At 39.6% G+C, this 144,179-nt stretch overlaps 1 protein-coding gene across 1 annotated transcript; it reads left to right on the forward strand.

Moving 5' to 3' along the window:
* The first annotated feature begins 238 nt into the window (after nucleotides 1-238).
* Nucleotides 239-83,479, forward strand: kctd16b (potassium channel tetramerization domain containing 16b). Its single transcript, XM_069146047.1, has 2 exons — nucleotides 239-2,074; nucleotides 76,951-83,479. The coding sequence occupies exons 1-2, from the start codon at nucleotides 1,237-1,239 to the stop codon at nucleotides 77,412-77,414; spliced, it is 1,302 nt and encodes a 433-aa protein (XP_069002148.1). The 5' UTR covers nucleotides 239-1,236; the 3' UTR covers nucleotides 77,415-83,479.
* The last annotated feature ends 60,700 nt before the right edge of the window (nucleotides 83,480-144,179 follow it).

Genomic DNA, 144,179 nt, shown 5'->3' on the forward strand with positions numbered 1-144,179 from the left:
TATATACAGGACTATAGTAAACCCGAGGGACACATGATTTCTGCCCAGTGTAGTGTTCAGTGACTTTTGCCTTTTTCTATACAGATGCGTGTGCATGTGTGTGTGTGTGGGAGCGAGAGAGAGGGGGCAGCCGTGAAGACACCACCCAACTCTGTCGGGGAGGGGAGGCGGTGCGACTATGTGCAAGGGAGGGTGAGGAAGGAGAGAGAGAGAGAGGGGGGGGGGGGGGGGTGAGATGCTCGTTTCAGCACCGCGGACAGATCCCAGTAAAAGCAGCCAGCAGCAGCGGGTCGCTCCTCTCTAGTGCTTTTAGAAGAAGAAAAAAAAAAATCTGACTTGAGATTTTAACACCTCCTGAAGACAGCAAAAAGCTTTTTTTTTTTTTTTTTTTTTTTTTTTTTCCGAGGACGGGGTTTAGTTTATTCCAGGCGGCATGCCTTTAGTGACAGGCTACAGACAAAATCATTAGAGGACTGTCTGCGCAATCTCTGCGAAGTTTCTCGTTACTGAAAGGCATTGTGCCTCCTCCTGTCAGTCCCACAGCCCGGGAAATCTTCTTGTGTTCAAGGGAAGTTGCAACAGAAAACAAAAGTGACCACATCGCATCAGCACCTTCCTCTGTTTGGACTATATCCTGAAATAAGTTGTTCGACTTTTTCCTCGTTTTTTTTTTTTCCTGGTTGCGTGCGCGTGTGGAGAAGGATTTATATGTGTTGGATAATACTCCCAGAAGCAAAAAAAAAAAAAAAAAAGGCAAGTTTGTATTTTCATTCGGGGTAATAGGCTTCTTTCAGCCTCTGCCGGTTACCCGTGTAATGCTCTTTTCCCAGAGGCGGTGGGAGTCCTATAGCCACTAATGTAAGGCTTTGATGCGCTCAGATACGTTTTTCCTCTCTCGCAACGCTGATTGTTTCCTCATCTAAGTTACCCATCTCAGCCTTTAAAAAAAAAAAAAAAAAATTAAAATTGACAGGGGGACAATCTCGACGGCCACCTCCCTTCCCACGTTTCGACAACTGCTAAAGACTGGGGCGTAATAATGGATGGATAAAAAAAAAAAAAAAGAAGCTTATTCAGATTGTTGTGAGATGAAGTTGGAGGCCCTGCGTCAGAATAACAGAGGACACGGCTCGGGCAACTTTTGACACTGATCCATCGTTGTTTTTTATACTCTTTATTTTTTTTAGACTCGCCGCGCAAAGAGGTGCACAGCCGTTCAGCTGTTTGTAGCTGTTCATGACGGAAACGATGGCGCTGAGTGGAAACTGTAGGACTAACCCCAAAGACCAGGCATCAGTTCAGAACAGTTTCCCAGATGTTGTTGAATTAAACGTAGGGGGTCAGGTTTATTACACGCGTCACTCAACTTTGGTGAGCACCCCGAATTCATTACTTGGTAAGATCTTCTCCTCCAAAAAAGACGCATCTAATGACTTAGCGAGAGACCCCAAGGGTCGTTATTTCATCGACAGAGATGGGTTTTTATTCCGATATGTGTTGGACTACCTCCGAGACAAGCAGGTCGTCCTCCCGGACCACTTCCCTGAGAGAGGGAGGCTCAGGAAAGAGGCGGAGTACTTCCAGCTGCCCGATTTAGTGAAACTCTTGACCCCTGAGGATATCAAGCAGAGCCCGGACGACTACTTCCAAAGCGACTATGAAGATGGGTCCCAGGGCAGCGACCACCGGCAGTGCCCGCCCCCCTCTCTAGTCCCCGCGGATAGAAAGAGCGGCTTTATCACGGTGGGGTACCGGGGGTCGTGCACCACGGGCCGAGAGAGTCAGAGTGACGCCAAGTTCAGGAGGGTACCTCGGATACTAATATGCGGCAGGGTGGCCCTTGCTAAAGAAGTGTTTGGGGAGACTCTGAACGAGAGCAGGGACCCGGATAGGACCCCGGATCGGTACACCTCCCGGTTTTACCTCAAGTTCAAGCACCTGGAGAGGTCTTTTGACATGCTGTCGGAGTGTGGTTTCCAAATGGTGGCCTGCAACTCGTCAGTCACAGCCTCGTTTGTCAACCAGCACACGGAGGACAAGATCTGGTCCAGCTACACAGAATACGTTTTCTACCGTAAGTCACACCTTTGTTCATGTTACAGAAGGTCAAATTACATAAGCATGCACTCACGCACAAACTTGGATCACCGCAAGAAGGCGCACATGGCTTTTCAACTAGCGCGGGAGAGACATTTAATGGGGATGAGTGGGCCTTCCTGGCTGTGCACAACGTTTCTTCTGAAGGATGTGGGTGCAGCAAACACTTTCAGTGTGCGACAAACAGCGCGATCAGACTGCTTTCTATTGTTTCTGTGTTATACAGTGCACTTATTCGAGATATTTTGTAAGTTTGGCTGGGCACGGTCAAAATACTTGTTAATCAACAGCATGCATTTTCATGAGAGACACAGAGAATACAAAAATGCCTTGCAGGTGACTCCACTTGTTTGTGACCTGCAGGTAGCCTGCATGTTTTAGGTTAAAATGCAGGCAGCGTCAAAGTTGGAGTCTCCAGTTTTGTCTGAGCCCTGAGGAACACAACCAATTAGAGATGACTTCTCCTAATTGGGGTTGAGCCAAAGTGTCGTTATCTCCCAATGCAAACAATGGAACCTTTGCAGCAAACACACAACTAACAGGCTAGTTCATATTTTGATCTCGGCGTGTTCAAACCTGTTACAGCATGTTGCAGCATTCGGCGCATTCTTGCAAGCTAGTTTATATTTCATAAGATTTAACCAGATTTGAATAATTTCACTCCCATCTGAGCCACGGCAGTCATCAGAGCAATGACTTGTCAATGCTTACCATTTCTCATCACGGTGCAATTTGCTACTCCACCTCCTCTCTGCTTTCATCCAGCCCATCCTTTCAACTTCTTGCATTTCCTTCTGGCTTTGCGATTGCTGTCCTTCCGTTTCTCCATCTCTGCTGCTCACTAGCTGCTCGGATTCTGGCAGAGTGGTATAGTGAAGAAGACATTGTTACTTTTATATTGGCTCTCATAAGATTTTATGATGCAACAAAATATCCTATATTCTTTGATCTGACGGCGTATAATCTTTTACAACCGCTATAGTGATACAGTGTATGTGCTCAAGTTCTCAGTACCTGAATAAACAACTTCTATGATGAAGCTTTGCCAGCATATTGACACCTGTGGCCATTTTTTTGTGAAGCAATGAAAGATTCTTAAAAAAAAAGGCCTCAAATTTGATTGTTGTATCCCACATTCATAGAGTCCTGCAACATGCTGTGGGAGGATGGATAAGTGCCAGACATATTATTCTGCATTGTGAATTACAAGAAGCTCTGCTAATTTTGTGATATAATGTATCTGACATTGAGCTGTGCAGATATACTGGAACAGATAACACCCCTCATGTTTTCCAAGATAGTTGTTGCTCCCCCCCCCCCTTTAAATGTCTCCTAAATGTACTTCAGTAGCAAGTATGTCAGTATGTGCTTTATGAGTATTTGTTACTATGGGACCCTGTTTTAGTCATAAATTAGTTACCATAACTACCTCAGAGAAGTCAGTTGAACATATGTGAAAATATGTGTTAGTGGTTTTCTATGTTAAAATCCCAAAAGACTGAATCAAGTCTTGTTACATAAGTGAGATGAAACAATGCACACTGTTCTGACTCCTGCTGTAAATAAAACTGGAGAAGCTGCCAACACTTTTTCAGATCATTGTATCAAGACAACTATCATGATATTCACGAATGACTCCGAGTACACTCCTCTTAGATAATATTCAAAACAAGAGTTGTGACCCTGACTAGTCTCTCTGCTAGCACTTGTAAAATGGACATATCTCAGTTTTTTCATGTGTTTAGTGCTGAAGAGATGTGGGTTTTGTTGATATTTGAACACTTTATGAAGACTTAAAATATCCCCTAAAAATGATTGTATCAAACCTGCAAAAAGAACAATCATAATAATCCGTTTGTCTACTGCAGTTTGTAGCAGCAGGCATTCTAGTTCTAAATACCTATTCCATCCTTATTTCCAAGTCATTTGTAATTACAGCACAGATAATTTTGGTACTCTTGGCAACTGTAATGGAGCAGTGGACACTGTTTTGTATTGGTGGGATAAAATTTTCAGTTCAAGAAGAAGGAGATATAACCCACTTCCTAGTACCACTGGCTTTGTTGTTTCGGTTCAAAGCCCAGTCCTCCAGATGTTTGGCATGTGAAAAGTCACGATATGATATGCAAACATCCCTAAAATGCTGATTTTCATGTGGCTAAAAGAAAGCTCAAGTTGTGTTTAATGACATTTTAGAATAATCTCTACAATTCACACACATCCCTAAAATATCTTTTTATTCATCTTGGTCCAAGATTTCCTTTCTAATAGCTGGGACAGGGGCCAGGACCCCTGGTTAGAAATCACTGAATCGTGCGTTCACCACCAGCTTAGGGAAAACCAACCACTGCCAGCCCCATAAATCACATGAGTCAAATGATCACATGGTCACAGAGCAAACAGAACTTTAAAAAACACACACACACACACACACACACACACACACACACACACACACACACACACACACACACACACACACACACACACACACAACACACACACAAGAACGATTTGCTGGGCTGGGTCCAGGCTAAATGAGCTCTACATTAACGGCCTGCATGAAACACAATGACTGGATGGCTCTTGGCTCTCATAACCCCCATAAGTAGCACTAACAAGCCAAATCAAGTGGTGGTGAGGGCTGCTGACACACACACACACACACACACACACACACACACACCTTGCTAATGCAATATCTAGCAGTGTGTCTGCGGGCCGCCTCTGCAGACCTCCTCTTGCTTACTGACAAACAACAACTGCTCTCTGGCTTTGTTGACAAATGCTCAGCTTGTTACTGGCTTCACACTCACAAGCGAGGGCGCAAACAGTGGCAGATGTGTTGGGCCCGTACCTCGTTGCACACGGCCACACAGAAGCCTACATGCAGCTACGCAAAAGAAGTACACACTCACGCAGAGGCAAGAGTAATGCGGGTAATCAGGCGTAGTCACAGAGGCAGGTCTGCACACACGGACAGACACGAGGACACAAATGCACACAGGTAAGCATGCGTGCACACAGAGAATCATGCAGGGAGTTTGTTTAATGCTGCAGTCACCCAGTGGATTAAATGCAGTCACTGACCGTCTCTTGTTTATCTACCTGTCACATTTTTGGCCCGCTCAATCCCCCTCCCCACCCTCCCCCCCACACACACACCCCTCCTCATCCTCCCGCATCCTCGCTCGCTTTCCCTGTCTTTTCTCTCTCTCTCGTCTCCTTTCATGTCTTCTCATTTCTCTCTAGTCAATCATACCCGGCTTTTCTCTCTCCCCTTGGTTCCCGCCTTCCCTCTCCCCGGCTTCATTTTGCTCTTTGCGCCTCGGGGGCAAGGAGCGCTGTGGCGGCACCAGTTGCCTTTACATGCCTCACTGCACCGTCACGCCTCCTGTCTTGCTTCTTATTCATATCTCTGTCGATCTGTCTGTCTTCATGATTGGTTATTTACTTTCACCTTCAGCTCTCTCATTCCACGGTTTAGGTATTTTGTCTGCCTCTTTCCGTTTGTGCCTCTCCTTACAACACCTTCTGTTGGCCATACTGGAGACACAACAGCAACAACTGATTGTACTCCTCACATTGTGTTTAGATTTTCTGGACGAGCTAAACAAAAGTATAACTACATACTTTTGATCTGGGGCTGTTCTTTTGTGTTGCGTATGTTACAGACAACAGTGGGCTTTTAAATTTTTTTTGCAGCGGTTGGTCTTTTCCTGTTTCAAAATGGCAACGCCTCTGTGCACTGGCAAGATCCATAAATAAATTATTTTCCTATCTTGGTGTGGAAAAACATCAGCAGCCCGGACAGAGCCATGCACTTCACCTTACTGAACATCTTTAGGGTTAATTATAACATCGCCTGCAAGCCGGGTTTTCAAAACTTTACTGCTCGACATCACTAATACTTATCTGGCTGAATGGGCATCTTTGTGAAAGAGGAGTGGAGGCTGTTATGGCATTACTTTAACGCCCATTGTTTGTGATGAGCTATCCAATATTCAACTGTTCATACAGCTTTGGCCACGAATGTAGTTGTGAGTCATCTACTTTTAGCTCTCACATAGGGTGGCTTTTCATTTAAACCCTGTTGCTTATTTTGGTCAGCTGAGCATCTTTTGAGAATCCAGTAGAGAAAAAGGCCACTGTGTTACAGGAAGCTAAATCTGGGAGCAAACTGACCTGATTGGAAGATTCACTGTAATATTTTCCATTTATATATCTGTCTACAGGGACCTGCATCACGGTGATGTGAAAAAATAAGTACATCCACAGAAATTGTTGGCCTTTTTGACCTATGTGTACAATAAAACCTCTGTACTTAAACTACACAATTATCTTTTTCAATCCTTTGTTCAATATAAATAGTAATAGCTATAATATTAGTCTGTGGAAAATGTAAGCACACCTTTGTCTAAGCTACTATTGCCCCCTTCAGCAGAAATAATTGCCTATGTTAATAATGTTTTGCTGACCACTTTTCCATGTAGAATTCCCTCAGTTGATGAAAAAAATTACTTAAATAAATCCCGAGGCAGCGAATAAGCTCCAGACCAGAACATTTCCACCTCCATGCCGCACGGGTGGAAAAAAGTTCTTCTCCTTATAAGCTGCCTTTGGTCTGTGCCAAAAATGTCTGATGGTACTGTTCCGAAACATCTCAATCATTAATTCTCTGGTCCAGAGCACATTATTTAAAAAGGCCTGGTAGTTGTCTGTATGTTCACTGAAAAACTGCAGTTTTGCTCTGATGTTCTTTTATGCTTCTCAAATTTGTGCAATCTCTTTCAGACTGAAGACTTGTGCCCTTTGACATCAACAGTTGTAAGAGTTATCTGCAGTTCCTGTGATAAATTTAGGGATGTTCTTCTTCTTTTTGAATCTTACAGTTCACTCATGGGTTAAAGACATGGAAAAAAATTGCCGATTGAAATCTACAGCTCTTAAAGATGACGTTCCTCACAGTGGAAGGATTTATTTCAAATAATTTGGAGCTTTTTAGATCATGGTCCAATGACACTTCAATAGCAAAAAAAAAACAAGAAAAAAAAAGAACACCAGTCACTAGATGTCAGAAGTTTAAAAAAGACAGGCTCACTTTTATTAATAGGCATATTTCAAAGATAATCAAATGTTTGCTTGTTAAAATATGATGAAAAGGTCTAAAACGGGGGTGTCAAACATACGGCCCGCGGGCCGGATCCGGCCCGCCAGGGGGTCCAGCTCAGCCCGCCGGATGACTTTGCGAAGTGTGAAAATTACAGAAAGACATAAATTGCATTTCTATGAGAATATGGAGGTTTATGAGTACAAACGTTTTGTAATTTTTTTTAATCGATCCAGTAATTGCTTCAAAAACAGCGTAAATGCGATGTCTGCTCCCGAGGCAGAAGTGCTCGCTGCTCGCTTTGTGACGCGTTTGACGTCAAACGCGTCACAAAGCGAGGGAATCTGCAGAGGAGAGCCGGGGCAGATAAACAGTGGGCTGATGTCTGAGTTTTTGCTCTTTATGTTTCTAGTTTATTGTAGAAAGACCTTAAAATAGGGTTTATCATCCAAAAACCTTCACCAATGATTTAAACATAGAGAAATATTGTTGTTATGTATGCGTTATTATGCTATGATTTTACTGGTCTGGCCCACTTGAGATCAAAGTGGGCAGTATGTGGCCCCTTAACTAAAATGAGTTTGACACCCCTGGTCTAAAACTTCCATGCAATCAACACATTTTTTGGGGATAAAGCGCTTTGCTTAAGGGCTCTACAACAGGAGTTGTAAAGGTAATTCACTTTCCATTCCCAATTTGAGTGACACAACTTTGCCAGCTTAGATTTACAACTCTGAACCTCCTTTATCTCTTTCAATCCTCTTTTTGCTTGCTATCTGTTGCACTGGATTCCACACTCCTCTGATTGCACCTATCAATCTCTTATCGGTTATTCAAATTCAACATGGCCTCTAAACCCCTAGAAGGCAAAATGTTTTTACCAATTTGTTGCAAGGCCAGAGTGACTGATAATTAATCATTTCTGTTGACAGTTGCTTCAGTGAAATCACCGTAGGGCATCACAGAGCTGACCACAACAGAACCATCCAACAACACAATAACATCCACATGGCAAAAAAAAAAAAAAAAAAAAAAAGGACACATTTTCTAAAGTCTGCTGATATGAGATATGAAAATCCTAGTTTCTGGCTCAGGTTGTATTTTCCCATGCAGGCTTTATTTGTACTGCATCAGAACATGCCAGCGAGTGAATTATGTGCCATCACAAATGGCCACTTTCATATGACCATGTAGGCTGGTGTGTGACACACTGTGCCATTAGCTTGTTCCACACAGATGAATAACTCTTTGTGTGGCAAATTTGTTTTGGCAGGTGGCAGCGGTTATGGTCTGTGTATGTGTGTGTGTGTGTGTGTGTGTGTGTGTGTGTGTGTGTGTGTGTGTGTGGCCTCAATGCATGACCCATGTTGCACTATCTGAGGCATTTGCACACCCGTGGAGCCGCTAGCTAAACACACCTGCACTCCGCCAGCCCCTTACACACAAACACACGCTGGCACACGTACATACACCCACTGGCAGACGCATGCTCATCACCATATGAAACAACATCACGCTCATCCTGCGAGCTTCTCCCAGACCAGCCACTGATGGCATTAGCAGCAGCGACCCCATGCTGCAGGCCTGTAGGAAGTGATTAGCCGAGCAGCAGACAGGCCATGACAGCTCTGAGGAGAGTCTTGATAGGGGCAGCTGCTACCCTGGCCTCAGCTCCACAGGGGGAGTCCACCACCACACACCTCAACTCTGCATTATTATGACCGAGACAGAACGGAAGGGGAGACGAGGAAGATGGAGAACACTGCTTGATGTATGAACGAAGAGACAAACACGGCTATTCTTCTGACTGACTCCCCTGCACTCTATTGATGCTGCAATTAGGACAACCACGACCACCATTACAATTGTATAAGAAGTGTTACTTTTATACTGTTTATATATATATATTAAATATGACAGTATTTATACTATATATATATATATATATATATATATATAGTATAAATACTGTCATATTTAATACCACTACAACCAATAAGATTGACACAAATACAGCTGCGGTACTGTCATACCAGTGGCTGTTTTACTGTTACTACAACCACTGATCTAAATTTATATTATAGTTTTAAAACCAACAACCAAAAAGTACTTTAGAAAGGAATACAAAAAAACAGTTCCCCAAAACATTATGCAAATTAGAATAAAATCAAGGTCAGAACCAAAAATGACACCAATAAGAATTAATTTATTATTTATGTTTATTTATTTATTTATGTGAAAGCTTAACAAAAATATGAATTTGAAAAGATGATGCATATTTAGCCTTTTAAATGTATCAACCTTCAAGGCAACATAAATGATAGTTTGCTATCAAAGGTACAGAACTCCCAGCTACAGTCTATGCAGTAATATTGGGCCCATTTAAAAAAAACTAAAAAGACTCCACTTGCAGAATAGTGTATTTACAGGGTTATATATATACTGGACATATGGATTTGTTTTCTTACTACTGGCTTTTACAGTCATATGTTGTTTTGCAGGGTTAAAGCTAAATGAAACTGGCACGAGACTGCCTTTTTTTCCCAGTAAGAAATAGAGATGCTGCATTTTGTACAAGCTGTAGGCAAGGAAGATACTTTTGACTGAGGCAAGAATACAGAGAAGACATGAAAGCAGAGATGACCCTCTCCTTTCCTCGCCAAAAATGTTTAAAAAGACACTGGGAATATTTTTCCGTTAGAAGAAACAACATTTAATATAGTAAGTGTTAATTCTGTTTTGTCAAAAAAATGCATTATTCATTTAAAGCAGCAGTAGAGCCGGGAGAGGGAGATATGATCTGTGAATGAAAAGATTTGGAAGAGGGAGTGATATGGGTTATATGAAAGTAAGGGGAGGACAGGATAGAAGAAAGAATAGAAAAAGGGCAAATGGGTCACAGAAAGAAGATGGACTCTCTTGTTTGTCCAGCCTCCCCTTGACCTTCTCCCCTGGAAGCTTAGTGTAGCTACGTAACGTAGATTCCCATAATCCCCATCCCTTGGAGGATACAGGGAACTACAGAGCTCTGAAAGAAAAAGAGAGTGAGAAAGAGAAAAAGAAGAGGAAGTGAACACTGGGGCATCAACAACAAGCTTCCCTAAGTCCTCTGCGCCTCTCTCCTCTCCTTGTCGTCTATCAGTCCATTTTCCATTCCTCTGTGACTCTCGACACTCTATTCTCACTGTGGTGGTGGGCACAGTTGATATAATGCTGATGCTCTTCCCCTGTTGTGTTGGAATAAGAGCTCTGTGGTGCGACGAGGTGTGGAGCGCTGCTATAATGACAGAAACTGCAGCCGGAGAGCGTCTTCACTCGCTCAACTCACCGGCTGGCTCCTGCAATGCATCAATGCTTTAATAGCTCCGCTACGCGAGAGCCCAGATTGGCTGAAAACACAATGTAAGGGATACACAGAATTTCGATTGCATCTGTAATTGCATCACCTAATCACGGCAACATCTGTTTTCACCCTGGGAGTGCATGTCACAGTTCAGATTAATGTCTGCTGCCTTTTGTTCAAATTTCTCAAGCAGAGGATTTGGTGTAAAGAATCAAATACATCTAGTTCGGAAAATGTTGATAATAGGTGAGTTTGTTTACATGTAACTTCTGAGTGCTGTTAGAAAATGTTCCTTGATATCTTGGGTTCTTCAAGAATGAGGCCATTAATCGATTAGTTGATTGACAGAAAATTAATTGCGAACTATTTTGATAATCGAACCGTTTTGAGTTCTTTTTTTTTTTATAAAAAAAATGCCATAATTCTCTGATTCTAGCCTCTTAAATGTGAATATTCTCTGCTTCCTCAAGTCCTCCATGATAGTAAACTGACTATCTTTTGGTTTTTAGACTGTTAGTCCAGACAAAACAGGACATTTTAGGCTGCATCTTTTTGGGCTGTGGGAAGCACTGGGCAACATTTTTCACTATTTTCTGACTTCTTAAAGAGCTAACAGTTAATGGATTGACAGAGAAAAGAATCGACAGATTGCTCGATAATATAAATTATTTGCGGTCCTAATTAATATTAATGACACAATTTCACAGTTTGGGATCAATTCTTAGTCCTCTGTCCCTCATTAGAATCACACATTGCCACTCAAACAGCAGTTGCCCACAGCTTGATGGAGCATACGGTCATATGGCTGTAATTTCATTCCACAGCGCTTTATATCTTCCGAGGGCAGAATGTCAGTGGCATTTCATTTGTAGCAATGAAGTCTTTATGTCCATTAAGAGAGTGTGAGGCAGTAATGTAGTAACTCCAGAGGAAATTAACTCCGGTAGAAATTACAATCGTAATTTGTGATACAAGCCTCATCAGGATCTTTGATAAAAAATGTACCATCATAGTTGGTACAGGGGAGAGAGGGGAGCATTTAGTTTCTATATCGGTTATCATAATAGGAAAAGTTGCAAATAAATGTCAAAAATCTCACGGTGTTGTAGAGTTGGAGAGGATGGGACAAATGATTGTTCTCATGCTATCACCGTTACATTTCCTCTTAGACGGATACCTGAGACTGATTATTAGTCATAACAGGTACACTTCCAGAGAACAGTGTGGAGGCATTTACAGACATTTTTTGATAATCACAAAGGCCTGGTGTACTGCATTAAAATTGTGAAATGGTCTTTAGCAGGCAGCACCTGAAGTTATGCCACTGCAGAGGATTATTCCAACACTACACTAGGTCTCATTAGTAATCCCTTTGTGTCATTTTAGAGTACTCAGCTGCTTGCCAGAGCATACTGTCATCGCCATTTCATCCCTAAGTAGCTGTGAATCTCCCTGTCCATTACAACACACACGCATAGGCATCTGCTCGCCATGCAAGCACACATGACCCACCCTCCCCCACACTTGGAGGTTAATTTATACAAACAGCTCACAGATGAAAAATGGCTCCCATTAGAGGAGGTATTATAAATCAGACCGCTCACTTAAACACACTCACTGTGTCTTAATATCTCTGCAATCTCTTTGGTGGCGTGTTGTGTCTCTTCTGTCCATTGCGGTGAAGTAGGATAGATTTTGTTTAACGGCTCTGGATTCATGACTAAGTGCTGCACACCAAGCACACTAACTATTAGACACCCCGTGCTATTATTGAGCTGCACCTCCAGTCACCTCATGGCCAAAAACTTTGTCTTTAATCTGTTTGCTTTGCTTTCATCTGCAGCTCCCTTTTAAGACTGAAGGGGATTTAGAGGGCAAGTCTATCAGAGCGGGATCAAAGTTCTCACCTGAACCCGTGAGTTCAGCTCTCTCCATTCCCTAGAAAGCCAAACTTAGCAGCAGCGCGGGCGGATGCACGTTCTTACTGAGGCTGCAGCCTGTCCCATATGTGCAGGACTGCGGTTCACCAAGAGAATAAATACAATTCTGTGGAGTTATTTGTTCATCTTGTACAGTCAGTACAAAGGCAGTCACTTCTTCTTCAAAAAAAATAATTAACTACAACTAACGCAGAGTTCTCCAAAATAAATGTACTCTACCCATACAGCCTGCAGGGTTTATACAGGATACACGAGGTTATGGGCTGTCCAAAACGATGCTCTAGATTATTTGACATTATTCCAGATTTTTTAATCCAAAATGATTCTGCACATTACTTCTCAGATGATTTGCAGCATTTTTTAAGCATGGCTCACCAGCTTTCTTCATTAGACAAATAAAACAATGGCCTTGTTGATTTATGGGTAACCATGTATGTGGTGATTGAGAAAAACAGGGCATTTTAAGAATATCCCCTGCTGGAGTAGATGGCATGGCCTGTTGTGCTGCTGACACACTTTAAATTAGAACGGATCATTAAGGATTGTTTTTCCCTTAACATTTAAACAATAGTTTAAATTTCACATCTTATAAATGTAAAGAACTGATACACCGGGGCTCACTAAGAGAAAGCAGAACTAAAACCTGAATATTTGGGGAAAGTAGCCCAAAGTTATCATTCAGATCTGCACATATAAAGGCCTTTCACACCATGACTACAACAACAACAAAAACACAGGAATTTTAGACCAAATTTTTCTGGTACACACTAATCAATTAATTTCACAGACCAGTGGAAAAGTATTACACATAACACACGAGTGTAGAAAACAAATAAAAAACAACTCTGGAGGAGCACTTTTGGGATAATAATAAATAAAGAAGAAAACATCAGCCTCAGATCAGTTATGGTTTTGCTTGATCAAACATCAAGTGGATTTGAAGAGTTTGAGGTTATATTTTCTGTCTCATAGCAATGATGATTTATCAAAAATAATAATTATAATACAAAAAACAAGAGCCTCTGCTATCATCCCATTGAGCCCACACTCCTGTTTACTATTCATGCTGTAATGAAATATTGAGTGCTTTTCACAGAGGGCTGCGCAGTCTGTGTGACTTCCCCAAAGTGGTGCTGGATGTTTGTTTGCAAAAGTAATGGGTTGCTACCTGGGGTCCTATGTACACATACTACCTGTATAATGGTCTCCTAAGCACACAGGCCAGTATTAATTGTGTGTAGAGGATGATTTGCTGGCTCTGAACCTGTGTGATTATGGTCCATAGACAGGAGGTCTGTTGGCAAATTGTTTTTGCAGGACAACAGGAAGTGCATTGGGGTATAAACACTCGAACAGCACATACGCACAAACGCACACACTTGCATGCATTAAAGCGATAAGATCAGACAGCAGTCTAGCCCAGAGACACATTGTTTACTGACAGATTAACCTGTTCAAAGCTTTAGAGGGATTAGTAAACCGTGTGTGTCTTTCTACGTCAACACAACCAATGTAGCAACACAAACCACCAGTCCGGTCTGCAGGCCTGCATGTATGTTTGTATCTGCCATAGACCACCAGAGACTGACAGTCTCTGACAGTCTCAGTCTGGTCTCCGGAGCATGGTGAGGCTCATTTGTACACGAACAGGCTCGTGTGTGCTGGGATGAGAAACAAGCAAATGGAGCAAGACAATTATCTACATCCATCACCTCAGAAACTCATTTAGCCAATTAAATCTGTTACAGGCTGACATTTAGGTGCAATGATCCCCTTTAATAATTAAAATTCTCTCTTTCATGCCTACACACACACACACACACACACACACACACACACACACACACACACACACACACACACACACACACACACACACACACCAACACACTACGCTTCACGCTGTTAAAATGGTGGGATCAGAGCAATAATGTAGTTGTCGCATAATATAATGACATGTCCTTGTTCAAGAGCAAATCTCATTCACCTTGATTAGGCCTTTGTGTGTGTTGTATGTTCCTGAGTGTGTGTGAGGTGGAACGGAGGACACTGGACTCCTCTGATCTCACTCTCCTGTTTTCATGCAACACCCATTAAGAAATGTCACTCTGCCTTCCGTCCTCAGACATCACTCACTCTTCTGAGCAGATCGTCTCCACTCTTTTTCTTAACTACACCCAGCCTCACTTCTCTTTCACGCATGAATTAGCTGTGCTTTGTTTTGTTTTTTTTCAGCAAGAGATTGTACAGTTGGAGGGATGTGCCAGATTGTGCAGACAAACAAACCAAAAATAGGCTAGAAAACACGAAGTCAAAGATAAATATGCATATTGAGTTTGTCAACCAATGAGACCAAAACTGAAGATTGAGAATAAATATTCAGGGTGTGTTTGCTGAAGAAACTTTGCAACTAAAAATCTTTTTAAACACTTTTTTGGGGCTTTAATGTTAATAACTCCTCAAAGCTATTAGAAGGCTTTGCCTCATTTGTTTTATCATCAGGTGATTTTGCTGTAACACTTGGAGCATCACAATGCCGTGCTGCTTGATACAACACATGGGCTCTCGGTATTTGTTGAAGTGTCCAGCGTGCAGCATGTAAAACCAATGGCGCATTATGTCCAATGATAGAGTCAAAAGAGGAGGCAGAAAGGAGAACACAAAACACTGGTGAATGAAAGAAGAAGAGGAAAGGAGCAAGAACAGCAGAGAAGAAAAGAACATGTCTTCCTCAAGTTTCTGTTAACCACACACAAACATCGATTGGATATCCAGTCTGGTACACAGCTAACTATCGAGTGACAGTGTTAGTGTATGTGTCTCCTGATGTTGCAAAGTCATCAGTTATTACCATTTTAAAGCCGACAAACTGCTTTGCTAAATTATCAGTAGATACTCAAATTTGGCTCACTGGCAACATAGAAATATGTTCTGGACTGAAATCTACGTGTGGGCGTAGAGTATATATGCCACAAGCATATTTGTTTTTGTTTTTTTGTGTTTCTTCTCAGGTCTCACCTTCCTGTTCCGTATCTGCTGCTGCTTTAAGCATTTGACTCTCAGCCAGTCGCGCAGATCAGATGTTTTTCAGTTTTCTCTGGAGCATTTAAAGGATCAAGGTGCTGGGCTGAGAGCACAGCCTTCTGTCTTCCGTAAACAATCTCTGGCTGGTGTTTTACTGATTTCAAACATCACACAGTGCACAGAGTGGTATAGCTGCCACTGCTCGAGCTGCCGGCAGACGTTTTGTATTGCTGTTTCTTTCACTGGACTTACTGCTCTGAGCATCGGTCTCACTCTATAGTCCTTTATTAACCCTCCTCTGTCCCTCTTTTTCTTTCCCCGTCTGTCCTCCACTGACAGCTGGAGGGTTTAGGTGCTGTTGTCACTGCTCCAGGCATTTATCTCCTTGTGACTGTCCCTCTGTCTGTATTTGCCTCTCATCTGCCCTCGTCATCCTGCAAGATCTGGGTTTAGCTGTGATTTGGCTCTGTTAGCGTTGTTGCCATTGCTTTCGATGCTCTGTCTTTATCTTTTTCTTTTTCTCTCCAAGTACCCAAGGAGTAAAATCAGCAGGAGCTAGAAAAAACAGTCCTGCTGTTCTTTTTTTTTTTAGTCTATTCTGTTGTTTTATTTTCTGATCCTTCCTCACACACTGTGGGCTCAGTTTTTCTCTTGTTTTTTCCATTAGATCTTCATGTAGTCTTGAGTGGTTACTAATACCAAAGAGACAGGGGAGGGTCACAACAAGCAAGAGAAATGAAAATAGAGTTACCCTCCGCACACAAGGTGCACTTCTCGGCAATTTGCAACTCTTACATTCAACCTATTAACATAAATGCTTGGCTTAACCGACCAGACATGTCGGTCCTCCAACACTGCAAAATAAACCTCTAAAGGTCAGCACAGGAAGGAAGAGTAGGACTAGGAGTCAGATGTAAGTGAGGCTGGGTTCCTAGTTAGGTGTATTTCTACACCCAATTAGGAGGCATTGCTGCCCAAGTGTGAAATGAGAAAAGTTGGAGAAAAGGTCATATTTTGAGTAAATTTTTCAGGTCTCTCTGGCAACTTCTTATTGTATCTTAGCATATTTGCACCCTAAAGCACCTGCCACTGCAAAATGACTGAATCAGCTTTCGTTTCTACTACATGCAGTTACTTTGATCTTTGGAATTCTGACCTTATAGTCCAGTGATCCAATGTGATCTCTGTTCTTCTATCATTCAATACTTTCTTGCATGAAAACACAGAAGAAAAATGTAATTTCAAAACAGCAAAAGCTCGTATGTTTTCAGAGCTCTGCATCCTGCTCCTCGTTTCTGCCTGAGGCTAGTGGCTCCAGGCTGCATTAACTGCTACACCTGAATCTACGGCCGGACTGTTGGGAGTTGAGTGGCATTGTGGATCATGTCAATATAGTGTGTTAAGTATACAAATTAAAATAATCTGCAAAGCTAAATCAGTACGGTAGCCTTTTTATGCTCAGGTAAAATAATATTTGATTTAATTTTGGATATTCATCGCATTTTTTTTTTTTTTTTTACATGAAGCTGGTGATCTTTGATGAGAGTCCGTCCAGTCCAGCTGCAGCAAACTATGCACATAACCCAGATGCCCTTTTACCCACCCACGTCCTCCAGCTCTTCCTGGGGGATCCTGAGGTGCTTCCTGGTTAGATGGGATATTTAATCCCTCCACCATGTTTGGAGTTTGCCTCAGGGTCTTCTACTTCTATCAGGTGGACGTGCTCAGAGTGCCTTCACAGGGAGCCAGCGTCCTATACTGGGAAATCAAACATGAAATTAAAAATGCCCAAACAACTGAAGAGATCCTTATAATGCAGAACAACAGTTTCTTCCGATTACCTGGTGGGTATCAGATCTGACATCTTCTGCCTATTTTAAAAGGCAATCCCGACCCCCATAAATGTACTTGCTTGTCACGGTGCACAGCTGTAAGGCCACAGATGCTCCCAGTGGTGATTTATAGTTCAGAGTTCATGCATTGCTAGCAGGAAGAGGATGTGTTAGAGAGTTAGAGGATGCGTTATACATTATAAGGCAGCTTGCGTTTATAGCCAGGGTGCTAATTTAGGAAACACTTCCGAGGGTTTTATTTGAGGATAGGAACAAACAATCTAGACGTGTGGACTTGTTGTATAGAACAAGCTTTTGGTCAGGCCAGACAACAAAATTAGTTTTCTTATTGAAAAGGAGAGGACTGGGACTTTGTTCAACTTGCTTGATGTTGTCACAATCAAAAAACCCACTGCATGTAAGAGAACACAAGCAGCCCAAGCTGACCACAGTATATGTTGTCTCCATGTGAGATCTCTGTAGGCGAGTACTGCCACGCTAATTTGTGGCTACATTTTTCAGGATGTACATGTTAGCTCTAGCATTGGTGTAGCTGCATATACTGTATATATGTAACCATAAAAGCCTTGATGTGGCTCCTCAAAGGGGAAGTTTGCAAATGTATTACACCAAAGACTGTTTACAGGTCTTTGATGGCACAGTTTCAAATGTAAAAATAAGCTCCAAAGGGAGCTGTGAGGCAAGTTCTGATGAGTATAAGTTTAAAAATTGAAAGGAAATTGGGCAAGTTGACTCAGAAAGACGTGAGCTTTTCAGAGCTCTGCATCCTGCTCCTCGTTTCTGCCTGAGGCTAGTGGCTCCAGGCTGCATTAACTGCTACACCGGACTCTACGGCCGGACTGTTGGGAGTTGAGTGGCATTGTGGATCATGTCAATATAGTGTGTTAAGTATACAAATTTAAATAATCTGCAAAGCTAATCTGCAGAGCCTTTTTATGCTCAGGTAAAATAATATTTGATTTAATTTTGGATATTCATCGCATTTTTTTTTTTTACATGAAGCTGGTGATCTTTGATGATAGTTGAAAGGTAAACTAATAAACAGGATCTTTGTTTTTTTCCAACTACTTTATTGGTGTAGTTGCAACCTTAGGGGAACCCATTACAAATTGAGAATGCACTTGACTAAACAGCAAGAATTCCAACACATCTCAACTCTGATTATATACAACATTAAAAGCACTAGCTGGCCTTGGGACAATTTTTTTTTAAAATCATGTTATTTATTTATTTTCTTTTTCCAGTTTTTTTCTGGTGAATGAATCGATTTTTGTCAGTCTGCTCTGTGAATTGTGTTCTGATTTTGCTCTTTTGGCTTTTGAATGCAAGTTGTTTTGGATTGTTTCTATTTCCGTGGCTGTTTCTTCCTTTCTGTCTTCCGTCGCAATGATTTATTCCTGTCCTCCAGCTAACACAGATAGAAATGCCTCATATTGGAACCTTCAAGCTCAACATGAAATTGTCAGCCTGTGTATAACTGAAAGGAGATTGTGTCAGTCATGTTTTGGGCCTGTCTGTTTACATTTACTGCATCTCTCGTTTAAGTTTTTGTTTGCATCTCTGCTTGTATGTGTTCACGTGCCTGTTCATCTGAGTCAGACACTGAATGACTACAAGAGGAGTCGTAGTGACATCCAGATATTGAAATCAGAACACTGCCATCTAAACATCCAGAAAATGAGAGAGGACCTTTTGGAGAAGAAAAAAAAAACACGCACACACAAACGCACGCAGATGCACACACTCTAATGCTTACGGTAAGACAGGAATCCATTACCAATATAGAGTAGCTCAGAGAGAGTGTGAGTGATGTGGTATGAGTGGGTGGGGTGCTAATGTGAATGGATGCCTCTCATATATTGCATGCAGCTACCAGTCAACTGAAGTGATGACTTTGTGCATTGACGCTGAGCGGAGGACTTCCTGTGATCAACTTGGTTATGGTGTGATGAATGCGGCTCAGAGCGACTTCATTTTGGGGAGACAAGGAGCTGGAGGCCACTGTGACAGGATATGAAGACTCTGTCTTTATATTTGATACAGAATAACTTTGAAACTGATAGACCGGTTGCAGGTTCTCATGCAGGTAAAAGCTTAGCTGTAGCTCAGTTTATTTCAGACTGCTGCATGTCTCTGGTGTCCAGTCACTTAAAGACATTTCAGGGTCTTTCGATTTAGAATCGTTTAAGAATTTTAAATCAATTGTAAAAAGTCAAACATACAACAATTCAATCATACTATTACCTTCTCCGATCTGTAGTACCACTCACTTAGTGAGTGAGTGGTACTTATTGAATAGATATGCCCTGTTAAAGCCCTCTTTACATCTTTGTGTACACCCCCACATATGTGTTACCTTATTTTGGCCGATTAGACTTCAGTAGTATGGGTGTATGGGTGGCTGGCTTCTGTGCATCAGGGACTTTTTCAACAAAAACCAATAAACAAACAATGTAAATCAAATATACAAGTAATATTACATTCATATAATCTAACACATTTTCAGTTATTAAATTGGTTATCATGGTTGAAAATTGAAGCCACGTTGATTACTTCATTGCGATGCACTAACCAATAGTCCAATGTCAATAACAAACCTTTAAAGTTATTAAACAATATTTCAATTCTATCTTTACTGCATAGATTGATAGAAGTATTTGAAAAAAAAAAAATCAAAACCATAAAAAGCAGAGATGATGGGGGGCTTTTTTAGAGCAGCAAACAGCCTCAACAATGTCCTCCAAGTAGCATAAAGCAGCGTGAATGTTGCCAGAGAGGAAATATCTGGTCCGAAAAAGGTCAGTAAATCACTCGCTGCTCACTTGTAAAGACTAAATGCTGTGAGCACACAGTCATAACTACAGGCTACTCAGAATAGCATTTTGGTCACACTTTGTGGTAGTTTCAGTAAAAAGTGAGGGGCACAAAAAATAGGATTCTGAAAATCCTTATCTGCTATGAGTGATCAAACTGATAACGTGAATAAAATGCAATAAAATGTAATTCCTCAGCAAAGTTTTTCTTTTGTTGAAGTAACCCCCCATGATCTTTGTGGCTTTGTTATTATTATTATAACTTTTATCCTCTTGGAGATTAATGATTTAATCTAAACTATTTAGTCTTGCTAATTGTATATTTGAGAGATTATTCTCTATTTTCAAGTCAAAACTGTTGTCCAGATTTTAAAAATGAATATCTTATTTTGGATGTGTTTTGCAGTGATTGTAAGTGCTCAGCTGTGTAGTCCATTTGACCTGCTCTCATTTTGAGTTCTGGGCAAACTGTCACTCTCTCGACCAATAACTTTTAAGCACTGTCACCTAGCAATGATGCTCAGAGTGAATGATGGGATGTTTTGCCAGAGGCGCTTGACATTTTTTTACCACTAAGTGGTAAGACAAAAGAAATAGAAAGAAAAGTTTTGCAGAGGGTACATTTTAAATGTTTAACAACACAGATCAGATTGGGCTCGACAAGATACAGTGTGCCAAACATGAAAATTATGTGTGGTTTTTACCATCAGAAAAAGTTTTTAATTTAAGAAAAGGTTGCATTGTTTCATCCTCTTTTCAGAAGAAAGAGACTTCTCCCATTTGCATTAAATAAACTCCACTGTGGCAGTTACTGTATACATTACAAGCATTTCTCAAAGGCACCTCAACAGTGGGGGAGAGAATTTCTCATTCACTTCTACCCCATAACTTTTTCTTTTTTTTCTAGCTGGTACAAACGTCGGTCCAACCCAGTCTATAATCTCCCTCGGCGGGAAGTATTCCCAGCGCGTCCGGAGCATTGTATCTACCATAAATTATAAGGTCATATGTTATGAAAGGGGGATCTGATCTGGTATTATCAAGTGATAATTCAACTCCATGGGATGGCTTTCACTGCTGCCTCGTGCATTCATGGATCATCAGATAAGGCCGCGCTCTGACAGGGAGGCTATTGGCTGGCAGTGCCTCTGGAGACTCCACTCTGCCACTCCACGGCCCACACATACTGTATGCATAGACACACATGCACACATATGTACACACAGATGCTCAGACACACAGGGATTCACATGTACAATGCAGAGATACTGACAAACAACGTAGAAATGTGATGTAACCTAATAATCATGTTACACTTCATCTGATTCTTCTTCTACAGTATATAATGGCCCTACAATTTAAGTAGGTCAAGCAGGTCTCACATTGATCACACGGTTTATGGCTTGATCTGTGGTTCTTTTTTACCATGAAATACAGTGTCCTTGATCAAGATATTGAACCCCAAATTGATAACTACAGTATGGTAAGGCCACCACGATGTATAGCTCACTGCCACTGGTGTGTGTGTGTGTGTGTGTGTGTGTGTGTGTGTGTGTGTGTGTGTGTGTGTGTGTGAGAGAGACCTGGTGAACAAGAGGAAATTTTGAATTTCCCCATATGGGACACTCATATTTTACTTATTAAGATTTTATAGTTTCCAAGTCATACCACAGAAATATGATATATTGTAAATGTATGTTTAAACAGTAAAAAATAGATGTTACCAAATCGTAAAAGACTTGTATGGAATAGAGTTGAGAAAAGGACTACTTTGATAATAAAATAACCATCTTAGTGATTTTTTAAGCAAACAAGAGTTCAAGCTTCCTAAGAGTAAGGATTTGATAACACTTGACGACAAAACTTTTTTTGTTCCACAAACTGAAATAGGTGAACATTTGAGTACTTTTTATGCAGAATTTGAATCTGGTTTTAGAATATTTCAGGCAAGATTTGAAAGTGACAGAGTGAATATGACTTATTCAATAAATACACACGTTTTCACACGTAAAATATGTAAAAATATACTTATAAAATGTACAAGTGTATGATTTCTGTCCATATTTGGCGTTTTGAAAATCTCTCTAGTGTCTCGTAAATGTACGTACACAAAGGGGCTCCACTTTCCTTTATACTGCTTTTCCATGTGCATGTGATTATACTGGAACAAAAAAGATGTGGGTGATAGATAAATTCTATGAAACATATTTTGATTTATTCTGCAAAAATACATGATTGTATTTACCTTTGACAAAATCTTTGTTGCTAATGCTTGTACTGTTGGTTAGATATTTGAATATGTGAATGTGGTCTGCAAAAATGTGTTTTAATAATTAATCAAATAAATAAAAATAATCTGCAGAGTAATTGACACAGAAAAAAAAAAAAAAAAGAAAAAAAATCTAAATTGCAGTCCTGGAATATAACCCAGGGAGATGTTGCCCAGTGGCATCTGTCAGTTAACGGGACAGACGTGACCTTTACAACTGTGACATCTGAATCTAAAACTCGCAGATTAAGAGAAGAGAGACTCACCAAGTTTGAAAATTACATCTTCATCATCACTGCCCTCAAAAGCTTTTCAGACATTTTAAAATGCTGCTCCCCCTCTTATTGTCAGAGGGTACAACACATAATCAGAGATCCAGCAGGAAATTGTGAAAAGACAAGATGGAAGATCAAATGATGAATCTTGTTTTCACTAGTGTTCATTTGAAGGTAGTCTGCAAGCATCCAAAAGAAACTCTTCAGTATGCAACCTCTCAGAGAGACATGACCTTAAGGTTTGCCTGCAAATTATTTTTCACAGTCCCTTTCAGGGTGGGGGCCTTTGAAGTTGTGATTGTTCTGGCTGAAATTTACTGGGTGCCTTTTGTACGTTATGATACCAGTGCTGATGGCTCCAGGAAATGTCTGGTCCCAAATGGAATTCTCTGTTGAATTCAATTTATGTGTGTCTCAGCGTGCTCTGGGGACCACTAGCTTCATAGCATACAGTGAAAGAGATATATAGCACGGATGTTTCATCCTGATTTTGCACCGCTCAGCTTGGGGCTGAGAATCGAAATGAACAGAAAGGAGATTGCCTGCTGCGCGAGTAAGAACATCGCCGGAACGAGTTGTTGATGGAGTTTGTGCTTGCTTTTCATATTTTTAATCCTTTCAAAGATAATTGTGACAATTTTTACATGAGTGCACCACAATTAAAGGTTTCCTTTTTCCATTCAGTCATCCCACAACAATAGCGTTAATCTCCCCGCCCTTTTTTGATAACAAGGAGTGTCTCAAAGTATTTAAGCCCAGTATCACACAAAAGCGTGTAATACACCTGTCAGTCCACCAGAGGAAACTGTCAGAGTCATATTTTGCCTCATCTTGGAGTAAGAAGCACATGCACATATGACCAGGGTCAAATAAGGAGGTCGTGTAACGAAGTACAAAACTCATAAAGTCCAACAAAGGAGGTCAAAGGTGGTTGCATCAAACACAGGCCTTTCACACAGGAAGCAAGGGTTTGAGTCCATGATTAGACGATGTAACCCCTAACCCCAACGGAGTAGCTTTGGTAACCAAAACCTAACCACGCGTTGTTTTTTTTGTTTTTTTCTTCCCTACACCTATTTGCATGGGTTTTCACGCCCAGCTGAGGCAAAACGTGACACTGACACACTATATTCTAGTGGACTGATGGGTGCACTGCATGCTTTGGCGTGATACCGTTTGGGAATTTAACAGTGGGGTTTCTCACTGATTGTTGATAAATCAAGTGTCAGGAAAGCTGCAGATGCCTTTGAACAACAGAAGCTACTTTTGAAACAATCTATACACCTGGGAAGAACTCTTTACATCTTTTCTTTGTTTCGTAGAGGTCATTATTCAATCTTCAAGCTAAAACATTGTTTTGCAAATCGCATTGGTAAACATTTTATAATACCATCCAATGGGTACCAGGCCCTTTGTTATTTATTTGAAAAGGAAAGACTGCCCTGTTCTCATTAAACCAGCGAACTGCTTTGACCTGCAGTTTTGTATAATCGATCGCAAGGTGCTCTGCAAGGAAAGAGAGATTCAGGGAAGAAGACAGATATTGAACTGAGAGTGGATATTGGATTGGATAGTCCTGTAGAAATGGTGCAATACTTCATCCTGAACACATATAGCTGTTTTAAGTAAATTGTTAAGATTGAATGCTACTCTGACTGTGCTGTTATACTTCCATTTTTCAAAATTGTTCTGCAGATAGATTTTGAAAGTTATTAGGCTGGCCATTTATTTAAGTGCTTGTCTCATGAATTAAAGAGTTGGTATTGTGGAATCTATTAATAGCCCCACTGTGCACCTAACGTGTTGAATGCTCTTGCCTTTTGCCTCAGTCATTTTATGTAATTAAGAGAAATGCAAGCTGTAATCTGTGTCCTGAACTCTGTATTTGGTGAGTGTATGATGTCAGAACGCATTTGGTTCAATTTATGAATTTTTATGCGAACCTGATTTGCATAAAATCATGCAGTCACAAAAGCCACAGCCACCAATGGGCAAACTAATTTGCATGTAAGTGCATGATTGGATAAGCACTGACCGACGCCTGACATCAGTGACATCACTGGATGATCACATTTAATGAATGTTAGTCCACAGTGTAAGTTTCGTGCCAGAAAAGACATAACTGAGACATTTTGTGCAAGTATCTGACCATCCAGAGTGTCCTCTTAGAGACAGTCTACCTTTTAGCAACACTTTTTGAAAGACAGTTGGACTTAAAATGAAGCTGTCTCTTGAAGTGCCGTGAGCCATGCCGTCGCCCTGTCACCATCATTAAAAAAAAAAAAAAAAAAAAGTGACAGCAGCATCTCAAGTTCTGACAACTGTCAGGCTTTGCATGCTATTTGCTGTTTTCATTTTCATTTGACTTTATTGCATGATGCTCAATGCCACTTACACACAGGTCAGTGAAGAATGCACATCATTTTTCCTCTCCTCTCCTCTCCTCTCCTCTCCTCTCCTCTCCTCTCCTCTCCTCTCCTCTCCTCTCCTCTCCTCTCCTCTCCTCTCCTCTCCTCTCCTCTCCTCTCCCCCCCCTCACCCCCACAACCCTCTCCTCCACTCCACTCCACTCCACTCCACTCCACTCCACTCCAATACTTTACTTGACTATTACTTTCTTATCATAGAAAATCAAGGGAAGCATTACCAGACTGTCATGCAATGTCAGATTGAAAAAGATCACGGATAAAAGCAACTTGTGGCTGTCAGACCTGTAACATAAATCAACGATCATATAAATACTGATCTGGCTTTATTCAATACTGAGCACAAGAACTGCAATACGACTACTACTACTACTACCAGTTGAATGTACAAATAGGCCACACAATCAACACATCAATTTTAAGAGGTGATAATATGACAAGGTTGTGTTTACAAGTGACAACATCTTTTGCACAAACAAACACATGGCATGCAGCTTGTTTCATACAAACACGTGCATACACACAATCACTTATAAGGCACAATATAAGTGCTCTGAAGAATTTCAGCAAATATTAATATACATAAAAGACTGTAGTCAGTGTAATAACTATGTAGCTAATGCTCAATCATTTCTTTGACAAGACCACAGGATATATAATTGCTACAGAGACATGGCTTTAGACATAATAGAGAACTCTGGGTGGAGGCAATTTTACAGTCGCATGCTATTAATTAATTAGAAACTGCTCTCAGTGAGAAGGAAAGAGCGAGTGAGTTGGAATTTGTTTTAAGTAAAATGCCACTGATAGCCACTGTGACTGGAGGGCGAATCATCTCTCCACAGCAGTGGAGAGGGAGTGAGGTTGTTGTCCTTTTTATAATCAGCAACCTTCATTTATCCAGGAAATGAATCTTAATTTTACTCCTCAAGCATGGTCTTTATAGCAACTCAATTTATATTCATATCACCACCTCGGGGAGTTTTCCAGAACAACAACTCACTACTGAGCAGCATCACCGGAGCATTTGGAGGCAATGTACTATGCTCAAGAGCACCTTGTATGGAACCGCCCATCTAACCTTTAGGCGACACCTCCAGGTACAAACATTTGTTTGCCAACTGGGTGGGTGTCATTGTAGTCAAGGAAAAGGTTAAATGATCTGGTGAAAAACATGTGGACACAGTGGCACATATCAGAAATGTCATATAAGAGCAGTCCCTGGGTTCCTTATGCTGTTGATTAGCATATTAATCCCACATGACTAAAATTGTATGCTGTGGGCCAAGACCAGTCACCTCCACTTTCACTCAAACAACAGTAAAGCCTTTTTGTCTCAACTTCTCTGTCTCACAAACTTAGAATTATAAAACGTCAAAGACGTGGACTTGAAAGACTGTTTGAGGCTTTGAGGTTTAATTTGATATACGCCATGTCTTCGAATGTGTTTGCTTCCTGCTCAATGCACAGAAGAAACTTTTGAAGTCCAATGTTTGCTAGATTAGAATGTAGATGAATGAGCTTAAACTGCATATCCGTTTCCCTGCCAGGCTTTATGAGAATTTGTCCGAGTCAACAGACTGATGATGACAGCACATTAGCCAGTGAGCAATGTACTGAGAGACTGCATCTATAAAACAAATCAACCAGTGCAACTGATGTCCTGCCTATCTACCTACATGGACCAACTATATGTGCTTCAATCAGTGGTGGAAAGTTACTTGAAATCTTAAATGCAAATAGCATTGTCACAGTGGATTTGGAGATTATTTGATGATATTAATCAATAGCAAAATAAGTAAAAAAAAAAAAAAAAAAAAAAAAAAAAAGGAAGCTAAATGCATTATCAAATGGATTCTATTATCTACCGCTCAAAAGGTGTCGATGAGTATAGTTACAATGGAAGGTGAAAACCATGTATTCTTATTTAAAGGGAGTTTTAATGCTTTCAAATCAGTTGACGAAAGAAAAGAAGTCCATGAGAAAAAGAAGGTTAAGAGGGAAACCAAGCAAAATAGCTATTTACTTAATGTTAGGTTAAGTCTGAACCAGCAAGTAATGCGGCGATCAGATAAATGCATGAATGCAGGGGGAATTAAAAAAATGAAAATGAACAACAATAGCCTCTGAAGTGTAGAACAAAGGATGTTTGAAAAGGCTCTGTGCCATGTCTTTACCTAGGGCCAGAAACATAGTTCCTTTCCATGACTGAATGTGAAACAAGGACGCCCCCACAAGAACAGATGATGAGGAAGGCAGGTTCCCATATGGAGCCTTTTTGATTACTTCTGCAGTTCTTAACAGTTTAAAAAAAAAAAATCAAGATGTTCGATTTTAATGTTTGACACATTTCCTGAAATGTATCAAAGTTTTTTTTTTTTTTTTTTATGTTTTGTCATTTCTTTGACAAAATCCATGTCTTTGAGAGGTTATCAAAATATACTGAAAAAAGAAGCAAATAGAGTGTCTACAAAGGATTTACAGTCACAATCTGTATGTTATGATCACATCTCTTATGGTCATTGTGATGTCAGTAGATTTCAACCTCTTTTAGGCCACATAGTTTCTGGAGTAAATTGCCATGGTGAGTTTCTAAGGTGATTCACCAGGGTGGGTTTCTACCGTATAGGGCTCAGAGTCGCATGTTGATCGACAGGGATGCAGATTATGCAGAGCACTCCTCAGTGACAGCTCAGTGCTCTCTGGGACGCTGCCTCTAATCAGATGTCCACAAAGGCAAAAGGGACAGCATGATGACATAGGAAATACTAAGCTGAGCCAAACAGGAGGAGAGCGCGTGCACTCACTCCCCAGAGGGACAAACACCTTAACTTGTTCCATGAGCAGGAAGAAGGCATAATTAACTGAGACATACTGTATGTGACCTAGCAAAATATAAAAGCCATTTACCAAGTTCCCGCCGGCTTGTGTACTTCAGAAGGACAGATCTGAAGACTGCAATAATAAACTGTAAAGAAAAGATTTAGGGACCAGCCGACTGAGGAGAATGCATTCAGAGAGACAGTGATCCTTCCTATCTTCCTTGTTTATTTATTTGAGTCATGGCAGATAATAAGACAGAAACACCCATAAAACTACAGTGCTTCATTGATTCATTAAATAAATGAATAACATTGGTTGTTAGGAGAGACACATATGGTTATTATTTACAATAAGGATTCCAGATGTTTCTCATGTTCTTGTTTTAGTCCGTGACATTTTATTTTTCTGAGAGATGACATTTTTGGACAGGGACTCATTTTTGTTGTGTTGTGTTTGTACTACAATGAGACAATGGCTGCCGTTGTTGTGTGTATTGTTCACTAAGTACCACTACACTGCTGTTGGATGGAAGTCGGTATGTTTATTTTGTGCATGAAACGGGGGGTACAAAAAACACTTTCATTCTATAGTAAAGTGAGGAAACAAAGTCGGCAGATATTTTGGCGGGTGATGCGTTCAAATGGTGCGGTCATCATTTCTGGAAAGTGCACAATGGCAGTGTGCAATTTAAGACATGACTGCTCTGTCGAAAGTCACACATTACATAATTGTACAAAGATGTAGTGTACTACACGTAAGTTTACTTAATGTACCAATGGACTACACTGGATGTAAGTGTAAGTGTAAGAACACTCCTGAATTCCTCATTGCTTTTGTGGAGGTTCTAATGAATTACTGTTGGATAAATTGTGTACTTGACAGTTTTGTACTGCATAATTAATTTTATGTTTTTTTTTTCTTTTCTTGCAGACACATTTTTGGTGTGCGACTGCACAGATGTGCCAACACATTGAGAACATGTTTTACAGAGAAAGAAATAGGAAAAGGTTGAAAATCAAACCACCGCTTTTTCAAATTTTAAAACCTCGTCAGACTATTATATAGAAACAACAAACTCAAAACTAGTTTCCTGCTTTTGACTTTATTAATGAGAAATGGCGCCACCTTTTACCATATCGGTTTAGGTTTTATTCTACTTTCAGACTGTTTCAGATCTTAAAATGAGACTCATCAAAGTCTGCTGGGAAGTAGGTCATGTTTGATGACATCACCGACATCACATCATCATTGTTTATCAGTTTGAATTCACTACAAACTCTAAACCCCGTTTGAAATTACTTTGGAATTGGGGCACGGCTCCTTTATCTCTCTCTGTCTTGCTCCACGGTGCTGAAATATTCAAACTGTTTCTCTCTGTGGTGCTGAAACATTCAAATGCCGACTCTTTTCCAAGTGTCTATAAACTACAAAGCTGATCTTCCTTTCTGTGTCTTTGTATACATACAAACACATACATTATGAAGCATCTGCAGTTACATTTAACCAATCTGAACCTCAATCGTAGTGTTAAAATATGCTTCGAATGAGCGATACAATTATATTGTGCCTATCATTGTGTTTATATTACAGAATAAAAAAACATTTAGCTTTTAGAGCCAGGATCTGTGCTTTCCACCCACCCACACCCCATTAGGCAAGTTTGCCTTCTCTCTTCAAACGTTTCTTCCCCTGTTTGGGGCCTTTGGAAGGAGATGACGTTTTTTTTTTTCCCCTCAGAGTCTCGCGCACATCAAAGTAGTCAGGTTACATACAGCTAGAAGAAGTTAGAGAGAGACAGAGGGAGAGAGAGGGAAAATGTTCTGTGCTGTAGATCTCATCAATTGGATGTATTTCTGTTTCCACATTCCCTCACATGCTGTGGAATAGCACTCCGCCTCTTCATTCCACACCATCCACTCCTCCGCACACACGCACGTGTACACACACACACACACACACACACACACACACACACACACACACACACACACACACACACACACACACACACACACACACACCACCTATGCACAATAGCATAAAAGAGTGTCACTTCATCGGTGTGGAAAGAAAGTAGAGTAACTGAGAGGCAGCTTCTCTAACAGTCTTCAGCGATTTAGGACGAACAAATTGATCCTGCAAACAAGAATCAACAAAGCTGCAGACTCACTTGTGGTTATTTGTCATTCGTTTTCACACTTCTGTTAACTTTTTTTTTTTTCTTCCCATCTATCCATCTGCCTCTTCTCCACTCCACTGCCACTCCTATCTTCTGGCCATTTTCTCTTCAAGTCTGTAAGTCCTTATTTACTCCCCCTGTAGCACCGCCCCTTTCCTAGCTCTGCATTAGCCCATCATCCGATCTGTCTATCTTTCTTTGCCTGTCTTTTCCTCTGTGTCTCTTTCCTCATTAAACTTCCTCCTTCTCCATCCAGCACTATGCTCAAGTTCAGCCCACTGCACCAATTTGCCCTGACAGCGAATTGTGTCGAAAATAATTCCCTTTGCTAAGCGGCCTGTCCTGAACAGGGCTTCAGACAGATAGGACATGATGGGAAGGGCTGTCAGCCTAGAAATTGTGGCCACTGGAAAACACAAAGCCAGTACAGCCAAATAATTACACTGCCGGCTACCGGGACAGCCAAAGTATAAAAACCAAAAAGTCAGCATTCTTTCTTCATGCTTTTTATATCTTGTGTACCAAGCGTTAAACACGCTTTAAAGCAACATTGTTTAGTAAAAGTATAACCACGACACGCATATAATGTTGGTGCTAGCTTTTCATTCACTGATATTGCTTTCCATAAGTCCTTTTTGCAATATTAATAACACTGAGCGATGAATACATTGAATTCCATGTTGCTGTAGCTTTTTCACAGCAAATATAAGAACAATGTGCACAATTGGCTGAACAGCCAGCATCTTATCTCTTTTTCAGCACAAGCATTACAAATATGCTAAACTCATTTATATAATTCACTAATCTCCCCTGCAGCTTTTTCATCTCGCAGCACACACACTGATTTATAAAACCATGTGGCACACCAGCGCGCACACACGCACGCACGCACACACACACACACACACACACACATACACAGAACGGACATTGATTGACATGACAATCTCTCATGTACTCTCTCAAATTTCAACACATACACACACGCCTAACGGGTTTCTGGGGTGTTCTTAGCCATCGTGCAGTTTGGCTGACACAGGTCCAACCGTACTTGGGTGTTGGATGCTGAGTGTGTTTGGCCGTGGCCAAGACAGCTTTGGGGCCAAAGTCTAATTCCTGCGCATTCAATAGCAATCTGATTAGAGCTCTAAATTGCTTTTCCGCTCAACCTCTTAGTGCTTTAACAGTTTCTCTCTCCCCCAACACCATATCTTAGTTCCTTTCACCATCTTTCTTTTTCTCCAGTCTGCCTCTCCCGTTTTCTTTCTTCATAATTACTCTTCGCCTTTCCATCTCTCTCTTTCTTTCCTTATCCTTCAAACTCTCTTGCTACACGCCCATACTGTCTCTAATACCGCTGCACGTCTTACTTCCTTTTTTCCTTCTCAATCTTTTAATGTCTTTCCATTCTCTCGTCATCTTTCTCTCACTGTCTTTCTCTCCCACTCCATTTCTTATTTTCTTTCTAAAGTTTTCTCCCATTCAGCTCCATCTTTTTGTCATCATCATCTACGTTTCTCTTTATCTGCAGCAGTCAGAGTGGAGGCTGCTCTCCATTCTTTTTCACACTCACCCCATTAGCCATTAGAGGCTGCAGTAAGATGTACATTATTCTGGTCTCAGGGGACAGCCTATCGCTTTCACTATAGTCAGAGAGCCACAGAGAATGGCGTGTACTCAAGGCAAGGAGGTCCAGCACTCCTTGTTAGGTGTGTCTCAAGCTTGAACGATTTGCAATTACACCGTCTGGCCGAACTTCTTGGAACTTGATGGAGTCAGCACTCTTGCCCAATCAGATATCAGAATGAAGCAGTTTTCCCCTTGAAAGTGAAAGTATAGGCCTATAATCAGGATTGGATAATGCAGGTTAATTTCTGTCTTTAAGGGGATACAATTCTTAATCATTGGTCTGCAGACATGTAGAGCCTGGGCTTGGCATTATTAAATATAAAAATGTAAATGCAAACTTGATTTCCATGCCTACATTATAGCCTATAGTGTGCTTGCGTGGGTTTTCTGTGGATTCTCCAATTTCATCCCACAGTCAACGCTAAATTGCTCGTAGGTGTGACGATGAGTGTGAATAGTTGCCTGTATGTGTCAGCTCTGTGATTGACTGGTAACCCGTCCAGAATGTTCACTGGCTCTCGCCCAGTGTCAGCTAGCTCCAGCTTTCTGAAAAACATCTGCGAGTATCGCAAATGGATGAATGGTGGAAGTCATTTCTCAATTACGGCTAGAAATCCGCAGAGAGTATCAGGAGAGGCGGTCAAATGGTCAAAGAGATGTAAATTTAATTAGTCACATACTTAAATAACGATTATGTGATATCATGATAATCACTATAGAGAAGTTCAACGGCCTACTCAAGCAAGGTGAGAACCAGCGGCCTTCATAAGCTCTAGAGATGCAGCTTGTAATGTGTTGTTAGTCCATGGGTATGAATTTGAATTTGTTTTCTGATCACAACTGCAAGAATTTAAAAGAGTTAGTGTCACGAAGGACATCTAAATAGACCTGCTCCAGACATAATCACTAGAAGCACTGCATTGCACTGATTTGTTCAACGGGCAGCATTAAATATTGTGTCGTAAACCACTCAGACTTTTGTATGAGACGTTTGATATTTTTTTGTTACCTGAAGCGTAGACTACATATTTTAAAGAAACTAAAAACACCTCCATAGTTTTTTGTTTTGAAAAATGTATAACGTTATAAATTATGTTTAACGTTTTAACTAGTTACCTGTTGGGCTTAAAAACAAAATGTGCTCATGTATTGCTGTGGTGTTTGGCCTAGGAACTAAATCTTTGATGTTAATGTCAATAGACCCTCTCTGAAATGTGGCGACATATTTGGTGGTGCAAATTGTCAACTCATGTGCCATGAAACCACAGCGGAGGAACAAGATGGTGTCATTTTAAGAGCTCCAGTCAAACCTCAAATGGTGGAAAGCGACGTGAAAATAGTGATGAAAATATGACATATCTGTTAGTTTCAACCAGGTTTTTCATACAGATGAATGGAAACAACTCGAATGATTATGCAAATTGATTGTGGCTGGGTCAAATAATCATGATCAGGTGATTACGTAATAATTGTGACAGGTCTAGACGCCCATCACATGGCATTACAGCATCATAAATGTTCAAATAACCCAGGTCGATTTGAGGAAATATATTTAAAAAAATACTATCAGTTTTGAATTTATTTTATCTAGTAAGAAATCAGAGGCACTAGTAAAATAATAACAGTGGCCAAGACAGTGAGCATCATTTGTAGGAGCAAACTTTGAGCGAATGTGTGCCACAATCTCTCACAGACATAAATGTATTTTTCTGTACAACGATAACAGTGTGTGATATGTGCTTGAAAAGTGTTCCACAGTTTTCTTTTTTTGCAAATTGTGGATCATAAAGAGTTATGATCACAAGCAGAAGAGGTTGTGATAATCTCCATCCCTCTTTATCCCTGACTTGAACCATCCTTAGCCTGCTGTCTTCTTTGGCCGGCTCAGCCTTGCTTAGTATTATCCCACCACAACACAAACACACACACCCTTTTTCATTCCCATCCCTCCCTCTGCATCCATAACCTAAGGCTCCCCTGCGCCCCTCTGGCCCTGTAGCATTCTAGCCTGTTACCTGGACAGCAAAGTGATTGATTTGTTTTCATCAAACCTTGTGACCTCCCCTCTAGCCATGCGCTACAACTGCCCAGACTGAGAATGACATTTAGCCCCCAGATCCCCCACCATGTGTTGGCAAGAACTGTACTGTAGATGGCCTTTAAACTCTCAGTCACCACCGGCATATTTACTCTGCTGATACAACATATATATAGGCAGAGAGGAAGGGAGGGTGGCAACTTTGAAAGGCAAAGGTTTATTAGCTTGGGCAACTTCATGCTGTAGCCATTGATCACTGTCAGCCTTTTGCTGAGATGACTGAGTCAGACAACGAAGCATCAACAGAAACAAAGCTAAACTCGTTTTTTTCATCAAGCTCAGGGTATTAGCATGAGTTCTGCATTCGTGTTTTATATGGGCTCCATTTAATAAACGTGTTGTGAGCAGATGTACTTTAAAATCGATATTGTGCTCACTGCATCCAAGGCAGTTATACATGTATTCAAATTATCACCTGAAACCTTTGTCCTCCAAGTATTTGCTGTCCATGAATGGTCTAAATGGCAAATAAGTGTTGTTTTAGCATGTCCTCTCTAGCCACATTGTGCTTTAGATGCAGATTCAGCTGTATACACCGTACAGTTACTAATTAACACGGAAAAACTTTCTGCAGCAATGAAACAAGGGGATCATGGCTGGAATTGACGGCAGTTTCAACGGTAGCACAATCAGTCTTGTTTTAGAAGGGCGGTCTAATGTAGGCTTTGTAGTCCGCACTCTAAAAACACACAGTCACACAGTGATACAAACTGGGGATGTGAAGTTTGAAAGATGCCTTTTCACAAGAATTATAAGTTTAACAAAAAGATGGGAAATTCGGGATCCAGTGTTGTCGGATCTTGGCCTGCACTGCAGAAAAGGAATCAGGATATCTCAGCTTATGGGTGCTTAAAAAAAAAAAAAAATCAGCCCTCAACAAGTTCCTCAAGCTCATGGAAAAGCACTTGCTGCGGTGCTATTTCACAGCAATTATCAAAGTGTCACTTAAATTTGTCTAGATTTTGGCTAATAAAATAAGTAGCGAGAGCAAAATATAACAATAATTTATAAGAATCAGACAATAGGAAGACATATTCCAAAAAGTTTAGAGGCACAATATTGTGAAAGGGCATTGATACAGAAAGACAGGACCATGACAACACTGTGTTACACTGTTAGGCAATTTGTACTAACACAGTGTCCAAACGACTTCTGCCCAACACAACGCACTGTCTACATGCAAATTTTACAGCCCTGGTACTGTCCCCTGCCGCGACACAAGATGTGTACTTCATGACAGGAACCTTGGACCCTTGAAATTGTTCTGGTGTCCCATTCCGTCTCTCGCTCTCTCCTCTCTGTCTAGCTTGCATGTTTTGTGTTTTTGAGTGGCTCAATGACATGTTTTCACCCCCCTGCAGGCTTTATTGGTCATTGCAAAAGATGCCCCAAACACATGTTAAGAGGGAGATCTGTGGATGCAGGAGCGGAGGCTTCTTCAATTCCACTCCCTCCAGGTCCTCACATAGCAAAATACCAACACTAGAAATGTCAGACACACTCGCTGCTCCCTCTTCCTCTGTGTGTTTGTTTGGCTCTCTCTGCAGAGGCACATTCCCCATTCCGTTTTTATCCGGTACCCGCTGTTCGTGATTTTTGACGTGCACCAAGCTTGTTTAGGCCATTGATAAGAAGGCTTGTCATTGATGTGTGGTCAAAGTATTTCTCTGTGGAAGTTAGAGGTGGCTGTTTTGACAGCAGATAAGGCGGAAGGTGGGTGTCTGAATGCTAATGCATGGCAAAGGAGTCAGCAGCTCTTTCATCTATGGAGAGCATGGATGAAGCACAGGAGGTGAGCTGAGGCAGCTGGTACAACACAGGGCAAGAACTTCAAGTGGTGTTGTTTATTTCTGCACACTTCAACTTTCCTCTGACCCATTTATGTCTGCTTGTATAATACAAGTACATTTCAGATTTCCAAACTCTTTTGTATGCTCGCATGTTATAAGCACCCAAAATTGGACTTTGAATGAGGACATAACTGTTTGTTTTCTGTTATAAAACAATTGTTAGTGATATTTCTTTTAAATATGACTCTGTCATTTAACTGCATGTAAATTCTTGTAACCATGACAACAAAGGTCCTCTAACCTTATCATGGTACTTTATTTTTCAGTGTCCAAACCTAACCAAATCTTTCCCATTGCAATGTCTTAATAAAAGGTTGATTTGTAATACTTTGTGGCATATGTCTTGCTGCCAGTGCACTCCTATGACTCGTACCACTGGGTAGGGACATGTGACCTATTGTCATTCAGCCAAGAGGTCTCATACATGTAGAAGCATTTCGATGCATCTATTTGTCTGCCAGTGTGTATTACACAGAATGATGATTACTATGAATATCCCTCTTACTTTCTCTTTGTATTTTAGTCAGTTATCCCATTTCCCTGCAATATTCTGAGAAAAGCAAGCCAATTACAAAGGAGCACTGTTCCAATTACAGAAACACTGATATCTAGCTTGGCAGTGGCAGCTGGTTGAATGGTGCTCTTGTTATGCTTAGCTGTTGTTTAGCTCCTCTCTTCACTAATTGCATCCCCAGAAAACAGGAAATTAAGAAGGTCAAGTGCTTCCTAAAATAACCCTTAAGATTCTGTCTCTGTCATTGCTAAGTCAGTGATGAGGAGCTATATACATACATCAAAGCCAGGAGAAAGAAAAAGGAACAAAGAGACAGTGAAAGAAACAGGTGAAAGACAAAGCAGACAGTGAGATAAAACAATGCAAAAAGGGAGAATGATGCAAAGATAGAGGGAAAAACAAATGGACAAAAAGAGATGCATTGCTCCTGGAGTCGCCCCCAGCAAACCTGCAGCTGTGATATCTGAACACTTACCATTATCACCGCAACATCGCTTCCTCAGGTCCGCTGATAGCTTCTTGAGGGCAGTTTATTGGGGTCAAGGAGGATGTTGTAGCAGCCCTGGAGGCTGCATCTATGGCCATAGCTCAGGTGCACTGGGCGAAAGATGAGCCCTGGGCTTGGCTCTCGGCAGGGCTGTGGAGAGGTAAGCAAGAAGAGGACTTAGGAGAGACAGGATCACAGTGGCAGCTTTACACACTCTTATGTAGTGTGTGCGGCCTTGCTCTCAAACACACACACACACACACACACACACACACACACACACACACACACACACACACACACAGACACACACACACACACACACACACACAGATCTTGTTCTTCTTTACTGCAGTAAAAAAAAACATTGTTACAACCATCTTCACAAGAATCAATTTCCACACTGAAGCCTGAGAAGGAATAGCCATTCCATTTCCTAAATGTTCTCATAATTTTTCTGGGTCTTTACTCATTTCTGATAAATGGCCTCGCCCAAGAACGTGCACACATAACACATAGACACCCACTCAATTACTAGAGGCACAGTTAATTTAAATGAGACATATTGTAATTGTGAAACAACAATGAGCTAAGAGAATTTTGGTTTGCCATCGTATAAATATATATGTTTTAACAGTAAGGTGAGTTTTTCAAAAGCAAACATGTTGCAAATGTTTTTTTACATTAGCCTTCTACACATCACAGCATCTGTCTTTTTGAGAAACATGTTAAATGCGAATATGGTTTGGTGTTGTAAATCAATCAATCAAATTTCCTGTAAAATCCTGTGCAACTGTAAAAGAGGTATGAGAGGAGGTAGTAAATGTGCATCCCTGTGTTGAAATGATTGAGGACTGCGAGACGCAAGGAGTGAATGATGCTAGGAATTTGCATTTCAGTCAAAAAATACTGAGCAACAACAAAATGATAACAAAGAAAAATAAGATGAGGTTTAAATACTATTTAATTTGGTTGCTTTATGCTCATTACCCACCGAGTTAAGTACATAGTAACCGAGAGAAAGATAACAGTGTGACGAGGAAATTAGAATAGCAATTCCCTTACTGCTTGAACTTGCATTAAAAGCCTAATTCTGACAATTAGCACGGGTACATCCAATTTGCAGAATTTAAGGACCCACCGTGCCCCCACCTGTGGAAGTTAAGAACATGGAAAGCTTATTCAGATGCCTGACAAGGTGTCACATTAACTGCGGTGTTGGTTAAGATGTTATATAAACTTAGCCATGCGTCTGTTTGAAGAATAGCTTTCATCTTTTCACTGTGTTTTCAAATCAGCAGTTGGAACATATCTACATGCAGATCCATCAAATACAGCTCTGTGATTGATTACATTTGTTTGAGGCAATGAAAATAATAGTGCCCTAAAGTTCAGAAAAGCAGTTTAAACAACCCTGACAAAACCTAGATGCTCATCTTTTCTAATAAAGTGACAAATATCAATTGACAGATTTATCTCTAATTCTGGTGGCTCGGACTCAACGAAGAAATAAACTGAATTCCACGTGTCAAAATTGATTCTTGACCTTGAAAAATTTCCTTTCAGAGCTTTCAACCATACCACACGCACAACTGAGCAAAATCCATCTCTTGATCGTGACTGTTCTTGTTTATACTCGTTGCCATTTCTCAAACTGTCTCCTACGCATATTAATGTGATGGTTTGCCAACATTTTCATTGGTTAGTTTGTTAGAGGACGTCAGCAGTTAAGATTCCAACAGGTTTGACATTTTGTTTTTTGAATACTGCAGCTCCAGTTTTGCATATTCACTCCTACCTGCTAGACTTATCAAAAAACTGACATAGTTAACTTTTGAGTGATCTCAACATTTGGCAGGCAGGCAGTGGAACTGTAAAACTTCCAAGCTTTTTAGTCATTCATTTTAATATCATAAACTTGTGACGTGCTGAGGAGTCATTCTCCTGTTTGTTCAATCCTGGACTCCCTGCAACCCCGAAATGGATAAAGGGGTACAGGAAATAGATGGATGAATGTATTTTCATCATGCAAAGAGTTTCCATTCAAAAAAAGACTGAGTACAGTTTAAAGTGACCTTAATCATATACTACATCAAGAAAGTAGAATGCAATCATACCTTTGGTTATAATATGCTACTGTGCCATTGCCAGTTTAGTTGAGTGGCTAAAACATGCCAATGAAAAAAAAAAAATGGGGTGACCACTAAAATCAGTTTAATGCTTCTGTGGGTGAAGAAAACTTAATCAGTCAATATTTGAGGACTAAAATGCCATTTGCAGCAACATTAATGGAACAATAATCATCATTAAAGAGTGCACATACATGACCACAAGAGAGAGTCTTCTTTACGGGCCCCTAAAGTGAAGATACTGCGCCGCAGAGTACAGTAAACTCAATCACTGAACTGACAAGTGGGCAAAGCACTTGAATACACAGCACATCTAAATGGAAAATACCTTGGGCAATTATACCAGTACCACTGTATCTCTACAAACATAACATCTACGCTCTGCCTCCAAGCCACTTCCTTTTTAAATGAGCAAATTGAAGGGTGTATTAAAGTCTGTGTGGGGAGCGTCTTTTTTCATTGCCTTTTCTTCTTTTTCCTGCTGGGTTCCCTTTTCTACCTCAGTTCCTTCGTTTACTCTTGGCCACTCCCTCCCTCTCCTCGTCTCTCTGTGCCACACATTCTCTATTGAATGACTTCAAAGACCTCTCCTCTTACCCCCTCCTCCTGCTCTCAGGCCTATGTGCAGCTGCTAAGGTGAACCCAACATCATTTGCATTCTTAATAAGTGCTCTTTGAAAAGCACTCTGCTGTAACAGCGGAGGCTGGGGCAATAAAAAAAAAGAACAATATAAATAACAACAACAATGAAGGCTGCTCTTTTCAAGAAAATCACCTGTAATGAGTTACTAAGTCACTGAGGGGAGGGGCAGCTCCAGGATGCTCTTTTCCAATTAATGATTTGAACATTTATTTAATTAGTGCTCGGAGTATAATCTTGGTTTATCTTGCTGACTAACATGCCTGAATTACAACCTCCAAATTCCACATTTACATCAGGATAGTCATTGACAAACAGAGCTGCAGAGGCCTGAAGAGCAATACAACGAGCGTACAAGATGCAAGATGAAGAGTGTTCACATTATCCTCGGGGGGGGGGGGGGGGGACAATAATTCTGCGTGAGTCATACGCAACAGTACACAACATACACCATGCTGAGTGGTAAACAATATTTTGAGATTTCAGTTTAGCTCCCTGCTAAGCTTACTTTACAGAATTGTTCCAACCCACTTTCCTTTATGTAATATCTGTAGATCTCCTGGTAAACTTTAGCTAAAATGATTTTAGAGATGTTCTACATTAAAATTCAAAATGGGACTTGACAACTACAAGAGGTTATTGTAATGAGATCCATCTGATCTGATTCAGCAGCATCTGCTGTACAATTCTAAGCATATAACCTTACATAGCAGAATTTAACTAGGTGGTTGATAATTGATTAGTTTGACCTTAAAGGATTCTCTTCTTTTTCTCTAAAGGCCTTTATAAATTACTGTCAGAGTGTCATACATACATTAATAAATATATTTTATCTTGGAAAAAAATTATGATATTTTCACTTGTTCATTATGTTCAAATCTAAGATGATTTTTTTAACCCACATTGCCATTAGCGACCCAGCACTATATTGTGTCATGCTTTTTTTCAGTTAAGTACTAATCTCAATGGTAATCCTCAAACTTTTTGTCTTTAACAATGCTCTGGTGTCAAAATGTCAAAAATCAATTCTACTCATTTCGCTCTTTGTTTTAGTTTAATGACCAACAGGTTCAGAGTAACTCTTAGCTTTTTCATCAGCATTTAAAGAACCAACAGGTAGCTGTACCATGCACCAAACGGCAAACACACAAAAGTGAGCAGTTACAGTAAGTTACTGCCACCCCTATTTATGAAATAAATGACAGCCAATTGCATGTAGAAGTAGGCTTGTTGTAAGGATGTAAATTCTTCATGGGAAAGGTTGTTTTTTTTTTTTTTTTTTTTAGGAAAAAACACAACAATCAAACATGCAAACACTACTAGTACATCAAACATTCACACATTTTATATCACTTGGTCAAATGTATTTTTCACTCGATTTCTCATTTCCCAGAGCCTGTCCAACCAAAAAGGAAAGAAGTCTTGACCTCTTCTGCCTGCAATAAATCAAATGTGTCGGCCGATTACAGAGTGCACGCATTCAGATTTCCTTGCATTCTCATGAGTTTCTTATAAAGGCACACGGTGTAAAATGAAAAGATATTTTCATCTTGATTTTTTGTTTTGATAAAACTGTCTGTTCCTGAGGAAAAAAAAGAGTTCCTCTTCATTATTTTCAAACTTTGTAAAGCAGCAATATGCTAGTGAGAGGAGAGGGAATTGTCCTGCTGCAGTTTGTCTAATTCTATCACCATGCATAATTTAAAACACAGGGCTATTTTAGGGGCATTGTGCAGGCTGGCAAGAGTGCGGGCAGAGTGTGAGCCAAGTGAATCTGAGTACAAGACTAATGATGGTAATGGCTGCAATTATATATATGGCCCTGTTCTCATTTGGCTCACAAAGTCACTCCCTTTTCCATCTCTTTCCCTGCCTGTGTCCTTTTATCTTTAACTCACTTTAAACAACAGCCACCTTATATCTGCTCCCACATGTGATTTCCATTTCCCAGCTCCTCTACCTGTTTCTTTTTTAGTCTGTTTCACCATCATCTTTGTCAATGCAGAAAGGTGAGAAGAGAGGGGTCTATGTTATCTCACTTGTGCTAATTTACAGTGGGTACGGAAAGTATTCAGACCCCTTTAAATTTTTCACTCTTTGTTTCATTGCAGCCATTTGCTAAAATCAAAAAAGTTCATTTTATTTCTCATTAATGTACACTCAGCACCCCATCTTGACAGAAAAAAACAGAAATGTAGAAATTTGTGCAAATTTATTAAAAAAGAAAAACTGAAATATCACATGGTCATAAGTATTCAGACCCTTTGCTCAGTATTGAGTAGAAGCACCCTTTTGAGCTAGTACAGCCATGAGTCTTCTTGGGAATGATGCAACAAGCTTTTCACACCTGGATTTGGGGATCCTCTGCCATTCTTCCTTGCAGATCCTCTCCAGTTCCGCCAGGCTGGATGGTGAACGTTGGTGGACAGCCATTTTCAGGTCTCTCCAGAGATGCTCAATTGGGTTTAGGTCAGGGCTCTGGCTGGGCCAGTCAAGAATGGTCACAGAGTTGTTCCGAAGCCACTCCTTTGTTATTTTAGCTGTGTGCTTAGGGTCATTGTCTTGTTGGAAGGTGAACCTTCGGCCCAGTCTGAGGTCCAGAGCACTCTGGAAGAGGTTTTCTTCCAGGATATCTCTGTACTTGGCTGCATTCATCTTTCCTTCAATTGCAACCAGTCGTCCTGTCCCTGCAGCTGAAAAAAAAAAACATAGCATGATGCTGTCACCACCATGTTTCACTGTTGGGATTGTATTGGGCAGGTGATGAGCAGTGCCTGGTTTTCTCCACACATACTGCTTAGAATTAACGCCAAAAAGTTCAATCTTGGTCTCATCAGACCAGAGAATCTTATTTCTCATAGTCTGGGAGTCCTTCATGTGTTTTTTGGCAAACTCTATGCGGGCTTTCATATGTCTTGCACTGAGGAGAGGCTTCCGTCGGGCCACTCTGCCATAAAGCCCCGACTGGTGGAGGGCTGCAGTGATAGTTGACTTTGTGGAACTTTCTCCCATCTCCTTACTGCATCTCTGGAGCTCAGCCACAGTGATCTTTGGGTTCTTCTTTACCTCTCTCACCAAGGCTCTTCTCCCACGATTGCTCAGTTTGGCTGGACGGCCAGGTCTAGGAAGAGTTCTGGTCGTCCCAAACTTCTTCCATTTAAGGATTATGGAGGCCACTGTGCTCTTAGGAACCTTGAGTGCTGCAGAAATTATTTTGTAACCTTGGCCAGATCTGTGCCTTGCCACAATTCTGTCTCTGAGCTCCTTGGACAGTTCCTTCGACCTCATGATTCTCATTTGCTCTGACATGCACTGTGAGCTGTAAGGTCTTATATAGATAGGTGTGTGCCTTTCCTAATCAAGTCCAATCAGTTTAATTAAACACAGTTGGACTCCAATGAAGGAGTAGAACCATCTCAAGGAGGATCAGAAGAAATGGACAGCATGTGAGTTAAATATGAGTGTCACAGCAAAAGGTCTGAATACTTATGACCATGTGATATTTCAGTTTTTCTTTTTTAATAAATTTGCACAAATTTCTACATTTCTGTTTTTTTCTGTCAAGATGGGGTGCTGAGTGTACATTAATGAGAAATAAAATGAACTTTTTTGATTTTAGCAAATGGCTGCAATGAAACAAAGAGTGAAAAATTTAAAGGGGTCTGAATACTTTCCGTACCCACTGTAGCTATAGCCACACAACACTTCCGTTGCAGTGACAAAAATCCCAGAATGCGTGACACCAATCAAAGCTGCTCTGTCATCAACCATCGCCTGGCTCACTGTTTGACATCTTTAGAGGGCTTGTTGCAAAGTAAAAAACAAAAGAAAAAAAACAAAACCTCTCAGGGATGTTTTCAAATCAAACACAGCCCTTTTCAGAAAGGTTTTATTATGTTTTATGGGAGTTGGCCTTTTAAAGCTACATTTGGCAGGATTTGTGTGGAAAAAATACAGACAGGGTGTCAACTTAAAGGTACCCTGAGGAGTTTTCTTGTAAACAAGCAAAAGTTAAGCTGTCATCAGGTATTGCTTACATCCATGTTTACTGGCAAGAACTGCTCTTCTCTCCTTGTCATGGCTGAATTTATAGGCACATTACCACAACCTGTAGATCAGTGGAGTAGTGTCATACCATTGGTAGGGCTATCTAATGTTCTGTGTGCATGTGAATAAACACGAGACGAACAAAACGAGGATCTATTCATGGAAGAAACTGGTCCAAAGTGTTATAATAGGTCAAAGATTCCACAGGGTACTTTTAATCGGGAAGTAGGGCTGCAAAAGAAAACTTTACCATTTAGCTTAAAAGTGAAATACAGTCACCCATGTCTTTAAACGTCATTGCTGTTTGACTGAACAAAGCATTAGTAAATTTCTCCCGCTTTCTTTTTTCCATCTTTTCCATCGTCCCCTTTATTTTAGTTTTCATTCATGTGTAGTTTAAATATTTCAAACTGTTGTATACATTCCTACACAACTCTGTTCTCATTATAACCCTGTATGTGCTCTGACACATCAGCCTAGTTTGATCAGTATGCAGCACAAGCCATGAAACTTTTTATGTTTGGCTTTCTTATGCTTTTCAGCATTCGGGGTTTTCTCCAGTGGAGGAGGTTAGCTCAACACTGAGGCTAGCAGCCGAGGTGTCACCACATTCTAGAGGGAGCAAATTCGCTCGCATGCGTTCATATTTTTCTCTCTCCTTCAGTATACATCGCATGCCGGTCAGGTTGACATGATTTATAGACTTCCCTCTGAATAAATAATCCATTGCAGTGCTGGGGAATCTGCATAGGCTGCATAGAAGTGATGAAGAGGAGAAGAAATGGGACAGTATAGAAGATGGAATGAAGAGATAGAGCAGAGGGAGGGAGGGAAGTGAAAGTAAGGAGAGGAGAGGGAGGCTCAGTGAGGTTGTTTGTTTTTGATTTAAAAGCAGCTTGTCTTTTAAGTTGTTACTTATGCATTACATGTTTGTAATTCACTTGCTTTCAGTGGCTTTTGGATTGCTTTTCCTTCACAACCCATAAAATATTAGTTAAAAACCAACAATTGTTGTAGAAACAGCTTTCGTAGCTGTTTAGAAAGGATTCATTTTACTTCACAGTTCTATTCAAATTAATTTAATGTTAAGCTGCTAGGAATTGTTTTTACTTTAAAACGATATTGTTTGGGTCCAAAATCTCACCTAAATATGCATAATAATAATAATAACAATAATAATAACAATAATAAAAAGAGGTCAGTATCTTTGTGTGACTGCTCCTTGCTCACAGTAAGTGCAACAATAAAAAGAAGGGGGGTGTAGTGTTTATGCAACAGAAATTTTAACATTTTGGACAAGTACAACATTCTCTAATTGAAATCAGGAACTCTGGGCCTCAGTTAATCTGCAACACCTGCATGTTTTTTTTTTAAATTTTTTTTACAGCTGTAGCCTCAACAGGTGAGCACACTTTAACAAGTGTGATAAACATCTGGTGTCAAACAGAAATAAATCAATATGCATCACTAAAATGATATTATTTACATGTCTGTATCAAAATGTGTTGTATTCTACAAAAGGGAAATTTTATCTGTGAAGTTTTAAATTACAAAAGATGAATACACAATCTTAGTGCACAACACACACATACACTCACGCATGCACGCACATACACACAGTTTACAGTATATATACCGTATATGTTTGAAGAAGTGCTAATGCTGTTTGAATGTATTTAAGCTGTATTTATTTCCATTGAAAAATGCAGAGTTTGCACATAATCGTGCATCTTACAAAGATGTTTGCAAAGCATTTTTGCAGAATACCTATGTGAACATCTGGGTAGTTCAAAGGTGGCAGAGGTGAAAGAGATGGCGGGTGCCTGCCACAGCATTGAACATGGGATGATGCAAGTAAGGGAGATGGAGGCCATTTACTTTTGTTGATGCAAAGCATTTAATAAAAGGGTGGCGAACATAAAAGACAAAGTGGAAAGGCATCACATGCACCTTTATGTCTCTTTGATCTGAGCACTTTGGACATGTCTTTGATGTCAAACTGTGCCATTGAACTCTACTGTATTTTGAATTGCAAATAAACCCAATATAATCTGCGATAGGAAGCATGAAATGCAGTCATGACTAAAGACCAAACAAGGCACAGAATATATGTAGTTTTCTGTACAGGTTCATGCGAATCACTGCTTCAGTGAAGAATAATGTATTCAGTTAATGATACAGTACAATAAATTGTAGGCATATCTACTGATTTTGCTTTGGTCTTTTAGCTTAGTATAGTTTTAAAGACTTGATCACATCTCTCACTAAAATGGAAATAGTCAAATGTTTTCGGGTGAGAAAATGGACACTCCCCTTCCAAACAGATGTTGTGGGTGTCATTACAAGTAATGTAACAGATTCATTATTCATTGTTCAGTTAAAACGTGATACTAACTATGCCCTTGAAGAAAGTTGTTTAGTTGTAGGAAGAAATCAAAAACCTTCAAACAAGGAAACTGTGCCTTGTTAGAGACATTATAAAAAAAAAAACATTTGTTACCAGCTGAGCCTTCCCCTTTCAGAAGGTGGTATTGTGGGTAACCAGGGGGAGACGAAAGGCCCAGTGAGACCTTGCCATTGGAAGTGGGTGGGAAGTAACGTTACCAGCAGGTCACCGCAGGCAGACAAATGTTGTTCATCGTTCACTGGCCCAGAAAAGGAACTGAAGGCCCGGTTCATGCAACATTATGACAGTGCTGCTGCCTCTCCTCATCACTGCACAGTTGGTCGACAATATAGGCTAGTTACCAACTAAGAGCTAGGCTACAGAAAAGACACTAAAACCAGAGATCTCCATACCACAGCTAGGAGCCATGAATCTGGGAATTTAATACATTGCGTGCAATGGGCTTTCTGAATTGCGTGCACCTTCCACCTTCTCTTCCTCTCTTGTCACTTTCTCTCAAACACACACACAAGCATGCATGGAGGGTGCATGTTCTCTCATGGTCTGACTGTCAATTATCTCTTAGTGACGTGTACCCACATGCCATTAGGCTAAGATGCAATACAGTATGTCTCTATAAATGAACTCTTCAGTCTCCTCGATGGTTGTTCCGACACATTCAGAATCATTACTGCTTTTGCTGCAAGCTTTGTTATTAACAGTGAAAGCTATATTTCAAAGGCTCATTATTAGGATTTTGCATTTCTTAATGTAGCAAAGTGTTGACAATGTTACTAATGACATTCATTTCTCAGTCCAGAAACTCATAAACAAGTTGTGATAAGCTGACTAGAAGAAGCTTTAGTCAGGGGCAGCCGGAGTGATAAAAAAAAAAAAAAAAATCTTTTGTATGTATAATGTGTGTTAAGGTTTCAACAAGACTATCGAATGCCAAGTAACATTATAAAAATATAATTTATCAAAATGGGAATTGACCACTTATCTTCTACTGAAATATATTAGGCTGATTTCATAATCGCTCTCTTTCGTAAAATATCAGTCAAATTTTGATCTGAAGTATCTTGAAATATAGCTGGGATTTTAATCACAAAATACACAACAGCAGAGACAAACATACCAACAAAAGTTCTCACTGACATCATTTTGCAATCTTTACATTCCAGCTAAGTTTGCCTCATATTTATTTGCTATATCGAGGACATCTGCATGTCTATATGTAGCCACCTTGGGAAAATATTCACGGTTAGAGGCTGGTCCTGCCTCCCAGTCGATCCAGCTGTTTAATTTAAAAAGCCTTATCCCTTGCCTCTTCAGCAACTGCGTCTATGTGTCTCAGAGGCTGTGCAGAAATTATGTAAGGGCCTGTTGCTTAATGTGATGGGCGCTCATTTTTCAAAGCCTCTGCTGGGGCCTTTAAACGCTCTGTCACAGTCAGAGGGAGAAATTGTTGAGTGTTTGCCGCCAGTTCTTCAGGGATCCCAATTAGAATGTTTGGGGTGTCTCATAGTCTCTCATTACAGTGATGGAAGACCGGATCAATCTTCCTGTCTCTGAGATCATTATCCAGTCATTTTGATTCTAGTGCTGCTTCCAGACAGACTACTTCGAAGCGACATGCGTAACACATCTCACCTCAAAAAAACTTGGGTTGCATCATTACGCTTCACAAAGTCATTTGGTCAAATCAGTTCATCTTAAACGAGTCGGCTGACTTATTTTCGTCTGGCCGTGCACATATCCAAGGACAGCCTTTGAAGAAAGTGTTGTGTAATATCCAAATTAACATGCAGCCCTGCTAACTGGACTTTGGCAACAGTTGTTGCTGAGATGTGAGAGGTGGATATGACTTATAAAATTGTTATTCAGAAAGCATTCTGAAGTGTACATCAGTAATTCATTTATTCATGTTTTCTCCATGAAAAAAGGACAAACACACAGTACACTACGGCGTCTCACAACAATCGCCCGCCAATACAATGTGGGATTTCAATTCCTGAACGGTTTACCTGACCTGTTCTCCACATTTGAGCTGTGATTGGAGTAGGGCAGTAATGCATCACTGGGAACCAAAGTTATGTCGACAGAGAGCACTGGAGCACGTTAACGTCAAACCCAAGCCACCCACACTGACCGACCCCTCGACAAAAGCACAGCAGAAAGTCAGAGAGAAAGACTGTGGTCCAGCAGGGATGTTATGTGTTCTTGTTGTTCTTTTATCTCCCCTTCAGGAGAATCCAGTGTTCTATTTGATATTCGGCCCACATGTTCTTCAGATGAGTACAGGAGTGAAGTAGAGTGTGCTTGAGAGTCCTCAGCGACTGTCTGTTCTGCTTTGTCTGACCCACAATTCCCCCATGTCTCCACATGGACACACACACACACACACACACACACACACACACACACACACACACACACACACACACACACACACACTCTCCCTCTCCTCTTTCTCTCTCTTTCTCTGTCTCTCTCAGTTGATTGCTGTAATCAAACAGTGGGGCTGTAGTCAGGTCGTACAAGAGTGCCGTGCTATTTTCCACCTCTCCAACCCATGCAGGGTGGGAATACTCCCATTTTGTGCACAACCAGGTCACACCAAAAGATGTGACAGGTAAAATGGAAAACAAACGTAAATACAAAAGCATCACCATGGGGAAAAAAACAACAACATTCCCTTTGGAGAAAAAAATAAAAATAAGGGCCGATATGTTTTGATGGAGTTCATTTGGGTGGCAGAGAAAATGAGAGGGGGAGGAAATAAATGGTAAACTGTGAAAAGGATTAGGCCTTGCTGTTTATTCATTCCATTCCAATGTTGCAGCCTCTTTGAAAGAGAGAAAATACTCCTTCCTCAGCGGAGACAGGTGACAGTGGGCCTGAGTGCACGTGGGTTAATGGGATGGCAGAGAGACAAGCTGGCAGACAGGTAACAGATAGGAAGTCAGAGCAGACAAGGTGCTTGAGAGCAGAGACAGACAAAAAGCTCCATGCAGCCTGCAGATCTTCAGGCACGGGTCAGACTCAAGCTCGTGGCTGATGTTTGTTGGAAGACAAACGGACAAGTACAGGAGACATGAGTCAAAATAACAGAACTTCCCACATCAGCTGTTGTCCTCTTCTCGCTTAACGGTGTGTGTGCAGTGAGTGAGTTTCTGATCTGCTTAGTTTTACGTCAGAAAAATTCACTGAAAAGCTTCATGAAAAACATCTAAAGAATAGTTTTCTAACCTCTAAACAGGTTTATACACTTGTCTGGGGTAGAAAGGCACATTGATAGAACAAGGTCTAAAAGAAAAGATACTAGCAGATGGCAACATCATGTTAAATACAGACAGAGGTCCACTAATTAATAAAAGTGGCAGATTGAAAGCAGCAGTGACAGGTCATGAGCTGCTGTATACAGAATAGAATTACAAGTACAGATGAAATCTTGTGGTCCGTCTGAACAGCTGAAGAAAACACACACGATTTGAATACCACTCAGTACTTTCACTTGCAATATGAATATAGCCAAACAGAAAACAACAAACAGACAGACAGCAGCAGAAGAAAGACAGGCAGGTGAGACGTGAGTCAGTAAAGGCAGATGACTGTGTTGACCTACAGCAAGTCATTTTGGTACTGATTTCTCTTTTATACAATTTTTTTTAGATGTGTATTGTTGGATTTGTAGTTTGCTGGCTAATGTCTTTCCCCCATGTCCTTCACACAAAGTAGCGGTTGTTTGATCTTGTGAAATGATTATAGGAATTATAGCAGTGAGGACAGAGAGCAGCAGCAACAGAGTTAAAAGGAGCAGGAGAGTGTGATCGAGGTGCAGAAGAGTCAGAAAACAAAGAAATGAGACAACAGACATGATGAGACAAGAGATGAGCAAGTGATAGATAATAAAGGGAGAAAAGATAAATGAGAGAGAGGGAGCAGAGACAAAAAGTCAGTGCAGAATTGAGAAAAGAAAAAAGAAAGTGTGAGATGGGAGAATGAGAGGGGCACAGAGAAATATGTGTGTGTGTGTGTGTGTGTGTGTGTGTGTGTGTGTGTGTGTGTGTGTGTGTGTGTGTGTGTGTGTGTGTGTGTGTGTGTGTGTGTGTGTGTGTGTGTGTGTGTGACTGCGTGGAGGAGAGATTAAGGAGGCAATATCAGACTGTCCATCAATGTCACAGAGCTTGTGTCCTCTGTAAGCCATTTCATCCATCAGCCTGGAAGGCCTGAGTGTTTGTAGACGGCAGTTCTCGCCTGTTTACCTATTCTACATTGTGACATTCAAATCCCTTTCGGTAATAACCTGGTCTAGATTAGGGCTCTCTGGAGTCATGCAGCAGATGCTCTTGCTGATAAAGTACTGAAAACAATCCCCAAATCCAAAATCAAAATATTTTGGAACGAGGGAAACTAAATGGAAAGTATACAGCACCATAGAAAGACAACAGCTTGGAGCTATTTGACAAACAACAGTTTTTGCATCCACCTTGTATTTCTGAGCAATGTGGCACAATCATACCAAAATGGGGCAACCTCCGGTGATGACAATACGTGAGAAGTTGTTTATCGCTCCCAGCTGTTGTTCACCAAAAATGGCTCCAGTGAGTTGTTGTTGGCAGGCATATTTTTGGCTTAGGACCATTGACTGTATATAAAAGTTGACATAGCTTCCAGGTCAGAAAAATGATGCCAATGCAGAAGTGCCTTAAAATTCAATGCCACCGAGGGTCACAAAGGGTCGGCTCCAAAAAGGCTATGGTTCAAAACACTCCTATTCAACTTCTCATGAAATACAAAGTCAATACATTTAGGGCCTTATTTACTAAGATCTCAAATAAAGGGTACTAAATTGTGTTTTTTCCAAAAGTTTGCACATTTATTTTGCACCTGTTTTGTGTTTTATTAAGAGTATTTGCGTCACTGATATCAGATGCAAATCGCTGTATTTAAATGAGGGGTTTGCGTGTGTTAAAGTGATTCCAGCAATGGAAAACAGAGCGACAGCAAAAGGAAAAGAAAATCTGATCCCATTGAAATTGGACAATGCTGAGTTGTAAGAAGTTTTTTAATCGCTGGTATTGCGTGGCTCCCCCTTGTTGTTGGCTGTCAAACATCATTTAGTTCATTCAATAACTCAGAAGTGTCATCGCTGGACAAACGATATCTCTGAGTAATTTTTCCCTCTGTCATCTCAAAAATGTTTCCACAGGTGTAAAACCACGTTCTCTACGTATTCTTTGGTTTCTCTGCATCTCCTTCTCACCACAATAAGAGCAGTCGTCTTAATACATTCCTTTCAGTCGTACTAAAATACACCCGCAACCACTTCTCCTATTTATATTTCTACTTTCAGGTTTAGTAAATATCGTTGCGGGTGCTAAATTGTTCTATTTGCATTTCCGCCCCCAGTATTTTGCACCTTCAGGTAGAAACGCCGAATAGTACATACTCACTCTCCTCCAAATATGGTAAAATCTCGCTTTAGAACAGTACCTCACAAATCAATGGGTGACGTCACCGTTGGTTTTAGACAGAGCCTGTTCCTGCTCTTTCTCTAACCTTCTTAGTCTTTAATCAATGGGCTTAACATGTCCCAACTCCCACTCTGTGCTTGCAAAAAAGACATAGGGTTGACTAGCAAAGAAGCAGATATGCCAAAATGTTGAACTACCCCTTTAAAGTAAAATGAAGACCAGATTGCAAATCATCTCATTTTTGTAGGCGGTAAAATGAAGACCATCAGAAATTTGATCCAGAACGTACAGTAGAGTCTACATGTCAGCTCACCATCCGGCTCAACATGTATCCATTATTTATCCAACATTTATAAGTTTTGACAAGGTGATTAGAGCCCAATTAACACAAGCTTTAATAGCTGAACATCACACTCTGTCAGCATGTTCTTAAAACAGATGCTGACAAAAAAAAAAAAAAAAAATCTGAAGTGCTTCTGCCACAAAAATCCCCAGTGTACCGCTGTTTAAAACTGACATTGCTTTGAAAACAGAGTAAGGGCTTTTGTAGGTTACAAGTGCTACCGAGTGAGCCTGGGCTTATCCAGCTGCAGTGATTATCCCGTCGTCCTCCCTCCTTAAAACAGAAGTACTGGCTCAGTATCAGTATACCGTAATGATATGTTTCCGAGCTCTGTATTTAAATACCTTTTGCCAGACAAGTTTTGACGGAGAGCCTGTCAAGCAAGGCGAGACTACCTAAGGGGCCCTTTGAGGCTGTTTTGTACGCAGTATTTTAATTGGTCTGGAGAACAGTAAGAGCTTTTCAGGAATATTCACAGATTAGCAGGCTGAAACTCAGAAAATGTCCTAATTAAAAGACAACATGTGAGCAGGAGTTTCAGCAGCCTGTTCCAAATAAAGAGCTTCTATTCTTAGCTTGCAGAGATGCTACGCACAGTTCAAATGTGATTCTGGCTGTAAGACAAAAGAGCCATCTATAAAACTGAAGAAAGACCTCTGTGTCTATTTATCTTTTTGTTTTTGAAGCAGGGACCAAACACAGTTTTTCACCTCTGGCTGTTTGTCTTCAGCACATGGAGTACAATCTGTATCGAGGGGCTGGTGCAGTTTCATGCCAGGAGACTGATTGACAAATTCTCATGTTTAGTAAACTGGGAACAAAGACTACATTTTGATTCTCCGGCTTGTCCACCTTGATTTTCATGTTATTTCTGACATTTAAATGATCGTTTTTAAGATTTTATTTCAACAAATGTAGTCAAACGGTACATTAAAAGATAAGGTTTCATGTGTTAGAAATTAGAGGTCACAGAGCACAAACTGCTCTGTCACAGAATCACAGAAAGATGACATTGACAGATTTTTATCATAACATAAAAGAACTTTTATAAACTGAATTTCACTTTCACTATCACCATCTTTTTCTCTGCATGAACTTATGTGGGATTTTCATTTTGCGCCGTGAAAGAGAACATCCATCATCTTTTTTTTTTTTTTGTTTACTAGTATTTGGTCGACCATGACAGAGCTTTATGAAGTTCTGCCCTGTGCTAGAAATCACTGATTGTTACCATTTTCTGGCTCCGCTTAGGAGAATAATCTGGTGGGACCGCTCACTGCAGGCTTCAAATACGATTTTCAACCCTACATAATTTTCCTCGGGGAATTTATTCATTTTCTGCTCTGTATGCACGCACATATTCGAGAATCTCAGACGTGACAATGGTCCAAGAAGTGCATTTTATTCACGCGGCTTGGGATGAAGGTGCCTTTATTCAAACGGTGTGCAAAGGGCCGCATTGCAAAGAAAGACAGATAAATGTTTACCCCACAGTGAGGTGCTGTCCGAGAGGGTTTTTCTTTGCCTCTAAATGAATGCCACTAAACTGTCTGCTGTTGACAATGATGTTGATGATGATGATGATCATGAAATGAAATGAGGATACTCATTTGCTTACACCAAAAAGAAGGATGGGCAGGGAGTGGAAATGATAACCACGTCTGTTTCCAGCACAGAATTATTTTTTTCTTCTTCTGTCCTTTGTCAGTTTGTCTCTCTCTCCTTCTCCGCTGTAAAAAAAATTAATAGAACCATCTTCATTTTGCCAAATAGTTACTATCTGACCTTTTTCTCTGGTCCAATCTCCTCTTCTCTCCCTGTCTCGAACATGATGTTCCCTCCATTACATCGGCCATCAAAGTCCATTAAAGGACTGTTCATCAGACAGGCCGCACTATGTCATTTAGTGAATAATGCATCATTTGAGACCTGTGGAAGAAAATTAGTGGCATTGATGGAGAACCAGGTTTCAATTGATTACATCTAAGCTGATGGAGCATGGAAAGACATTTTGGAAACCTTGCTCGCTATTTCATACAGTGTGTGAAATATGGAAAAAAGAGATGAAGAAAAGAACAACGGGGCAGTAATAAAGACAAATTAAGGAGTGTTTATTTCACTGCCGTGTTGATGATTGAATGGCTGTTGCCTTGGATACCGTAAATTTAATAAGAGAGGGTGACAGAAAGAGCAAAATGGGCAGACTGAAAGCGAGGCAGATAGAAATATAGACAGAGAGAGAAACAGCAGGAAGCATCGTTTAGCATTGTGCCTCTTATCGATTCCACCCTGTCATCGCTCAGGTAATGGCCGAGGCTACCTACTAATTAGAAGATTAGGGATGTGGTATATCTCACAGGGACAGCTGGATGAATGGAGAGCGGTGGGACAGACGCTGTTTAAGAGACTTCAAAGTCTAATTGTACATGAAAAGCAACACATGGTTAACAGAGCATAACAGTAAAAGAGAAAGAGGAGTAATTCAGAAAGATATTCATTCCCTGTGTTGTCTTGCTGAGTCACAAGTATTTCTAAAGGCAGCTGCATCTGGTACAAGAAACCCTTCAAGCACACAGAAAAACAAATCCACCAACACCTACCATCAACAGTCAGCATTCACGCCGCCATTTTCTGATAAGCCTTTGGTTTCAGTTTTCACTTATAGATACATATAGAAATTGCTGTAGGGGTGTTTTTTCATCAGGGTCGCTAAGGGTTGACTCCAAAAATCTTCTGTCTCCATAGACTCCCATTCAACTTTTCTCATTAAATACAAAGTCAATACATTTTTTACACAAGTCATTATGGTGTCATTCACTAAATCCATTCCTTCTGATTAGTGCTCTGGTGGTCCATCTGAAAATATGTCCATCAATATGTCCACAAAGGTAACCTTGAGGTTGACTGTACGTACAGTAATACATGCACAGTAAGTGAGATATGGTGGGATTGGTGATAGTATGGCTTTTTCACAGGAAATTTGAATGATCAATGTCAGAAAGTCACATGGATTACTAAAAACATTTGAGGTAGCTATATACACTTTTAAATGCCCCAGTAACCCTGAGATCATCACTATTTTTTCATGGGAGACACGCAAGACACAATCAATGGGAGACAATGTTAGATGTATGGTTCGAAATGCCACTAACTTACTTCTCTTGAAACCAAAGGGACTTTGTTTGCATAGCAAATAAAAAGGCTTTGATCCTCGGTGGGAGAATCGAAAAGGCATTAGTATGACGACTCAATAGCCAACCCACGTGGTTCATACCACATGGGCGCAAATGCCTTCAGCAATGAATCCCCAGTTCCATTACTGGCCGGATGGACCTTTATTGCATGTCATTCCCCAGCTCTATTTCCTCCAATTTTCCTGTCAGTTTCTGCTGCTCCTAACTTAAAAAAGGCACAATGCCGAACATTTTTTTTTTTCAAAAACATCAAACATCTGTCCATTGAAGAACAAATGCTTAAACAGTATCTTGCTCTTTTTTTTTTTCTTCTTTTTTTTTAATAGTTACCACCTGCTTGCATGTGCATCTGCTCTGTCCTACTTTTGATTTTCAGCTGCTGGTGCTGTGACTCCATTTTCCTCATTTGCCACACTGCCTTTTCTCTCTCCACGTGTTTTTTTCACTTTGTTTGATTGGAAATCAATTAATTTTTATTGATCATGCACTACATGTTAGCTAGCATGACATCCGGGAACAGCTGAAGTAATAAGGATAGAATAAGAATAATCAGTGTAGCCTAATTGGTGTCAGTTTCCTCCCATTTATATCAGTTTTCAAATGAATACATTTGCATGCTTGTAGGGCAGTGAAGTTTACATGTCTTTCTTTTTTTTCTTTTTTTAAATAATCCCAAATTGTCCAACACCGGTTCACTGTTTACTCATCCAGCAGCACCTTTGCCATTGTGGTTCACTAGAAAGCTGCCACAAGTGTCAACATCGCACTGGGTTTGTTGTTTGTTTGTAGCCATTTTGAGTATGAATCTTTTGAATAGTTTTGGAATATTGGGTTTGACACATGACCCACAGTTTAAAGATGGTGATCCATATGACACTCGTGAGCCGTACAATGACTCATAAGCAAAGATGTTAGGGCTCAAAAGCAAGAGTCCTGGAACATGCGAGTAAAAATCAAAAAGCTCTCAAAAAGCTCTCTACTTAGATCGGGAGTGGTGGGTCAGGCAGGCAGACACGGCAAATGAATCAGATGCAAAAGATCAAGATGGCAAGAAGTCTAATGAACAGTCTGAGCTGCTTAGACTACTTGAGTACTAAGACAATCTGGCAAATGAGAACTGAAACAGGGCTCGTATATAAGAACAGAGTGATAAGACAAAGAGTGACAGGTGTACAGGAGGGTGGGGGGTCGCGTGATGCAGGTGGCAGGAAAACTGAGGTAAGCCCAGAGCAAGTGCAAGTGGCAGGGTCTAAAATGAAAGATGTTACTGAAAGGCAATTATGAGGAGCAGGTGAGAGAAAATGAAAAACAGAATTTAGCCACAGGTGGCCGTAATGACACAGCAGTAAGCCATGGAAAAAAAAACTAAACTTTCCATCCAATTGTAGTGCAAATATTTGCTGAATTTCCCAGAAAATAGGCAAAAAAGAAAGTGCAGAAGAATACCAAATGTCCATCTGCTGCTGTAATGCAAAAATAAGGAGTTGGGTGTATTGAGATAACCAGTAGGTAGGGCTCTAATTCTCATGCCTAGTAACATTGAAGCATTAAAGAAGAACAGGTCACAACAGAATGGTGATGAACAGAGTGCCCGTCAAAAATGTCAGCCACTGTCAGGTGTCACGAAGCAAAAATAACTTCAGTTAATATGTCTAAACTTATTTTTTTTAGATGATTTGCTTGTCTACCTCCCTCACAGTATCTTGGCACTGCTGACACACCAGGGCTCGTATGATGTACTGCAAGTGCTTTTCCTCCTGGTGGGAAGGAAAAGGATACAGACCCTCCTAGTGTGCCATCTGGGCTCATTACAGGATAATTTCTGTATGTTATTGAACAGTCGGAGTTTACCTGAGGGACGCTGGCAAACAAGCCTAACTGTGTGTATATCTGTATGCCAGAAATAACTGCTTGTATATAGTATATATGCTTTAGCATGCATTTGCATACACAATACGTGTGTGTATTTTTATGCCGCAGATCTGATGGGATACCACATGTCTGGAAGCTACTTGAATTGCTTCAAGGCGTAAAATACCTCTGGGCTGCTTTTGTCTCAGTCACAGATGCTTAGGTGAAAAAAGATTCCCAACAGTCAGTCTGCACATAGTTATGGGTAGATAGATCAATTAATAGACTGGAGATAGACTTTCTCAAACTCAAAGTGTAAAACTTCAGCCGTTAACTTAGAAATCAGCTAATAATCAGAATTATTGTGGTGCGTGCATTTTTAATGGTTCCTCTCTATATATATTTCTCAAACTATGGATTAGGTGGACATATAAAAATAACATGTATTTTGGGTCTCAATGCAGATGATTATGTAGGTTGGATTTAATCTTAGGCATAGTGAGCAAATGGTACTGTACACTCACGCTCTATGTCACTCCATGTTATGTGTCCTGAAAATACAATTCCTTTTTCTTTTTTACAATTTAAGAGGTGTGATCAAAAAGTTCAAAGACTGTTCCTGCTGCGCACGAACAGAGCACATCACAGTTAGACCCATGGCGCACGTGGAAACGATAACCTTTGTGAGTAAGTAGTCAAAGTTATGGCACTTAATCAACGTTTTGGGGCACTGGAAAAAATTACAATAAGGTATATTTGGTGAGTGTGGATGATTGTTGTTGCGGGCAAAAAACTTGTCGCACCACAGTTCAGGTCGTTTGCACCAAATGTTTTCCCTCAATTGAACGAACTCACGGTGTACAACCCCACAAATGTAAAAGAAAATTCCCTTGGTTCCGCTCCTGACCAGTCACGCCCTCTTCGGTCTTGGACTGTGAAGTTCTGCACCTTTGAAACTCTCTGTGAGGCTTTTAAAGGTCCTCAGTTGCCGGTTTCCTGAGTTTGATGTGCGCTCTCTGCACAAGCTGCGCATATACAAGTGGTCACAAAACCATGTGTAACAGGTGTGAGACACTGATGTTTACCAAGTAACGTAACTTTGAATATATACTCACGAAATGTATTGGTTCCTCCTGCTCCATGAGCATAACTGTTTGTGTGCAACAAGAACAGTCACAGAACTTTTTGATTTAATCTTGTACATTAAGGCAGGAATTTGTTTCATTAGTTAGTTGTGGCTAGTGTTGTGAATAGCTAGTCTTGAACATATGTGGCAATTCGTTTTTTTTTTTTGTTTTTTTTTTAAATAACTATGACCAACCAACAACTAAATGAAAAGGTTTTTTTTTTTGTTTTTTTTGTTTTTTTTTACTGCATGATTACTATGTTGTGTGGCCTATTTCTGCGTGCATCTGAGTGTGTCTGTGTGTGTACGGGGATCTGCCTATTAAAAAAGCATAAATCACCCATTGCGATGGGCGTATGAGGTAGAAACTGAGAGACACCATATGGAGCTCTGTCACTGAGCTGTAGAGGAGCTAAATGTAGGGTGTCGGAAGACAGCCCGCTTCCAGTATATTCACACACATACACACGAGCAGACACACACACACACACACACACACACACACACACACACACACACACACACACACACACACACACACACACACCGACACGTATACATGCCCACACGCTCACCAGCTGCGTGAAGAGACGAGTGGCTTAATGACACTTAGCGTGAGATCAACTCTGGAGACGCTCTAAAAGTCACAATGAGCCAAAGCTGTTGTAGCTAATGGCCCAACACACACACTCAGACAGACACACAGATATATACACAGGATGCAAACCCATGAACACACAAAAACACATGAAATCAATTAACTAAACTGACAAAATAGCAACAGAACAGTCTGACCACTGTGATTTCAATTAGTGCTTTTGGCTTTTGGAGTAAAGAAATTTCAAGTGACACTCCATTTTTTTTATTTTTTTTATCTGTCTAACTTGTTTCTTCCATTTGCATGGCACTTAGTGCTCACAGTAGTCCTGACACATCACTTTACTGCCAATTACTTTTGCGCTCTGTCAGGCTCTCTCTTGCTCTGCTGTGTGTCTTGCATGTATGAATGCGTGTGATAAAGAAAGACGTGCTTGTGCAATTGTGTGTGTGCGTGTCTGTGCGTTGGGTAGCTGTGCCCTACTTCCTCCATCTACCCATCATACAAAGTCCCTAATGAGGCCCTTGGGAAGCTGTCCAGAGCTTGCGGTTCTCCAAAACCGCTCCAGTTCCAACTCTATTTCAAAGCTGTTGCCTTCAAGGCTGCACAGCCTTTGAACTGCCATGGTTGCTAACCAGCAGTCCAGCTTTGTCACTGTCTTTACTAACATTAGCACCACGAGATTTGGCCTATACACCCATACGATATTTGAAATAATGTTGTGCACCCATTTGTTCAAACACACATTTGCGCTGCCCTGACAACCGAGCAAACACTCACACGCAAACTGGTTACACCCACTTGCATGATGTGGATTGTGTTTGTGCAAGCTGTTTCTCCTTCGTTTCTCTCTCAGTTCTCGCCGGTTTGTCTCTCATCTCATCCTGAGTGGTGCTAGAAGAGAATTAGTACTTACTCGAAACAATAATAGCCACACACGGAGAAAATAACATCACCAGTTGTTTTTTTTTTAAAATGCCTGCAAATGGGCAACACAATGAATGACTGGCAGAGAGGCACGAAGAAAAAAGCTGAAAAATGAATGAGAAAACAGAAGAGAAGGAAATGGCAAAACGAACCAGCTGCCAAGACCAAAAATCAACATTTAGAGATTTACAGTCGGTTATGGTAAAGAATGTCACTTCCCCTGAGGGGGAATCCAATTCCTTTTGGTTAACCAGCCGTGATTTTTCTTGCACATCCTGCCCTGTTTTCTTTGAATCCTTCGTGCTGGGAATACTCCAGGTGAAATGGGACAACAGCGATGAGCCATTTACAGATGGTGCTCCAGACTGAGGCTCTTAACATGGAAAAGATGCTTGAAGTGTGTAAAGGGGAAAAGCAATTCTCAAGTTCACGTAGTGTTTTGTTTTCAGAGAGTTCGTGGGGAGATGCTAAACTCTCAAAAGCATGCACTCTCAGAGTCACCTGCGTGAAGAGAACACACAATAGGCACATATTCACAATGCTAAAAGATGGTGTCGTGGTAAAACCCTGCCTAAATGCCTAATTAAAAATTATCCGTGCTGGCGTCAGACCAAATCTCTCAAGAGCTCATCGCATCTGTTTCCTCTCTCAGCTTTTCACTCTCAATAAAGAAAAACAATTCTGGACCATGTGGCCACCTGCTTAAAATGAGAGAAACAGATCGAGTAAAAACCATAGCCTTATGGAATCAGAGATAAAGAGGCCAAATACAGCGAGTCATGCCAGGACGTGAACAGATTTAACTCCACGGATGTATTGATCAGACGCCTTTCACTCTGTATAACTTTCAGAGGCAACAACAGCGTTTCTTAATCTTCTGATTTCTCTTCTTTTCAGTCAACCCTTTCATCACTCCAGCCATCCATTCAAGACATCCACATTGATTCTGTCTGAATCCAGAATTGCTGGTTTTAAGCTCTTGTTTGGTCTTTGAACTATTTGCAATTCAGAGATGTGGAACAAGTGTCTCTGCAATTTGTTTTCTGGACTGATTATTATTTTGTATCTGTAATATTTCAGACGCCAGCTTTGATTATTCCACCAGCTCCTCATGGTCGGCCTTACTCATCACACGCACACACACACGCACACACACACACACACACACACACACACACACACACACACACACACACACACACACAGACACAGACACAGACACAGACACACATGCAAATCAGCAAAAGGACACAATATTCACCGCCCAAACACTTGAGATGTCTGGCTGCACATTTGAATTGTTAAATTAAAATGGTCACATGGGGCTGTAGTCATGATCATAAAAGCAATAATATATATCTTATTTTTATACACAACATGCCTTTCCCACCATCGGCAGCACAGAAAAACACGTCCTTAATGCATCACTCTTACAAGTCAAAGCATCTGTTTGACCAGTTAAATTGCATGGGTTAAAGTAAGCATCATTAAACTATTGTCTTACAGAGTTGAGATGTTCTGTTACATTACAAGAGACAAGCTGCGTGACTTAATTTACTGAACGTTGTATTATCATTACCGCTCAGCCTCCTGGGATGTTCCTGCACCACAGCGTCTTCAGCCTCCTGGGAATGACTATAAACAAAAACAGCAGCAGTCAGTGGCAGTTGTGCAGCTGCAAACATCTGAAGAGTGAAAAATGGCAGAAGTGGAAGCCATGACTCTTGCTGAACATTTCCTGCACTTGGTGAATCCAAGCCTTGAAAAAAATAATTCAGGAGGTCCCGCAGGCAAAAAGAAGGCCCTATCTTTGACAAAGTAGGTGTAACTGATACATGGGCCACTGAGCATAGGAGAAGGCATGGATGTTTTATAAGTGAAGGTGGGTTAGTATGTAGCTAATGTCTTGCATCACATGTACAGACTGTATTGGATACCTTGTCACTGGCCTTGAGGGGCAGGCCGAGGTTGATGCTCATTATCACACACACCCAAAAGGGCTGTCACACTGCTGCATCTGGCATCACAGCAAAAATACTACTGAAGCACTATCATCACTCCCCGATGCACAGTTAGACCTCGTCATGCCAGATTAAAGACGGAGAACAAGTGATAGGGAAAGAGGGGAGCAAAGTCGAGACAAAGAAATTAAAAGAAAGAGTAGGCTAAGGAAAGACTGAGAGACGAAGCGAAACGTCTGTAAAGGCTCTCCATTATGTTGGCAGAAAGGCGGAAAAGGGGTCAGATGACAGATTTGGGAGACAAAAGAGGGGAGATTGATTGAGAACGGATGAAACAAGTGGATGGAAACTGAGCAAGACTGATTGTGACCAGAGGGGGAAAAGAAAAGAAGAGAAAATGAAAGGCAGTAGGGCTCCGTATTGCTAATGAAGAAAAAAAAAATTAATAGTCATCTCTTAAAAGATGAAAAACGAATGATCATTCTTGCAAATGATGATAATAGCAGAATGAAAATGAAATGAAGCACCATTTAACCTCGACTTTTCAAGCGAAGTCATCCAGCTATAACTGAAACCATCACAGACTCAGCACGGTGTCGCATTATTACAGTCGTGAGGAAACTTTGAGTAATCTACAAGCAATTACATTTTGAAAGTAACCTTTCCAACCTTTGTGTGTGTGTGTGTGTGTGTGTGTGTGTGTGTGTGTGTGTGTGTGTGTGTGTAACAGATGGATAATGAGTGAGCGTGTGTGATGAAGGGACAGAGATAGTGAGCTGGTGAGTGTTCTGCTGGCCTGCGATAATGCTCATGCAATTGTTTGCCGATTACAGTCAGTTTGTTTGTCGGACATCATCTGCAGATAATTCATGAGTGGACGCTGTGCCACGGCATTTCAGTTTGTCAGCAGCAATACGCAGTGCGCACTTTTATTACCACAGAGAAGTCAATAGACAGAACTGCGCCGTGTACACATGTCTTCAAATATCATACAAGTGTTCAGTGTCTCTAGTGTTTTACTTTTACTTTTTAACACCCAACCATAGAAATTACAACATTTTCAGAGGGAATTGATTTAATTTGAGCATTTTATGGATCACAAACGTGTACAATTTTACCTCTCGACTGCAGAGTTTTCTTCTTCGTTCCAGATTAGTTGTTTTATTTACTGTTAACGCAGCGCTCTACCGTATGTGTTGTCTGTATTTCCCCCTACTGCCTGCTGCTGCTTCAGGCTGCTCGGATGCTTTCAGATCAAAAACCACTCGGTTTTTCTCATAGACTCCCATTAATCACCTGCATTAGCCCACAGATACATGATAACATTTGCAATCAACGGGGAGGAAAGTGGTCATATCAAATTATATGAAATCACCATCTGCATAAACTGCTGTTACTGCTATCTATAGATTTTTTTTTTCACCATTGTAATTGTAGGAGTCTTAATTTTTAAATCTGAGGACCATTTTCATCTTTTGTACCAATGCTGTGTTGCTATTTACTTTTTTTTCACATTATGAATTGAAGTATGCACATTCAGTGTGCGAGTTATTGACACCTGCAAAGTAAAGGAGAATGCATAAAGCTACGGAACTATCTTTACAGCTGATGGGAGAAATCCTGCAGTCTCTACTTTACATTTTTCCTCTCTCCCTTTCTTAATAATTAAACTGGAAAATATAAACAGTCATATTATGAGAACTGGCGGCCTGGCATTCAGCGTGAGCTGGTGTCTCAGAGAGGGATCTTTAATTTGCATCGCGATGAATGTTTAAGAGAGCAGTCATTAATGAATGCTAACAGATTCTGCCATCTGTTAAAAGAAACTCTAAAATGGAAACTTTCTGAACACTCAGAGATGAAGCTTGATTAGTAATCAGACGGACTGGTCTTCAAGAGGAAAGTCTCTGTGCGCCTGCAGCCACTCTCAAGCGTTTCAGACTACACAAGTCCCCATCGTTACAATAAGTCTTTCGAGGACAGGACATTCTGGGTCTATGGCAGACATTAATCAGTCATTTTCCTTCATGTTGCAACAATGCAAAACCTTCACCCAACTATCCTTATGCATTTTTCTTCTTCTTTGCATCTTTCTATTCTCCACCTCCTGTACCACACCTAATAGTCTCTTTCACACATCTGAGAGAGTGAAGAAAAAATGAGGGGTAAAAAAAAAAAAAAAAGACGAGGAGGGAGAAAAACATGCTGCTAGAAATGGAATATCCTGTCACCACGTAGTGTCACTCTCTGAAGCGAAATGTAACACCTGCTCATAGGGAACACAGGCCTTTTCACTCAGCAGACACACGAAACAAAACAAGCGTTGAGCGCAGAAATACACTCAAAGATATATGGTGTTTAAATACAATAGTGAGAAAAAATGCTGGCATAAAAGGAAGTGGCTGGTTTAAGAGGCTGAACAGTCAAACGCATCATTTCACAGCGCCTTGCCAGGGACTAATAATGCTGCATTACTGGAGAGACAGGCAGAGGAAAGTGGGGAGAAACAGGGGGGGGGGGGCGGGGGGGAATGTAAAAATGCTCTATTCTTGTTATATATTAGGCCAACCTTGCAAATGCAGCTTGAACCAACAATCTTCTTAGGAATGAACGCCTCCTGCATTCGGAATATGCTGAGCTTTCATTTGACAGCTGACATCTTTGCCCAGAACTCCTTCCCGGTGCCAGAGACAGTTTAATCAATATCTGACCAACCAAGCCTCATCCCACAGCTAAATACCAGACAGCCGAGATGTAAAGCAGACTTGTGCAGCATCAGACTGAACCTGACTTGACCAGGATCTGTCATGTTGAAGTGTCCTTGAGCAAGATGCTGAATCACTGCCAACTTTAATTACGGTGCTGTCGACCTCTCCATGGAGGAGGGCGTGTGAAAAAAAAAAAAAAAAATCACCTTGTAGAGAAACACGATCACATTTTTATTACGTCTAACCCACAGAGGCACCGTGCATTCACAAAAGACAGAAAAATTGGGCACCTTATCTTATAATTATGACTTCTGTATCTCATTATTATGGCTTACTATCTTATGATTACAATAAAAGATCCCATTATGCTAACTTTTCATACTTAATTCTAAAAAACTTTAACAGATACAGGCTAAAAACAATTTGTAGCCCACAGTGGAATACACTCAATCCATTTAAACATTTACATCCTGTAAGTTTACATCTGTTTACACAGAACACTTTTAAAATTGTATGTAACATTTTCTAAAACACTTAGTAGAAAACTTACATCTCACATATGAGTAGTATGAGATCTTTGACTGTGTCCAACCAAATGGGAAATAAAAGTGTGACATAATACCTCCTTCTTGTTAGTGATGATCAATAACCATTTTACACTTTTCTTCCAATAATGAGATCAGGATCTCTCATAATTTTAACGTCTGGAGTTCATGAATAAGAGATATTTTTCTTATCATTTGGAGATAGTCGATTACGAGACAAGACCTCCAATATTTGCTTCCTTTGGCGAACGAATGAGCTTCTGTATGTCTTCTAGAAATGATGTTTATATACAGTTAATTAGCAACAGAAAGTCTGGTTTTAAGGGTAATAACTTAATGCTGACCAGATTACATTCAATATGGTCAATTAACATATTTGGTAAGCTGGAAAAAGTTTGGTATGTACTCAGTCTTGCACTACAATTTCCATGTGTAGTGACAAAAGCCTATTAGACATCTTTATGGTTATGTTGAAGCACTGGCAGCACCTGACTAGGAAAAGTTGTTTGGTTTAATGCACAAATAGTCCAAAGTGACTTGAGACACAATGTGTGAACCACGGACAGTTTGGATGTGCAGGCTGGTGTTTCGTGTGACAGTCCTGTGGTTTGTATGCCGGCCAACCACCCAGTGGAACAGTGGGTCCTGTTCATAAATATAGGTCTTCATTTATAAGAAAAAAAAAACACTGCTTTTGAAGATAACCTTGGCAGCAATTATCACCTAAACTTGTCGGGAAAACAATGAATATACTGTATGGACCTATAGTTTCTGTGACAGGGTTGCTTGTGAAGTCATTGGTTCTGCTGGGAGCTTCTCCACTAAAAATGAAAAGACTGACTTTGTAGATTCAAAGAGCGTTTGTCGGAGCGTTTGAACTAAAATAAAACCCGTTTTATAATAGTGATACAAACCCTGAACCAGTAAATAGACTCACACTGCTAGAAAATCACAGAGTACAGCCAGTGTCTCATTTTCCCTTTTTTGTGACTGATTCTCTATGGTGCTACAGATCTGCCTGATGCTCAAAAGGAGAAACATACTCTTTCTTTCTCACACTTTGTTTTTGCTTGGGTCTTCTCAATGCTCAGTCATATAATCTCAATTTTCCAGGGGATTGGAGCACACGCACATTCGAGTTGAGATACATTAGTATTCAGTTTGAAATTGTGTTGTAAATTCATAACAGTTAAAGCCCGTATTACCAAATACACTAGAAACTGTATGTACAATTTCAGGCTTACGCAGTGTAGACACTGAGGCTTATTCCAAACAGGCTTGTGACTTATAGTTCATCCTTGTGGCATTATGTTGTTGTGGCACCATTTTACAAAGACATCCTATAATCTGATCCATGCTCATCCAGTGGACAATGACACGAGAAGAGAAAAGACACAAACAGTGTGATTAATATGCAGTAATACACTCCTTCAATCAGAGCTGCAGTCTTAGGGTAAACTTGTGTATTGCACTTCTTTATATAACAGTTGTGTATAGAGTAGCTCTGGAAAGGCGACTGCCTCTATAAGCTCCCAAACAAGACCATGTACCACTATGTACCAAACCAAATGTCCCAAATACCACTTCCCACTGCAGATAGAATCAATTATTTTCATAAAATGAAATTTACTGATTTGACCAAGCAAAAGCCTCAGAAAGACTAAAAACAGCAACACAAGACTACTGTTTCAAGATCAAAAAATAATAATCAGAGCTGTTACAAAAATCACATTGAAAGGTATATCTGACCTGTCATGTTGTTTAACCTTGTAGCCATTTCAAACTTCCACTCACTGTGCTATCTGTTTTAGAAGACAGAGGAGTCAGAGTCCAACAGAATTCAGCTAACATTAGTGTTATGCTGAACCTGACATCACATCACCTTATGTGGCTAAGCACAGGCAAAATATATTTTTAAAACATCTAAATGATTATCAACTAACATTTGTCCTCGCTGAAATGTGCTGTATAGATGTATGTAAAATGATATGAAATAACTTTTTGTTATCGTCTTTGAGCAAGGATCTAATGCACCACCAGGTGGAGCCGTATCAAAGTTTCAGAATCAGTGGTGTAGAAATTTAACATATATGCAAAAACTCTTTCCTGTCTAATGATCCCGTGCCACATAAAAGGTCATGTTGTGCCAATCTCACACAGTAGATGTTTAGAGAAGGAAAGAAATAACCCATTTGATTGCAAAAAGTTGAAAAGTCTACTTTTACTCTTTCACAGCCTGAAGCTACATCGTGTTACTACTACGTAACATTTTTGTAATTTTGTGAATGGATGGGTCAACCTCAGAAACACACACAGAGGCAGAAACATGTGTAACAGCTTTGCTAAGGGAAAACAGATGCACATGCATTAGTTATTTCCTACGGGTGGTGCAATTGTCACAATGTTACAGCAGCTTTAGATTTCTTTGCATATAAATTGCGAGATTGACATGTCAATAACTGCAGATCTGAGACATCGCAGCTGTTACTTCTCTGTCCTTTAAGTGCTGCTGGTTGTTCTGTATAGAAGTTATCCGACAGAGCAGCCCCCTCCTGCAGAATCCCTGCTAAATGTGATGGAGTATGTGAGTGAGTTAAAACCTGTCCCATGCTTCATATTTTTTTAAAAAAAGGAAACCTATAGATTACAGGTAAAGAGGAGTTATATATTTCATTCCTCTAGTTTATTGCTCGGTATAATGCGCTTTAGGCAGTAGACAATGAGATTACGTTGACTGACATGACGTCACACTGATACATTTTGCGGCAGTGGGTATTACTGGTAAAAGGTTTGGCTTGCAAAATCAAACTGATCTCGAACATAATGAGGTTACAGAGACACTCCCTGAGTCTCACGCGTAGTCACTGTCAGCCTTTGTTGGTGCTTCCATTTTGCACCAGTATTCCAACTTTCATACAGAGAGACATCCATCACAAAAGAGTAATGTATGCAGCGATGACGCATTTGAAGTTTGACTCACTTTTCAAAAGTGTAAATTACTTTTATGAATCAGGTTCAGGCCTTTCTGAAGGTTTTGAATAGAATTAGATGAGATGAGGCCAGTTGAAGGAAAGTAGGTACTGTACACACAAGGAGAATTAACTGCAACACTATAACAGTCTCTGAGTGCACATATGATATTGTCTGTCAAAACAAATGTGGAAAAAAACTTAATTTAAACTCTTTCTAATCAGTGATCTTATCTTCATGTTTTATTTAGAACTGCTCTCAATTTTTTTCCTGTTCTGTTTGTTTTCTTTTCATTATTTCCAGAAATAATTAATGGGCTGATCTGTTGTCTGTTCAGTGGTCTGAATGCAACACTTAATTGAAGTGCTGCATTAGAAAGCAGGTATCATGACAAAGAACCTTCTGTCAGGGCAGCTGACTCGCTAAGATGAAGGAAAAAAAGCAGGGATGAGAGTTAAAAAGAAAAAAAGGAAACAATTCATGGAAAGAGCAAAAACCTTAATTGGAGACAGACAGACGGAAGAGGATGGAGGAAACTGAGGAAGCGATAGGAGGTGTAGGAAGCAAGACACATGAGCCGAGAGATGCAGACAGAAGAGCTGAGGTGGGAGGCAGAAGGAAAAAAAACTGACGGAGAGGGAGTGATAGATAGAAGTTTATTTGCTTTTGTTGTGCCAACATCATTTATCTCCAGTGAACAGCCTCCCAGTGCTGAGAGGCTGTATGACAGAAATCAATCGGAGGGCAATCGTCCATACACTTCCACTGATGCGACAACCCATCGATACAGGCATTAGGAGAGGAATGGCAAAGGAGAGAGGCACGGGGAGAGAGAAAGGTGAAGAGTGCAGATGGAAGAAAAAAAATAGAGATGGTCCAAAAAAATGTATTGAAAGAGAAGCAAAGGGTTGTACTCCAAGGTTCTGCATTTATTGAATCCATTCAAGAGCCATTAAAAAGTCCTTTTATGTTTGTATGACCACCAAACACCCCAGCAGTTGCCTCTTCCTTGTTTTGCTTACAGCTCTGCTCAAGAAAAAAAACATATTTTTTAATTTTTTTTCCCCCCCAGAATAAACCGACCAAATGAGGGAAATATCCGAGTCTGTTTGGGCTCACCATGCAATATTTTGAGTTGAGTCTTGCTGCATGGCTTGTTTTTAGTTTATGTGCTTTTTGGACTGCTATTCTCTTTGATTTCAGAAACGTGGTGTTTCAACTAAATTCAGGGACGGTATAAGAATTAAAGTTGCAATTAGCCATCGATTTGCTGATGTTCTTCGTCAGTGCGGTACAATGCTGTGAACTGCTGTTAACAAGTGAAGTGGGTATGTTTAGCTTAATAGACAACATGATTAGAGTTAGGTCAGAAGCCAAGTTCTGCGCATCCTTGCCAAAGAGGCAGAATTGGTAATGAGCTTGAGATAGAGTCCGAAATGAGAGCCCAAAATCAGGGTAATAGAACACTGTCAATGAGTGGGATGCACAAATGCCAGCAACAAAATACTAGCCAACAAAAATACTATGAATTACGTTACTCTTGAGGTATATTGTGATGGTTTGTTTTAGAATACAATGACCTGCATTTATTTATTCGTTATTTCAACTCTATTTTATCTCATTAATGTATTGTCTTGTTTTTAATTTGATCAGTTCGTATGCATTTTATTTCTTTTTTTTTCTTTTTAAATTATATTTTCACATGTTTTTATGTTCCATTATATCTGTTTTTATGTGAATCACTACATTTCATTTTCTTCCTAAAGCACTTTGAGCAGCATTTCTGGTATGAAAGGTGCTATACAAACAAAGTTAATTATTTGTATTATTGTCATAGCAGTGACTATCATAAATATTGACAGAGAATTAAACAGTCTATTATTAGAATATGAGATAACATGTTTTACAGCTACTTGTTCTAGAAAATGAAAAGAAATTTGAATAAAAGCTGATGTGAAGCAATAATGGATAACAGATGGACACGTGACGAGGACTGAAAATCAGCTGTGTGTATGTGTGAGTGTTGTATGGCATTGTCAGTGTGGTGTGATTCAGCTTTACTGGCTTGAGCTAACACAAGTTGTGGAGGTCCCTGCTGAGATCAATACATCAGTGCCTGGAGCATCTGTCAGGAAGCACTGTGTGTTTGTGTGTGTTTTGTGTGTGTGTGTAATAGCATGTGACAGTCATTAGACTTCAGTCAGACTTATGCCCACCTGCCTGGAAAAGAACCAACATGGGATCACATGAATCAACTGCTGCACATATAATATATCTCACACAGACACACACACACACACAAAGGGACGATGTGTGTGCTGAGTGATGCTGGCCAGAGGCATGGCCGACAGTCTGACACCTCTAATGACATGAATGGGAACCCCACCTGACACCAGAATCCCTCCCCATGCCCAACAGCATACAGATAATAGTTCCAAGGCCAATGTCACTTACACACACACACACACACACACACACACACACACACACACACACAATCACGCACGCACACACAATCACGCACGCACACACCTCTCTCTCTCTTTCTCTCACAGACACACACATGCGCACACACACATACACACACGGAGGAAAGAAGGCTACAGTGAAGCACATGTTACGTGTGTGCACGCACACATATGTGCTCTATGTGCACTCAACCATACACAAACATGCACACAGCCCTGAAGGAAACTATGACCTTATTCTCACATTAGAGCAGAGGATGCCACACATATACAAGATTTTCACATATGGCAGGTAACATTTATATTTACTGAAGTATGGGCAGAAAAAAACACATCACAAAAACATTATAAATGAATCTACATTATGTCACAAAGTTTTAAATCAAATATTTCATGACCATATATAAGGCTAAATTACTAAAGGCTGAATCTGTTTTTATTCAAGGTACCATGTGCTTGTGGAGCAAAAAAAGGTAATTTTTTTGCGGCCTTAATATTATATAGTTGAACACAATCTCAACACTAGAGCTGCTCAGTACAACTGTGGTTTTTGTTTCGGTTGGTCCCTGGAGCTGTTTGGGGATTAAGTGCCTTGCCCAAGGCCAACAGCAAGCGCTTCTAATTCAGTTCTTGCCCAGTTTTATTTTGTTTTCTGGCTTGTTGGTATTTTAATTTATTTGATAAATTACCCAATTTATTATTCATTTAGGTTCTAATAGTAAGAGGCAGCTGTGCCAGTTAGTCATTGAAAAAAGTAATTATGGGGAGACATAAAACCTCAGCCTTAAGAAGTGGCAGGCATCTGACCTGAAACCATCACTTATCTTATCCAAAAATGCACTGACACCTGAGTGAGAATCAAAAGTCACATTTGAAGACGGAGATGAACCAGTTCCAAAGTGTTACAGAGTCATTGGCTGTAGTATTTTACTTTCCTGTCAGTGGACTAAGCCTTTGTATGACTTAATAAATCAGCAGATTTTAAACATTTTGAAAGTTAAATTTTTTTTAAACAGAGATCTTAATTATTAATGATCTCCTAATTGTAATTTGACAAATGACTAAAACAAAATCATTTCGCTCTAATTTTATTCAGGTTCTACACTCATGTTGATTGAAGAAGCAATAAGTAGATGGTAAGATTTTATGATTTACGATATGATAAGTTTGAAAACATACACACATCTTATATAAATCATATTCTTGCAACATTAGGTGCACCTTCTCCCAGACACATTTTGATTTATTTAACTTCTTCCCAAAAAATGTTGACATGCATATGGGACTGACTGGCATGAGGGGGGACACCCTCCTCATAAGACATCTCCTGACTTGTATGAACAATGACTATCAGGTTGTTTTTTTTGAGAGAGAGAATCATTCAGGAGTGTTACTACAACCATAAAGTGAGATTAGCTAAAATACCTCATCACTGACTGGGAAATTGGTCCTGTTCTAGTAATTATGTACGTCTTTTTCATAGGAGGAAATAGCCCATGTTTGATCTGGAATTTTTGCAACATCTGTACATGTTACGTGCACAGCCAATATATTATCTTAAACTACTTGCTTAAGGAACTACTACATGATGTCATTGCCTCATCAAGTGGATCACTCGGGCATGTTGCAGGGTCATTTATCACAGTTTCTGCAGTTTAAATGACCTCAGGTGAAAATTTGTAATTGAAAGTTTGCTTGTTCTTTTTCAACTGAGAGCTGGATGCAGCAGTCTTTTGGGACAATAAGTAACGAGATGCATCATTCCTCCCCAGTATAATTAAAATCAGACAGTTTATGTAGCACTTATGGCCTTTCAAACTCTGAAACCTTGACCTTTAATTATGGTACCTCCATCAGTGTCAATCTTGAAGCTTCAGAGCACACTGCCAGGATGCATCATTCATCTGGGTTAAGGCAAAATTGGACTGAGGGTGTCTGAGATGTCAAGTTTGAGACAAATGTGACTACCCTTAATTGTTGATTAGAAATGGTGCATTGTTTGTTCGTGGTGTTATTGCAGCATTACCTGAGATATATGGAGGTAGACATGACCTTTAAGGCCCACACACTGAACCCGGATTCTTTCTGGTTTCTTATAATGGCGAGATGTCTTACAGTGTGATACAGAAAAATGTATCTCATATAAGTAACATCAGTGGCTTGGTTGGCAGGAGCAATAAAAAAGACATTAGTTGAAGCAGAAAGAAAATGAAAGAAGAACATAACACAAACATACGTTAAATTTTCACCTCAATGAGCATGACATTATAGCCATACAGTGCAAATACTAATTAGAAAATGCAGGTCTGCTCATGTACACATTTTCTTTCACTTCAATTAGCAGGGAAAATTGGTTTTACTACTAACACGACTCGGTGTGCTACGAATGATCAACACTGCATACTGATACATCCTTTTGGGAACATAATTACAGTATCACTGTGAAGATGAGTGAGACACCGCTCACTTTTCTTTACAAATTCTCAGTTACCAACGCTTGGATTTTAAAGACCCTCCTGTAAGTGGTATCCTCAATTCTATTTTTCAGTAGCTAATTTGTCATGAAGATAAAGGTTTGACGGGAATCCCAACTGGTCAAAATGATAAATCATATCCCCCCGGTAGTCTTTAATGTTAGCGAGGCTAATAGCCACTCACAATACCTGTAAATTAAAGCAGCATGTCACTGTCAAGACTGACAGGATGGAAAGCTAAATGGTGGTGGATATAATTACTAAATGCCAAAGTTTAATCGGAATATCATATATCAAATGTACAGATGCAAAGCCGCTCCCACACACACTCACACGACAAGGCTCTTTAAGACATTTGTTATAACAGCGTTACCCGTCGTGTTCATTTTATTTACACAGGCAGATTGGCTACTGGCCGATTTGACAATTCTCCCGAGTCTGGAGCCATTTTTCAAATAACCAATTACGAGTCTGCATGTCATTGATCAGAGAGTCCCCGACTGACTCAGAGCGACATAAATTAACAGCCCTAAACAGAGGCTGACAGGAGACATCATTGCACTCATGGGGTTAAAATTCTACATCATATTAACCGGGGCTCATACATTTCTAATTGTGTGTGTGTGTGTGTGTGTGTGTGTGTGTGTGTGTGTGTGTGTGTGTGTTTACCTGCAAATGACACCTTTATAGTATGCATTTTTTTTTTTTTATCCTTGCCTGTGTATGTGTGCATGGAAGTGTGTTTGTGCAAGCTAAAAGCTGTAAATGGCAGTGGTAATTAAAGAGATCCAGAGCTGGAATGGGTGACAAAGGGTGTTGCGTTCCATTTCTGTCAGCACTTTTGATGGGTGACGTTTATTTCACACAGTTTGTACAGTGGGCAGTGGTATGTCTGTGTGTGTCAGTGTGTAAGTGTGTGTGTGTGTGTGTGTGTGTGTGTGTGTGTGTGTGTGTGAGAAAGCAAGTTTGAGTCAGTATCAAAGCCATTCACAAAATATATCTTCTATTTATACACACATAAATGTAGTCATGATGTGTGTTGGTTGTATATGAGTGGTACTGTGAGGAACAACTATCGGTTGGATGAATTGATTTCTACTCAGCTGTCTCTCTTTAAACAAACCAAATATGCCGCTGAGCATAAAGGAAATTAAAAGCAGGGGGCCATTTATTTAAAGCAGCATTATTTATAGTCTTGTACAATCTTGTTTGAAGTGAAATGCTCAGCAGCACATGAAAAGAAACAATGCTACTATTGAACTTGATGAATAGAAGATGCATGGAAAGCTGAGGCCCGTTATTGCTCTGGTGTGGAAACGTAGACGGTGAGGGGCGGGGCTAAAAAATTAGAAGGTGGAGGTTGGAGCATGTGTGTGTTTGCGTCAAGGGTTTTGATCTCTCTCCCCACTGAACAGAGAGGAGTCCATCAGCATTAGATACCGCTTCAATTATTCAGGAGGTGGGCATGAAAAAGAAATGGCTGCTTCCTGCAGTGAGAGGTGTGATGCTGCTGCGGGTGTTTCGACCTACTGTACGCTCACGCAGAGGTTAGGCTGAGCAATCGCTACTGTGCATCCCTGCCTTTGTCTTGTAATTGGCCGGGACTACAACTGCTGGACAGCTGCCTCAGCCTCATCAACACTGAGACGCTCCACAACTATCTTAACATATGTTTCTGATTGGTGTCAGCTCCAGGTCTGGTGAAACAGTTGCGTTACTCAAGTCTACTGATTGTGATGTACTGTAGGTTTAAGAAAAAGCAGCTCATTAGAAACTTTGGAGCACTGCACAGAATTTGAAAACATTTTAGTTTTTAAATACTATTAAGCTGAATCATCTTATTTGTTTAGTTAGTGCGACCTGAGGGACTGGATGTAATGGCTCCGAATGGGCCAAAAAATTAAACCCATTCTCATCCCAGAGTCTCAAATATTACTGTTTTGTTACAGCCAGCTGGTGTCTCAGAGATTTACATAGAATGTCCTTTGGTGTGTCATGGAGTCGTACAAGGTGCCTTAGGTTTAGGCACTAAAAACCACATGGTTAGGTTTTGGAAAAGACGATGGTTTGGGTTAAAAGTGACACAGTTGCAATTTGTTTGGGTTTAGGTACCAAAAATACAAGGTTAAAACAAGTCATTTTACATAGGTAATGTTAAGTATCTCATGTAAATGAAACTGTGGGTTCTCTCGGCCGAACGCACAACAACCCACCAAAGTACAGTTTTCCAACTTGTTTATTCCACGCAAACAATGACTTCGATCTCTTGTGCTCTCCTGCCGGGTATTCGAGCACATGCTACGCATGCTGTCCGCAGCCAGCCGTGTTCCCCGGAGTGAGTCCCGTCCGGTGACCTCCTAGGGGCTTTTATGTGGAGCGAGACAATCACTGATTCACTGCAGCTGTGCTAATTAAGCCTCTTCCAGGCACCGTTCCCTGAACCACTCCCCCAATCAGTCCCTCCTGCAGCTGAGCCAAACCACGCCCCACTACCACAGTCACATAAGCTAAAAAAAAAACAAAAAAAAACCTACGTTCACTTTTGCTTTCCCACAAACAAATGCTGGCGTCTCAGCTGAAAGTACTATGCTTGTTCCATCCAACTACCCCTGATCTTATCTCTACCCAAATTTTGTCACTCTTTAGATCCTATCACATGACCTCATTCTTCAACCCAGGTGATCACAGAAAGAGGGCACCCTATGCGCAACTCTCTGACACCAACGGATTTGACAGAACAGCGATATTTGACGCTTAACAAAAATGCCACCTTGATCTGGGTTTACCAAAAGCCCACATTTTCAGAAGGACTTCTAATAACATGAACTAGTCAACTTCCTGGATAAAATTGTTAAATAATGGCAAAGACTTTAGGCTTAAGTATCAATATTATATCAAGAAATATGCAATGGTATGAAAAGGCAACAAAGTAAAAGCAGATCTAGAATATTAAGTATTTAATGGAAACAAAAAAGAAAAGAGACAACAGAACATAACAGCAGGGAGTCTAAATGAATTTAGAAAGTTATATAAAAAGCTGTTACTATTTATGAGCAATAATTCCGACAAAAACAATACCAAGAGGGGAAAATAGAGGAAGCCAGCAATATTGTGTCACTCATCTGTTGTAAGTCCACCTCTCCAAACAACAAATGGCCATGCTCAGTTCCAATCACACAAACACTCTTTGTACTTTTTAAGTGGACTGAATTACTTATACCACATGCAGGAGACAAAAGAAACAACAGATGGCCAGCACGCCCAGAATAACTAGACTCATTCCTTTAACCATTTACCTAAAAAAAGAAACCGCGAGATAGTGTTAAAAACTTGGAATATTGTGTTAAAAAGTAAAATTGAGCTGTCTAACAATTTACCACATCCTGGCTTAATCATACGGCTTGGCTGAAACAACAAGGAAAGTCTGCTACCAACAAACTAGGGAGGGCAATTCAATAAAATATGAAATAAAGGCCAATCAAGTGGAGGACTACAGGGAAAAAAATACTGAGAAAATCTACAGAGTCAAAATCGTAGCAAGCTATCCTGAAATGAACAGGAGAATGTTAACAATCGCACAGTTGTGGAAAGAAATATTAAACCAAATTTAGCTCAACTTAGATAATTCCTACATGCATTAAAACAGCCCATGGCCTATCAAAATGGTCTGAATCCTTTTGATTCAAAAGTGTTTTCAGTGTTTGATCTAAGCAGACGTGTGTATTGTTCCTTGGTTTTCGAGGTCTTACTAAAACCTAGAGTTAAAGAGTTTAATAAAGTATGTTGGCTGCCGAATATGACAGCAGACGTCTGAAAAATTTAAGTGTACATAGTAGTAGTTTGACATTTGTTCATCTTTCAACTGACAGACAGTTTTACACATTGCTTTTGTTCTTTGTCTATGTAATCTTGATGAATCTTCAATTTATACTGCTGTGGTTCCTCTTCATTAAGTCCAAATACAATTGCATTCAGTGTTTTACAGTACATACTTGTGTAAATCTTGACCTTTTGTGTGTTTTCAAAAGCCTTTAGCTCTTCCACTTGTTTCAAATGACAGCGTGGATCTATGAGGGCAGTTCTCTGAACAATACAGGCTTGTCACACAGTCAGTTCTATGATGAGACTGGAGGCAAGCCACCCATCCCCGATGTCATGTCAATTTGTTATAAGTGATAACCATTTGGCATTAGCTGACTTTTTCTTCTGTCTCTGTCTTAAGTGCTTCTTACTTTACCTTTCTTCTCCTGCCTGACTAATATGGGCCTCTCTTTGTGCCGCTGTCTCATTTTTCTCCTCACATGATTGGTCGGGAAAGAAGGAAAAAGGTGGAATCTAATATTAGCTTCCTCTCTGCTTGTCTCTCTTTCCAGGTGGTCCATCACGTTGGTCCTCCCCTCCGTGCGACTGCTGCTGCAAGAACCACAAAGGAGATGGCGAGGGCGAAAGTGGCACCTCCTTTAACGATCTCTCCACCTCCAGTTCGGAGAGCCAGTCGGAGGCCGGCTCCCCCCAGGAAACAGTCATCCATGGCCCAGTCAGTCGTCAGTCACACCCCCACGCCAACGTCCAAACCCTGGACAGGCCGCTGAAGAAGGGCCCCGTCGCCATACTCCAGCAGTCCGAGCAGCGACGGAAGAGCGACTTGCTGCGCACTCTCACGACCAGCTCCCGCGACACCAGCACCTGCAAGAAAAGGCCAGCGAAAGAGAAGCTAACGGTCGAGGAGGAGCTGGAAAAGTGCATTCAAGACTTCCGCAAGATCAAGATCCCGGAGAGGTTCCCTGAGAGGAAGTACATGTGGCAGGCCGACCTGCTGAGAAAGTACCGCCTCTGAGCCAGGAGACAGGAGAGAGGGAGCAAACATACGAGGCCAAGGATCAGTTTACGTGTTTTTTTGATCAGGACTTTTGCAACAAAAGGGAGACAACACTAAACTTATTCAAATCAGGTTTCTGGGAGAAACCTCACCTTAATGCCAGTACGTTGAAAGTCGACACAGAAGTTAGAAAGAATCATAAAAAACAGACTGTTCACATAGTATGTATGTGTGTGTATGTAGTTTAGGCCTACTGTATGTACTGTAGGTACGTGCTGTAACTTGCTGAATGCTTCAGAGCTTTGAATAATTTATCACAGAGGACCAATACAAGTGGGCTAAAGACAATTTCCATGAACAGATCAGCTGACTGAAGGCTTGCTAATGGCTACACTTGGGGTTACTGATGGCTACCGGACGGGGCACGCTGTAATCCGTCATCATTCCACTGAAAAAAAACATCACAGAAGCCACAGTTCCAGTCCAAAAAGACAAACACTGATTTAGTATGTGAATGTGTGTGTGTGTGTGTGTGTGTGTGTGTGTGTGTGTGTGTGTGTGTGTGTGTGTGTGTGTGTGTGTGTGTGTGTGTGTGTGTGTGTGTTTGCACCCAGGTGGCCTAGAGGTCACAGATAAATGTGCAACGGGAACCATTAATAATTCATGCTGTTCCGACAGTGCTCTCACTATAAATACACCCAGAGATCTCTGCTGCCAGGGTGGTATAAACAGCTGGGTTGATTACTTTACTTTTAGGCAACATTTGGGGACTTCTGAGACAGGATGAGGGCCAATTTCATCAGCATCTCAATTAATTTCCTTCTTCAAATATCAGCTCTGTTGCAAATGTACCCCAAATGAGTCAAACTGCCCTGCATTGCATTGATTTTTGCCATGTTGGCTAGATGTAGAGCAATACCCAGGTTACTGTGTGAAGGGTAAGTGAAAGAGTGAAGGATTTCATTTAATGGCCAAGCCATTGGGAAATCCAGAAGTTCAATGAGGTTTAATAAAGATTTAACACGCATATACACATACTTTCACCACCTGCTGAAAATCAGAGGCGTTTAGCCCTATTTACCAAAATGAACAGAAACTCACAAACATTAATTCCCACGTATAGATGCGAGCAATCAATCCCAGGGTCGTTTAAGCCGTGCTCAATATGACACCTGCAGTAAATACAGACAAAATGAGACAGGATTGCTGCATTTGCTAATCCTGTCAACGCAGACGGATTCTTTATACACTGACTGTTGACAAGCTAATCAATAGTTATTGATGATGGAGTCCCGTGATATAGCTGATAGATGGGGGACTTGTTTACATTTACTAATTAGGCTCTTTGGTTACTGACAAAGATAAGCTGCTTGTGTATTCTGAGAAAATGGCCCATTATTCATTTGTTCATTTATGTACTCCTGGCTCTGTCAGAGTTAATGTGATCTATTGCAATGGGGTTACAGAAACAAAGATAGCACAAAGCTAGATTGTAAGAGCACAACTCAAGAACACAATTTCATTTCCCCACTAGGTTGATATTATTATTTATTTGAGGCACTTGCTGGATAATATGTTACAGCCAGAATAATGTACAAAATATTTCAGGTGCAAATTAAATTATTGACCGCAATGGTAGAAGCACACAAACATTCACTGAAGTTGCAATCACGAGATATTTATTTTAAAATGTATGTTACTAACTTTTAAAGTTGCCGTTTACATGATCAATGCCAGATTTATTAAACGCTTATTTACTGTTATGACATCACAAGCTGTTTTAGGAGAGACCTAGTGTATTTAAAAGAGAAGATGCAGAGGAAAGGGATTGATTATATTGTAAAACCATCAAAACAACAAAGAAAACTAATACACAGAAGATTTTACTTTGATCGTCACATCTTTTCTCAGTAAAATAAAGTAAAATCTAGATTTTTTTTTTTCTGACGGTCAAATAAAAGGCATGTTATCACGAGTACAATAGAAAGACAGTTCTAATTATGAGGAAAATTTGATTAGATTCCTTTTTTTAAATTTTCTTTAGGAGGAAATAGCTGATAAGATTGGGACATGACTGCTTACCGATAAAGTGTCAGAGGTTCAGGGATAAAAAATCATGGGATTTATTAATAGTTTGATAGACAGCTATGATAAAAGATGGAGTCTGCCTTAGAAGCTTATAAATATGATAAAAGTTCAGAATGACCTTTGGACATAGAAGAATAGTAGAAAGAGAGGAGACATCGAGAAGCATTTTCACAGACAGACTTGACTTACAGTTATTTGCTATTTAAAGATTATGAAAGTGCAGAGGAGTGCGATTTATAAACAATCACAGCTTTTAAAATGAAAAGCACACACAAATAAGAGCAAAATATGTATAATCTATAATTATTCATCAGTTTATTTAAGATAAATATCCCTGATATGTTCATAAAGAGGATAATTAAAATGTTTTATTACAGTTATTTTTCTATGTAAAGGCATTTTATTTAATATATTATCAGAAGCCCTTTTGTTGCCCATAAAATGTATTTCCTGTGAGAGACGTTTGTAAGCAGGAAGAGATTACGAGATATATTCAGAGGTGCCCATGTCTGTTGCTGTTTATAATACAGTAAAATGGTTGCAATAGGTGCTAGATACAAACCAACCATCGTCCTCATGTCAATACAATGAAATATGACTTATTTTTCTACATTGCTGGAATATTACATTTTCATTTTAAAGTCATTTATCTTATCAGTCGAAATTGAAATACGTTAATCCAGACTACATATCACATGTAAATAAACACCATAAATCATACCTAACCAGAATAATGTATTATACTCTCTGTATATAACATGCAAATCCATGAGGCGTTGCTGCTACTCTGTTCTTAGTGATGCAGTAGACTGACGCTAATGTAATACAGTCCTTCTTGTTTTATCATTCTGCATTGGGCCATCAGGGATGAAGGAAAATATAATATACACCTATAACATATTACATATATACATATATAACAAATGCCAGTGGTTTTTCAAAACAACAGTGTCATAAACGGACTGTCAGCACATTTTTCTCACAGTGCCGCAGAGGCAGTCACTGGTGACTAAGATGTGTCAGCAATGCCGATTTGCAACCCGTTTTAAAATGTATGTTCAAAACTTAAAAACAAACGGAAAAAAAAAAAAAAAAAAAAAAAAAAAAAAAAAAAAGCCTGTTTAGAACTCTAAAGATAAAAATTGTTTAGCTGTTATTGTGACGCTTTTGTTACCATACAGTGCAGTGTTCGGGTAATCAAATGGTTTTGTTGTTTTGGCTCTCCAGAACATCAGATTTGAAATGAAACAATGACTGCATGTTAGGAGTACTGACTTTCAGCTTTTAACGGTGCTTGAGGGTGTTCACGTCCACTTGTGTTGAATAGCGTACTTATCCTTTCCCCCCAGTTCTAGGACAATGATTCAACAGAGGAAGCTTGTCTAAAAGCACTATTATTCAAGCATTGGTATTTCTTGTTACTGGGTGCCCCCACAATTCAGTTTTACATGAAGGATTTGGAACCAGCTAAGACAATGTCAGATGCTTAACCGAGAGTAATTCTTACCAAAACCAATGTCCAATGTGTTATCTGGCAAGTCATTAGCTTTAGATGTCTCTAGCAACAGGGTTGGCAACTTTGTTAGCACAGCCAAACATCAAGCGCAAGCGCAACAACACAAGACATAACAGGTCATCTAATATAACTAATGAGTCCAACAGCAAAGCTCGGTGTCTTTCAGCCTCTTATGCAGTAAAGCGCTTGCCAACAACTAAAAACTATGATTTGTTCTTGTCACTGGGTCACTCAATCTCTTTCTATGGTTTACAGAAATTATAGCTAGATAAAGAACCATAGTTGGTGGTGTGTGACTTTTTGCAAGGGATAGTACCCACCAAACCCAAGTGACAATTTCCCAAGAACAAGCCTTTGAAAAGCAGGATAGGACTTAAAAAAGCCCTATCCACTCTACTACAAGTGAGGGTACCATCAAAATGATTTTGAGGCTGTTATTTTAGGGTGAAATAGTTGATTTTAAAGTTATTGACTGCTCATGTTGGTCATTTGTCCTCTGATGATTTTTACTGCTGAAAACCAGGCTCACTGGCATAATTAGGAAAAGGCTACCACAGTAGGGGCCAGACAAAGTGGGCGACAGGGATTGTAAAGGATTTGCAACCGAATATTAATTTGCAGGACACATTTTTGATGCTATTCATCTCAAATGGATGTAAACACCTTAGTTAAAGCTAGAATCCTAACTTTAACATCACAGCTTCCTGTTATAGTCTCATTTCAGATCACACATGATTGGCTCTGCACAAAGCCAACTCACTGCACTATATACAACTCATTGTACAGGTGGGATGCGCTCCCAGTTAGTTTGCTTGGTCTGGACCAAAGTTAAAATACATAAAGGCCAGACAACAGTTTTCTCGTTGAATTTTGCTTCACATTTTCTGAACAAGCGCATGCTGACCAATATTTTTCTCCTTTAACCAATAAATCGTGTGCTTTCTGTTGCTGGTACAATTATAATCTGACTAAAACACAGATACAACAATGATTCATGTGAAAGGTGAAGGTCTTTGATAGTCTAGAGAGAATTGTTGCATAGCCTTTAGCATATTTTTGGTAAAGTTATTTTTGACATCCACAGTCTTGTGCTGTTCACATTCAGCCCCATTTGAGCAAGAAAGTAGGTTGATATAAGGGATTGTGTTTGCTTGACCCTGCCTGCTGTTTTAAAAATGTGTTGTTTACTTTGGGATGGTTCAACAACAAGGTTGATCAGTCACAGAAATCTATCCAAGAGCATTTACAAATACAGATTTGTCACGGGCTGTGATTTGAAATGCAGTTGAACAGACACAAAATGAAGATAAATACTGAGACACCTGGTGGCCTTCTGGAGTAGACTATAGCTGTTTTTGCACAATGTATAAAGTTAATAAAGACACGCATACAAGAAAGTATTAGAAAAAAAAAGAAGATAAATATGTTAATCACTTTACATGCATAACACAGCCTGTGTCTGTCATGATTCAAGCATTTGTTGTATTGTAGATTGACCAGTTTTCAACTGAAGGTCATGTGAGATGTTATTCAGTTGTTTGGGTATGAAATGGACAACAAATTATGTAAATCTTACTGATAAAGAATGACTGCAATTTTGTTTTAAGTCACATGTGATGTACGTAAAGGAAAAGAGACTGAGCTGATGTTAATTTTGTCGATTTGTTATTTCGAAGTGCCCCTATTACAAGTCTGCGATTTTCTTTCCAGCCCTGCAAGTCAAGCCTGTGTACATGACTGCAGTCTTATTTTCCTACTTGCCAACGAAGAGCCTGCTAACCACAACCAAAATCATATTATTCTGATATTACCATGGCAGACATGGCACATACTGTTTGAAACAAAGGGGTGTCTGTTTTGATGTATGTTGTTCTGACAGACAAAAAAAGGAAAAAGAAAAAATGGTTCAGAAACATCGTGAGCATGTTGGTATACAAAACTTATAACAGATTTAACTTAGTCTGTTCTTGTGAAAAAGATTATGTTAAAAACGGACATTTGACAGAAAAAAAGAAAACTTGGAAAAAAAAAAAAGATAAGCACAAATGTGTTGATCGTGTCTGCTGTTCCTCCACAGGTGTATAACATTATCAAATAAAAAGTCAAGTCTGCAGCGAGACCGAACTCCTGCAGAACAGAGCAATTCTCATCCGGAGCACATGGCTCATGGAACACTTGTTACACCACAAATCATCCAGGAAATATTAAATACTATTTTGGTAACTGTGGAATTATGAAAGCCTGTCTATCATAGTTTTTTCTGATCTTTAAATTAGATCTACTTGCCGAACTCAAATTCAATCAAATTGAATGTGAATTGTCACACAAACATCGGCAGTGAGAGTTGCTCTGTATTCTAGGTGTGACGTCCTGCTACTGCCTTTAGAGACAGTCATCTGAGAGTCTTTAGATACGAGGCATATAGTAATTTTGAAAATGTATGAGTACAACCAATAAACAAAACATTCTGTACAGCGACCCACGAGTTGCATTTATTCTCAGGTGGAATATTATCAAGAATCATTTCATTTGTTTGGATTCTTTGTGGTCCTTGTGTGCATTTCAAATGGCATCATGTTTGTTTTTAGGGTGTTTATATTATTGGTGACCAAATCTGGAACACCAACTTTTGTGTTTAGTTCAAAGTCCAATAACTTGTACCGTCCACAACTATCTACTTCTATATCAATCAGTCGTTCCACTCCACTACTGACTGAAATATTGAAGTGGATCCAATCCCTGAGTGTGATATTATATTAACATGTACTGCCTCAGAAATTCTCACAATGGAATTTAAAAAAAAAAAAAAAAAATAGTGTCCATGGCAGGTGTGCTAACTGTCAAACAAAGCAATGCTTTCCCTTTTCAGCCCAGTATCAAAGCAAAGCATGTAGACACTTAGCAGTTCACCAGATGGTAACATGTTTGTGTAATGCTTGGCACTGGGTTGGCGTAAAAAGTAGACACACACAGGTCATGTGACGGAAATCATGTGATGAATGTCATGCAACAGAGGTCAAGAGATGCAGTACAAACACAGTGACGACGAGGCCTTTCTGGCAGGAGGTTTGAGTCCGGGAGAAAATTATTTGGATTTCTTTAAAGCTATGTATGTTTTGGTGCGTAAACCTAACAAGGGGGTGTTCCACGTGTTTTTTCTTGTCCTAAACCAGGTGGTTTTTGATGCCTCCCAAGGCAAAGCCGTGGCACTGATATGCCGTCCTGTAGTGGACTGGCAGGTGTATTACACACTTTGATGTAATACCATTCAAAGTGTTTGAAATCTTAAATTACTGCTCATTACAGAGTACATTAAAGTGAATAGAGCCCAATACAATGAGCTCTTTATAAACAGCAATGTTTATCATGGTGTTCTGTTAGAGCACAGCCTAAATCTACGAGCAAACTGTCCAGACGAAGTAGGTGCAGTTAAGAGTTTTCACTGAAAGGTCAGGTGAAAACAGGCTGACAGTAAAAAGGAGCAAACAACGGGCTGACAGGTAAAACCTAGAAGACTGACGGTGAGGTTAGAACAGGTAATCAGGGAGGAGCCAACAGCCAACAATAGAGGAAAACAGCTCACTATACAGTCTGCTGAGAGACTAATGAGGAAATCTGACGTAGCTGCACAGGAATGCAGGGGAGCTGCTGGACAGGTGAACAAGGCAGGATTGGAAATGACAGGTAAGTAAACATGAACACTAAAAAAAAAGGCACACTCTTCATTCACACACTACAAATCCCGCACTTTACCTGTCATCATAGTATAGTGTTTTCTATTTGTACATAAGCAATTTGTGTACTTCATCGTTCTGAAGACATCAGCCAAAGGATGTCAATTAAACTGCAACACTGGGGCATTAGAGTACTGGAAGTGTAAAAACTGAACATAAGAAGAGAAAAGAAATGCCTGATGCAAATGTTAAATACAACTCAACTGGCAACCAACAGTAATGTAACCAACTGGATTGTGAACAACGTTTATGAGTTCGGGTTTTCGACCGGCGCCATCCTGCTAGTTTGGAGCCAGAGGTGGCCATATTTGGACGAACGAGTGGTTGATCTGACTTGATGACATTGGGAGCCCAAGGACACTACATACCTCCCATCTATAGTGGAAATCTGACCACTGGCCCGTCAATCAAACAGCCATGCAAAAAGAGGCCTAATTTGTAATTATTGATGGGATTATTGTCAGATGGACTGCCGGGAAACTAACAAGGAGTGACTTTAGCTAACAAGACTATAAGAAAGCCAGAGCCTTTTTGGAGCCAACCCCTAGTGGCCATCCGTAGTATTGGTATACTTCCGCATTGGCCTCATTTCTCAGACCCCAAAACTACGCCCAACTTTTACATACAGTCTATGATACAACAACACATTAAGTTTCACTTAATTCAGCTGCAATGGCTCTGTTTTTAGTAGTAGTGTCCACTAACCTTTGACTCACATATCAAGCAAATTTAGTCCACTGACTGACATGTTTGATTAATTCAACCATCCCCGAGAGTGACCACTCCACGTACTCAGAACTTAGTAATGTATGTCCTATGGGACAGGAAACAAAGGCCGAGTCCCGATGCTGCTAAGTCCAATGAGGCTCATGATTGTTCTGCTCTGAAGTACGCCCCACCCCCCATTTAAAAAAAAAAAAACAAAAAAAAAACATGCTGTGTGAGTCTGTAATGCTGAAGTCAGCAGTTATACTGGCAAATCAAAAGATCTGGCCAGAACAAGGTGAATGGAAGAGGGTACTGTATGTAGCAGGAAGCACTGTGCTAGCTCTTTTGTAAAACACAGGCCTGATTATATCTATAAAAGGAATGATTAAATTCAGAGTCCGTCTAACAAACACTATGAATGCACTTTCCTGATGAGAGAAAGGCTTCTGTCAGACCTAATTGTGATTTCAAAATGTCACAATGTCCCAATCTTCCTCAGGCAACCTATTCCACTTTGGGCACTTTCACTATCATGCAAAAGATCTCCATTAAAGTCTGTGAGGATTCAGTTCTTTGACTTCACCAAGGACTAATCAGTTATAGGAGATGAGAATAGAGCAGGAATCACAACGACCTTTTTCGACTGAACGACGGAGATAAACACTTGAAAAAAAGATCCACATAAACTATAAAAAGCTTGTCTTCTACCTAGCCCAAGTCCTCTGACACAACTTCAAGACAATTAAATAATCTATTTAGAAGCAACATATGGAGAGAAATTGGCTATTTCTGCCAGACTAGCTCATCCCTGGACAATACAGCTAATTATACTGATTTCAAAGTCGCAATCAGGGAGAGAAACTCTGGCTGTGAGGGAAGAATGCATGTTTCATGTCTCTGTTCGTGGCTGCCAGTTCTCCATGGAAGGGAAGGAGAGGCAGTATGCATGACAGGTTTAAAATAGCATCAGTAGGATCAGCTATCTTCTCCAGATCAGGGAATGGGGGCTGCATGTGGCTCTTGGAGCTGGCCTGAGCCTGCGATGAAGAGACTGATAAAGAAAGATATGGGTTTAGAGGGGTGTGGATGGAAGTGTAAAGGTGAGGTGACAAAGAGTGTTGAAAGAGGGCAAAGTATTGCATTAGGATGAAGGGTGAGAAAACGGTGGAGGATGAGGTAATAGGCGGAAGGAGGACAGGGGTTGAGAGGATGGGAAAGATGAGAAGCAGGCTGGAAGGAATGAAAAGAAAAGGAAGGAAAGGAAAAGGGAAGAAATAAAAGATCGGTGACAGAAATTATAGACGAGAAAAGACACTTTGCAGACAGAGATGGAGCAACAAGACAACAAGAAGCAGGTGTAGAGACAGGTGGAGGAGGAAGGGAGGAAAGGGAAGAGTAAAAAGAACAGCAGCAATGGGAGAAAGGTGAATAAGAGGAAATAAAAGATTAAGAAGTAGGAGTAAAAAAAAAAAAAGCGGAGGAAGCGCACAGAGCCTGTTAGCTGTCAGCATCCATCTCCAAGATAAGAGCTGCAGCTACATGATCTGTTTCCCAGCATTACAGATGAAAGCGAGCGCTCCTGCACTGCAATCAGATCAGCCGTGTGTATCGCCATTGTTGCCACTAGCCGGGATGATTTTCTCAGCAACACAGCTGAATGATGCACATTGCCAGGCATTGTGGAGCAAACAATGGTACAAGCCTTTGTGCACAAAAGGCTGATCCAGCCTCAGCTGTGTCCTGGAGCCACAATCACATTGACAAGGTTAGTAAAAGGACATTTAACGTGTTATCTCTTTTCCTCTGTGAGCTGAACCTGGCCCAACATTACTTGAGGTCTTCCTGTGCAATGGAAGTCTCACAATAGGTACAGCAAGCTTGTTAATATACAGAACAGCAGGCAGGTCAGTGAAGAGCTAACGACAGCAATTACAACACAGGAAGAGTCGCAAGATTTGAAAGGTTCTGAGCTATTTATCCCTCCTTTCAGTGACATTTTCCCAAAGCCCTCAGTTATTAACTGCATGTCCATATGTTCAATGCATTCCTTCTTAAACGATAAACAAAAGAAGAAAATGGTATTGTCTTTTTTATTTCGTGATACCATTCTATATCTTCACATTAACCAGTCAAAATGCAATTTTTTATTTATTAGAAGTAGATAGAGTATTTATTTTTCCATGACCAAACTTGGAAAAATTGGGCTCCATTTTAACAATATAAGCGAACGAGCTAAAGCACATGACACAAGTGCATTTAGACTGCGTCCAAGTCCACTGTTGCTATTGTTTAACGGCAGATAATTTCCGAGCAAAGTAAGACATCACATTTAAAGGAGTGGCCAAGGTCAATAGTTCACTCTTGTCCATGAAGTTTCATGGCAATCAGGCCTATAGTTTAAAAAAAAAAAATTCTGTTAACAAACAAATAAACCACAACATAAACCCCCCTTAGTGAAGGTAATTATTGCCCCTTTGAGTGCTGTACTACTTTGCTGGGTTATTAGGACTGATGGATTAATGTGGAGGCAGCACTTTGCTGTTTGAGATGGAGCTAGTTTAAACTAGTTTCTATACTCCTGGGCAATGTCATATAAAACAGACTATAGCCACTTATTATATATTTGGCATGTTAAAAAGAATAAAGATGCAGTGAATTAAAAAGTCCAATTTTTCCTACTGAACTTGCAAAGCAAGTACATGAAGTACATGTAACTTTTAAGTTCAGTACACACATTTTACTACTTCAGTACATTTACTTGATTATATCCTTCCATCCATTTTCTTCCACTTATCCAGGGATCGGGTAGCGGTGGCAGCAGGCCATTTATATATAAATTATATTCTACATACCATAACCTTAAAATTAAACACAGAAGTCCATGAGTCTCTGTAAACCTAAAGCACAGAAGCTTATGGAAAGCTGGTTATACTGTGCATACTCTGAGCCTTTCTTGCCATTTACTTTTTGTATTCTTGAGAAAATATAGACCAAGAAATAGGTTCGTCAGTTTATCGGAGATAAGTTGGAAAAAAAGCCACTGTGAGAGTATTCTGTCTTTTTTTTTTTTTTTTTTTTTTTTTTTTTTTTTTTCAGTCACACTCAAAAATAGCATCTATTTGTATCTCAACATTGACCCAATATATTTCTAGATATGTTGACTCATTATTTGGCTGTCTCTGCTGTCAACAGCTTGTGCATCTTTGTGGCTGATACCAGAGCAATGAAGCCAATCAGCTCATGACAGCTCAATCAGGAAAGTGTGTCATTAGCCCTGTTTGAAGGTCTTGGACTGCCTTGTTCTTCCAGAAGCATCTATTATTTAATTCCAAGATATGATGCCAAATTTCACAAGTGCCAAAACAGAATTTAGAAAACAAAAATAGGCAACCTTTTTCTGCAGGGCTGCTGGCTTAAACGGCACTAGACATGTTTCCAACACCTCATTAGCACAAACTATTAACAGAAATGCTGAAAAGCACTTTATTTACACAAACACAAATATATATTTAATATATATAAATACAAACACATGCAGTCCCCGCATGTTGTGTACGCAAAGAAAGGAGAGAGGGGGGCAGTACTATGTGTGAGACATTAATATTGCACCATGTTGTAATATTTAACGTGTTAATTAAAGTGCCCTTTGGGAATAGAATCCATCATGCTTCATCTACTTGGCAAAATCACCATCTCTTAACTGAACAAGATCTGTGCATGCTTGCATTCATGTGTGTGTAACCATAACTGTGCACATACATTATTATAGGTTTAATTTAGTGTTAGTTTTACTCGTTGAGATCAGACCGTTTGCTGTGCTACAAGGCTGTGACTATTTATATAACCCTGTCGAATTAACAGAAGATGCTCATTAATACAAGCACTGTAATTAATTGTGCTATGAAAGGCACAGCTGGAAAACAAATACAGTATCACACAGATAAGTATAGTGTTGTCTTGCCAAAAAAAACTTTATTAGATTGTTATTAGACAACGGAATCGGCGGTTATCGTCACATCTATCATCTATTGTGACCTCTAGTGGCCGTAGTAATAATGACGGGAGCAAAGAAGGAGGTCAGGTGACATCGTATAAAGACTTTTTAAGAAGATTGACAAAGTACGTAAGCTAATTTATATAAAAATTTTAAGCAACGTAATGTTGCATGACATTTGTACGAGGGTGGATCAATAAGTTCCGAGACTGCTCCACACGACATGATCCAGTGCTTGATCCATTATACATCCATAAAGAGTCTGACGAGAGAGATCTTGGAAACAGCCTGTTCTTTATGTGGATACCTGTTAACTCATTGCCAAGGAGGCCACCTGTGATTTTATCTGTGGAGAACACTAGAGCCTGCCAACATGGCAGCCGAGTTATAACCGTGTTTGAAACCTGAAAGCTGAGTGTGGCTCGGTGAGGAGCGCGAGGGGTCTGTGTTAGGTTGGCAAGGTGAGTGCTGTTGAGATTAAGAGACGCTCAACTCCCCAAGCATCAAACCAGGGTCAGCAGCTCAGGGCAGACAGGTGCAAGCAGACAAATGAGTTACTTTTTCATGCGTTGAGCTCATTAGTCAAACTTGTTCCCTAATCTGTAATATAGTGGTATGAAATCCAAAATGTGTGTCAGCTCATGTCCTTACAAATTGTATTCACAGCATGAGTGTATGTTTTTCATCAAAGCCTTTGAAAGAACCAGGAAAAAAAACTTGGTTTTGTTGACTATACAGCACTGAAGAGCTATATTATTCCACTCTCCACTTCCGCACATCAAATACAGCTGCTACTTAGAGCTATAACCCTCGTATTGCAAGTTCCTGACCTGGTATGTGCACATTTGCAATTTTCTCCACAGATCTAAAACTTGAGCATAAGAGTGCAAATCAAGTTTTGTGTACATTTTTTGGAGAGCAGAAATACATTGCAGGGAGTGGATCATTGTGTTGTTGAGGGCATTTTTTTTTTCATTTTCAACTTACTGTGAGCAGGCAGATTGTAATGTTGGAGCACCAAAGTGCCATCCCGCTACAGCTTAGCCATCCGTCCAGCCATCCATCTAGTCATTCATCACTGACTCGTCAATATGTCTGCTAGCAGTCAGCAAGTCTGTTGCATCTTCTTACCGCAATATAAGAAGAGAAATGGGAATTACTTTTGATTCAGTGCCAATTTGTATTTAATTAAAGTCAATATTAACCATGTGAATGGAATGGAAAAGTCTTGCACTGCTACCAGTCCCTAAAATGAAGCTGAATAGATTTTAGCTGGAGGTAATATGACGCTAAGTGTTGTAGCAAAACAGATGATATTTAGTTATTTTTAATTTCAAAGGTGCCCTTATCAAAAAACACAAGGCCGTAAAGTTGGATGAATAAACAGTACAAAAGAGATGAAACACCCACCAAACTAAAAAAAACTACTTGAATGCAAGAAAATTCTATAAACTACTTGCAGTATGCATTAGTCCCCTTTGAAACAAACATTAAGAAATATTTGCAAATGTTGACCCTGCTGTGTTTTTGTGATATAGGCATGAGATCAAGGGCCGGGTGCTGCAGTGGGATTACTTGAAGGTGGCAGTCAAATCCTTTTGGCAACAGGAGAATATTGCCAGACAACAATGAAATAGCAGAACAGCAAACAGCCATTTCCCACACCATATTCTTATTGTAAAATGTCCCATAAAATCACGAGGCCCTCCCAGACAGAGAATACCTGGAACTGAAAATAGAATGATTTGATTTGGTTGAGGAGAAAGTGCTTTGAGAGTCGTTGTTTGAATATTTGAATTAGCTTGAATTGTTTAAGGTTTGAACTGTTTGACAGAAATTAAATAAAAGATTGTGCTTTAGGGTTTTCTGACTTTTGGACCTTTAATGAACGTTAGTTCTTTTGGCATGAAATATGAACAATTTGAAAACTGATAAGACCATACTGCCATACAATTAAACCCTTAACCAATTAAGTTATTCCACTCAATGATTACACTAACCTCAGTGTAATGCTGGCAGGAAATAGGAAGCTTTTTTTTTTAATTTTTTTTTTATAGCAAACCAACCCCAGGCGCCTCCAACATGTGATGCTTTCTTGCTGCCACAGGGTGACAAATCGGACATAATAGCGCTAACTATTAGGATACTGTGGCAGGGCTCTCGCTTTCATCCATCCAATTAAATTGGCTCAGTCATTACACAAAGGAGATATACGAGAAGTTCGATGCATCTGCACAATCTCCAGCCAATCACATTTAATGTATTCAGTGATTACGTCGGTACCCTAAAGAGACGGGACTGAATGGGACAGGCATTTCTGTTGACAAGCATTCATTTTTATGGGTGAAACATTGTAATGAGGCTCAGCCCCATGATCTCCATCCGAATGGCTGGGTCGCTGCTATGACATCATTTTTCACGGCTCTGATTCCCTTTAAACCCATCACAGAGGAAGTCCCAATCTTTCTCCTCCAGCCAATCCACTGCTTTCAACTATTGTCAGAGACCAATGCACCGTGCCGCACAGAGAATAGCCCCCTCTATCACAGCTGTCTATTAACAGCCTTGCACTTAATCTATCCAAGATTTCATAGATTTAGTTCAGATAGATCTGTTACCAACCAGATGAATTTCAACAAAGGCTGTAAAAGTGTACACATCCACCTAAAGTGAATGAATAAGACAGCTTCAGCAGTTTCATTTAGCCGACATCGCCTTTACGGTTAGGTGCAGGAGGAGGAGGGTCAAATTATTCTGTGTTATTACTCCTTGGGTTCTTGTTTTACGTTTACAGTTATCCAACAGATAAATCATTCTATTTGGGCCACTTCATCAGATGATCTCTGTAGTAGTACCATAGTATAATTAGTGCTGAAGTACAAACAGTCAGATACTAAACTTCAATAGTTACCTGTATCAGGCTTAGGCGGACTTTTCTGGGTTGTTGACAGAATCAACACTGTGTTGAGTTAACAAAAAGATTGTTTACTCCAATCATGGTAAAGCAGTGACGCCAGTGATCAGATCAGAACCTATACGAGGTAGTCAACTATCTTGGTGTTGTTCAGGATAGCATCTTTGCAGACCCAAAGCAGAGTTATTTTAGGCAATTATTTTGCGACTTTGATTATTATCACTTCGGAAAAAAATACTGAGGTGTGAACCTTGGTGACCTCAATGATGGGTATGCTATGATCAAAAGGTTTCACAAACTAGCATGCTCAAATATTGGTATGTACAATTCTGTCCTAGAATCCACAGAAACAGCCACAGCCCAAAACTTTGAAAAACAGATGCACATGCAAATAAACAGAATTATTTCTTGGAGTCTTTTTTTTTTTTATATCAGCAATGTTTGAGTATCTGTTGGTGTGAAGAGGATTGTCCTACTTTTCACTGAATGCCATGTCATACTGAAACTTTAATATGTTGCCTGATTTTAAATTAAAATATGGAGCCAATTATTTCTCTAATAATGGTTTTGCAGTTTTACCAAATATTTCAGATAAAAGACCCCCATATATTCCCTTACTGTCATGGGAAAGAAGGACATATTTTTGCTTTGTTGTACAGAAAATGGAACACAAAAAGATGAACGGTGGAGTGTATGGCGTTTGGCAGTGGGTGACAAATACATTATTGCTTTGCGCACAGCAGCAAACAATCCAAGTGCCGCTTTGGAGAGTGAGCTGTCACAGTCCCCGCGCCCAGACAGCACCACACCATAAATATCAATAAAAGACAGAAAGAGAGATGTCCTCGGGGAGACTGCAGCAAGGTACATGAATTAGCAATGTCACCAATAAGTTTGGGAAAAAGGGGGAGCAGGTCTGCAGCATGCTTCTCAATTCATTCCCGCGCAAAACAAATTTTGCCTTCAGGGAGCTAACATCGTTGACTGTGGACGACTGTCAGCTGGAACAGGAAGAACTGGATAACCATCTATCAAGAGCTGATATAGAAAAATAAAAAACATGAATAAAATAATGTGACAACAATAGAGCACTCACACTAACTTTGCAGAAAGCATGACATTGGTGTATTCTATTCCTTATAATATTTCCTGATTATGTTTCCCAATTAAAGATCAACCAAGGAAGTTATTAACCATCCATCCGTCCGTCCGTCCGTCCGTCCCCTTCACCTGTTGTCGGGTCGCGGCGGCAACAGGTAAGCAAGTTAGTGCTGACTTCCTGCTTCCCAGCAACATTTTCCAGCTCCCCGTGGGGGATCACATGGCAGGAGGTTAATTCTCTCGGGGGGAAAAAACTTAAATAGTGAACTAATTGAATACTTAACAGAAACCACAGCCATTTTCCCTTTTTGTGTGTGTATTGTATATAATGGATTCAACTTGTCTACACTACAAGATAGAATGGTCTGCTTGAAAGCTCTGCAAAAAGCTATTAAGTGGACTTTGAACTGGTATTATTTTTGTCAAATAAGTATTTGTCTGACACGAGCTACATTTAAAGTAAAAATGACTACTTCGAAGAAATTAAATTCTACTATCAAATTTTGTGTTATCTATATGTACCGCAACTAACAGCTGAGCTCCTACTTGAGAGTTGAATCTTCGTACAAAACTCTAATTCAGATGCTGCACAGTTATAATTATCAGGCTGTCTCTGGAAGAGAATTAATCAAAATTGATCTCCACCGCCTGTGGTCATGCATATGCAGTAATACATCGTCCTTACATTCTCTGACTCAGGCTTTAATTAATAGCAGACTCGCAGTGCTTTCCCGCTTCTCTAAAGGGTAACATGCTTCTATACTTGCACAAAAGCCCAATGAGATGTAAGAAGTGCTTGAACTCAAAGGCCTTATCAATTAGCTGTTATTTCCTCTGAGACTCAAAATAAAAGAGGCATTCAGACTCGCACCTGGCAAGACAGATGTGTGGATGAGGGCTATCAAGCAGCCTTTCATCCCCTCCTGGTGACTTCACCTCTGAGACACACTCATAACTGAGACGGAGCAGCGGGTCGGTCGACTGGCGATTTGTCTGACGCTGTATCACTGAGCAGTGGGGAAACTAATCCTTAACCTGTTGTGCTGTTGAACTGAAGACTGATGTTCTCTCGGTATAGCGATCCCTGTGCAAAGTATTGGTCATAAAAAGCTGGGTGTTAAAATGTATTTTCTGCCAAATAAGAAAACAAATGTATTTTTTATTTATATTTGCTTATTTATTTAGATTCCCTCGTTTAGTATTCAGCGTTGCGCACACTAGCCTACAACATGTTATTGTAAAATGAACCTGCCTAAATACAGCAGGCCTATGTTGCATTTTTTTCCTATGACCTATTTCTCTGGAGCTGCTCATTTATTAGCTTTTCACATTAAAAATGTTTGCAGCACACCTCCTGATCTTTGCACCATCTCTGTGAACTCCTGGGCTTTATGCGCACACGGTTCCAGTTTATAGGATTCCTCCTCTGGTTAACAAGCCATTTATTTCGTTATTTGTTGTCTCCACTGGGAAAGCACACTGCACACCTTTTGACACTGCAGCTCATTTTGGCTCGATGGGCTCCGCTCCTAAAAGGAGCCTCGGATGCATGGAGTCATAACAGAGAGGGTCCGCACAGCTAGGAGGCCATTTATTAGGCCCTGCTGTCTCTTAGGGACACAGTAGGGAAAAACCTTTTTGACCTGCAGCCTGATTTTGCATTGCAGAGACAACAGTATACATACAGCCGGCCAACAGTGCTGCAGTTTGAAGAAACACGCTCAAGGAAACACGCTTAATATGGAAAATAGCCCAAGTCCTCTGTTGTAGGGGGAAAAAAAAAAAAGACGGAAGGGACCAATGTTTTCCTCTAATAGCAGTTTTTTTTTCATTTGAAGAAAATATCTCGCTTCAAGAGTCACTTGAAAAGTTGCCAAAAAAATGTGAAATTATTCAGTCTTGCACATACTGTTAATCAAGTTTTTTTTCCATAATTTTTAAAACTATTTTTTGAGGTTGTTTATAAATATGAAATTGTACAAAAACTTGAAAAAGTATTATAACTCCTTGTGGATAAATCCATGTGAATTTTTGTTAACAGTAAATACACAGATTAAATGTTTACTTAAAATCACTTGTTGCTCACATTCGGCTATATATCTCATTTATTGTGCTACCGATGTGCAGCAGTCACACTCTCCCACTTCAACTGACGTGTGGCAGCCAGTTTTTGGCACCAAGGTGTGTAATTATCTATTTTAGCTGCCCCAGATAGGCGAATGAAGACAGCACCAGCCATCTGGCTGTGAGAACTTGAGTCTCTGCTGGCAGAAACACAAATGTGTTTTCACCCTCCCTGTTCAAACAGCCACCATAAAAACCTCCGCTCTTCTTGTTTTACAGATTGTGTATTTGTCACGGTCACTTGGACGCTGTCTCAGTGATTGTGTGTGCTCTTTTATTCCAGCTGCCAGTCAAATGGCCAGCCTGGCTTGTTTTACTCCTCCTGTCCTGACAAGCATTGATAGACTACTACAGTAATTTTTAGATAAAAGGCATCTTTTTTTCTTTGCTCGAAGTGGAGGCTCTTTGTTAATCTTGGGACACAGGGAATTTAAATGCAGGGAGAATGTGCTACATTATGTTAAAGTCCTCCGTGTAGAATTATACAGTTGCCTATGCGGTTGGTTAGGTTTCTCTATGTCCTGTTACAGCCAGGTCTTAGATAAAGTGGTTAGGGTTTCTTTCAGAGTCCTGAACTCATTCTTGAAACAGACATTAAATCTTAAGAACGCTGCTAACACGGCTACCACTGAGCATCGATCTGGGAGCAAGCCAATTATTCAAAACTGGAATCACACTGATCTTAAGTGACCTTACAACAAAACTCACTGCATCACATGTGCACATGTAAACAATGCATTATCTCCACGAAATCAACCAATATTGTTGTGTGTGATGGAAATAAAGACGAGCTCTTAGGGACATATGCATAGGTCATAGCTATCTTTAGTTGAGACTGACAGCCCATTGCAGTATTATTTGTGTGAAATAGGGCCAGATGGGGTCTAACCTTGGTTCATTCCCCCACTGGGCATTCATCTTAGCTAATTAGCTGCTTTAAGAGGCTTGCTAGACTAGCTATATCGCTCTGAATATAGACACCTCCGCCTCTCACACATTTTCTCGAGTCCAGGCCGTGGTCGGAATCAGGAATCGCAACAGTGGTGACATTCATTCATGAAAGAGCATGTGTGATCGGCATTCATTACACTCTTTAAACAGAATGCAATTGCATGATTTATTATTTAAGTCACAAAAACCCCTAAGTGTTTTAATTCATACAACATCTAAAGTAAGTAAAACATGGAATAACCAGCGTGCAGTTTAATACGATCTAAAGCAATGAAATACACAAAGTCAGACGAGGTCAGGGGCAACGGAGGATTCACTTTCTACAGAATCTGTCTCGTGGTCTCCTGCAAAAGTCTGACACTACTTCCTGTGCTGGTACTGAAACTTGGCACTGGACATATATCACGAGATGTGGAATTATACAATGCACATACACATCAGTCCCTCCAGGAAATTGTGAAGTTGTGATCGTATTAATTAGTGCAAATTCCACCAATATCTGCAATTTTTGCGATGGCTTGCAATTTTGCAAAATGCCTCTATTCCTCTGCAATAAACATACTCAGTAGACTCTCTGCTGAAGGCGTCACAGCACAAAATAGGTCTTTCCAAACAAAATGTTCTTCACGATTTCCCCTCTGGGATCAAGAAAACATGCCATATCAACAAAAATAACTCCTATATACAGTCAGCTACCGTCAACCTCTGGTCTCAACATCAAAACAAATCCGATGCCAGTGAACCAGAAAATAAAACCGCAAAAAGGCAAATGACAGGGTTTACGACAAATGAGGTCTTATCAATTTATACACCCTCACAGTTGTAAAAGAATGCACTTTTATGTGGGCTGTGTTTTGAATTAATATTATTTTTTTTTAAAAGCCTTTAAAGCTCTAGGTTTTACTGAAGATGTACAGTATTCTATTACAGTCACAGATTGTTTTGTACAGCAATATATGGCACTGATATGGCTTAGGAATATTTTTATAACTTTGAGCCCAAGCTCTTTCAGTTTAGAAAATTAAAATGATGAGAACTAAAATATGTCCAACTATTTCTGTGATGTGCAGTATCCCCATGATCCTTAGAAGTGATCACATATGTCTCTTTCTTAATTAGGTTGGTGCTCACTAAAAATAAATGTCAAGGTTTTCTTTGACTTGCTAAGCCACTTGATTTCACCTCCAAAAGCACAAACTGTTTTAATTAGGCCTCACACACCAGCTGCAGCAGTATTGATTATCATTTCTGCAGCTGATGATAGATTATAGATATAATAGATTTTAGCTCTCGGACAGGCAATACATGACAAGGTGTTCTGTTAACATGGAGAAATCCATACTCACATTCAATTGGACATCTACCTCCCTCTCTATCTCACTCCTTCAATCCATCACTGCTCCTGTCTTTCTGTCACCTGTTCTCCTTCTTTTTCCTCCAGGATTTTTTTCTTATTCCCCTCAATCCTTTTCTCTCAATTCATTTTCTTCACTCCATTTTCTCCGCATTTCAGGCCTCTACTCATACCCTCCCTCCTCTCATACTCCCTTCTTTTATTTCTGGCCTTTCCTTCCATCTGTAACCACAACAACCCGAACTGGAATAAAAAAACTAAAAAAAAAACTTGAAAACATTAATGCCAGCAACCCAGCACAGGAAACCCAGAGTAAATTAAGGAAATACAAACTCAAGATAAATTAAATCATCAATAAAAAAACACCTGATACATAAACTTCGCCTAGGAAACTTCCACCATAACAACAAATCTGGTCAATACTTAGCAAATCAAATTAAACGAAATAAAGAAAACACAAAAATCTCCATCATTAAGGACTCAGCAGGGAAGCAAACACATTCACCCGACAAGATAAAAAAAATCTTCAGAAATGTTTACGTTACTCTATACTCATCAGTAAAGGAACCAAGTCAATAAGATATCAACTTGTTTCTCAGCAGTATTGACCTACCACAGCTTAGCAAAGAACAAACCAACATGCTTGACTCACCAATAACACAGGAAGAACTTTTCACTGCCCTCAATCCTATGCCCAATAACAAAGCACCAGGACCCGATGGCTTCCCTGCTGAGTTCTATAAACACTTGTGGCCCATTTTAACTCCACTTTTTTACAAAATGATAACGGAATTTAAACAAAATGCAAGACTTCCAGTAAGCATGAACACAACCACAATTTCACTGCTCCTCAAACCTAACAAAGAACCATCTTTACCATCCAGTTGCTGTCCAATTTCTCTTCTCTACGTCGATATAAAAATCAGCACTAAGGCACCAGCTCATAAAGCTCACAAAGATGTTTTAATTTAATGCACTATTCATCTTCACAACAAACAGGAACTATCATAGCCACCTTAGATGCTGAAAAAGCCTTTGACAGAGTAAACTGGTCATTTCTCTTTACCACATTATATAGATTTGTCTTTAGGAAATAATTTATTAAATCATATTTTAAAAACACTCACACCGAAATTGGAACTTAGACTTACAGCTTAGTGAAAAACACACACACACACACACATACACACACACACACACACACACACACACACACACACACACACACACACACACACACACAATACAAATGTTATACAGACTAGGTTCATTGTGGTTTTGAGTGTTTTTTTGTATTAAAAACTGTTGCTTTTGTGTTGGAAATGTATAATTTATTAGTGATTGCTGGGTGGTTCTCATAATGTATCCTGCTGTTCTTTTTGGTCTGTTTTGCAACATTTCTTTTCTTAAAATAGTGTGTGTGGGCTTGTAATGTCTGTGGACAAAAAGACCTGGCAGTATGTCGTGCGTGGGGGCACTAACTCTTATTTTCTTTCTTACTTTTCTTGTTTGTTTTGATCACTTCCCTATTCCGACCCACTGTGGGCAATTAAAAGCATCAGTCCTGAGAAGTACTTAAACCTGACTTGTTTGTTGGTTGTATCCATGTGTGAATTCATCGTGGAGTCTTTGGAGTGCAGTGACCTGTTATTTGTCACCCACGGTTCTTGCGGATCCTCAATAACGGTTAGGGAAGCAGTGGATGTTATGATTAGCGTCTTTTGGGATGACTAGGACCCTTATATTGTATTTCATGTGTTGTTTTGCTTGAAATAGATACTGTCATTTGTAAATCTGCTTCTTTTTTTTGCTGCTACATTTTCTCAATCTTTCTTCTCTCCATTCTCATCTTTGAATAAAACTATTACAACCTCAGCAATTTGAACTCAAACTCTGACCTATTGTCATTATGTGGTAGTTTCAGTTATAGTGGAATTTATAATGCTACTTCCACAATATGTTTAATAAGATCTCACCTATCCTTCTCTGTGTGACGATGTGATTATCAGAGGAAGGGAAATGTCCATGTGCAGGTGTACATGTGTACAATAAGGGCTTGTGTGACGAAAAAATTACAATTCTCTTGTGAAGAAAAGCAAAATACAGAACATTTCCTGCCGATGGATATATGCAGAATAACATGCACAACAGGTAGGGGGAAGAAACAAACATTGGTTGTAATTTAACCTCTCTGGGATTCAGATGAGAATAACACAATGCCCAGCTCATAGTTCTGCTGCAAGGAGAAGAGGTCAATTATTATGAATGAGGCAAAATTGGTCACTGATCCATATCGCATAATAAAGGGTAAAGTACATCACTAAGAGAATATTAAATTATACTGCACAGTGAAAAAATACTGGATGTAGGTGTAATGTGCAAAATGTTTTGCTTAAAAAAATCTACAACAAATCATGTATTACATATTTCAACTTAATCTAATTGAATCATTATGATCTATGACATTTAGGTAGGGACAGCAAAAGGTGAGCATGTCTCAAACTGCTGCGATGTTTCTTACATATTTTACTCTTCAATGAGGCTTTGGTTAGTTTAAATCACAAGTTGGTCAATTTGGACATTGGTGCCTGTCTAGAGAGGGCTTTGCAATGTCTTTATTATAACAACCATTATTAGAGAAATCAGATGGGGTTGTTTGGTTGTCCTCACAGGCATCTTATCTTCATTATTTTCAGTCCTTTTCATGGTGTGTGATGTTTGAACAGCAGGAGACTTCTGTCAAATGGCAATACAGCAAGAATAAGAGAGAGAGAGTCCAAACATCAACAAACCTCTCCTCAAACCTAGGAAACAGATGGACATAGCCTTCATCTGCGAGTTGCTGCAGAGCTGCAGTGGGAAAGCCCAATCCGAATTTACAAGGTCGCTGACAACACTTCCACAGTCTTTTACTGTAAATGCCACTATACAACTCTTCATACAATTTAACGTGTCTGGCTGAAAGGGAAAGAGGACGTTGGGGGGGAAAGGGCAAGAGGGATAAAGATAATGTCATCTCCATGTGATGAGGTCTCATACATTCTTTCTTACGGCCTTAATGAGACTTTCAAAAATGGCTGAGGAGTTTCTGAGATTATTTTCTTCTCTTGGTAAATTCTATCATGAATTAGCGCTCTTGTGTGTGTGCAGCAGGGACGTAACCAAATGCCGAATGTCTGCTCCTTAAATCTTCACACGTTGAATCATGAATTTCAGATTTGGAAGTTTTCTTTGCTATCAGCAGTAACCCATGTGATAGTTGTCTCTGCAGTGTGAACAGCAACTGCTCGTACCCAAGCAACCTGGCTATCAAACATAGAAGTCAGCTCCAAATATAAACGATGGCTGTAGGCTAAACTACAATTACCACTTTAAGGTTGTATTCCTCTGCTAGCCAGTGAAGTTACAGTTTACATCCATGACTGTCCAGACTCATATATGTAGTGAAGACTTTGAAAGAATTTGGTCAATAAAGCTGATTTTATCAGCCATGACAGTAGACAATGCTTCAAGTACAGATATTGCTTTAGAAAAAAGTTCAAACTCTAAAACTTGGATGTTTAACATGTCTGTACCAAACAGAACAGAAGATCTATACAATCACTACAATTTCAACATGGACACCCAAGATTGGTGTCACCAATTCAATATCAGATCTGAAACATAGTCACAATCTTCCCCTCTGTTGCTTAGTTATGCTGTTGTGTAATAGTCAGAAAAGTGGTTTTGCAGAACATTGTAATGTCGTGGGGAAGTTGTCCTTTGTCAAAGTTAGCATAGAATGCTTAAGTTATGGTCACAAATGCCTCTGTCCAGGGCTGTCATTGGCACAAAGGCATACAGATATTGAGTTGTACTGTAAAGAGTTTGATTTCCATCCTGACAGTAAAAGCTTAAAATAAGTAGGACAACATAAAATTGCATGTAAGAGAGCTTTTCAGATTTTTGTGATTATCCTTCTCTTTTTTTTTTTTAGACACTTCAAACCAACTTTTAAAATCTGGACATCATCATATTATCTACCTTACTGTTTATTTCCACAGAGACCACAAATGGTTACACGGCTGTTTCAACTCACTTTATTTTTTGTTGGAGACATAGTAGTTTTTACTGCAGGTTTGCCGCATAGGTCAATATTTTTGTCCCGGTTACAAGGGTAAGTTCGTTGAGACTAAACCTTTTGTACTCTGTTTTCAGCGAGAAGAATCTTACTGTGGTATGAGATTGAGAGTTACCTCTTACCTCTGTACTTTTCAGGAGTGTCTATAACACACCGATGTCCTTGACGATACTGATGCAGAATATCTAACCTCACCTCCTCACTTGCAAGAATACAAATGCATGTTCGATAGATGTGATATCTGGTAAAAAAAAAAAAAAAAAAAGGCAGCTGTGAAATTCTTTAATGAATGGGTTCTTTATTCATTGAAAAATGTTTTGTGTTGCACAGCACTTGGCTCGACTGCATCGCTGACAGAATAATAATAATAATGGTCTTAATACTTGCTTTCACATGAGCTAATATGCATACTCAAAAAGTTGACATTGACTGTACCTTGAACCGCAGCAGTCCCCATGATCCCTCTTTCAAACCTCCTGACCAACTTGAACTTCCAGTCCCAGCCATGGTGATTTACATAATTACAGGAACTCATCTGACCTGGTGAAAATGGTGTGTCATCAAACTGTCGGTAAACGATTTCCATCTGAAGGACCAATAACAAGAGGAAGCCAAGAGAAATAATGGCAAATTCTACAAACCCTTTGTAACTAATTGGATAGAAGTCATGCTCAAATGACCGTCTGTAATGATTTATAGTGGATGAAAAAAAATTATCTCTGAGAAATAAAGTACAGAAATTGAATGCTGTTTGAATTATTTAGCCATTAAGTCAATGATATTTTTTTTTACTCCAGCATTTGTTGCCAGAACTTAAAGAAAATGATGTTTCAATTTAGGTACATGAGGACTAAAGCTACACAAAACACTAACTAAGTGTTGTTATTGTTAGCTTTGTAAATAAACGTTATTTGCAAGGTTGATTAGTCACTGAGTTTGCATTTTTCATGGATATTAACAAAAAACTGTTGTTTCTTGCTGCTGTTCTCCCTGCATGATCTTTCCATGTAAGCACATGAAAGGATGGGGAGGTATGCTCTCCCCATTTTAGGTTTTCCATGTGAGCAGGTGAAAGGGCAGGAAGGCCCCAGAATAGAGCTATCCAACCAAATGTAATTTACTCCTCATTGGGGCAGCATTTAACCAATCGGTGTTAACCACCATATGATATACAGTGTGCGCCAAAACTCACCAGGCTGTAAACAAAAGAGACACAATGTGAGAAAAGTGCAATGCCATAATGGTAAATAAACATAGACTTTTAAAAATAATAATAATAAAAAAAACAAAACATTGTTTTTTGCTCTGGCTACAGTTCCTCAATATATGCTTGCATTACAACAACTGTTCTTATCACTTCAATTAGTTCTACCACTGCTGCCATTGTTGCAACCATGGACTGTATATGAAAATGGCTGTACCTTCTGGGTCTCCAATCTTTAATTAGATATTAGGCCTCAAAAAGGGGCATTTTGGAGGACATGTCTGTTTGATTGAAGGGCCTGTGATGCAGTCAGGTTAGTGCTATCGGTGGGCAGGGAGGAGTGTCCTTGGGTTCCCAATCAGATCAAGTCAGATCCCCGCTTGCTCAACCCCAGCTCCAAGTTGCAAGATGGCAACAGCCAAAATCTGAACTGTAGGGCCCCATTAGCTGGTGATTTGTCCACCCTTCAGAGTGGGTGACCAAACCATCATGCAAACAGGGTTTCCAGCCTATGTTCACAGCGAAGACTATAGTTATCAGCAATAGACAGGCAGAGCAAGCCTACCTTTTGCCTAATTATTCTTCTAATCTGCTGCTTCCTCAACTGCCAATTACCTCTTCGATTGTTTGGTTCTAAATGTCATATGAATGTATTATGAATTGTATTAAGTAAAAATCAACTATACTAGATCAGTTAAACTTGCCTTTTTTGATTAATGATAATGCTTCTAGCATCCATAGACATGGTCGTCTCACTCTTGTCACTGTGGATGCGGGAGTAAAGGAGGGAAACTGTTCAATGAATGAGCACTTGATGAAAATGAGGCTAAGATCTTAAGCATTAGTCCAGCTGGGGACATCAGCGAGCCACACAAAGCTGTGCACCGAAATTCAAGTTTAAAACGTCACACAACTGTCAACTGACTTGTGTTGATTTCAGTTGAATCTAGCTGTTATCCCTGTGATTAGGCTGGGCACTGTTAGCGATTGCACCATGTCCCAGAGGTTGCCGCTGCTAATGACTGTGGTTCAAAAGGAGCACCACTTTCATGTCTCCTTTGATTAGTCAGGTTAGCTGTGACTCAGAGCTAGAAAACACTTTTGAAACAGAGTGAAAGTGTAATGGTGTTGTGACCTGGATTATAGTGTCCTTTTGGTTCGGCCTCAAAAACTGTCTGCAAAGATTGTTCAAAGTCACAGCGGATTGCAGAAGAGATATGCGGCGATCCCAGCATGAATAAGCATTTTGTCTCTTGTGGAGATACCGATCACAATCTATTTCCTCATCCTTTCTTCCAGCATTATTTTTGATTCTTCACACCCCTGGGATCACATTTTGATCAGTCTGGATCTTAATAGGTTTCCAACGTAAATGACTACAGTATTTTACTTTTTTTGTGCCAGTCTCCCACTATTTACATTCACTTTCTCGTATACCTTCTAGTATTCTGAAATATCAATTACAATAACACACTCTGTTGCGGAAGAAAAAAAGTTTTATTTACTGTTTATTTGTATCTCTCTGAATAAATCCATAATTTCTCTTCCAGAGACAGTGATCTGCCAAAGTCAATGCTTACACCCTTGGGAGAGAAGCCCAGATGAAGAGAATACTAAATGTGCCCAAGTTTGAGGTGCTTAGTGTTGAACAAAGCCTGCACTCAAAGTGGCGTTACAGTGGGCGTTGTTTCAGTAGTTTTGCAGTTTACCTGGAAATTCAAGAAGGAGATTTTGAATCAGTAGGGAGTTTATCGCTCCAAAATACTGAGATCAACCTAAGTGAGTTTTAAAAGTGAGTACTGAGTTGACAACATGTGCCACCACCTAAAAGCATTTTAAACCATACCGATTCCCCTCATTAGTGTCGTGCTCAACGGCATTGTGACTGAAATACTTGAGGAGGAAAGATCATTATCCATTCTGTTCTTGGTTCAGACCTCTATCACTTCGAGTAGATGTCTGTGCCTGCCAGTTAGAGTCAAAGGTCCAAACTTTAGGTTACAATGAGAACAATCTCAAAATGCAAAACATCTTCCTTGCACGGTGAGCTCCATTCAATGGCAGCCTATGGTCTGCACTATCAAGCAGCTCGTCAGTCAGGAAGCCTGATTAAAGTGTTGCTACACATTTATTTTAAGAGAAATGTTGAATCGCTTTAGTATTAGCAAACAAAGCAAGCAGATAATTTAAAACAATAGCAATAAAACAATATTAGGAGTATACATCTGTACAAGCAGCTCTGTGAGGTTGTGCTTTTCTGAGCATTAGAATTTAGAAAAGAGTTGCTTTGAGTTAAATGAAAACGTAGTATCATCAGAATGATTGCAATTAACTGTGACTGGCAACACCAATGTGTACCAAATTTTATAGAAATCAATTTCACAGTTTATGAGAAATTTCCCTCAAAATGACAAACCCAATGATGGCACCATGAAATACTCTGCCAAATTTGTAATGTAGCAAGTTAGTGTGGAAATATTATGCACGAAAGGTCAGGAAGGGAAGGTCTCTCGGTAATGTCAAGTCAACAGGATTCATCATCGAGGGACCGTGATCTTCTGTACAAACTTTAAATGATAATTCATCCCATCACTATAGAAATATTTCAGTCTTGACTAAAGTGGTAGACTGAGCAGCTGGCAGTCTGGCATTGCCAGAGAAGACATCTAACAGCAGGTCAGTGGGTAGAACAGGTTAATAGAAAATAATCTGGAGGTCAGATTTACTTGGATCCCTTAAATTAGAGATGGGTGTATGATGTTCTTGCCTTATCACACCACAAAATGTCAGTACAAGGTTAGAAATTGCTACCTAATTTCAAATGGCAATAGTGTTATGCATTTCCTGAATGGTACTAAAGAAATAAAACAATATTATAAATCAACTGTTCCAAGTCATGCTGTCGCCTTATAATACATTAAGAAAAAATGATATAGCATTTTCAGCCCGTGTTACATTTTAGCTAACATAACAAGAGCCGAATTGAAGTGATTTGTGCCGAGTACATTCAGAACTGGGAAAGATTACTGACCAGTCCTGTCAAAGTTTCCTCATGCATAATGATGCACGTATATAAATACTCATTTAGCATTTTAAGTTGTCCTAAACTATGAGTTCATGAATTAATTTTAATAAAGATTACTCCTTTTTGGAATTGGTGCCTCTTAGGTCAGGACACAGAAGGTCTTATAATAACTCAAGGCCTTACAGAGTCTTTAATTGTCTTATATAGACGTGACTGTGTTCATTCAGTACTACTGGAGAATGGAATTTCATGGAGAGAATAAATTAGAAAAGCTTTGGAACACACGTTTAAAGAAACTAAACAAATATTTTGTTGTTGTTTTTTGTTGTTGTTTGTTTGTTCTTTAATTAAATGCTATCAATTTAAATTGTTTTATTTAGTAACTCTTTATGTTGTGTCATTACAGAAGCATACAGAAATAGAAACAGCCCTGGTTGTGCAGAGAATATTTATATACATGACTTGTTTGTATCTTTAGTTCTCAAACTGTAATTAGTTTTTTTATAAACTGAAAAATCTCAGGTGCCAACGAAATGAAAACAGTGTCCACAACCACTTAATTGCTATTTGGAGATGTATGACAATGAAATGATGTTTAATTGACCTCTTGTAGCTCTCAGTTTAACCTGCCTTTGTTATATGCCTTCTCTGTTGAGTCGTTTCCTCAGTCAGATGCCCCTCTATTTTTCTCTACTTTGTTTTGCCTAGTTTTTATTCAAGTGTCCTCCTTTAAGACTTCCAAACAGTAAAAATGCAAATGTTAATCACAAAGCTGACCATATTTCTCTCGCCATCTCATTTCCCCTTCACTGCATACAAGACTAGCAGAATGTTAATGTTTGTTAGTACTGAGAAAAGGTACTTACACACCCAATTCCCTTTCCTAAAGATAGCAACTACGGTAGATGTGATATCCCAACTGTGTAAAATTTTTGAAATACAACTAGGGAAATATCACACATTTAAATGCAGGCAGCCTAAGATGTTATTCTAGATGCATCAATAATTCAGTTCCTACAAAACTGGTGAGGCAAAGGGCTGCATTACACGTTTGAAGAAAATCAGAGGTTGTAACTCAGCAGATGGCTCTCTTCTTCTTTTCTGTCATTTCTTTCTAATGTCAAGAAGAAAAGTAATTTGGAAACAGCATAAAACCTAAAAAGCTGCAACCAGGTTGGAAACAATTTGTTTTTATTTTGTTTCTTCACAGCTGAGTTTACCTCTCAGCAATGAGCTTTTCTGGGCTTACAGTGTCTTCAAAGCACTGATAAGTTAAGTGTTTTAAATTCTCCGAAGACATTGGCAGCTTCCCATGAATTTAGAAAATTCCCAAAACAGTTTGGAATTAAATAAGTTTTTCCAAGTTTTTTCCAGAAGAAATAGTGTGAACTTTCTGATTTTTTTTTTTACCTTCCAAAAAGAAAAAAAGAAATGAGACAGATTTTTTTCAACCACAGTTTATCATCTCTTCCTAATTCACCAGCACTCATGCAGCACGGAGCACAGTTAAATGGAGGGAGCCAAGTGCATTGTGGCATTTTCATGGCCAGCCGCTCCTGGAAAGAGGGTGAGATTAGAAAGAACACAATGTCCTACAGTATGGGCAAGTGTGTGTAACAATGGTAGCCAATCACATTCACTATTTTCATCCCCTTTAAACACAGGGCTATTCCCATGACAGTTCGGAAATCCTGTGAAATTTTTCTCAGAGGAAATGTTCTCTGAGATATGCAGATATTCAAAATATGAATACAGCAGCTCAAATATAATTCCAAGAGCAGACGATGCCTCTTTTAAGTTGTTTTCCACACGCGATACAGCTGGATTTTAATTGTCATCCAATGATCAGTTACCACGTGCAGTAAAGCATGAATTCAAATGAACTTAATACGGGCATGATATCAACCACCAACACAAAATAGGTGTATCCTATAATCAGGCCTATTGTACATTGATTATATTCACTGCAGCAACTGGGTTTACAGTCTTGTATTCACTTTAAAATCAGAGCAACGGTGGAGGTCATTTCATCTCTAAAAAGCTCTATAGCTGCTGCTGTGGCTGCCATAAGTACAGTGGATTTAATTAATAGAAATGTATAAATCCAGCTTCCATGTGGATGGAAAGAATGGATGTTGATGTAAAAATTATCCCCAAGACAAATATGGCCCATCCACGGGTAACTGTATTTAAAGAGTATTAGGTTTTCAATGTAAATGGATGACGCAGAAGACGACGTACAAAGAGAAAGAAAGCACGAGACAGGATGGCGATCAGAAAGCTCTGTTGTCAGACTGATAATTGTGCTGTATTGCCTTCGAGATTATATACATAAAATTTTCTCCCCCGTAGTACAAAACGTGGAGGGGGAAAGCAAGCAGCTTTCACTGTCAACTCAGAAGCCAACATTATCGTCTCTTCAGAGGAGTACATACAGGGAAACAGATTTCAAATTTGTCCTAAATTGATGTCATGCATGTGATACAGTGATGACAGTTATCTTGCAGGTGTGCAACACAAGAAGGAAGAGCACAAGTGGCCACTAGCAGCCCTCATACTGAGGAGTTTGTCATGGTTTAAACACTGACAATGTGAACCTGCCTGTGGATCAGAATCGAGCAAATAAAAATATTTTTTTTTAAGGCTAATAATTGGAAAACAAAAAAAAAAAAGTATCTAATTAAACCTTTGTACCCAAAAAACACAGACTGATCTGTGGTGTGATGCACCGGTGATGCCAACACATTATTTTAGCTACTAGAAAAACATTTTCTTCTCCAGTGGTAGATTTTTTTTCCTTACATAGCTTACTTGAATTACCATTGTTGCACTGAGGTTACATTTGAAATGACCTTATGCATATTTTTTCTAGTTCAATGATGGTGACCTACAAAAATGCATTGTTTCACATAATACATTCAGGCGAAAAACACAGGCGTGAATAATAAAATGAATTAGTTTTGCTTTTTTCAGGATCCTGGTATCGTCCATACTGTCACAGTCATGGCTTACACAATTGAAGTGCCTAGTTTTCACACGCTGGTGTTTTTCTGAGTTAAATATTCCTCCGACTTCCAGATAGCCACTAGTTTACAATGACTCTGATACCTATAAAATGAACCTGTAGTGATTTAAAACTACATTTGTTGGGTAATAAATCATAAATTGTTGTTTTCCTTTTCTATTATGTTACAATATTGCTGTGTGTGGTTTTGTAATGCATGTGTGACTTGCAGTAAATAGAATAAACCCTTAAAAAAAACACTAGCTCAGTCATTTAACCCTTTCTATTGTGGGTGGAGTGTCAACCATAAAAGATGATCCTTTCTCACAAAATTTTGTTATCTGGCAAGCTCAAGAAAAATTGTAATTATGCAACTCCGGTCAATATAAATATGCTGATTGCCAGTTTTCCTGATCTATAATTTAATTTCTTTCCATTTATACAGGGTGTACTTTGTACAAGCCCCTTGTCACTTTGAAGTCAGTATGAACATTGAATATCAAACTGTTTTCACAGTGTCCTGATGCTGAGCCACTAAAGCTGGGTCTTCTTGATGTCTTTAACACGTTTCTGAAATGTGTGTTTCTAGAAAGAAAAAAAAAATTCTGCCCCTCTCTTTCCCAACCCCTAAAATAACCCTCATCCTTTCGCCCTGGTCTCCTCTTCTCTTTATCTACTCCTCCCTTTATCTTTACTAAAACCCATCAAATCTTTCATGAGCTTTGATCAAAGACCTAAACCCATGCATTTGACAGCCTGCATACACAGTGAATTACCATCAGCTGGCAAAAGCGGTCATTTTCCTAAGTTATTACAGAGCCGTACTCCCCAAAGGCAATTGAATGGAGATTAATGCCTTGGTAATGGTCATTCAGGTATCACTTTGCATTAAGGACTGCAAACGGGAAGATATCCACCCTGCAGACTCAATCTGATGAGGGTCACACTGGAGGGTTTAAATTGATCCTGTTTGAGAGGAAGAGTCTGGCTTGAGGACAGACTCAGATGGCTGATTGTGTGGTTACTTTAGAGTTCAGTCCCCCACTTTCTCATGCAATAATTTTCTGTATATTTCTCTACTTCTGCTATCACTCCAACTTTGTTGAGAGATTAGTTCATATGGTAGTTTATGAACCCCTATTAAAAATGTACTATTAAATAAAGAGTACCATTACATTGTATTTAAAATATATTGTATAGCTGTGGGTGTCTTCATGTATAAATAAACAGATGGTCTGAGCTCTGGTCTGAAGGTTTGAGGTTTTATAGTCAAAGTCCACTGAAGAATATGTGTAGAAGGCCATCAGACTAAAAGTCATGTGACACGTTCCAGCAGACCACAAGGAGCACAGATTTTGTTTGCAGAGGAGAGCACATTTGAGAAAATGCTTCATTTGTCAAAATGTCAGATGTCTCAGGAAAGGGAGAGTGCTTTGTTCTGTTATTATAAAACATGGAGAATCACATGGTAGACAGAAGACTGAGAATCTCACTATCCTGACTGAGTGAATGGTAAGTCCACAGACTCTGTACAGCTGGGGGGAAAGCTGTTTCCAGATTCTAAGCAGTGAGGCGAGCACGTTCTCAAAATGTATATCTCTGTAAATGCTGTCTTTTTTAATTTGCATCTCACCAAGAGCTGGGAGGTGTCCACTACTCAGTATTTTGTGACTTTTTGCTCATTGCTGATGCACACAATTTGCTGATGATTAAGCACGGGCTGTATCGAGAATCAGTTCACTTTAATTGCAAGAAAACTGTGAAATGCTCCTCTGTGTTGAGAGAAAGTTGTTGATTTTATTGAGGATTTCCAAGCATCTCCAGGTTGGTGCAGCTTTCAGTTACTGTACATGACAGTCATGATGAAGGAAGAGCTGAGCCCAAAGGTTGACTTTGTTTACTAGTAATGAAATTCACACATCATCATTTACTTTGGAAGAAGTCTATGTTTCCTCAGCGTCGGAGTCAAAGTCAAAGACCATGATTCAGACATCTGATCAAGATGCCTCCTTGACTTCTACCTTTGGAGATATGATAAATGGTCTGCACATACTGTATATAGAGCCGTTTTACCTTTGCAATTTACAAAGCGCTTTACAATCTTTCCAATGGCGCCAGAGCTGCCATGCAAGGCGCTCGCCTGCCAATGCAATAGCAAGATTGAAGGAAGTGTCTGGACCACTTTTTTTAGTTTGCTGCCTCCACCCTGGATTCATAGGCCATGGAAGATGGATGGTCGGCCGGATGGATGGATGGATGGATGGATGGATAACAACAAAAATGGGTCAACTTTCAAAGACTGCAATTCCATAATCATTTTAAAAAATATTGAATTTTACTTCTTGCATCATTTCCTTTCGTAATTTTGTATGATTTTAGTGTTCTGCCCTAAGATTACTAAACATTGCTTTACCTTCAATGTTCTTCGTACTCCAGAATTTTTCACATCACAATTGTGTCCAGATTTCCAAAAATATTCCTTAAAAATTTTGCTGAAAGCCTAAAAACATTTTGAAATCATTTATCCAAACAAATTATTATTAAAGTTTTCCATTAAACTTTTTGAAAGAAAAGGGATCACTCTATGGTCTTTAACGTAAGATTTTCAATTCCCACACAGTTCACAGAAATATTCTGTATTTGTGGAAAACAATGCAGTAAGGAATTCTTTGTTAAAGCTTTTTGTTGCTCATAGAAAAGTGTGTGGTTTACACATTTACTTATGCTACCACTACAGCATTGTCAGTATCCTTGTTTTCTCTACTTCAGAATGGTATTTTAGTTGTTAAAATGTTGACCGAATCAACAAGGAAAAATGCTGACCACATACACATTGACACTTTTTGACTCTTCAGCAAATCACTCCACAGGACCGATTGAAAAGAGATTAATTTGTGGGACATGACAAGAGACAGCTGGCTCTCTAAAATTTTAAGCAAGAGATTGATTCATCAGCAAGTGAAGGAGCCCAATAGTTCAGTAATTGGTGTGGTCACAAAACACTGGTTATTGTGGAGAGCTTAAAGCTGAAGAGAAAGATTATCTGCGGGGGAATACTTGATTGCCTCTGCCGAGTTATTCTCATGGGCTGAAAAGTAGGAGCAATGCCAAGAATTTGCACAAAAGCTGTTCTCTGTTCTGAGAAGACATATGGCTTACCTCAAATTACCCTCAAATTAAAAACTACCCTTTTCTAATTGACCATAACAATTAATACAAATAGCAAAAAGTGAACGGGCGAGAGTTCAGAAATATTGCAGCCATATTTATTGCCAAAACATAAAATACCGTTGAATTGAAAATGAAAAAAAAAAAAAAATCCAGTAATAACAAATTTGGTAACTAAACAAGGCAAGCCATCGTGGCAACAGGACAACAAAATGTTCTTGTAAATTGGCTGAATACATACAATCAGTAAGACAACCTGACACATACATACAAACCAGCGCGTAGGAAGACGTGTAATATTTTTGGGGGGATTAACATGACATGCTTTCATAATAGGTGGTTTATAGGGAAGGAGGGCTGCAAGCTAAGAAAGAGCATCAAGGAGAAGAGATATAATTCAATTTTAAATGGTTTAATGTAACGTTACTGTCTGACTTTGGTGTTTTCCAGAAACTGTCTCTATGTGAATATGTTTGTTTGTGGAATGAGGGACAAAGAGTTGGTAACTGGAGACAGCAGCAGTCACTGAGGCACGCCCACACCTTGTTAACCTTCGCCTTTACATGTGTGATTTGAGAGACGCTGTGGGAGGAACCTCGCCGATCTCTGTGGGATGCATGTCAGCGCAGGAAGTCTCTCTGCGCAGACTGGTAAAAAATTGAACTGAAACAAACTGCTGCATTTATTCAATGTGCTTCTCAGATGGAACTATTGATTTATGATGAATTTATTCCCAAAAGGGGAGCTAAGAGTGCAGGTGCTTTATTTATATTATATACATGACTTTATTGGTGAACAGGGAAACAGATTGAGCCTTCTGTTTCTTGTTACAGACTGAATGTTGTTACAAAGTCCCAAGGGTTTCGATTAATATTACTGGCAGGTTAAGTTTCTTCTTTTTTTTTTTAACGCACAGGTTTCACTTGCATGTATCAAAATGATAATTCAGACCTTTTTTCATCTTTTAAAACTGTAATACATGCATCATGGCATTAGATAATAGGTATTTAAAAAGTGAACAGATGTGTTTAGCTTATAGTAAATTTGAAATCCTCCATTTCACAATGTCAAATACGTTTTGAAGTGTAGAAGGATAAGTAAATCCTTACCTCTCACTTCCCACCTCTCACACAACTAGAGCTCAGTGTTAAATAACTACTACTTGTGCTGGTTACACTCAGTGTTATTTAGTGGTAGAAGTATTATTATAATCAACAACTGAGAAAAGAAAAGTCAGAATAAGCTATAGCATATTAACCCAGAAAAAAACAGGTGGAGGAAACACCTGTGTGGCTTAAATATTGGCATGCTTTGTGATTTCAAACTGTTAATATGCTTTGTCATGCTCTTATTCTCTTTCCCTCCCAAGATGACTGAGGAGCAGCGCTCTCTTTTGGGAAGTGCTGACTTGGCACTCTCCATAATTACCTCAGGTGAAATTCCAACCAAATGTTCCACCAGCTGATTTCACTAATTGTTGGTGGACATTTGCTCGGTGCAGAACATTGATAGTGAAGACTGGAGTTAACTGCCTAATCTTCCAGAGAGTCAGCAAAGACAAACATCACGGTCCTTTACTAGACAGAGAATATTAATCAAAGATTAGAAGTAGAATGCTACAAGTACTTGATGCTCTATACACACATGCTACACACATGCTACATACTCCCATACGTAGTGTACTAGAAAGGGCAGCGAAGTGGGAGAGCCACTCAGGGCTTTTGAAGGTGTGACGCTGCTATCAGAGCCACACAGTTAGTCAGTGGTAGTTGCTGTGGGTTTAAACAAAAAATATCCTGAGCAAACTTTTATATTGTCAGTTTAAGGTAGATAGAGATATTAATATTTGTTTTTATATATTGTTTAATTTTGATCAACAACTGCTTCTTAACCAGCCGGTTAGGGAACACAATTGCTGTTATAGCTGAACAAAACTGTTTAATTTTAAATTATGATAAAAGTACATAACAAATTGTTATAGACCTATATTTTTATTCAACACATAAAATGACCTTTACTGGATGTAAAAATGTGAAAACAAACGTGAAACTCTGACAATTAATAACATAGAAAAAATATATACATTCCGTGTGAAAATTGAGGTGAAAATATTCCAACATTTGCATTCTCCTATGCCTTCATAGCTTTACACAATTTCTTACAGAGGAGGTGTGACTCTGGGCTGTTAAATGTTCTGGTGCTTGACGTGCAGCGGGTGTTAAGCAAGGCAGCCTTCTCCCATCTGTATAACACATTTGAAATTGTGGTGGTGTGCATTAGGTGGACGTTAGATTTTCATTAGCCTGAAACATGTTCATGTTATTCACATATGATTTCCTAAAGGGGCATTATGTAAGATTTAGGTACAATCTTGCAAAACCACATTGTATGTTAAGAGGCGATAGTGAGTCCCTGCAGCATCCGGTCTGCCCTCAGTTAGACTCTCAGTTTGGACCAATTTTGAGTAACTGTTGTAATTTAGTAATCAACTTGTTTTTTTTTTGTTTCTTTTTAACTAACTGATGATTTTAAAGTGACAGTGTATGGACCGTGAGGTGGATCGACTAAAAAATAGCCATTAGAAAACAATAAAACATCCACAACAAAAAACAGGTATTCACACCATTTGGAATGAATTTTAATATGGATTGTGTTGTCATTTATGTTTTAAACCAAAAATCGTAGATATTGCCGCATTAATCATGAAAGATTTTAAAGCTAGAAGATTTAGCAGCTTGATTTCTCACTTTTCACATGGTTATTAGAATTGGTCTTCCTGCATATCCACCATTGATCCACAAACATAAAAGCTGTACATATGTTCATGTGGTCAATATAACAGTTTCAGGTGAGCACACTTCTTTGCTCAGGGACAAAAGAAGCAATGTTCAATAATTAATGAAGAAATGTAAACTAAAATAACAAAAACATTAAATAATCTCAGCTTTCAATATTTTGAAAAATATTCAATGACTTGTTAATTATATGCAGCTCTGTGTATCAGTGGTACATGTGCCTTTTACTTTTGTATATGCTGTACCAGTGGCAGCAACTGGAATTGTAGTAAGTATTCAATGATTTAAATAAATGAAAAAAAATAAGAAACCATGAATAATAGACTGAAATTGGAAAATATTTACATATAATAAAAACAGTGGACTCAAAGGTATTCAGACCCCTCCACCTTTTGCACAATTTGTGCTGTGGATTTAATTATAATTGTATAAAATAGCCATTTTAGCCCAACAATCTACACTCAATACCCTATAATGATGTTCTGCAGACGCTTTAAGACATTTATTAAAAATCCACAAACTGAAATATCTTGTTGACAAAAGTATTCAGGTACTTTGCCGTAGCCCTCCAGATTGTGGTCAGGTGCATCTTGCTTACTTTAATTATGCTTGAGATGAGCCAAGTCGACCTGTGGCAAATTGAATGATTAGATTGTCCTTGAGTGGCACAGCCAAAATGCCACAGATGATCCGCTGAGAGACATGAAGACGGGGCAGTATACAGATGCTTCCTACTTTATCTAAAATAGTAAGCAAACAAAGGCAGACAGACAGATACATATACCTGCAGCCATCCTTATTATAGACATATACTTTATACATATAGAGAATATAACGTCTGCATCACTGAGGACAGTCCGGGAGAAAGTACTGAAGGTGAGAGAAAGGAAAAGACAAGTGTGCTGAAGCTTTCATTTATTAGTTCAGTCTTCAAAGAACTGATTCCCCAAAGAGAACTTGCACGGAACTAATAGCTGTGAGCTCCTCTAAAAAGGAAGATACTGCCAGCGCTTTGATGACATGCACAACAACCCTAAGAAGGAAGAGAAGAAGTTCAAAGTTATACAGCTAACCACTGCATACCGCTAAAAATAGGTTATAGATAAATTATAGGGTTTACTGCAGCTTGTGCATGTACAGCACATCATCACATGTGCAGTGCATGGACTGGCTTGTATGTGCATCCATGACCTTTGCATGATTGCACTGAACATTGTGCAGTAAAGTGATGTTTGTCCATAAAGCAGTGCTGGAAAGAAGTCTGGCTGAGAAAATTTTGACTTTTTGTCATTTTATTCATGCAACCAGTTAACCAGAACACATTCAGAGGTGACAATATGTTACTGACAAAAAAAGGCAAGCAGGGAATCAAAGATGGGTCATATGAACCTCCACAGCAAATGTTCCCCCTCCATTAAAATAGCTTCTGAGCAGTCTTTGTCTATTAATATAATAACATCTGCCTACCAACTCTGCACGCCTCCGCTGAGTGAGAGATGTCAAGATACGATAACAGACACAATTGGTGGTGAGAGCGCATTTTCTGCCAAGTAAATGAGACTAATTTCAAGGTTTATTATATCAATTAGGGACGGAAAATATCTCACCTGATGTTTATTAACATTGAAACCGCCTCCCATGCTGTAAACTAACTTATTATTGTATTCTCACGTTGAAATATGAAATGGATTTGCAATAACACATCAAGTTTAGGAATTAATTTATAATTCTAATCTAATTTGAGCACTTGAACTCAAGCAAATAAAGGATATTTTCAATCAAGCTTTTTCTGTTTATTGCAATTGTAGTATTTGTGATGGTACTATTTCAAATAGGATTTAACCCGGGTGAAATTTTACAGTGAGTATAGTTTAATTAATAGATGTTGAGGTGGGCTCACATACATTGTCAGTCAGGGATTCTTTTGAGAGCCAGCCCAGAACAGACAAGACAAACATACACCAGCCAAGAACTCTTTCAGTGAACATTGCAGCAAGTGTGGTATTATGATAGACTAATGGTGAGTTCATCCTTTAACAGTTTCAAATTGACATTATTTGATATGGGCTCTTGTCCTTTTTCTTCTTCAAAATATTGTAAAAGTAATCAGAAAAGGAGGACATGTACAAAACCCAATTTCTTTTCTGATTTTCTGAAACTGGCATTTCATACCTGAAATGTATTATTTAAATATTTATCCATGTATTAGCTATAATATATAGGTTAATGCTGGCCAATGTTCTCTGTGTGTCTCTTGAGGTTTTTGATGTCAGTGGGTGGAAAAGACTATGGGGAGACATCAGTAGAGATCAGGTTTGCTTTCCTGTGTGTATTTGGGAGCTTCGCTATGGCAGTTACATATTCCCGTTGACAAGTGAATTTTGGAGAGCCAGTGTATTACTTTACTTTTCATGACATCAGAGTCAAAGTGTAGGCTACCTCTATGAGATCATCAATGATGAAATGCAACATGGAGAGGCTGACAGAGCAACAGAGTGACAACAAGTGGAGCAGACTGGTTGTATCAGTTGTCCTTTGCAAACTGCCAATGCAAATAAGGAAATGCAACAGTCTGACACTCCTTGGAGTTATAGTAATAACGTGAATATGCTACTTGTATGTGTGTAGTAGCAAAACTGTTTGAACTGCAATTAACTTTATTTGAAAACCAAAAAGATTTCCTAATTTGGCTTGTTTTTCTTCTTCTTTTAAATGTATTAATTGCATGTCTATCCATCCATTATCTATACCCGCTTTATCCTGAACAGAGTCACGGGAGGGCAGCCAAAGTCTTCTGAACTCCCTTCCTAAAAAAATTATATATAAAAAAGTGGTAATAAGAATAACAGAACGGACGACAGTCGTAACAGTGCTGCACTCATCTCTTCTTTTATGAAGAACATTAAGTCAATAATGATGTGGCACTGAACCACAAAGTAGAAAATTGCATCTCTTGTGAACTTGGCTTCGCCTTGCCTTCCGTATGTTCACTGAACTATTTACATTTGGTCCGTAGGCTGATCAAAGGCCTCAAATTTGAGATGGTTTTAATGAGAACTTCCGGCTGCAAATTATTCAGAATGACCTAATTGCATGGGATACTTCTGCCATACTCACAGAGCCACACACACACTTCCTCTATTCCTCGTCTCTTTGTTGCTTTCTCTTCACTTCCCTTTCAGTGTTAATCCATTCCATCTTCCACTATCACATTAGGCACCCTCTCTATGCAACCGTCATTTTTAAAGTATGTTGTATGTGCATAAGATAAAGAAACACGGATTAATCTGATTTTACTTTTTTTTTTTTTTAATTTTGAGTTGAAACTGCATGGACTCAGCATTTTGTGGACAAAGAAATGAAACTGAAACCAAATTATTTGTTGTAATTTGCACCTAAGAGTAGCATAAGTCTGTGTTTATGTCCAGAATGTATTTGACGGGCATTACATACAGAAGATTATTAGATCTTTGAGGTACGTTGAAATCTTTGGCTTTTTCAACTAACAAAAAAATGTGACGCAAAGTCAGCTCTGTTTTCTAAGCCTTTTAAATTTCCTTAACATTATCCATGACTTATTTAAGTGTAAGTACAGCTAATGAGGAAGTCATTGGCCTGCTAGTGTTTTTGCTTCTGAGCTTCTTCAACAGAGTCACACATCATTGTCTTTTACCACAGATAATTACTCCCATTGCTGCCCTTTATTCTGGTCTCAGGGTGATTGATGCCACTCTCCTTCTACAGACAATAGCTCTGTTTCGTTTCGTATTCTGCAGTATTGCCGCCGTAATTCTTAAATCATGTGAGTGTAGCCCTGGAATAAGAAAGATGCATCTATAAAAGTGGCATGGGAAATGGCTTTGTGAGCAGCAGGATGAAAAACACTGAATGCATCAAAAACAGAGAGAAGACCATATTGTATGGGAGGGGGGGGGGGGTTGCTTCTTCTCTCTTCACTTCACAGTATAAATACACACATTAGCTATGTAAATGATCTCTATATGTATGCACAGCTCAGGCCAAACATTTGTCTTTACTGTTTGAGTGTTCATGGTAGCAGCAACAAGACAAGTGCTTCCACCATTACCATCTACCTTGGTTCTAGCTGATGCTGCAGTGTCAGTATACACTATATATGTGGAGAGGTCTGTGGTGTTCAAAAGTTTATGTGCAGAAGTATTTGTTTGTCAGTGTACACTTTAAAACAAAATTTGTCATGCAGCTGAATATATGGAGGTTCGGGGGTTTTGTAAATGTGAATGGTGCGATATGTTGTCAACACAAATCTCAGTCTTCGTTCGAGGTTCAAATGATAGATGAGCCACCTGTCCCATAACCTATATCAACAGCAACAACGGCCGGAAGAAGTAACACGAATAGTAAATCTTGACGTGAAATACATGAGACACACTCAATAACATTAGCCTTGCTTTTTTGTCTATCGTCACATTTTCATATGTCCATCATCTGTTTTGGATTTGTCGGACAAGTGTTAACTCTGCCTCAGACAAGGCAGTACTTTAATATAGACAGCTCATCCGGACGATGTACAGCATGAGAGTTGAGAGGGCAACAAAAGTTGGAGGAATAACAAGCACTTATTTTCCAGAATTCAAATGTTGTAAAGGTAGAAAGAAACAAATGAAAAGTCAATATGGAAATATTTCATCTGGTCATGGCTGGGCTCTCTGCATCGCAAAACAATTCTATAATCGACACTGAATTGCCTCAACTGCTCTGCATTTCTCTGATTATTCTCCAGATGCTTCTCATTGCTCCACTATTTCAGTCTTTAGCCACTCTTGACTCCCAGACCATTTATTCTGTTGTCCTCGTTTCTTCAGCTGTGTCAATATCCCAACTCTGCAAAGTGAAGGATGAAATGAAAGACAGTCACCTGCAAGACTTCTCTTGTGCCCTGCTTTTCCTTTATTATTCTCCAGTCAGTACTTACAGCCTTCTGCTGCAGCCTTACCAGTCAGCCGCTCATTTCTCCTTGACTGGTGATCTTCCCTTACCGCTCCACTTCTCTGACTTGTCAGTACAGCCTTTTACCAACCATGTATGCATTACTGTGTCAAAAGTTCAAATGTGGGTCAAGACAGTAACTCATGCATCCATTGCCGGAGTCGGCTGGATGTTGTCAGTACAGCCTTTTACCAACCATGTATGCATTACTGTGTCAAAAGTTCAAATGTGGGTCAAGACAGTAACTCATCTATCCATTGCCTGAGTCGGCTGGATATTGTTGGTAACTTTGAGCAGGTTGAAACAAAAATACACTGTCACATGTTAAGATTATATTTGAACTTTGAGTTCCCATCTACAGCAGATTTCTATTCTTAAAGGGTGCTTTCTTGGTACTTAATGTTAAGTCTATATCCCTTTTCCTGTTATCACTGGACAGGAACCAGTACATTTTATGCAGCTTGTCAATTCCATTCAAATCTTTAAAAGTTATTTCATAATCTGTGAAGCAGCAACAGAGGAAATCTTCTGATATTACTCAAAGGCATAATACAACTATATGTTACTACAATGTTACAACTCCAGTAGATAATCTTTAATCTGCTAAATATCTATCATCTATTGTCAATAAGAATTATAAATTATCTAAAACAACTGTAAGAAATGGAACTATTTAATCTGAATTCGTGGATTTCTTCTGTAATTCATAGCATCTATTACTGACAATATATGTCCACAGACCTTATTGTATGTCTGAGAAGTAAGATCTGAGTTCCAATCCATACATTTTAAGGTCTTTGTGGAGAGTCTGTACAAGCAAAAGATTAATTACAATGGCAGAAAAAAGACAGTGTTTCTAACCGTCTGCTAATTATATAATCCATTATTGGACTCAACTGAGCAGCCTACATGACAAACCCATTCATTATCATTCTCTGCAAATGAACTAATTACATGATGTCTTTTTTGTTGATATTTTACATAACACTAAAACTATTAAAGCTATCGTGCAGAAGAAAACAGCTTTACAAAATGGTGATCCTCTTTTTCCACTGACTGCTTCTACAAACAAAAGCATGTCGTAGCATATAAATGTCATCTGGTTTTATCATTCCTGCTCTATAATTCAGTTCTGTGCTGAATCTGGAAACCACTATCAATCAGGATAGAAATTAGTTGACAATTTTCTGTCAATGCAGCCACCAGAGAAATGCAACATTTTCCTGTGACAGATAGTCTCCATCCTCTCCCTCTGTATCCTCTCAAATTTTCACATGGATTGTTAGCCAGGCCTGTTATGAAGCAGAAAATATATATTAATTAGATTGCTAATTAAAAAAAAAACTCAGACCAGTATGCATGCAAACACAAATAAAGGAGAAAGGGAAATAAAGTAAAAAAGAAAAGAAGAAGGGGAGGCAGGAGGTGAGAAAAACAGTATGACTGAAGAAAAATCAGTGAGGAAGAGAAATTCCATTATTCACTCTTCTGCCAGAAAATAACATCACATAATGTTTGCAGAGAGAAGAGGAACACTTGCTAGTGTTGTGCGGTTCATTAGCATTTACCACAGCCAAAAGAGTCTCAAAATGGACTAGAAATTGACTTTATGAGACTCTCAGCAAGACACACAGTACAACACACAGAAAGAGGCTGGAACACACTACCTTTTAATTTTGAGAAAGTAAATGAAGCACAGTGTTAGACAGACAACCAAAAATTGCCTGCGTTCTACATGCATTAAAAAAAAAGTACATTGACAGACTGCTACTGGAAATGTATATGTGACTGAGACATGTGTCCTGTTTTAATAATAAACAGGACTAAAATCTTTTCTTTTCCATTATAATATTTTTTTTATTGGACTATGGCTCCTACGGTTTTGGCAAAATTTGGCAGATCAAATCCCATTCAACTCCATTGTGGTAGAGGGGTGCCAGAATTCTCATTGGCAGATGTTGCAAAATTTTGGCACATAAAATTAGAATTGTCTGCATTGCTCGATACAACTTGGGCAAAGTTGGAAAATTAAGCTTTTGTGATTGTAATTCCAATGGGCTGACGCTTTTATAAATGTATCATATCATTTAAAAATCCATATTTATTACAAGATGTTGCCCCTGTGTCGACTTAAAATCAATCCAAGTCACATGATATAATTTGACCCCATCAAAGAAAAACTTGGGAGGATATTATACAACAACTGAAATTCTCCTTGCCGTCATCAAACCACTCTAAAAATAAAACAACCTAGACATGTCACTTATGAACAATTATAGGCCTGTATCAAATCTCTTCTTTTTAAGTAAAATCATTGAAAAAGCTTTTCTTCAATAGCTGAAGAAATATTGGCACTAAATAACTGTTCTGATGTCTTTCAGTCAGGATTTCAACTACACCACAGCACTGAGACTGCTTTTGTTAAGGTCTTAAATGACATCCACTTTAATACAGACAGTGGCAAAATGGCCGTCTTAGTAGTGCTTGATCTCAGTGCAGAATCATATTATTAGACCAATGAGAAAACTGTGTGGGACTCCCTGGGAAAGTACTAAACTTTAAAATCCTACCTTGAGGACAAGGGCTACTTTGTGTCAATAGTTAATTACAAATATAGTCAAAAATGATATGTGGACTGTGGAGTTCCCCAAGACTGCATTCTGGGTCCTGTAAAGTTTAACATCTACTTGCTCCAACTAAATCAGATTACAGAACCAACGTAATGTGCTGCGTAATTATGCAGATGACACACATATTTACAAAACCTTTTTCCAGGGGACTATAATCCCATACAAATCAGACTTTATGTGCCAGAATTATCTTCAATTAAACTGAAGTAATTGTTTTTTAAGACAAGGAAGAACAAATAAAAGTTTGCTCGAAACAAAAATTTGCAGTTAAAAGCCACAAACCAATCGAAAAACCTTTGTCATGGACTCAGACCTGAGTCCTAATATCCGCATTAAGACAATTACAAAGTCTAATATCACTAAGTACATAGAGGTTTAAAGGACTTGTCAGCAGGATTTGGAAAAACTAGTCTATGTTATCGTAATTGCTGTAAGGGCGTTTTTACAGGTCACTCTTAAAAAAAAGTCGATCATGCAGCTGCACATAATTCAGAAAGCTGTTACACGAGTCCTCGTTAAGAGTAAGAGAGTTGATAATTTTGCTTCAGTTCTAAGTTGTTTTTTTCAGTGGCCTTCTGACAAGTATTATTAGTAGTATTAGTAATACTGTTGTTAGTTTATAAAGCACTGAATGGTTTAGTGACAAAATATATGATCTGTTACTAGGTTATGAACCAACCACACCCCTCAGGTCTTCTGGGACAGGTCTGCTTTCTCTCCCAGGATCTAAACTAAATAAGGAGAAGCAGCATTCAGTTTTTATGATCCGCAGATCTTGAACAAACTTCCAGAGTAGTAAAGGTCTGCTACAATTCTCAGCTCTTAAATCCAGGCTGTTTGCCTTTCATTAAATCAAATAATTACTCATCAGTGCACTGCACTGTAACTTTTGCTGCTGTATTTCTTATTTCAATTATCGAGTTAACTCTTTTTAATTCATAATAAACTGGCCTTGCCTATTGAGTAATTTCTACTGGAGCAATGGACTTGTCTGACAGTTGGACCAAGACTTCTGTAATTCAAAATGTTTCTAAATTTCAAACTGTGTAAGAAATATTTTATGGTGCAAAAGTTACTTTTTCGAGCTATGACTGCATTTCTTCCATTTAAAATGACACTGAAGTCACTAAATGCAACAGAGCAGTTTTAATTAGTCACACAGTCAGACACTCAGCTGGAGCCCCAGATATACGGGCAGATCTCTGTACCCCTCTGTGACAACTTCTACTGCTACCAATACTAATTAAGCAATGCTTCAATTATGTCTATACTAATTCTGTTTGCTCAGCTGCAAAACATGGTGCAGAACGTTCAAATGGTATCTCATTGTGCCTCTCGGTCACACTGAATATATTTTATGAATGTCAATGTTACAGTAGGTTTTGGCAATCGTCAGTGTTTTTATATTTTCCTATTGTCCTGATTGGGGAATAGCAGGATGGTGGGAAGAATGGGTTTTAATCCAAACCTGAACAACAACACTGATCATTTGTTCCTTTACTCTGAATACCCAGGGGAGTGTTTCCTTAGTTAGTGCCAGTTGCAGGAAAGTTCGGTTCAACCACAAATACCAGAAGGGTTCAAATAAAGCATCTTCATTTTCTTGTTACAGAAGACGCAAAGTTAAGTTTGGGGAGCGCTCATGGTTGAAAGAAGTGTTGACTAACAATTGGAAGGGAGAAAAACGATCTCTACTGCTCTAGATATCTAATCTGTTGTTGAACCATCCATCCACCCCACGCCGTCCCAATGCAGACCTTTTTCCTATATTGTTACTTCACCTCACTTCCTCCTTTCCCTTTCTTCTCGTCATAATCACCATGGGCGCTAGAGGGACCTGCCACAATGGAGCATAATTATGAGTCGTAATGAGATGTTCCAGTCCCTATAATATATATACCAAAGCAACCCGCTGAGAATAACCATGGAAACCATGTCCTATACTCTTGCACCTATCGACATCCTTACAAAGCACCCTACAGTGACTCATCGGAAACCACCTATTTCTACACTGAAAGTAAAAGTTAGTTGCAAGACACACAGCTACCTCGAAACCTGGACCCTGCCCCCCAATCCTTGCAATCAGCTAGCCATACCATATCATTATCAAATCTAGAGCAACAAATTGCAAGACATCAAAGCAACACAAGGATAATATCAATTGACATCATAAAACTTAAAACAAGCCAGTATTACAGACAAATTACCAAAGTTGCTAAATTAAATATGGGTGTTTATTTTTATTTTTTTAACATGGAAAACAAATCCTGTTTTTATCTCAAATGATTTAGGTAAAAGTGAATGCCTCATGTAAAACTAACAGAGGAAAAAATGACAGTTTGATGAGAGATTTAAAGCTTGTTAGAGCAAGAGACTAAAAAGAAGAAGGAAAGAAGAAGGAGGGATGTGAAATACAGAAAGTTTCAGAAAAAAGGAAGAAGGTTGTGTAACCTGCAAAAAAAAAAAAAAAAGAGAAGAAAAATAGGGGGAAAGAAGGAAAGAGGAAAAGAAAGAAGGAATCAGAGGCCAGTATCTTCAAACTAGTTGAGCACCAGGTTGAGACAGAGGCAGCCTTCTGAGACTAAATGTGTTCTCCAGCTCTGGCAACTCACTGCCCGCTGTGTCAGCCCACACAATGACTGCCTGGTCAACCCTAACATTCTTCATCTGGACACACATGCAAACACACACATACACGTACACACAAAGTTCACATACTTGTAGAGAAATACTTCACGGTTCCTCTGACTTACAAGTTACCTCAAGTTTCCAACGAGTGTAGGCTTATGTTCAGACCCGAGGGAACTAGCGTTCCTCTTCTTCACCCTTCTTCCTTGTATTCCCCTTTTTCTCTCCTCCCCTTGTTAAATAAATCCACAGCAATGGATGAAGTCATAGTATTCTCTGATTCCTTTCCCTTGATTTCTCTCTCTGGCTCTGTACCATTATCTGTCTCTTCTTTCTCACCACCGATCAACGCTTCTTTGGTAGAACCTTGTAGACATTGTAACTACAATCATAAAACTGAATGTAGCCACATCAACATCTGATTACTCAGCTTAACTCGACTTCAGAGGTGTAATTTTGGGTGCACGATGCATGAGCAAACTAGAGCAAACCCAGATACACCTCCAAGGGCTTGGTCATTACCTAAATGAGATGATGCAACGCAATGCTGTTAGCACAAACCAAAATACAAATTACATGGTTGGTCTTTATGGATATTATATATTGGTCTTTACACAGTGTATACACACACAAGTCATTAGGTTCCAACTGCTTATAGGGACATGTATTGTAGAATTTTATCAAGGTTTTAATGCAGTTCATTGAGGCCACTGATTAAGACAATTTCAAGGACTGCCTTCCCACAACAATTTATGTGAGTATGTATGCATTAAGTGAGTGAAGGTGGGTTTTTAAAGTCCCTTTCCATGCATGGATTAAACCCCTAAAAACACATCACGATTCATCAAAATAATATTTTTACACCTTTTTTTTTTTTTTTTTTTTCCAAAGAAAATAGACCCACTAATGTCTCAAAGTTCCTTAGATGTTACTCAATGGTATGAAACCCAAATTTGATGGGTTAGTTGGGTATGTGAGGTATGAAACCATAGATGTCTCAGTCCATGTTTTTTGAGACTCTCATGGGCACCCAGCAGTTTCAAAGCAGAAAAAAATATCATGGCATTGACTACTACTTTTGCACATTATATGTTTTGTGGCATATCAAAAATAGAAAATGGACTAGGTTAAAGACCTAATTTTCATTGGAGGGGTCTTATAATCTTCCGACTGAGTGTATTTAATGTGCGTTTGAGGTTGTGAACACATTTATTACCTCTATTGAGTCTCTAGGCCCTACCGACACGTTTGTGTCTCTCTTTAAAGATAATTATGGCCACATTTTGACTTCAAGAGATTAACAAAAGACTTAGGCGCTAAGATGATTGGCTGATTCTTTACTTACTTGTGCAAAAGAATCTTTGTGCATTGTGTGTCTGTTGTACTGTGTGATTTTAGCCCCGGCTGCATGCTTCCTTTTGAGGTGAGATTATGCAGCCTGCATCCCCATATGGTGTCTGCCCTGCCCCAGAAAAACAATGTGAAAAGGCCAATGCATATCAGCAGTTTGGTAAACAACCTCCTAATTAGACCCATTGATTACATACACCTGGCTCAGTCACCCATGAGATAACTGTGCCGGAGGGGCCAGCCAACATTCTGTCAATCCAAAAGCTTTCATATTGCAGCGTCTGGTATAATGCAGCATCTTAGAGCGAGAGACACTGGTGTAATGCCGGAGTTGTTTTGTGGGAGAAAGATGTATACCCAAATCTCACTTTGATCATAAAAAAAACATTTATTCTCTGAAGATACATGCAATTAAAAAGGAAAAACAGCATTTGTTTGGTTGTCCAACTATATAACCTCCAGTTCTACTTCCCAGTAGAGATCCAAAAATAAAAAGCAAGAGACAGCTGTTAAACAGAAACATTTAACAGAATTTTAGGCAACCATGCTGAACAAATGACACAAAAGAATTTGTTTTGGTTGTACTCGCCTGCATCATTTGGTATTCTGGTATTTTGCTGTGTCAACTGCAGTGGGGTCCTGAACCACACGAGTATAGAGTAAGTTTGTTTGTATCAAGTGTCAAGGGTATGAAAGGTAACAGTCATTTTTTTGCAAAGACAAATTTAGGTGAATGTCAACAGAGCTTCCAACTCTTATTAGCATGACACAATCAGTACAAGCGACAATAAAAAGTAAGCATAGGTGTGTCATAATAATGCCTTGAAACCAACCGACACGTCACATGATTGCAATGGTTGGGGTTCCATGACGGCCAAATTAAAATGACAGAATATATGCCATTTCATAGTCTTTCAAAACAAAACATACAAACCTATTTCGTCTGACACTCTTAGTGGTATATAACCATTTACAAAATAGATTTACATGATTTATCTGCCACCACTTTTTACTGATCAAATGTTTCTCTGGGAAAACGACTCTATATAGCCCTACAATGTATAGCGACAATAATCTAATATGTTTAGGCCTGGAAACGTGTGCAGTTGTTTGCAAGTGAATGTGTTTGCATGAACTTGTCTGGGACTTTATAGTTCATTTGGTTATAGTGTGTGCAATAAAGTGTGCGTGTTTGTGTGTGTGTGTGTGTGTGTGTGTGTGTGTGTGTGTGTGTGTGTGTGTGTGTGTGTGTGTGTGTGTGTGTGTGTGTGCGTGTGTGTGTGTTTGATATTCAGGTATTTGGGCCATTATTGTTGTTGTACTGTAGATAGCTACCTACCCTGCTGCCCTGAAGCTAGCGGTGGTGTACAGGTTGTCGCAGCGGGGTAGAATTCCCCATATGAAACAAGTCGCTGTTATATTCAGATTGATGAGTGCCTTCGGGAACAACACAACTTTGTTTCTCTGTCTCTCAGTCCCTCATTTTGGCAGAGCAAACATGGCTGTTCTCCAAATCCTCTCTGACATTCAGATGAGGGTTGCAGCGCCTGCAGAAAGTCTACGTGCCGATACTCCCCATTTCTGCCCAGTTCCAAGCATTGTGGATTTACTCTACCTGTAGCTTCAGGGTAAAGCACAGGCTTTCTGTAATATATCTAGATTTTGCCAGGAATTGTATTAATGTAGGGCTTCAAATGTGTCAGTTCTCCAAAAATATTCATCTCACCCTAAGGTTGATATTGAAGGGCGTTGGGAGGACAGTACCTCAGGAAAAAACACTAAAAACCTTGCAATTAAAACTCTGACCATTTGTGTAAACATACAATTAGCAAACATCATACAGATACAGCTCTCCATGAAATAAATACTTTATATTACAATACATTATTTAAATTGCTTCTTCAGTTCTCGATAGATAGATAGATAGATAGATAGATAGATAGATAGATAGATAGATAGATAGATAGATAGATAGATAGATAGATAGATAGATAGATAGATAGATAGATAGATAGATAGATAGATAGATAGATAGACTTTATTGATCCTGCAAGGAGACAGTTTTTTTGTGACATCAGCATGGAAGATACGTAAAAAGCAATACAAATTACAGAGTAAAAATAGAGGTAGTATAAGTATAAAACAAATTTAAAAATGTATATGGTTACTTTTGCTTGTCAACCCACGTTGGTATAATTTAGTTGACTGTGTATGTTCTCCGCTGCAGCCTGTAGAGCAGGCCGGTCTGCGTCTGAGTGTCTGCTGCCCCCCTCCACTTTTTTAAATAAATTTTTTTTTAAAAAATGCAAAAGTTGGTCGCCAAATATACCTGGGCTTGCCGTCAATTTACCTGTGTGGGGCCGCCCAAGTAAAGTATATGTATGGGAAACACTGGCGTGCATGCATGTGTCCGTGTGTGTATTTTACAAATGAGCTAATTCCAACGGGACTGATCTGTTCCTTCCCTCTCGAATAGAAGGGCATTCGAGCGCGTAGTCACGGCACTTTGCAGCCCTTTCCTCTCATCTGTCTAAACTGACCTCACTCTCACCTCTTCTTTCCTGTCCTACGCGTATGTGTATCTTATTTTCTAATTACCTGTGATTACATTTGACCCTGGAAAACATTTTTAATCCGACAGCTTGACTAAAAGACATGTATTACGGTCTACTGTGCGGATGGCAAATCAAAGTGTCTCCTCTGTTTTACTGCATTGTGCACATATTTAAGCTGCATCCGCAATATTACGCTGCTTCTTCCCCCTATAATGCGCTGCCCCCACAGTCTCCTCCTCTTCTCTGCAATCTCATTATGAAAGCTAAATTAGCCATGGCACATACCTTCAGAGCATGCAGCAGCCATCGGTCTCGCCTCACAACTACTCGATCATGTAATTGAATATCAAGTCTACCGGGGCCCTCGTAACTGTAACTGCGCACGGGGGGGGGGGGGGCAAACACGCAAACACGCAAACACACACACACACACACACACACACACACACACGCACACACACACACAGTGTTGAATCTGTACAAACAGACACATGCAGATGCCTTTTAGTCGGCTGTCTGATGCTCTTATCCATGGCAGCTTATAGTGAGTGCGCAGTGTCTGGCTTTAGGGCATTATGAGTAGGAGAACCTCACACAACTACAACAAAGGCTACAAAGAACACAATAAAGTCTAGGCATTAGGATTTACCTTTGGACTTTTCATGGAAAGATAGCAAAGATGCAGAAGTTCAGGTGACACAATTAATACATGTGTGATCAATTATAAAATGTACAATACTAAATAGGATGGTAAGCCTACATTTTCACACTGAACAGAGCACAAGTAAGAGTGCAGAGTTTTTTTTACTCTCATAACAGCAACCTCTGGATGGACTACTACATAGCTTGAGTTTGCTGACCATCATGAGTCATGAGAGCCCCATAAACCACAGCTGGACTGCCTAAACATTAAGTATTTGTGACTCAGAGCAGCTAACAAAGACAACGGTTGCTGTTTAATTTACAATAACCTTTGTGTGCAAAATTGTAATAACTGGATTTCCCCAAAGCATTTCACAGATCATTACACAGCCCACGGTTGCTAGAATCCAGTGAATACACATCAGATTTAACAGATGTAACACGTTAATGGAAAAAAAAGCACAAATGCAAAGATCGATCTGTAAATAATTAATAAGTAAAACCATGATTAATTGAAAAAAAATCTATTTGTATACCCAGCCAAAAATTAAAAAATATTTTTTTACTGCACCAACAGCATTACATTGTTAAAAAAAAAAATTCTGTCTCCAAGCACAGACCTACTGTTGAATCTACACATATCAAGAGCATGTCGTGCTTATCATTTTTAATCATTTGCTGATGGAGTAACTATGGGGTCAGAAATGAAAATAAATTTGTGTTTTTGAGTGTAAAAGTATTTTTAATGGTTCAGTTTTAACAGATTATGCATTTAATCTTGCAGAGTGGCATGGTGCATTTGAATGAGAATATGTTTTTAATTTGAGTACAATCATATATTTTTATTAAATGTCTCATTTATATACTTTTTAATTGAATACATAGTTACAGTTCATCAATCTTGATTCTGGCTCTGAAGCAAATTTGTGTGGTATTAAAGGAAACATTAAGACATTGTATTATTGCCATGCAGGTTACAAGTATGTGTGTGTGTGTCATATCTTTCTATATATATGGACGGAGTTTGTTTTTGTCTCTTTATTGATTGTGTCTGTCTCCTTAACTATGAATGCACTTGTTTCCACCTTTATGTCTCCAGGTGTGTCGGTGTGACTGTTGTTGTGTCCATACTACGAGCCAAGAAACAAACTGCTTCTCCATTTATTTCATGTCATATTTTAAAGGATATGGAGAATATGGAATAACTGAAATGTCCAGCTCACAGCTACATATCCCGGGGGGCTGGCATCTTAGTGTGCGAAGTACTGGTAGTTTGTAGGTATATTTGCGATCCCTCAATGTGCATACATCTAAAATGTCAAACATGCACATCTGTATGCATTACTGCACTTTCACAAGCTGTAATGAAAAAGAGGCAGATATCAATCTGTGGTGGCTTGCGAACATAAAAATGTCTTTAAACATTTCTCAAATCAGGTTTGTCTAACTTTTGGTTTCTGAGGTTTGTTTTTGATTTCACACTGACCTCTATGTTATCATAATGATGCAAATTATATTCTATTTTACTCTGTCGTTGATTCTTTTCCACAGTTACTTAATTTGGTCTATCTTGCCTGCCCCAAATCCCTCTAAGCCTCACTGATGCTGCATACTGCCCCCTACATTCAGCCTCCAGTAATACAGTCTGTGGAGCCAGCTGTGGTGTAATTAATTCCTCATTAGTGTAGGCAATAATGACTATCTCATAATCTTGCTTGCCCCTTATCTCTCTCTCTCTCTCTCTCTCTCTCTCTCTGTGCAGATATATTCCCTCACACCACCCCATTTCACCAACGCCACCAATGCCCCGCTGGAGGGAAGGACTCACATCCATGAAAAAAGAAAGCAAACAAACAACAATTAGCCTCCTGTTGACATGGAGAATGGTAGACTCATCTCCTGCAAATTATCCCTCATTGAGGAATGGGCAACTGAGACTTTCCCTTTAGGTGTCTTTAATGAACCGTCCACATAGAAGCTAATCATGAAACCATGAAACCACACACACACACACACACACACACACACACACACACACACACACACACACACACACACACACACACACACACGTGAAAAAGCGGCAGCCAAAGCAATTCAGTCGGCCTGATGCAACAAAGAGAAAGGTCAGTCTACACAATTATCATAACTCCAAATGTTTTAAAAAGCCAATGAACTTTTCTTTATTGTTTAGGACAAAACAGTGTCTTACACAAAGTCAGTATTTTTCTGAAACACAAACTTATTTGATGTTATAGGAATAAAACATTATTCTATGAGGTTCAGGCTACAATGAAGATTTGAATTCTGTAAAGACATAATATTGGCAATATCATTCAACAATTTAAAACAAGTATGCAAAATTAAAAACGGATAAATGATAAACAGGGTTTGGCTGTCGCCTCCAGTGTGGGGCAAAGTCTGTAATCATTTTAATTTGTTTTTGACGAATGAGTTTTTACTCACTAAATAAAAACAATTTAATTGAACAAAAGAATATCAACATTTTTCTCGCCATCTTAGTATTTTTTCAAGACATTTAGGAAATACATACCTCTAATAATATAACATTTTGAGCACAAGAGCATGAAATTCTGTTCACCCAGTGTTTCATGAGCTAACGTGCCTCTTGCTCTCTCACTGCACATTACCCATCTACTGCATATTTTATCTTTTTTTTTTTTCTCCTCCCTCAATCTCCTTCACTCCTTCCCCTCATCTTCACTGATGTGAGCTCCTCAGTCCCTCGCTCAAACTGCAGTAATGTGTCAGATAAAAGTTAAGACTTTGATCGCTCTTTGACTTGGAGCACACCTCTGCTCATCACTTCTCATCTAATAGATTTACCATTTCACCAGGCTCGACCACAGTCCCAATTTTAAATTATCTCACAGCTTCTCTTCCACTTGTTCATTATCCATCTCTAAAAGTTGAGAACTTCTGGGCTTCTTGAATACCAAGTAGCATCACAATGAAGCAACCCATCATACACAACTTCTGACCACCTACATAAGTGCAGTCTAAAGCCTTCCACCCCAGACAAGTCTGAATGATAAATGATACAATTAAAAGCAGTACTAGCATACAACCATGCCTCACAAAGTTGAGGAAACTAAATAATTCAGCACCTTTCTTACCATGAATCATTTATCGATTAAATGCAGAAACATCCCTTATTACATTATGGAAGATATTACAGAGACACTTTCAATCACTGTGTGCTCTTCCTAATTGGGTAAACAATACTGAGGCTTATTACAAGAAAGATCAACCTATTAGAGGGCCAAAGAGCTGAGCTGAGACCTTGACTATTTTTTTTTCACATGACAGAGGGGGATGGTACATATTGAAGGCATTCACAGACATGATGTTAAAGTGTACACAAACCCTGACAAAAAACTTCAATGTAAAACAAAGAGGTCTTCTGCGGCAAATTGTGCTCACATTTCGCGAGAGAGAAGCTGAATCAATGTGTATGAATACTGTAAATTCAAATATTATGCAACTACAAAACACTTCCACAGAGAGCTTTGTCTCGTTGTGTGCAAAACAGGAGTATTATCTGATGTGCAGGTTTGTGTGCAAATTCACAAGTTAGACTTGCCTGAATCAAGAATCTTATCCAGTTCTCCAGCCAGTGAACACACATTTGACAGGTAATACAACACTGCTGACTCAGATTATGAAAAAAAAAAAGCACACACAAAAAGAGAATATTTTTAATTATCCACCTCTTCACACTTTTTGAGTTTGCTCTTACTGTAAATTATGATTATTTGTATATTTTAAGCAGCTTTTTGTGCAAAAAAAAGTCCCTTCAATCATTCAGTGCCATTATGAAGAGCAGCTACAGCGCATATATTGTCATCTGACATATCAGCATTCAGCTTTTTCTATCATTTTCATGTAACAAGTGAAATCCTGTAAAACAGATCTTAAAAAAAATAATAAAACCTATTTATGCACTCATTCAGAAGAAGTGGCGGAAAATTAGATACGCATGAAGGACCACCATCCCCGAAGAGCTGATCAATTCACTCCATAACACTCACAATACTCAAACATGAGAGTTCACGCTTCACAACTTGGTCATCGATAGTAATGCCCGTATGGCATGTGTTAAACAACCAAAATAAGCCCAGCCACTAGAAGAAATTAATTCACAATAGATTTCAATTCAAATTCTGCATGTAGGTAAAGCAGGAAATAGCAGCCAGCAGGCCATGACATTACACACAAGCAGAACAACAAACCGTAGCATCAGACAGCAATGCACAATATTCAAGTTAGCCCGGAAAACAAATGATCCCTGGCACCTCAGTGAGGAGAAAATCTTTTTGGCAGGAGTTACAGCAGTCGCAAGCACCCGAGAGCAGGAAAACTACACTTGCGGCATGAAGGGCACGTTTGAGACCCACAGACGATATGAAAAATAGTGGATGAACAAAGCAATTAAATTTCAGCGGCAGCTGAAACTTATCAAGCTTCATCAATGGACTGTTGGAAGGTGATAATGAAATGTGAAGTGAGCAGCAGCGGTGGTTTCAATACTTCTTTCTTTTCTTTTTTTTCAGTGTGACTGGAATGGTAGTGACAGTTGGTCAGGCAGTCCTCTGCTTGGATAGACTGCCATAAAATTGTATCTGTAATAAGCTGCTGGCATTGCTGCTTGAGGTGAGAAAAAAAAATCATCATCGCTTCTGCTCAAATAATGCTGAGCCGCATTTCTAGTTGTGCTCACAGTAGACCCCCAGAGATGCATTGCATTGACCCAAGACACCCATCAGAGAAAATGTTGCCAATTGCTTAACCTACTTGAATTCATAATTTCCCAAAGAGTGCCTGCGGTCCTGGTAAGGAATTATCCTCCATGCCAGGGTCCACACTAATATGAGGAAGATACCCTGTGCACCCCCACATATGCTAAAATACACTAACACATGCTCATGAATGCAAATGCAAACATTTACACACACACACATATATATATATATATCCCTACTTATGGGAACACTTGTCCGTGCAAAGCCCTAGATGAATGTAGCTGTCAAAGCATGCATCAGTAAGTTGTTACAAGGGACAACCAGGCACAGCATGTATTGTCATTACTTTGTTTTACAATGCTTTGCATTCTGCCAAGTTGATATCACACCTGCAGGTTCACCCAGAAGCTTCTGCAATAAAAAATATTCCCTGTTAATGAATAAATCTTACAGCTAATTGTGTAATCATCTGTACTTCAGGTGAATTTGCAAACACTGGAGAACACTGCTCAGAGCTGATCTCTGAGGCCTGTTCTTACAAAAACATGCAGCTCTGTGTTGCTGTCTGGTGCCTAATGGAACAAATAAATGATGCATTACAGAGTTTGAGACAGACATCGAGTGTAGTCTTCAGCATACTTGAGCAATACGGGTCAAAAGATCAAGGAAGGGCGGTGGAGAACGGCAGGACGGGTAGCTGATCGATTGTGTTTTTTTTCTAGAGGAATAAGACAGAGAGGAGTCCCCTGACCACAGAGCCAGCTATGAGACTCCAGAGTGCAGAGCTGCCATACACTGTAATACACAGTCTTTCAAATGGAAAGATGAGGAATTGATTCAGAAAATCAAGGTGCCCTGAACTTTCTACCCAAACTTATAAGAGTACTTCTTTTTACCAACGTAAGCAGCATGCAGTCTATATTGAATCCTGAAGCGATATTTTATTGTTATTTGACATTTTCCTTTTCGAGCAGTTTTGCTGTGGCAAGACCCCGTGAACAGTCCATGTGCCGCTGTAAATGTTCTCAAAGGCTGTATACTCTCAGGGGATTCTGCTATGAGTCCATTCTCCGTGGTTAAGGCCACTCCAAATATTATTAAAAAAAAAAAAAGGAAAAAAAAAAAAAAGGACACATTTAACAGACTCACTCAACTGTAAGATTGACCTTTTTCATAGTGTTGGATCTAAAAGTGTGATCATCTCATAAAAATATACAGATAAATAAAATACACTCTGATTAATTCAGGGTATAATTAGGGTACAGCATACAGAGGGTTCAAGATCAAGTAGTTAAAATTATCGCCTCCATCAAACTACTATAAATCAACTCATACTTCAAACAGCGTCCACTTATAGAAACATATGTACAAGTTGACACAACCGCTGTGCAGGTAACCGCATGAGTACTGCATGCCATGTGCAGACAAGCACACACACTGTCATGGATATACACAGTTCTATTGCTAATAGTCATACATATAAACACACCCCAAGTATATTTTCACCACGATTCCGCAAACTCCTTGTTAATCACCTGGTGTTCCTGGTCGCAGCGTTTCCTCGATCCTCTCTGTGCACTTTCACTCGCTTCATGTGGAGGCCTGCATTGAAAAGAAGAGACAGGAAATGGGAATCTGTTCAACCGCGGTGTATTGGCAAATTACAGTCTCATGCATCCCTGCAGACACTGGGTAATATGTCCATTGCTGTGAATAAGGTTCCAAATGAAAGATATAGAGTGGAGGACACGGAAACAGGAATAAGGCTATTTTGTTTATCGGGTAACATTCGATTTGGTTGCACATAGGTAAATGTTCTGAGAATGATCTGAAAATGAACATCACTTGAATGATACTGTAGCTCAATCTGTTTTTCACAGCACTGATTGTATGTTGTACTGTGAATGATATCTGTTTCTCTAGCACCCAGCAATTTCTAGCTGCCTCTCACTACTCCCACCCATCTGTCCTGTTGTCCTCGTGATGTAAATTGAATCATCTTCACCAGGGAAAAGTTCTGTGGCAAAACTGACAGATTCTGTGGAGAGCAGTACAAATCTTTATCCGTCATGAAAGGGGTTAAAAGCAAATCAATCTTCTGTCTGGTTTCTTTAAATGGGAAGAGATGGTCATTAAAGCAAAAGAGAGGCACTGTGCATGACAACAGCTTATGACTGGAATCCTATGGTTTTATTTGGTCATTAAAGTGGCAAAGACACAACCAGCTGAGATATATGAATTTCACATCCAGTTGTAAAGTGATTCTGTCTCTCTCTGTGAGAAGCAGGGCACAGGAGTGACATTATATATTGACGTTCTGCTGCTCAAAGCCTATAACAGTGTGATAACCAGGCACCTAAGAGCCCTCACCATTGATGGAATATAGATTACATCACTTCAAAGGAAAAAAGAAATTGCATATATACATGAACAAACAGGCAGCACTTGCCCACGCTCACAAATAAACCCTTTTGAACCTCTAGTAGCTCATCATGTTGACTGATGTTGGAAACTGTACTCTTAACACAATATCTGTTCTTACTAGTTCAGTCTCTTTCTATGTCAGCCAGTTGATGATCTCCCAGGCAGCCCTTAGAGAAAAAAATGTCACATGTTGAACGTATTCTTCTGTCTTTTCCTGCATTTATAAATACTCAAGAAGAGACCAGTTGTAACGTGCAAATCATTACGTAGGAACACCGTGTTCCAGTCCCCTAATGGACGTTGCTCCTTTCATCACCACTGACAAAAAGTTATATTTTTAGGAAGCCCAGTTTCAAAGACCTCCTGCTTAAATCTTAAAGGGACACAATAGGCACATTTCAAAGAAAAAAAGGTACAAAACCACAGCTTGATTTCTCTGCAGACTGCACACCAAAGCAGTGTCTTCATCTGATACAGCACCAGTTAGTTCAGCAGCGTTGAATGGTAATATGAGCCCCAAAAGGAACAACATCAGACTGAAATCGCCCCAAGCACGCCCAGGTAGAGCTGCACCAAGTCCACAGCCACATCCGATCCTCGGCCAAGTGTGTGATGGAGCTGAGCGTATAATCCAATCACCACAAAGAACGAGAAGCGACTGAGCTCAATCGCCAGATTACAAAACTTGCTGCAGATGAATTCATACAGTTATTTAGGTCCCTTGACAAGCACTGTGGGGAAAAGAGCACAGCCCCAGCAGAAGCATCCACCAGTACTAGTTAAGTACTGGTTAAAATGACTACCCTTAGCATGCTTAGCAGAAAAAGATTAACCTCCAATCAGAAAGAATTACAGATATTTTTCTTTGCCAAATCTCTTTTCCATGCTTTTTCCTGTGAATACATTCCTGGTGGCCTTCAGATCTGCCCCCTTCACACTCTGCAAAAGATATGATTCTTTTTTTATCCAAACACAGAAAATACTGTCAGTCTTATGACACGTTGAGGTCTCATGATACCTGCAAGTCAAAGACTACCAATTGCTTTCCTGGCACCTTATTTAAATCCATTTCACGGAAATCACTTTGAGGCAAAAAAAAAACAAAAAAAAAACAGCCTCACCTGCCAGTTTCCTGAATATGAGCATTAACCATAAAATGTTCAAATATAGCAACTTCTGTCAGCAGCTTTCTCTATAGCTGAATCCCTCATCAGTTCTGTTCTAAGAGGTAACTCCTCCACTCTCTGAAACTTCTCCTGCTTTCACTTCAGCTCAACTCACAAGTTCACTGCTATCTGGAGGTTAACTTGCAAAACAGGAGAAATCAGCACAGCACCCAAAGCGAGCGTCTCCAGATCTCCAGACAAGAAGTCCACTTCTAAACACTCCAAAACAGCGAAAACACTGCAGTCCTGCCAGATCTTCTTCTCTCTCGCTCTCTGTCTGTCCCACACCCTCACCCCACCATCTCTGCTCTTTGAAGTATGTAAAACAGATAACTAACTTGGCAACTACATTTTCCCAGTCGTATCATACAGTGAGCCTTGAGCTATGTATAACTTTCATAATACACAATTTCTCACTTGAAACTCTAGATGAACTTTAAAATCCAAGTTGTCCAAAAGTGTTGATCGGCTACGAGTAAGATGAAACGGAAAGTGCATCAGCTTTATATTTTCCTGAAAAACTTGCATATTTACTTTAAATCAAACCATGCTGCTTTTTTAAATGATGCAAGTACATTGACAATAAATTAAGCCTGTTAGAAGCAGTTGTAGACACTTAGCTGCTTGTTAAATTAGTTGGTATATCTAACTAAAACTAATTTAAACATTAAACGTGTAATGCTCCTGTGCAGCAGACTGACACGATACTAATGGATGTTTCTCTGGTTTATTGTTGTTTTTTTTTCCCCCAGTAGCTTTTTGGAATTTTTTTTTTTTTTTTTGCTGATGCCTCATAGCCTATTTTAAATGAACCCGACAATACAGACAAGCCCTGAACCGCGACCAGTGAACCGAACATGTGGGACCTTTTGCTTGAAACATCCTGAACCGCACCAAAAAACATAACTTCTTTGGCAGAGGTAGAAAAAGGCTCACAGAAAATATCCACTTATGGGCAAGAAGAAGGCAGCAAAAGATGAGTGTGTGTGTGTGTGTGTGTGTGTGTGTGTGTGTGTGTGTGTGTGTGTGTGTGTGTGTGTGTGTGTGTGTGTGTGTGTGTGTGTGTGTTTGCATGGAATTATTTTGGGATGCAAATAGAGACTTAAATAAGTTTAGAAAGAAAAAAAAGAAGGGCCTGGTAGAAAAACTAATATAAGGTATTGTACACCTAAGCAAAGAGCACAGACCATACACACTGGACTCATAGGAGCAATGTCCTTGTCGTCGCTTAAGAAAGTTGGTGGAATAAAAGTTTGTATCTTCAGTCTGGAGGATTTTGCTCCATCTTCCAATCCTCGAGGGAAGCTTTGGACCTCATGAGTACAGCAGAGTTCTCTGTCTCACACACACACACACACACACACACACACACACACACACACACACACACACACACACACAGTGATTCACACCCTATTTCATTACCTCTCAAAAGGAGTTGTAGATAATGAAGTCAGCAGTCTCGCGGATAACTAGTGGTTATTCAGTGTAAACAAGTCACTGTCACTTCTCCTTTAGAATTCTCTTTCTTCTATCAAGGATGTCCTCTGAAGCAGTCTGCAGGCTGGAAAGTTGACACGCTCGAACAGCTTGACAATTCGCTTCACTTCAATTCAATTCAATTGGGTCAATTGCAAACAACCTGTCTTCCAGACAAAAACAGTATTCGCAAAGGGAGAAATCTCTTTATTTTTGTAAGCTATAATTGCAGTTTCAGAAATAAAAGGTTAATATCGAATGCATCCAACAGTAATTTGAGGAACAATTAAACTTCTTTCAGAGACCACACTCCACGGTGACTGTACCAACTAATATAACAGGAGAGACAACTGGAAAATTATGTTTCATAATTAGTCACTACCAGCCAACAATGCTGCACTTTCTTTTAGTTGTCGCTCCCCCTCACTATTCCTGGAGGCAGAAGCCGAAGACTAACCACCTTCATTGCTTGTAAAAAGCTTGTATAAAGCCCAAAAATGAGCAGCAAATAAATTACTTAGAGGTGACACTAAAAGATTAATAAGCAGGTGAAGGGATAAAAAGAACTGGCAGGTATACAGATTAGTTTTTCTAAAGTTAAAGACTGAGAAAAATTTAAGTGAAATTGAGCACTGCTTTGACTCGGTTCCAGCAAAAGAACCCTCTACGAGGACTTAGCAATTTAAACTAATTGTTCACAGTGAATGATGATTACTTTTAGACACAACACATCAGACTGTCAGCAAGCATAATGCCGGAGGGGTTAAACATTTTCCTGCCACCTGCTGAAACTGTTAGATAACTCCCCAGCTTGTCAAACTGGCTACCTGGTTGAATGAGAAAACAACATTGCAGGCAGCTAATTAAATGGAGTGCACAACTGACAAAATTGCTTTGTGTCAGTAAATAATAAATGCAGGAGAGACAAAAGAACATGTTTAAAGAATATGGCTTTTGCTCTGCTCTTCCTCAAAGCTTCAGACACACCTGAAGACTGAAGACCGGCTAAAACCTAGACAGACTGGGCAAGCCACACTTTCGGACTGTTTCCACCAACCTGCACAGACCTTCGTCTTTGTTATGGAGAAGCATAGACCTTGTGAGATGAGAAATATCTGGAAGCTCTTACACAAGAAGACCATGCAAATTCAAATGATTGTACCAAAACGAACATGGATGGTATTTGGCAGCCTGTACTGTTTGTATTCAGTGCAATTTGACCTAAAAAGGCCACAAAAAAGGTTGAAAAGCTCAGAGTTTGGCTAAGATCCTGTACTAAAGAGTGTTTGGGCGAGTAAACGTTGTAAAACTATTGTTAAAAAAGAAACGCAAACAAGCTCAGCAGTCCCAAAGCTGTGAAAATATCTCATTCTGTATGACACACACCCACACACACAACCAGCACACTCCTGTGCTCCCAAACAGCTCTCAATCCTTATTAACAGCCATTGCTATTCCAAAATAACCATCCCTCTGCATCCATCAGCTGTTCTCTCACCATGTAATCTACTACTACAGCTGCTTCTACCATCACACCATCTCTCAGCCTCCGTGTTTCCATCAGCCTCACACCGTCTCAATACAAGACAGGTTGGAGAGCAGCTCAACAGGGTGTAAACTGACGCCTCTCGCCTACCTTCTCCTTTACTGATTTGACTCCAGTCCCTCAAAGATGAGCATTTTCTGAGCAGCTTGGATGGAGTTGCAAAAGGCTGGTGTTGTGGGATTCTGGTGATAATGTTGTAGCTGTGGCCTGGTTGACTCATTGCCTCGCTGTTAGACGTGTTTGGGAAATTGTTTTACTGCTAAAATGTCATCTTTTTTTTTGTATTATTATTAGAAAGGAACAAAAGTCACATTATGTCTCCGAATTCCACATTTCACTGGTCCAATCTTGAAAAAAATAATAATAACTGTGGGGAAGCTGATGCCAATGTTCTTCACATTAACTTGGTTTGGACAAGATTGGAAAAATACTGTATATTGGTAGTCTGACTCACCGGATGTAAAATAAGCCTCACATTAGCCACTTAGTTCACTGTCTGTGTTATCGTTTTCAAAATCCCCATCACAACGGGAAACAACAACAATAACAACAACAACAACAACTTCTGAGCTATTTGGACAACGATTTAAATCATGCCTGCGTCGTCCTTTTCTGTCATTTGCAGGGATTTAGTCACTTTAATGCCACAGCTAGCCTCCCCACACACACATGTTTCACCATAACAAGTTCCCACCCCCAACAATATTTTTGCAAGAGCCCTGCCGCTGCAATCCGGGCTTGGTGTCACTCAAGATTGGTTTAAAGAAGTAAAAACAAGTCAGAACATTTTGAAGAATAATGGATGGATGCAGCCAGACCAGGACCTCCAGCGCTGGCACAGTGCAGTGGAGAAGGTCTGGCTGTGTGGGAATATCCTCAGGGAAACAGATTATCCTTTGGCCAGTGTTAAATGTTATATTGAGTCAGCGGTATGTGTTCTCTGTTTCAAGTTATGTAGCTTATGTAGAATTTGACATTGCCTTATTTCACACGTAACTTTTCCCATACACCTGAGTTGCGTGCGCTGCAGCAACGGGAGGCTTCTCTGTGTGCACAAGGCATCTACTGATAGCAGCTGAGGCATTCATGGTATGTCAGTAAATTGTAGTCCCCAGCAATAATTTGTATATGGACACCTTTTAATTGTTGATAATATAGCTAACAACCAGGATTCCACTCATTCGTGTGATATTGATGGTATACAAAGCGTCAGTGTTGTAGTCAACTAACTGGGACCAATATCAGTATTTTAGATTAGAACCACAACTCCTTTATATTCCACTGATGATTTACTGTGATTGATCACATTAACATTCACTGGTCATTTTGCTACATGCTAGGGTAGATTTGATATTCAAGTGAACAATGGATTCAGCTGAATCTCAATGCTGCGGCAAAGTAATTGATATGTATGTTTTCACTGTCCCAACTTGTACATTTCTTGTTTTGAGTCACAACTCATTTTGTGTAGACTATCTGAATTTGTCTTCTTTTTTTCTTTTTTTTCTTTTTTTTTAATATTCACACACGTCATGTTTTATAAAATAAAATAAAAAAACTAAAAAAACTTAAGATGCTTTCTAACAAGCACCAACTTGGTTGCTTTATTCTTATAGGTTAGGGAAGGATCCGGGCATGCTGGGTAATGGCAGGCGAGGAGTACAAAGCGGACCGTGGGCAGTTACCCAGCATTCTCTACGACAATGCATTTGTGTTTAAATACACTGTTCTAAACCACCACAAGTGTTATGTGACAAACAGTATTCAGTTTATTGGTTCTTGAACTCCTCCTACTGTGTTTCTAGGAGTTGCAGTTAGTTGTCATGAAACAAAGCTCTTTGAACCATGAGCTTAGGTAGGCCGGCTTCGCACGTGCAGTCCTGCACGGTCCATAAACGACGAACTTAATCGACAGTAATTATGCAGTGTGTGTTTAATTCTTAATGTCACGACTAGTTTATTTTCTATTTACCAGTAGCATGACGTTTCCTTCTCTCTCTCTCTCTCGCTTTCCTTTGGTTACACACGTGTCTCCGCCATTGATTGTTCCTCTTCCGCAACTGCAGCCAATCACAGCAGGTGTGCCTGACTGATTGCGAGGGAAAAAAACAAATTATCAATAAAGGTGCATTCCGTATATTTTCGAACATCAAGCATTCACCTCATATTCTGTGTTGGGAACGGTGCTTTGGAAATATAACAGGTTCCAGATAACTAGCCACACTGTTAAAAAAAAAATAATAATAAGCAATTTATCTATTTGAATTACTTCATCAAAGTAATGTAACTGGTAACATTTAATTAGCCTACTTTTCGAACAAAAAGAATCCTTAAAAATCACGTTTAAAACTGTAACAGTACTCATCACTGATTACTGTCAAACTTCTAATAAAACATCTTCAGTAGCCTATAACTTCAATCAAGATTGAAATGTTCTGATTCTACATATTGCTTTTTATTGACAAGAATATATTCAGATTCCCTGTGTAATCATATTTTTTTTCTTCTCAGTAGCTGTAATGGATTAGAATTAAGTTTATTTTGTAGTTTAATCACATTATAACTCTGACTATATATCTCACTATTTGAGCCCCATGTTTATGGAAAGCATGTAAAGTATGTCACATTATTTCAAACTAAATTTATTTTAGTTTTAATGCAACTCTTAGCTCTTTTTATTGCCCTTATTACTCATGCTATCTGTATTTGTCACTCGGAAAAGCTTGATTGTATGCAATATAAATATTTAAATAGATGACCTCACCATTGTTGTTGTTTGACCTGTCAATCATATATTACCACCATATTTCATAGCCCATAGCCCCTGCCACA

The sequence above is a fragment of the Embiotoca jacksoni genome, unplaced genomic scaffold, assembly GCF_022577435.1.
Source record: "Embiotoca jacksoni isolate LCO1_2020_lvr unplaced genomic scaffold, fEmbJac1.0.p SCAF_13, whole genome shotgun sequence".
Classification (NCBI taxonomy): domain Eukaryota; kingdom Metazoa; phylum Chordata; class Actinopteri; family Embiotocidae; genus Embiotoca; species Embiotoca jacksoni.

Coding starts and splice junctions, on each gene's coding strand:
- kctd16b (XM_069146047.1), top strand. CDS start 1,237: ATGACGGAAACGATGGCGCTGAGTGGAAACTGTAGGACTAACCCCAAA. Junction 2,075..76,950: donor CACAGAATACGTTTTCTACC/GTAAGTCACACC, acceptor CTCTCTTTCCAG/GTGGTCCATCACGTTGGTCC.